A 138,919-nucleotide genomic window follows, 5' to 3' on the forward strand; every position below is an offset into this window, starting at 1 on the left:
GTTTACCTCCAAAACTTTTCAGGTTTCGCACAAGGACAAAGTTGGAAGAATCAAGGAAAGGAGCTAAGAGCAGAAAAGAGAATGTTCCTGAGGCAGATGAGGGTGCCCTGAAATCTTAACAATTCACCTGAGGAACATAATGCTAGGGACGCCTAACCTATATTTCAGCCGAATTCTCTTTTAGCTGTGACAGATGTTTTCTGTTTTGACAAATAGGGGAAGATCTTTGCTATAATCTTTATGAATGTGCATGTGAAACTTATTTAGCAGGGTAAACAATGCCTGCAAATGAACGCTTTTAGTCCTCAAACGGACTAATTTTTTATTTTCTAGACCCAAAGAGGTTCAATTAAATGAGTAAATCTATGGGGGCTTAAACGATAACTCCCTTCCCTAATCTTGTGTCTTACATGGACAAAGATCTCTTAGCAAATTCTATATGTTGGTGTATTTTCTCGATTGTACCTTTATGTATACGCTGGCAATTAGAATTCTTGATCGTTAGCCCCTTTTCTAATTTCTACCTATGTTACATTCGAATTCTAGTCTCATTAACGTCTTCTTGGGGAGTCAAGGAGTCAAAGAATTCTAAAGGAGTCAAAGAAATCTAACTTTTCATTACAACCGTTCCTTGGCATCTCTGTATATATCTATCTATAGCCTGAACCCTCTCTTCTCCTCCATCTCCTCTCAACAAACCATCCGGAGAAGAGAGAGACAGAGGAAGAGGAAGAGAGAGAGAGAGAGAATGACCGAGTTCGAGGCTAGTCACCGGAGGACGGCAGGGCAAACTCTAGAAATCATCAATGGTAAAGCATATGGTGCAAACAATGTACATGTAATCCGATCAAATAATCATTTTGCAAACCAAGCTGGAAGATATCAGGTTACGGAGCCAACCAGCACCCCAGCAGCAACACCACCACCCCCACCACCACCAACGTCGTCGTCTCGTTCGTGGATCGATTATCGCCAATTGAACAGAAGAAAGAGAATTGCTACCTACAAATATTACGCATACGAAGGCAAGGTGAAGAATTCTATCAAGAAAGGTTTCCGTTGGATCAAGCGTACCTGCAGGAAAATAGTTCATGGATATTAGGTATAGAGCTAGACGTGAAATATTGAGTTAGATGATCATGAAAAAGGGTTTGTACGCTTGGGGTACAATATCACTTTCCATGCATGCAAGGTCCATATTTATTTGCGTGTGCTTTTTCCTCCTATTTATATCTTCTTTCATTGTCCAATATTCTATGCTTTGCAGAACATGAGATCTCGCAAAATATGTTGGCTTTATTTTTTCTGTTTCCTTGAGAATTACGTAGAAGAATGTGGTTTGCTCATTGAATATGAGATGATCAAAATCTACCCCGAATGAGGGATTCAATTGCCAGAAAGCGATCTTGGCAAGGGGTAGATTCATATTGAAGCTATTTCCTTTGTTTTCTTTTTTGTTTTTGGCACTTTTCATGATTTGTATATATTACGTTTTTCCGAATTGTTGAAATGTAAAAGTTCAAGCAGCATGGCATCATATCTCCATTATGACATGATACATAAGCTCGATCTGTAATGTATGATTCCACTAATATTAATCGTAATCAATTTATGTTCGTTTATCTTTCTAAGTTTTGATTAATTTCATAAAACCTAGGAATGAAGAGCTAGAAAATGTTGCAAATGGGAAGTTGTGGGAAAAAAAAATCCAAAACAATTTTCAGGTTCTTGTCTGTTTGGGTATATCAACTGTTAGAAAGTTTGCAGTCAAATGACACAATAATCAACAGTAGTTTAAGCATGTTCCATTTTCTTCCTATTAGGTTGGAATTCTACACCTACTATTCTCATACTATAGCATATTGGACTGCTAGTCTAGAGACTTTACTCGATTTAGCGTGTCATGCCGCTTATTTACCCAATCTGTGATTCAACTTCCAAATCTACATAAAGCAAATATGGCTTCAAGCACTTTTGATTGCAAGAAAAGTGTGTTCATATCTAAGAATGACTTACTTGACAGAGTATTTCTTTCAAGTTTAAATAAATTTGTTAACTCTTTTTGTCCCGAGAAAGTTCCATGTGTAAAGGGGGATAAATAATTTATGTCGATAATCAATGTGTTCATGTTTCATGTGAGTTCTTGATAGACTGTTGGTAACTCACGAAACATCAAGTGAAATAGAGAAGGACAAAAAATCTAGACAACCCTCAAACTATTAAATTGATCGATTTTTAGCCTTTCAACTATTAAGTATATATTTTTGCTTCTCGAGCTTATAAAAGGGTATGTTCTCCACCCTTTAAACTAGAGATATATTTAGAAAACTCCCATGAGGTATATGTTAATATCACTTGGCATCTTTGAAGTTTCAAAAATATCATTTAACTCCTACGTCAGTGAGATGTGACCATTGATCACTATCATAGCATACGAATTGAAAAAATTATCTTCACTAATTTAACAATTTTTGGGCAAAACATTATGGAAGAGAAAATTTTTAGGCAAAACATAAATCTTTTGTTATAATCAAATTGGTAGAAAATTTAATATAAGACAACATAAAAGAGTAAAACTGGGAGAAAAGTGATTATTATAAGAATATTTTAATGATATGAGAGTGAGATTGTTATGAAAGATACGATTTTAGGGGTGGTTAGTGATATTTTTAAGTTTTAGGAGTGCCAAGTGATATTATTAATACACACCTCATAGTAGGTTTTTAAATTATCTTTAGTCAAAAGGACGGAGAACATACCCTTTTAGAAGTTTGAGGGGCAAAAATATGCACTTAATAATTGGAGGGTTAAAAATCAACCAATATAAAGAACTATAATAGTTTGAGAACCATTCAGATTTTTTGAGCAGTAAAGAACTATGGGCATCAACTCTTCATTGATTAAAACTAGGGACAAAGGTGACAAGGGGCCAAACGGTTACCGGAAAACGTTCAGGGCGGTTTTGTGTAAAATGTACATGGCAATGTATAACTGTAAAATAAAATTTTGTAAACCCTACCCATAATGTGAAAAATGAGGTATAAGATAAAATTTGGATCTTACCTTTTTTTTAGCCAAATCTTGATCATGAATTTTCGGGATCTGCAACTGTTCCTGCCTCTCTTCCGGGATAAAGGGATTTGGGGCAGGGACGGTCATCAGTATGACCGTCCCTGCACGGTTAAGGGCCAAGATTTGCCCTCAAAATTTTGTGCGGCTGAGATTACACCATGTAACTCGATTTCCGCGCCAAGTGTGGAGTCCATCACTATCTGTTTTGAAAATACATCCTGTGAAAAAAAAGTTACACGATGTACAAAAAAAGTTACGCGCAGTTGATAATGACCAAAACTGCAACCGTCCGTGCCTCGAGTCCGGGATAAAGGTATACAAGTGTGTTATTTCCTTTTTGGTTGTTGGTATAGTTGCATGTACCCCACCCCATTTAGTGAACTTAGATGTACTTCCTTCCTCATTTCCTCGTAGGTTTGTTGGAGCTAATACTTAGATTATAGGTGTAACGATCTAATTAAAATGCTAACAAAATGGGTTTTCAATTTGACTTTATTGGGTTTACTAGTGGTGACGTTTGATGTAGATCTCAACAATGAGGGGGGGGGGGAATGCATCGAACATATGTTTGATTACATAGATCAACTTTAGCTACTGTTAAAAAAAAATAATGCATTGCCCAAAACTTGTTACTTGAAATCGTTTTAGGCTGTGTTCTATAATGGAAGTGAGTAAAAAAGAAAAAAAAAATCTGTTTATTTGTTTATAAAATTTTGATCCAACAAAGAGGAGAATGTTTCTCATCTGCCTTGTTAATTAGTTTTGGAACAAATTTACTAGACCTCAAATTTCACTTACAAAACCAAAAGAATCACAATTAGTCCCAAAATGTAAACTTGTATCACAAATCCATATAGTAAATGCTTGGCTTAAAATTTGTGAAAAACATTAGGATGCAATATATTGACAGGGATATTAACTTGGTAACTGTGAGGTCTCGAATTCGACTTTCAAATTCTTCTTTTTCTCCTTTTCCCCTTGTAAGATTTGAAATCTCGCTATGAACTCAAAAGCAACAACAAATTCAAACTTATTGAGAATTATTCAAATTTCCATTTTAAGTACAGTAGCTGATTAGTAGAGCTGTTAATCGAACAGGGTAACTCGCGAGCCAAGCTCGACCCGGCTCGATAAGGGCTCGACTCGGCTCGTTTATTGAGAGAAATGAACCGAGCTCGAGTTCAACTGGATACTCGTTTAATAAACGAGCTGAGCTATGCTCGACTCGTTTAAAGCTCGACAGGCTCGAATAGTAGGGGCATTAGCGTCATTTCATTGTGTATTTGATATTCTAACCTAATTCATTCTCACATTTCGAGCTCGATAAGCTCGGCTCGTGGTTTTCACTCGAGTTCGAGCTCGATAAGCTCGACTCGATTGAAAACTTGAGTTCGAGCTCGAGCTCGAGTTTTCTACCGAATACACCAAGTCGATCTCGAACAACTTGTGAAACTCGAATTACTAATCGAGCTAGCTCGATTAGAGATTCGAGACGAGCTCGATTATCATGTGCTCGAGCTCGACTCGGCTCGTTAACAGCTCATTAGGCCTCGGCTTTAGGGATTCAAAGTTAAGGCTCTAGAAATTAGGGGTTGGATTTATTTTGAATACTTTGTCCAAGATTAAAAGACAAATAAAGAATGAAAGAGAAATTGTCCTTAACATTGAACAACTGGATTAGCCCAAGCGGCTGCGGGATAGTTTTGGGCTTTATGTGGATCGTAGGCAGGGTAGAAGTCCATACTATGATCAAGCCCAAGAGCGCCAGAACTGTTGCTAGACGACGTCGTTCATGCTGGCCAAAGGTTCATGTAAAAGCATGAAGCTTGAAATTTCTCATATTAAAATTTCATAAATCAACGCAGGTTTGTGAAAAGCGCGGGAAACTCAAGCCCCAGGCCACCGCCGGCGACTGTGAAGCCCCGGAAACCTAGTTTAATGGACGAGCACGATCTTGAGCTCGAAAAAGTGAAATTAATCAGCTTAGCTGTCGAATTCGGATTCGATGAATACTCCGCTAAGAAATGCTTAGATCGCCTCATTGAACTCTACGGTAACCCCAATTCTTCCTTTGCATTTTCCAATCATTTGATTTTCATACTGTTATAGAGCATTGTTTCATTCTAACTTTGTTAATTTTTGAAGGCGAGGAGGGCAGAGATTTCATCCGTGTGGAGTATTGCGGCGATGATTTTTTGGCGGCATTGGCGGAATCCATGCGAGACACGGAGGACTGGGAAAATGATGATTTTCAAGCAATGGAGTCTGAGGCTTGTGGAGCTTTGGCCGAAATGCTGGACAAGGATATTAAAATTCGGGTCGAAAGAAATGAGGAAAGAAAGGATAATGGGGGTGTTATCTCTGAAAATTCTGTTCAGGTTATTCTAGATTCTTCTTCAGGTGATAGTGAGAAAGATGACGACGATGATGATTTTGTAATTCCTAGAAAAAATGGTGGTAACAGCATTACAATTCAGAGTCAGGGCCTTGATAGACGTTCGAGTAAAAGAACTTCGATGTCTGAGGTATTAGATGCTTTTTTGAGTCAGTTTACCTTTTTCCAATTTAATTGTGTAAAGTTGGTAATTATATTTGATACCATAGCTTGTTGGGGGCGCGGGTGAGGCAGGGGCAGAAGGTGGAGGTTTATTAAGGCAGTTTTGAGAGAAGTTTTATCGGAGTGAGTGATACGCACCTTTTGCAGTAGTTTATGCTGAGTCAATGGACAAGTTATAATTTTACGCTCTGGAATTATGTTAATTATCTTTTGTTGTAGTCCACTAGGAATTTGGAAAATAACGGGCATTGTGTGGAGGTCCCTTTTCCACATTTCAAGTGAATTAAAGTGGGATTTTTGAGATTAAGGTTTTGGAATTTGCACGATTGAAACCAAAAAATATATATACTAGGAGATTTTCAGTTCTAATTTATACGAAGCAAACTTGAATATTTTTTTTACCAATTTTTTTAATTCAGGTAACAGAAAAGGAGAATCATTCGAATGTGCTTCTGTGTAGTATTTTAAGTAAATAAAGCTCATCTACTCTGTGCCTTTGAGTTGTATTAACAAGCCTTCCGGATTTTAAATGTGCTGACAGACTTTTTCCTTGAAGGAGTGCATAAGCAGTGTTACACCTAGTTCAGTTTCATCCTCAGGGAGATTTTCAGACAAGACAAATAACGAACCCAGGACCTTGACATATGAGGAGTTGCTGCATCTGGATGACATTGAATTGGCTAACGTAGTTGTATTTGGAAACCGTAGCTTTCGGCCTTTACAGTATAAGGCTTGTAAAGCATTTCGGGAACAGAATGACTGCTTTATCCTCATGCCAACAGGAGGTGGTAAAAGCCTTTGTTACCAGGTCAGGTTCTTGCTTTCTTAATGGGCTTTCATCTTGCAATTTTACCCGAATTAACAGACAAAAGTTTTTCATAGAAATGGTTGTCTCAAATTTATGATTTGTAACTTGTTGGCCAGTTTAAGTTTTTTCCGAATTCTGCATTGAACTTACAGCACTCTAATTTGCTTTATTTGGTCAAGAAATTTATTTTTTTATTTCCCTACAATCGTTAAGCAAGTGATCTCTGCAGGCACAGAAAACTGCCATAGGCATTAGTGTTTTTATTCTTCTTTACTGCAAAAAAGGTCAACCAGTCGAACTATCTTCTTGTTTATTTGGTTTTGGTATGTATATGAAGCATGAGGATATGTCTTGCCTTAAGTTGGAAGAATAATTTTGTGTCCTTTTTCTCCAAGTTATATTTTTCTATTTTTGTTCTGTTGTATATTTGAATTGGCAGCTGAAAGAGGGTTTCTTGTAGTTGATTTATTGGCTACAAAGACTGCCTTCTCTAATTGACTTTCCTCTGACACTGGGGTTAGTTAATTAAGGTTGCTCTTTAGGCTTGCAGTCAAACATCGATTTGTTCCAACTTAATGTGAGAGTTGAATGAATATAGTACATAACTAAATTATATGTGTGAATGTGTAAAGGAAGAATGGTCTTTTTTCATTTAGGTATTAAACATTGCTGTGTCAACAGTCGCTGTTCTTATAATGTTATTGCACTGCAGCTTCCAGCCATTTTACAACCAGGGGTTACAATTGTTATATCCCCACTGCTTTCCCTCATTCAGGACCAAATATTCACCCTGAACCTCAAGTTTGCCATACCATCTACTTTTCTAAATTCTCAACAGACTCCTTCACAATCTGCAGCAGTATTTGAAGAATTAAGGCAAGGATCACTTTCTTTCCCCTTGCTATAATGTATGTGTTTCTGTTTCCTTTGCTTTTTTTCATCTATAGTGAATAAGACTCACAATTTCATGAAGTCAAACGTCATTTGTTTCTTTTCTTTAGGAATTTGCATCCAAAACTTCCATTATCTTAACAGACCCTTTCTTCATCAAAAATTTTCGAGTGTTGATTTTTCTCTATTAATTGCTTCAATAGCTAATTGACAACTTGTGCAGCGATTGTCTACGTAATGGTTCTTTGTGTTTGAGTATGACAGTTATCATTCATTTTAATGTTTCCAGGAGAGTTAGACCATCATGTAAGCTACTTTATGTAACTCCTGAAAGAATTGCAGGAAATTTACCATTTCAAGACATCCTAAAATGTCTGTACAGGAAGGTAAGCTCTAAGTCCATTGTTTAGCTTGTCAGATCTGTGATTTAATGTCATGTGCTTTTGGATCAGTTATTCTGATTTAAGATACTTTTGTGATTTGGCAGGGGCAATTGGCTGGATTTGTTGTTGATGAAGCACATTGTGTAAGGTCTGTGTGTGGGAATTCTTCAGAAAATCAGAGTAGAGGAAGTGTCTTAATCATGAATGCCAAAATTGGAAACCAATAAAGAAATGAAACTCATGTCTGACGTTTCTAATTATCAATTGCAGTGTATTACCGAATGGGATAGATGTATTTCTTAAATCAAACTAAATGGCTGGAAATTCTTATGTTGCATCCCTTAAAAGTTGTATCCAATGAACCAATTGAATTTAGTATACTATTTCAGGAGATATTTACTATCGTTTTAGGGAACATAGAAGAAGGAAATTGCGTGAAAACTTGAGAGCATGAAAATATAAGTGAAATTTGGGACAATATCTGGCTTGTTCTGATGAGGTGAAATGACCATCTAGTAATCTGGTTTACTCCACATTTCAGCCAATGGGGACACGACTTTCGTCCAGATTATAGAGTTTTGGGATGCCTCAAGAGGAACTTCCCCAGTGTTCCTTTAATGGCATTAACAGCCACAGCAACCGAAAAAGTTCGTGAGGTAAATTTGTGACTTCATCCCAACATTGTTGTTTGTCTTGTTTGCTGTTTGTCTTAGGCTCATTTTTCTCTGTAGGACATCTTAAATGCCCTTGCAATTCCTCGTGCACTCGTTCTGGAGATGAGCTTTGACAGACCCAACTTAAAGTATGAAGTACTTGAGAAGAGCAAAGAACCACTCAAGCAGCTTGGAAGATTACTGTTGGACCGTTTCAAGAATTTATGTGGCATTGTGTACTGTCTTTCAAAAAGTGAATGTGCAGAGGTCTCAAAATATCTTAATGAAAAATGTAACGTCAAAACAGAGTATTACCATGCTGGATTGGCAGCTCGTCAGAGGATAGCAGTTCAAAAGAAATGGCATGCTGGAGAAGTCCATGTTGTATGTGCCACGATAGCTTTTGGGATGGGAATAGACAAGCCAGATGTTGTGAGCCCTGCATACTGTTCTTTATCTTCTTTGGCTTTTCATTATGTGCTAGCAAATTCAATGGTTGTTTTTATTTCATCAATGGTTACTGTGGAATAAGTAAATCCGTCATGAAACAGTTTATTCAATTGGTTAACACCTGACATGATAAATCTGTGATAAAAATTTTATTTATCCGTGCAAAGCTTTTGTCTGATATGTTGTTGGTCAAAATATTTGTCATAAATTATTTGATGAAGACATGTTTTGTTTGCAAAGTTTATCCAGTGTTAATTTTTGACGTTTGCTTACTTCTCATACAGATGCTTTTTGTATGTCCAGAGGTTCGTTGTTCACAATACAATGTCAAAATCAATTGAAAGCTATTATCAAGAATCTGGAAGAGCAGGCAGAGATAACTTTCCTGCTAAATGCATTGCTCTATACCAGAAGAAGGATTTCAGTCGTGTGGTCTGTATGTTAAGAAATGGGCAAGGGCGCAAAATTGAGAGCTTCAAATTGGCTATGGATCAAGCTCGGAAAATGCAACACTATTGTGAACTTAAGGTAAGTAATTTAAATTACTATATCCCTCAGACCTGCTGCTAAGAAAGTTTCAGCCTTTCTGCTGCAGAAACACACACTCCAGACAAAGTGCTAGTTCAATTTTTTAAAATCCATTTTCTGATCTTTTGCAGACTGAATGTCGTAGACAATACTTATTAGCTCATTTTGGAGAGTCCTTTGACCCAAACGCCTGTAAAAATGGTTCTAGTCCCTGTGACAACTGCTTGAGGGCTTCCTCATAGAGTAATTCTGATCGTGAGTGAAAGCTATGATAGGGAAATCTTTGGGTGCTTACATCTATCTACTCGTCCAAAGAACAAGCAAGCAGAAAGGAAATGGATTGACATGTGCCCAAGTCAATAATTACATTATTGTTCAATACATATCCGGGGCACTGGACAGATGTTCTCACGCTTGTTTACAAGGTAAATACTTGGTTTCAACGTCTTTTGCCCAATTCGTTTAAAGTTGTAAACCTGTATTCCAAAATGCTATCAATGTGACAAAGAATAGAGATGGAATGTAGAATGTTACTAGCAGTCTGGAAACTTTAGAATTGTAACCTCTTTTTTTTTTTTTTTTTTTTGGTGTAGAGCAGGAGGGGGGTGGGATTCAAGAAGTGGGGAGGAAGTTAGGAGACTAGAATTCAAAACATTTAATTTTGGAGCTTTCAACCTCAACTATTAAGTCAAAGTCTCCTCGAGAGAATTGTAACTTAGTATTTGGTAGAGAGGTAAGGTATTTAATGATATTTTCTTATGATTTGGAAAGAGAGAGATTTTTAGTCTGATCCTTTTCGTTCTGAAGAGAGAGGGAAGGCCTCCTGTAATGTAATTTCAAGGAGACAGAAGTGCATGAAGAGCTGGACTATGGTCAATAATCGCTGCTTGCATCCCATCGCATTTATATTCTTCTTCTGAAGAAATGACACACCAGTTCAGAATCTTGATGGACGCCTGACTTTAGATCCATCCATCCAATACACGAGGGCACATGCACACGTTCATTGACTTGCTCACTAGTACGCTGTTGTACTACTATTGTCTAATGGTATTATAGAGCCCCCATCTGTGATAATCGTTGGTTGAATTTAACTAATGATTTGTGCCCTAATAATCATCAGCATATTCAGGACCACAACAAAAAATTATGAATTTGCGCACCCATAAAATATGTAATCTTTGCTACTATCTTGTAAACTATACAACAGTTTCTTGAAAAAAATTCTTCTTTTACTTTTTGTTATTACGACGTATAGGGTATTCATCAAATCACTCCAAAGAAGTCCCATTTGTCGTTGCCGACCAAAGGTGAAGGGGAAAAAAAAAAAAAGAAAGATTCATTGAACCCACTCGTCTCTGGCCGGCTCTCAATAATCGCAGTCGACGCCCAGTATGGAAGCTCTTCTTCTGATAAGTTCTTACAGTGTCAGTGTGGCCTACAGCTTTGACTTTGGAGCCTGCTCCGCCTTTGTTTTTTTTTGTTCTTAATTAGTATTATTTTAGAAGCCACGATTTTATGCAGCCTCCAGCAAAATGGAAAAGATCTACTACCGAAATGGAAAAGATCTACTACCGAAATTTCAGGTCATGTTTAGGGGTGGCAACAAGGCGGGGTTGGGGCAGGGGATCCTTCCCTACCCCCCGCTCCGTTGTCAAATAACTCCCCCCGTCTCCCGCCCTATCCCCCGCCCCACCCCCATCCCGTCTCCCCCCCGGATCATAAATGTTTATTTATAATAATACAATTGTAAACAATGTTAAATAAGATTAAAAAACTGTCAAGATGGAAATAAAGTATAACAAGTCAAGTTACATTCAGTGCGGAGGAAGGGAACCGATCGAAATAAAAAAGGGTTAGGGGCAAAACAGGTTGGAATTGGATAGCTTAATCTTGAGGGGGGTGTTAGAAACAAATCAACAATAGTCCAAGAAATTTCTTCAATTGTTGCGGCGACCGTAATTAGCGTTGTACTTGTAAGTAAGGGTGCAATTTTGAGAAATTTAGAATTGTATTTTATATATATATATATATTATTGTATGCGGGGGATGGGGCAGGTGTATGTTTCCCCACCCCCACCCGGCCCCATTTCATGCGCCCCATTGCCATCCTAAGTCATATTCATCAGATTATAAAAGTTTCAATTTGATTATTAATCTTTATCCTTGAAGACATTAAAAACTTTGCCCCCAAAAATTTTTACAAAATTGTAATGATGTCCTTTTAAGTATATTTCTTTATGGGTCCTGCCTAAATTGTTTTATACCAAACTTTCTGTCAATTTTTTTAAAATGTATTTACCAAACACGGTATTTGTTGCATTTTGAAATGTACGGACATATGTAACAAATTCTTTTTTTTTTATTTATAAGTGAAGATTTTGAATTCAGAACCTATTTACTTATATTCCTTCCACCTTACTATCCAATTCAACTCACCTCTAATTCAATTATTTAATAAATTCAGTTATTTGTTATTCATTAAAACTTATCACCAAAAAAATATAAATATTATAACTACCCAAGCGAGTCCCTATCAATGGTCTTACAACTATCTATGTAAGACTTGCATATAATGTTTTTTAATTTTAGAATTCGAACTCAAGGGCAGGCCTTCAAAATTATCAAGTGAGTCCCAAATAATATCGATATAATTTTAACACAATAAAAAACCAAATGTGAGGCTTTAAGCTTTCACGCATTAGAAGCCTAACAGCTTAAAAAATTAATGAAACTGTGAAAAACTTTTGCTACTACACCAAGAAAACATAAGCACTCGTTAACAGCATATTGGATTAGTATTTTTTTTCCCTGTCCATTTGAACGTCTAAATCTCCAAATAAACTTGAATTAAATATTATTTACAATAATTATTGTAACATTTTTTAAAACAAAAAAAAATTAAAAATATAAAAAAATGATTAAAAAATATATTTACATACAACTAAATCCTTCTGTATTAGTACATCATTCACTTTCGATTTAGAACATGCAAAGTCAAAATTCAGGATTTAGTTCAAGAAATGACTGCGACGGCAGTACGTGGACTAGACTAAACCGTCACACGCCAAAGGAAATCTTGGACCTACTCCCCAATTGCCTATACCCCATAGATACAGAAATATATGCGTCCTTTCACTAATTTGTTTTTATTCAATGGAACAGGGAACAACTTTTTCAAAACCCCCCTCCCTCATCCCCCGCCGGGGGGTCCAAAAAAAAAAATGAACAGGGAACAATGACAGAGAGCGACTCCATCTAAAGAGAAAGGGGTAACAAAAATATGATTTGAGAGCGACTTCGGAGCAACCATATATTAGACACCAGATATGTATTTGACAAGTTTGAGAAAATGACATAGTCCTAACTATATTTTGGGTGTTTTTCAAAAATTTATCTAAATCATTGTGTTTGTAAAACTTTTACTAGAGATGTAGATGTATTAGGGTGTTTTCAGGGATATTTTTGGGGGATTTTTTTGGGATGTCTTTTAAGGAATTTTTAGCATTTAAAATTTCTTTGAATATTTTTTAAAAATTTATACCATTCCATATCGTCACCGACCTCTGTCATTCCCTTCCTCTTCTTTCCTTCTCTCTCGTTTCTCTCCCTCTTTCTTCCCCTCATTCTTTCTCCCTCTCCCTCCTCGTCCTTTTTGCTCCCTCTTCCTCCATTCCCCTCCTTCAGGCACCCTCCTCCCTCTCCCTCCATGATCGATCACAACCAGAGAGGAAGGAAGAAGGGGGAGAAGGAAGGAGGGGAAGAAAGAGGAGAGAGAAGGGAGGGAATGGTGATGATGGGTGGTGGTGGGTGGTGGCGCGTGGTGGAAGAAGATGTAGTAGAATTTTTTTTTTTTATGTATTTGTCAGTTATTTTTGCATAAATTGATGTTTTTGAAGTTATTTTTTACTATAACTTTGTATTTGAAAAACTAGTTTTGAAAAATAACCAAATCCAAACAAAGCCAATTCACCAGAGAATAAATAATGCATCCCTCTTCCGAAGATGGAAAAATTGCCTTGCTCATTTACTACAGGTAACCAGTATGATAGATACCCATTTAATTGAAGTGCAAGAAAAAAAAAAAAAACTATTTTCATCCCCAAAATTCATGAGAAAAATTTTCGTTATAAGAAATGCATGCTCTAACAAAATTATGTTTACCTCTAATACTATGCCATAGTTAAATTAGCAAAAATGACTCCCTTAGTGATAATAAGAACAAGCTCAAGGAACCTAATCAGAGGCCGTTGGATTTGTGTCGTCGGGACTGGAAAATGACGCACTCATGATTCGTGATCCTCCTGCAGCTAAAAACGTTGGAAAATTTGTCCTTGAACCGCCTTTAAAGGTCTGATTCCTTGTAGCCTATGAGGACCCCTGAGTGATGTAACATACAATTGTCTTGGTTCCATGAAAATGAGATAGCATGTGCATGGTCAAAATATATCAACTATAAATAGTTTCTATGTACAGGTCATATCTTACATAATTAGCTATTTATTTCCTGGCAAGTCTCTATGTATCTCACTATGCAGAATTTTTATTAAAAAAAAAAAAAAAAAAAAAGCTCCCCTAGGTTTTTCTGCCACCTTCCTTGAGGTTTCGATGATTACAGAAATCTCCCTTACTAAAATATATATAACTAGGTAACAAGAACTAATGATGTAAGTATAACAAATCTAGTGAATACCCCATATTGACCCCATCTCATCTATTAAAGAAATTAAATAGTTAATATTTATAGGAAGAAAAGTATCCCTATATAAGGGAGAAATACTGATGGGATTTGATGATTGGATTATTGTGAATAAAATTCAATTGTGGAGATTTTAGATTTAATAGGCTGGTTAGATGGAGATCACTAGATGAGGAGGTGAGTTTAAGTGCTTATATATATATATATTGCTTAGCAGATTTTTCTCATTCTTATTTTTATTTGTAAAGCTCTTTGATTGGAGTTGAAGATTTTATGAAAACTAATATAGTCTTTTTGTAATATCAAAGTTAGTCTAATTTTCAAATCTTAGTGGAGATGATTGAAATGGTCAAAAACCTGAACAGAGATTTTGGATATTATCCCCGTATACTAAAAACCTTGAACTGCTTCTTTATGTATATTCCGAGCTAATGAGCATTAATATTCCAATGCACTAGTGTTAACTTATCACAAAAAAAAATAAAAAAGAGAGAAAAAGTGTGGTAAGGTTAACTAGGCGTTAGGCAACGTTAAACACATTGGAAAATTACTAAACAGGGTTAAGTGGTGAACCACACTGAACACTTCCCATCATAGGGTTAAACAACAAAAAAAAAGGAATTTTCCATCATCTCCATTTCTGAAGTATCAGTATATACACTATCATCATTAGATGCATGATAGGACTGTCAATGGGACCGGACTAGCTCGAGCTAGGCTCGTTCAGCCCGATAAAAAGCCCGATGAGCTCGACTTTTTAGTGAGTTGGTCTGAGTTTGAATCTAAACATTATGTTCGAATTAAATATAATATGAGCTGAACTTGAACCTTATTAGGCTCAAACCCGATATAGGTTCGGCCCTTAAATTACCTATATATAAAATGATATATATATAATATATATATTTTGATATTATATACAATTATATATCCAAATATATTATTATTAAATACTAAATATATATAAATTACAAAACACAAAAAATACGTTTAAAAACTCTTACGCAAACTTTCTTGGGAGACAATATTGGTAATGCATAACTGAAACTTTAACTTTTCTTATTGATTGAGTAAATTTTTGTGTTGACATAATATTGGTTGATTTTTTTTTAGTCTAGAAACACAAATCATCAAACATGTTTGGATTCAAGTCACAAAGCTATGAAGAAGTTCAAATCTTTGACGTTGTATTGGTTTATGACAGCATGTTTTATTATTATTTTTTATGTATTTTGAACTAATTAGATATAAATATTGTTGAAAAATTCTTGGTTTATATACTTTTTAAGACCTATTATTTGTTCATATTTAGTTTTAATGTTGTAGTCTTGTGAATGTTGAATTAGTTTTACAATTCAAAAGTTATAATAATTCTATTAAGAAAATTGAGGAGCAATAAGTGAATTTGGGTTAAACTCGAATAAGGCTCAAAACCCGAATATTTTGTGAGTTGAGTATGATCATCACATTTATTAACTCGAGACTCACGGCCTGAATCCCAAAAGTGTTACAAATTAAATGAGTTGAATCTAAACTTATGAAAGATCGACTCTTATGGCCCAATTGACGGGTCTAATATAGCATGATAACTCATTTGAATTTAAATTAGAATTTCAAATTTTGCTTATGTATCATTGATAATAAATACACTTTTAGTGTATACTTGTTTGGATTGTGATTTTTTGCAGAAAAATTTTTACGCTCTCTATAAATACCTTTTTCAATCATTTTTTTATTTCACATACATTAAATCAATACAATACTTTTTATTTTTTACAAAACTCCTAAAAATAGCAATCCAAACGGCTTGAGAATACTGAGATTTCGAGGGAAGGGTTAGTTTGGCCAATAGAGAGCCAAAGGCGCCAAGTGATTAAAATGACCTTGGGTTATTAGTTGAAAGGCTATTTGCCATTTTAGACTTTTAGGCGAAAAAAAAAAACTCTGATATTGTACTATTATATTGCACGTACGAGTAATCTGCCGTGACATGCAATTTAAAATACGAGTAACAAAAAGAAACTTTTGTTGTATAAAATGTTAAAAAGGGTTCTTCATGCAAAATGCGAAAGTGTTTAAAAATATATAGTTTATGCATTGATGAATTTCTGCATTCAAAATATGGTACAGTGGGATGGTTTATAAACATGTAAGTTTTAGCTATCCCTATTTTTTATTAAAGCAGTAGTAATATGGCAACCAAAAGCTTAAACAGTTGAGCTCTATATCCAGGCTTCAAAGGTCTTTCTTTTATTTTTAGTTATTTCTTTTGTATGACAAATTATATATTTTTTATTTTATCATTTTTTTTTGTATTTAACATGCCATGCACGTTGTTTCTTTCCTAGATTGGAAGGATGATAATTTAACATCAATATGTATTTTCGCACCAAAATGGTGAAATGATCTTATTACCTGCCTATGGCAAAGTGGTGATAAATTTTATTTAAAGCGTCAAAGTGTGGCAAGTTTCATAACATAGAAGCCAAGGTGTAATTAACCCTAAAAGATAAACGCACTAGTACATGATAGATGGATTTTTTTTTTAACCTTCTCTCGTTCCAACTCACATCCTTTCTATTCCCAATTTCTAACTTTTCGATATAAAATTTGAATCCTGAATGTAACAGCGAGAACGATTTTAAAGGCTGATCTAATGATTGATAGATGGATATTTGAAAATTCTAGGATGGTATACATTTGTCCTCTTTTTTTTTTTTTTTTTAAGTTTTGAATCTTGGTGCCCTCAAAAAACTAGAATTGCAACTCTCCATACAAAAACTTTTTAGGTTCTATCACCATGTCTGCTTACAAGCAAAGGAAATTAGTATTAAAAAGGGAGGGATTTTAATTGAATAGTATTCAAAAGGAGGGAGTAGATAGTAGTTGCTAGTTACGTTGCTAAGTTGGTTGTGCCTTTTATTAAAGTGCTTATTTTTCTGGTTCATGGCGCAATCGTACGTCAAGGACGAAGCGGAATAAATTCTGCCATACAAACAGACCTGATCTAATCTGTCATTCTTAAGTTGACCCCCCAAAGAGTCAATCTTCCCTTCTCCAACAATTGTCATCTTCTTGGTTTTTATTTTTTTGGGATACCTTTCCTCTGAGCAGAATGTTGCAGTACATCTCCAACATTGGGCAGAATGAAGTTTTTGTCTAGATACCTTTTGAAATGAAGAAAATCATATTTCGGTCAGTTCAGCAAAACTGCATAGTTAGTATGTAATACCGTTTCATTGTGAACAATTCAACTCGCATTCATGTGGTAAAACTTGTTGCACTATTCCAAATTTCTACTCAACTTATTCTTAACTTGAGATTTTTTTCAGTAAATAAATGGTTTTTTCTTAAGTGAATGTTAATAATAGCAGGTGATTTCAAGCGAAAGTTAATAATAGATTGAGTACATGGTTAACCTTCTCCAATATCCTTCGTACATATTGCTTAAGTTACTCTTTTTTTTTTTTTTTCCAGAAACGATAGATGTTTTTATTGATAAAAACTTACGTATTTGAGTAACGGCTCAAAGAACTATACAACGTGTACCTTTGACAGTTAAGGAGTAACAAAAGTTCTCCCCTCATATCTGAAATTGCCTAATTGCTTAAGTTACTCAAGAGACAGCAAATCAAGAATGTGGGTTTTGCAAAATTACTTGTGCCAGAGTTTAGTAGGAAGCTGGGAATGGTTGGGGGAAGAGAGGGCCAGAAACTGCCTCGTTTAGTAGGTAAACAGTAATAATATAGCATATACTAGTATAAGATATTGCTAAAAGTCTTGGTTTTCTGATCTAGCTCTTTGAATATTTGTAAACCCTTGTTCATTGTCAAAAATCCCGGTAGAATAATAGGTTACTAAAAGTTGCAAAAGTGATGTTTCTCAACAAAAATTTACTAACTTGATGAATATCAAAGTGAGACGCAATTGAATTTCAGAAGAGTTTGTACCAATGGAATTGATTGTACTACTATTTCAGAAGAGGGGAGCAAATTGCAGTCTTACCCTCAACTAAACTGATAAAAAGGGAAAAAAAATTAAAGAAAAGTTAATAAAATCTTGAAGCTGGCAAAATCTGATTCTCCAGTACCAAAGGAATTTAGTACTTACTTATTGCCGATGAGCTTTAATGCTTTACCTAATCAATAGTAGTAGGTTGGGAATGGAACGTAAGTAAGTGTAGACTTCTCACTTACACTATAAAAAAAAGGGGTAATTGAGGTTTCTTGCATCATTTCGATACTAGATGCTGTTACACTTTTGTTGAAATATACTAGAAAACTTTACTCCCTTTATGGTGACTATATGAGCTATTTTTAGTAGATTTTTTGAAGTATTAGTGTCCTATTTCTGAGACATTGTAGTTATACTTAGTTTTTGGTCATCTTTGAAGATTGGGATTTTTGTTTTTTATATTTTTTTGACTTGATGTTTGGAATCTGTTCATATTATATTGCTAGATTGATCTTTGGCATCATACAATTTGATGAAGTTTTGTAGAAAAATGCATAATACATATTAGTAACAATTTTAAATTAGCCATTTTAATGTGTAATGGAACAATTAATTGGTTTTAGAATGTAAGAAAAAATCTAGTAAAGTTAATTCATAAGCAAGAAGAAGAAATTAGGGAGGGGGTAATATGGTTTCATCAAAATAAAAATGGGATAATGGGAGTGCAAATAACATTATCCTAAAAAAAATTATATACAAAAAAAAACATTTTAAAAAATCAATAGTAAGTTATAAATTGACAATATTTAAATCATTGCCTTATTAGTAGTCACATTTATTTTTACTCAAAGAAAACAATTACTTAAAACTGGTCTTGGATTCAAATATTCATGCCCCTTTCCCACTTTTTAAATTCCATCATTCCCCTATTAGAAAAAGTAGAAAGAAAAAGCTGGTAAAAAAGCACATAGATAATATGAATATTTGTATGTTGCACTTCTTTAAATTATGTAGGTGACTATATATTTGATTTACCAAAATTTAGTAAATATTATATCAAATGATTTTTTAAAAAATGGGTCAAGGGCACTTATCAATACACCTCATCAGCATTTAATTTACTATGTGAATATACACTCACATTTAATACATTTTATATATATATATATATATATATATATATATATATTTTAGTGTAAGCAGAAGGATTCGAACCCGAGATCTCTTGCTTACACTCCCTTCCCCCGTACCACCCAACCCATCCCTCCCCCCTTACATTTCTATATTTAAATACTCGTCAAAGTTAATTTCAGTTTTGTCAAAAGAATTAGGGAAAATGACCTATTTCATCCCTTGTATTTCACAAAAATATTCTTTTCGTCCCTCACTTTTAAAACGAAGCAATTTGGTCCCTGACATTTAAAAATTAAATCTATTACATCCCTGAACCTAATTGTCAATTTGAATCAAACCATCCAATAACCTAGTAATAAATTTTGGAGATAGAATTGATAGATCATATCACATGACATTTATTGAACAAAAAAAAAAAAAAGTATAACATAAAAGGTCATTCTTTGTCTTGGAATAATAGGATTTCTTTTTTGGGTAAATATTTTCATGTACCGTTAGTATATACACTTGTGAGTCTACATGTATATCATAAATACAAAATTTGGTATTTAAATTTAAATTGAAATGATATGGCAGGTACATAAACCCATCAGTGTATACAATGACAATGTAGGAAAGATTAATTCTTCTTTTTTATGTTATAATTTTTTATTTTTGGTTTCATTAAATTTCACGTGAATATCAAGTTGAGTTAGTCAAGTGATCTACCAATTATACCCTCAAAATTTGTAATTAGGTTGATAGATGGATTGATTCATATTGAAAATTGGGTTCAGGGATGTAATAACTTCAGTTTTTCAATGTCAAGGATGAAATTGCTTCGTTTTAAAAGTGAAGGACGAAAAGAATAATTTTGTGAAATGTGAGAGATGAAACCGGTCATTTTCCCAAAGAATTAACACGTGAGAGTCCAAGGCACCTGCTAACCAAATCCGGTATCTATATAAGGTGTTACCTTCTGAGTTTTAATACGCGTATTTCATTAGGTGTAACACAAAAAGTATAACATAGCATGCAAACTTTCTTTATATATATATATATATATATATATATATATATATATATAGACACACACACTATATGTTAATTGTCTAAAATAATTTTGCTTTTGCCTTGGCATTTTTTTTTTCTTTTGAAAAGGATTATCTCTGTTTGGATTGGTCATTTTCTGAAAAACAAATTATTCGTATACAATGCTACAGTAATATATAAACAAAAACAATTTCAAAAATACCAAAAACAAAAAAATAAAACAACCTCAAAACTACAAAAAAAAAAAAACAACTTCGAAAACACAAAAAACATAAAAAAAATCTCAAAAAACACAAAAAAATAACCTAAAAAATAATTTCATCTACAGTAAAAAGTTTTTCACCTACATTGTTACAGTAAAATATTTCAAAAACACTCTAAAAATAGCCAATTCAAACTGAGCCGCTTCATTGAGTGATATATAATTATAATTATTTGACAGACAACACCATGCTCATTGAGTGATATATAATTATTTATTACACGACTAACAATTGAATAAATCTTATTTTTAAAAATTCAATAATTCAGATTGTGTCGCGATTAGATTGTGTCACGTCCAGATTGCGGGTCATTGGTAGATCGGGCCTACCAAGTTTTGGCACTTACGTATTACATAACGGGCGGAAATAATGCGTTTCATCTTCTCCTCTTCATCTTTGACATCAATTTTGGCCTAAACTTGCTCTCTCAATCACTCTTTTAACTACTACTATTACTATCTTTCTTTTCTTTTTAAGATATGCCATTTTCATTTTGAAACATTTCTTGGTAATAGTTTTATCTTCAACTACCGGAATATGTACCAGGCAGGCAAAACAGGCACCAAAATACGCTCAAAACTCACACACGTCATTTCTCTTTCTCTCACACACAGTCACACAGTAACAGCTCAATACTTTTTCTCTAATGTTTAATTTGCCTGCTGACCGGTGAGGGTGCTTTTTTGCTTTGTCTTCATTCACTCCCTTCCTCAGTCTTCACACTGACAGAGGGCCACCAAGACACACACAATGCTCATCAAAATTTAAACTCAACCGACCAACCACTCTGCTATTCAGATCTCTCTACAGATTTATTTATTTATTTTTCTACTCCAGACATATGTAAAATCAAAAGGGCATTTCAGAAATCTGGAAAATATTAGTGGGTTTTACTCGGATTCCTGGCTGGTAACTTTCGATTTGAAAATGTTTCAACTTTATTAGATTTTCTTGATGTGCATTCTTGCCCCATGATAACGTAGTACTGATGTTCTAGTTCTAGTGTTTGTTAAACACAAGAAAAGAAAGGACCTGTATGCATAAAATGCTACTATGGTTCACTTTTCTTGAATTGTTGGACTTAAATGCTAATATGAAAGTTCACATTTTTTTGATCGTATAGGTACTTTTGTTGATGGGTTTTTCTGGGTTTCTCTATTTGTTTATGTTTTCAATTATATCTGCATAATCGCTGTAGTGATTTTATAAATGTGTAAACTCCGCGTGTTGCTTGCTTGTTTTAGTGTATTTTGTGGTTCTTGAATCTAGGGCTTTTCTTGATAATTTAATATATGATGAAGCGATTTTTTACGTTTATGAGTCAATAAAAGGATTTTGAAGCTTTTGGAAACACACATTTTCTGTTTTCTTCTGTAGTTTGACTTATAATCTCGGTATACTTGGTTTTGAATGAATAATGTGGGCACTGAAACTGTTGCAGTTTTGTATAAATTGATGATTTTGAGACTCAGGATATCTCTTGCTGATGCAGCTAGCTGGATCTCCTTTAGTTGTGTTGATGATTTAGGGGACTTGATTGATTTTTGGGATTTGAATGAAAAAATGGAAGTAGAAAAGCGAAGTTCCAAGGGTGGATTTCTTCATTTGTTTGATTGGAATGTTAAATCCCGGAAGAAGCTTTTCTCCGGCAAATTTGAGTTATCTGGTAATTTTTTGTTTAACATTTTTGTTTCATTTGCTCTCTTAAGTTGAAGTTTGACTCTCTCTCTCTCTCTTTCATGTTTAATCTGTATTGCTGTTTTTTCTCTGAAGGTTTAATGTATGATGTTTTGACTGCAGATAATCCACAGCAAGGTAAAGAAACTTTTGATGATACAACAATTTCACGTCTTCGAAAGGTACTTTTCTCTTCATTTTATTATCCAGATTATTTTTCACCTTATCTTAATTTGTTTGAAAGAATTTAAGCTTCCTTTTATGAAGGCGCATGACAATGGGTGTGGTCCAAGTACCAGAGGGAACGATGGTTCAAGTTATGCTTCATCTGTAAATGGTGATGAAATATATGGCACAAGAGCTCCGGGGGTCGTTGCACGACTAATGGGATTGGATACACTTCCTACTTCAAATGTTTCTGAGCCCTGTTATACACAATTTTTTGATTCTCGCTCTTTTAGAGATTCTCATTACTCAAGGGGTATGCCTGATTTCCGGAGCGAAGAACACATCATAATCTATGACAGCATGCGGAATAAGCTAGACGGGTTCACCAAGAATCCTGTTGAAGTGATGCTGCAGAAGGTGCAGAATCGACCAATTGAGAAGTTTCAAACTGAAGTACTGCCCCCAAAATCTGCGAAGCCCATTTCAATTACTCACCACAAGCTTTTGTCTCCCATTAAGAGTCCAGGGTTCATTCCAAGTATGAATGCTGCTTATCTAGTAGAGGCAGCTGCCAAAATCATCGAACAAAGTCCTCGTTCAACTGCTAGACATAAGTTGCCATCTTTGGGTTCTTCTTCAGTTCCTTTGAGAATCCAGGATCTTAAAGAGAAAATGGAGGTTGCTCAGAAATCTTCTAGGACTCTTCAAGCTTCTCAGAAGGCCAAAGAACAAAGCTCTTCCAAACAGGTAAAGAGACAAACTAGGGACAGGGTCCAAGGTCAAGGAGAAGCTCCAGACATGTTTAGGGTTTCTGATACATCAAGAAATGCTGGTTCTCAGAGTATCAAGAATAAGGAAAAATCAGTTTCACTGGCTGTTCAAGCTAAGGCTAATGTTCAGAAGAAAGAGGGATGTACTGCAATTGGAAACCGGAGTTCTGTAAACCATAAGGAACCTAATGATGTCAGGCATAGCTCTTCTGGTAGGAACCAATCAAAAATCCAAAAGAATGTTGAAAGGAGAACATCAACTGACAAATCTTCTGATGTACTTAGGCAAAATAACCGGAAGCAAAACTTTGCTTCAGCTAAAGAGATGGAAGGTTCAAGGCCTCCATTTTGTCATCAGAAAGACAGGAAACAGCTGTCTTCAAATGACGTATCTAGGCCGAATAAGACTGTAAATAAGATTGTTGTAAGCACTCCTGTCATGCCCAGAAAGACCTCAATCCATCATGTTGGAAAGGAACAACTTCCATCAGCAGTAAAGAGATCTTCAGGAAAGAAGCAACCAATCAATGGAAACAATTTTTCTCATGGAAATGATAACCAATCAGTGAGTAGAGGCGAAAGGTCTATAAAATGCAATTATGAAATTGATAGGTGCAGTAAATGGGATGCAGCTGAGAGAAAAAATGGCACGGATGTTGTATCATTCACATTCACTTCTCCAATTAAAAAGTCATTATCTGCTTCTAGTTCACCTGTGAAAGTCACTGACAAGAAACGAGGCTCATTCCTTGTTCCCACAACTAGTGAAAATCAGTCTTCTTTTGGTCTGAATGTTGATGGTGGTGATGCTTTAAGCATTCTTTTGGAACAAAAGCTCAAGGAGTTGACATCTAAAGTTGACTCATCTAATCAAGACCACTTCCATTCAGAGTTTCCTTGTAGTTCTGCTGGCAGTTGTGAAGATTCAGTGTCTACTCTCACAATGACACATACCACATCTGGTGAACATCACAAAAATTCCCAACTTGATGTGCCTCTGGACAAACTGGGCATCCAACCTAAATCCGATAGCTCTTCTATTGATGAACTTCACCTTAAAGCAATGCAAAAGTGGCAGGTAATTTGGTTTATGATTTTGTCTGTACGTGTATTCTTATGGGTCATGTTTTTTTGACTGCGTTTGCTGTAGTAAAAAATGAAAGAAGCATACATATTCCTTTGTTTACCCAGAAAAAAAAAAAAAAAAAACCTTTGACAATGCTGCAAAACAGTAAAAAGTGATTGAAATTCTCTATCTCACTGGAGCATTACAAGTATGCCTTTGTTGGTTCAAAAGTTTATTTGTTTTTTTGTGAATGAAGACATCACATCAATACAACTACTAGTGCATTCTAGGTAACAGGTAACATCATTATCAGCTGGTGTCATCTTGTGATCAAGGAATGGCTTCAATACAACTGTGCTGTAACCCGTGATTCCTTTTTTTTGTTGAACAACTAGGTAGATATTGTTCTGGCATCTATGTAATTCAATTATATGGGTTACAAACCAAGAATGGTCCTATGGTGGTTGTTGGTTCATTTGTAGAACTTCTGCCTAATGGCTATGAGCCTCTGTAGAAGTTTGAACTCAAGGACAAATTGGGTGATTTCCCTTATCAGCAATAGAGTATTTTAATTGGCGGCCTTAATTTGCTTTATGTAGTTTCTCTTTTATCTTTTTTAACCAAATTTCATCAAAATTTTTTATCTCCCTTTAAAAGTTCATTGCATGTTGCATTTCTAATAAATAACTCAAATCAACAGTATTGTAGAATGACCAATTCTATTTCTTGTACTACGATCCTTGTTTAGATACTTCTTTTTTACCATGATTAAGTCAAATCTACATAGCTAACGTGTACAAGTACTTGTACAGTCATGTAGAGAAGCCTTTATATTGCAAACTAACTGCAGTGATCACTTCTCATATTCCTTGAATATCTGGAATACGTTAGTTGGGGATTAACATCTGCTAATTTCATATCTGTCTTTCTCATCGTCATGGAGTAAATCACACGGTTACTCTTACAAGAATCACATAATGAAGTTGCTCTTGCTAGAATTTTTACCTCTTACAACTCTTGAAGTGATTCACTAACTGTACATTATATCAGTCTGTTTGTTTAAACTCTTATCCCACTTGTTTAGAGTCAGATAATGATGCTTATTCATTATTATTACAGTATTCATTTAAAACAGCTCTCTGTGGAATGTCAGTTGGCAAATTTAAATGAGATTTGGCTGGAAATGCCAGATGATGAACAGTTGCCGCCAATACGCTACTTTTAAGTTTGCTTGTACCCAAACAAGTTTGTTTGCCTTTTAGCTCTTACGCTTCAACTGTTGGTTTGTCCTAATAAACATCCGTTAAGTAGTTTTTGTTCTTTCAAGTTCAAACTATGGTGTCTCGCATGATTTTGGACTCCATATTAATTGAAAAATGCATGTAGTGGCCTCTTTCTTCTTGGCGCATGCATGCATTTGTGTGGGTTAATAAGCAGCATAACACTTGCTAATTTTATTCTGCCCATATAGTGCTGAAAAGAAGTATTGTACTCTGTATTTTCTTCACCATTCTCAGGGTGTACAGGAGATGGAAGAGCTTGGCTTTATTAGATATGACAGAGACCCCAAATATCAATCCTGTGGTCCAGTGTCAAGTTTGGAACCCGCCTACTCAGAGAGTAGTTGCAACTCTCTAGATAGCAACAGAAGTATTAGCGGTGAGGGTAAGAATGCTTGTCCTCTAAGTACTGTTATCACATTTTTCTAATCTACACTGGATTGAGATAGACTATATTATCTGGCATTTTATACATAGTCCAAGAACTATATAATTGATCTATGATCAACTGCATAATAAAGATTTAACTGATGGCTGTTAACATTTAGGATACACGAGGAGGTTATGAATATACAGAAGCCTATGAGCCTTAAAGTCTTGATTGAAATATTTAATCGGACCAACTCTTTTAGTCCTTAGTAGAATTTTCTTTGGGGGTTGTAATTTAGGATCTAATGTAATATTTTCTTCAATTTCAGCTAGCAAGATGTTTTTGGCAGTTGAAGCTTATGAAATGACTCAATGGAGCTCCACTAGAAAGTCCCGACCTGTGGAAGCCGACATGGAAGTATCAGATTCTGCCTCTTCAGCCTCTCTCGGGGCCACAAGTGTAACAGATACAAGTTCATCATTCACTTCAATGATTACTAATGAATCAGCCAATTGGGAGTTGGAATATATCCGGTGTATACTTGTTAACACTGACTTGTTGCTGGAGGAGTTTGCACTTGGTGAGGCACACAAGGTCTTAGCTCCCAATCTGTTTGATCAGTGGGGTGAAGTAAAACTAGGATCAAGTAAAAATGTGGAAAAGAACTTCAAGTTAGTGCAAAAGGTATTGTTCGACTATGTTGAAGAATCTCTAGAATTAAAGTGCGTGCAGCTTTTTAGTGGAAGCTGGAAATCTTGGACTAAGCTAGCAGCTCTGATTCAGAAGAAAGATTGGTTGGCTGAAGAACTGGGCAGGGAGATTTCAGGCTGGACAAGCATGGAAGATTTGATGGTAGATGAGCTTGTGGACAAGGACATGAGTACCAAATTGGGGAAGTGGGTTGATTTTGAGATTGAGGCATTTGAAGAAGGTGTAGAAATTGAGAAGAGAATATTGAGTAATCTGGTTGATGAATTGGTTGATGATTTCTTGCTGTTCTAAAGCATTGCAACATAGGCTACATAGGTTTTACATTACTCAAGTATGACTTGTAGATACATGGTTGTTGTGATGGGCCCAAAAATATAAAGGCTTACAAATTCATACTTGAGCAGATTGCATTTTGATTGTAACTTCACCGTTCTTCATTGCTTCTTGTCTCCCTGGGTAGAACTGCACTACTGAAATTTCTTGAAACGCTTTTTAGGCCTAACTTCCTTTCGTTATAGGACCTCATAAACAGTGACATTACAGGTTCCGTCCGTATCTTCTACTATAAGACTTTTACAACCTGGCTCAAATATTACAACCTTGTGTAAAACCAATTCTTTGTAAAAAGAAAAAAGATTGAACTGGTGATCATAAAATATCATGCAGGTTATAGACATTGAAAAATCATTTTGATGTATAACTGTGTTAGGCTGTGCCTAGCAGACATGAGGGATTCGACATGACATATGTATGATGAGCCAAGCCCCAAGATAACTAGAAGGGTACACTGTAGAAGACTAATCATTCTAGTTGTCCTTCTTTGGGCGGCCATGTGGGGTGTTTGGCTGGGATTGGTCAGGTTGAATTTGGTTGTAGTAGTGATTCTTTTCCCCATAAATGGGAATAATTGATTTACACGGTTGAACCATATTAACCTGACAATCGACACAATCTCAAGTGTTTTGGTGCTGGTGGTTAACCAAATCCTTGTAGATCCAATGGTTTGAGGCTGAGTCTTTTCATACTTGAGGAGTCGTAGCCATGCTCTGATGAAAGGAAGGACAAAAAAAAGAAAAAAACATGGAGTTACCACTTCATTATCAAGAGAATCGCTTTCTTTTGGCCCGCCCTATTACGTGTCAAAATGTGATACCATCACTTAGAGTTAGAGGAGGTGGAAAACTAGTGAAGTTGCAAAGTTTGACCATCAAATTTAACATTTTCAACATTTTTTGATATGGGTATAACTTGATATAAACGAGTTTTTAATATACCTTGAAAATAGATGGTTAGGAGGGTTCAATAGCACTTGGTTTTGGCTGAGTGGCACCTACTTGTTGAGGCTCAAGAATGTCAAAATGGATAAGCAAGAAGATGGGAGTGAATTTCTTGAAATGACTTGCTAGGGGTATCCAATCACCAATGGGACTGAGCCAAATGGTACACAAATAGAACTTCACTGCAATTATAGGTTGAATTGTGGTCCAACATTTAAGTAGTAGGTGCTGGAAAGAATTACTATATGGTTTGGAGAGATGATGATGGAATCTAGGACAAAATGTTGCCTTAGGGGAGTGATCCTTCCAAGAAGCCCTTTGTGATTGGCATCATTAACTTGGGCACAAATCAAAGCACATGCTTCTAAATTCATGAATTCCAAGCAAAATGTTTGTTTATGAGCAAGTTGATGTTTGTGGTATTTATTGCAGACATGTATTTTATGGCTGTGTTGTGTAATGGGATGGCAGAAGATGGCTGTGGAGATGAACACAGAATGGTCATACTTTGCCAAATGGGCTCACGTGCCATTTTCTAATATTGGTAGGTTAACCGGCCAACATATCACGTGATCCCATCATTTCTTTGCCTTATTGCTTAGAGTGCTATCTTGGATTGCCTTTTTTTTTTTTTGAAAATTTTTTTACGTTTTCCATGAACGTATTTTTTAATCAATTTTTTGTATCTCATACACATCAAATAGCTATGGTATTTCTTTTTCTAAAAAACTCTAGAAAATAACAATCCAAACGGGTTATATAGGCAGTACATTATTCATGATCTATTTTTCCAAAAGTTAATAGATAATGTTACAGTCACAATGTTTATACCAGAGAAAATTTTCTTGTTGTATCCTCACATGTCAATATTAATTCAAGACTAGGAAGGTTGATTGGAAGGATAATTTAATTTAATAATTAAAACCAAATTTGCTATGACATTAATTCAAGAGTAGGAAGATTGATTTGAAAGCAATTTTTTCCCAAAAATTTTTTACGTTTTTCATGAATATATTTTCTAGTCACCTTTTAATCTCACATATATCAAATCGTTACACTACATTTTTATATAAAAACTTCAGAAAATAGCAATCCAAATGGGAATTATTTCATTTGTAAGTACAAGTTTTTGAGAACAAAGAGCCAACCAAAGAAAGAAAAGAAATAAGAGAAACTTGAAAAATTTTTCTATTAAGTATAAGAGTAAATCTTTCTTACACTGACGGTGTATACACTATCATCGTTGGATTCATAACATGTATACAAAAGTAGAATTTCAAATTCAAATTTTACATAGTTGTCATTCATCCAACGCTGATAGAGTCACCTTTGGTGTCTTGCTCACCACAAAATTTGAGTAAGACACCATCATTGATGAAAAATTTTATTAGAAATTGTGTTTGGCTAGCATTTTTAGGATAAAAAATTATTATAACACTTTTTTGAGATGTATTATATGAACGAACATGTAGTTTAAAAATGTGTTAATGAAATATTCTCAAAGAACTCAAAAATTTTTCCCAATATTCACAATCAAACAAACTTGTATCTATGTGTTTTTTCCATTGGTCATTTTCTATTTTTTTTAGGGCGAAAAGCTCAAATCTCATTTTTTTCAGTTCAAAAGAATCTACCATAACAATATGTGTCTACTTGTTTAACTTACAAGTAGCTACCTCAGATATAGAGTGTGTTTGGATAGCCAAGTAACGGCCAAAAATTATTTGCTTATATCACAAATATAATATTTAATACACATTTTTATCTTTTCAATTACCTTTTTATCTCACATATATCACATCACAAAAAGTGCTACAGTAATTATTCTAAATAGGGAAAATGATCGGTTTCATCCTTCACATTTCACAAAAATATTCTTTTCATCCCTCACTTAAAAAACGAAGCAATTTCGTCATTGACATTTAAAAACTGAAGTTCTTACATCCCTGAACCCAAATTTCAGTCTGAATCAAATCACCAATCAACCTGATTACAAATTTTGTGGGTGTAATTGGTAGATCACTTGGTTAACTCAACTTGATATTCATGTAAAATTTAATGAACCCAAAAATAAAAAATAAAAAATTATAACATAAAAAAGAAAGATTAATCTTTCCTACATTATCATTGTATACACTGACGGTTTTATGTACCGCCATATCATTTCAATTTAAATTTAAACACCAAATTTTATATTTATGATACGCATCTAGATTCGCAAGCGGATATACTAATGGTGTATGAAAAGATTTATCCAAAAAAAAAACTCTATTATTCCAAGACAAAGAATGGCCTTTTATGTTATAATTTTTATTTTTTTGGTTTAATATATTTCTTTCAAGATTCAAAATACGCTTATAGACATGGTTGTATTCATGTATTGAGTTAGTATACATCAATAAAATTCGTTCTTAGAACAAAGTGACATTAGTATACACCAAATCATATAAAATAAACAATTTGTACCTCTCAACCGCTTCAAATCTTAACTGTATTTGTCCCAAGCCCCAAATATAGTAACACATAAAAAGTAGACTACTTTCTAAAATCAGTGGGCGATCAAATACCATAGGAAAAAGCTAAACCCTGAATACTATTTCAACAAACTAATTGTTGTAACTTTTTTGACCAACTTATATACATTGATATTAAACCAAAAAAAATGAAAATGAAAAAATTGACTAACTCAAAATTTTATATGTAAAAAATTTTAAGATTCTGCTACACAACCATAACTATTCTACTTTTAACCAAAAAAAAAAAAAAGAAAGAAAGAAAAATGTTCTTTCAAAGGACCATCTATCTTCTCTTTTGCATATGCTGTCCCTGAAATTAAGCAGTACGTTCTCTGGGTGCTCCCTAACCATCAGCACTCAGCAGTCAAAGAGTACTATTCCACAGCTAACTAGGGCAGGCAGACGACCCGCTTGCTCTGGCCACAGCTTTCATTTCTTCAAGAAACATTTTTGGTATTATTTCTTTTTCCTAAGTGATGGGTACTCATGTACCGAAATCCGCTATTTAGGAAGCGTTTGATGAAATTAGAGTCTGAAAATTGAAGTTTGAGATCTGAAATGTAATGTCTGAATCCATTAAGTTATTGAATTGTTAAATATTAAATCTAATATATATAAGTGCCTATCATATTTAGTGATAAGTAATTAATTTATTACTTAATTTTGAGAACAAACTTTGTCTAGAAAATTTAGATTAATTCAAATGTCTAATTTTTAGTTATTAAACGGTTTGAATATGTTAAAATCTGATTCCATTAATTTTAATCTTATATTAGTTGCAAGAAAAAATTGGTATATATTATTAGAAAACATCCTTGGTGAAAGGAGACTTCCAAGTCCGGCACATTTGGATTGCTATTTTTTGAAATTTTTGAAGAGAAATGTATTGTAGCGATTTGATATATGTGAAATTAAAAAGTGATTGAAAATTGTGTTCATAGTAAACGTGAAATTTTTTTTATTAAAAAACTAACCTCATTTGGATTGCTATTTTATAAAGTATTTTATAGGTTAATGTACTCTATTGATTTGATGTATGCGAGTTAAAAAGATAATTGAAAAATATGTTTACGAAAAACGTAAAAGTTTTCTAGAGAATCCTTTGAAAGTTAACTAAATGAAGAAGGGTTGATTACCATTTCTATGTTGAGACAGGCAAATGTATTTGGACAGATAAAATGCCATAGAAGGGGAAACCATAGAAATTAAATCACTTTACTTCTTTCAAAGATAATAATTCTGTTGTACATTTTCGCTCTAAAACGTGCTTTGGCTGTTCCCAAATGTAACATTAAACCATGGCTCCGTTTGGATTAGCTGTTTTTGGGGTTGTTTTTCAAAAACAGCACTGTAGCATTTCGTTTTTGAAATACAAGTCCGTTTGGATTAGTTGTTTTTTAGGTTGTTTTTCAAAAACTATATGAAAAACTTTTACTGTGTATGTTTTTTGGATTATTTTTAGAGGTATTTTTAAAACATATTTTTGGGTATTTTTATAATTTTATTTTTACATACATTTATGCATTTATAATACATTTATAAATAAATATATTTATATATTCGCTAAAAAATATATAAATGTATTATATTATATTATATATTATATATAATACATAATATAAATATATTTATAAATGTATAAGTGTATATTATTATAAATGTATAAATTATAAATGAATATTATATAAATGTATAAATTATAAATTATAATTTTTATATTTTTATATAAATATACATTTATGGATTTATAATACATTAATAAATAAATATATTTATATAAAAATATAAAAATATATTATAAATTTATTATATTATATATAATACATAATATAAATATACTTAAAAATGTATAAGTGTATATTATTGTAAATTTATAAATTATAAATGAATATTACATAAATGTATAAATGTATAAATTATATATTTTTATATAAATATACATTTATAAATATTTATAAATAATTATATTTTTGTATTTATATAAAAATATATAATTTATACATTTATACATTTATGTAATATTCATTTATAATTTATAAATATATTTATAAATGTAAAAGTGTATATTATTATAAATGTATAAATTACAAATGAATATTATATAAATGTATAAATTATAATTTTATTAATATATATTAATATTATGTATAAATGTATTAATATAATTAATATAAATGTACAAATGTATTAATATTGTGTATAAATGTAAAATTAATATTATGTATATTAATATAAATGTATTATAAATGTATTATATTATGTATAATACATAATATAAATGTATATTATAAATATACATTAATATATATATTATGTATAAATGTACATTTATATAAATGTAAAATATATATTATATTATATATAATTTATATAATATATAATATTCATATAAATATATTATAAATATGTAAAAATATTTTTTAAGTAAAATAAAATATTTATAATATGTAAAAATAAATATATAAATATTTAATATATATAATATACATTAATATTAATTATAGATATTATAATATTATAAATATGGTGTTTATATAATATTTCAATTTGTAATATTTATTGTATATTTCATTATATAAATATTCATATAATATATAATATATAATTTTCAATTTGTATAATATACATAATATTGTATATATATAATATAATATACATAATATAATATATTATACATAATATACATTATTACATTATTACATATTATGTATATTATATATTATACCTAACATTATTAGACATTATTATACACAATAATGTACATAATAATATTATACATTAATAATGTATATATTATAATATAATGTACATAATATATTATGTATAAATATTTACACATTTATGTATACAATATTACATATTATGTATATTATATTATGTATATTATAATATATTATGTATAATATTAATGTATATAAATATTTATATAATATATAATATATATAATTTTCAATTTGTATATTTCAATTTATATTAATATAATATACATAATTGAAATATACATATGTAGTTGTTTTTGATATAATGTTTGGATATGGTGTTTTTGGAGTTGTTTTAGAAATACACATTTACTGTAGCATTTGGGATGTGAAAAACAGTTTTTCAAAAACAACCCAAAAAACAAGGATCCAAACACACCCCATGTGTTTTGAGAGTAATTCTGAGTCTCTGGCTTGCAAATAATATAATCTGTCATTCCATTGTTGGTGTTGACAAGTGGGACTTGGAACTTGATAAAGTTAGTTAATTTTATTACAAAACAGCTAAAATAATAATAATAATAATAATGTAAACAGCAAGGGCCATATTTTACGTGTCAAGTGCCCTTTGGCCTCAATGAGATTCCTCTGCAGCAAGCTACTATGGATCCCTGAATCTGCTTTCTTGGTTAGAGAAGAACTGGAAAAAAGAGGCTGTTTTCTGTAATGTTTGCAGATTAATGCCAATAATAATTTCTTTTTATGGTTACTAGCCAACAAAGTAAGTAGATATATAAACTAAACTAAGGAAGCCTACTAGACATTTTTATTCTACCAACCAATGATTAATTATTAATTAGAGCAATGCCCACCTCGATTTAGCTGCCCCAAAAAGTCAGAATCCTATGGAGGAGCTCTTGGCTTCTTCCATTGCATGTGTCCACTTTCCCTAGCTACTGTTTCACATACATACATGTGTAAATGATGCATTCCATTTCTTACTCTCTTCGTGATGATGATGATGATGTTGTTGTCTATTAATGCATAATGCCATTCACAAAGGCTTGTTTGTATGACTAAACCACCAAATTACTACTCAAATTTTTTGGGAGGAATTTGTTAAATATTTGTAATGTCTCGATATACATTACGCTCGAATTGCTCTTGATAGCAAGAATTGGGAATAACTTTGAACTAATATCAATGACTATGGTCATTCATATAAAAAGCTTTTCTGATATGAAGTTTTATAGTACTTCACATTCACTCTAGATATAAGAAAACTTTGACAAACTTCAAAATTATTCTGTTGATACATGAATTCTAGTATGCATGTCATGAGAATCTTCTTAAACTTTTTCCTTTAGGAGGAAGAAACGTCCTAAGTTGCCATTTATGTAGAGGTCGATGAGGTGTTTGATCTTGAATTATTCTGTAGAACTCTACAAATATTATTTCATCTTGTGAACGTTATATTATAATTAAACGTTAAACCATAACTTCAGATTAATGTTTGTGACTAGTTACAAAAAACTAAGAAGGACATGTCGATGAAACCCTTGAAGATGCATCACTAACTAAAAGAGGAGAAGAGCAACACAAGTGCAACTCTTTTTATGTTCTTCACTTGTACCCAAAAAAAAAAAAAGAAGAAGGGTCTACCACAAAGGTGGCTCTTTGATTTGTCTCAAAAGAGATGGCCAAACAGTCCTAAGATCTTGATTGACGTGCATCATCATGTATGAGCATAATGATGTGCACAGAAGATGAGAGCGAGGCACATGAAACCTAGCAAATGCGCAGGGGTAAGAAAACTGTGGTGTGGCAGTTAAGAGGAGTTAGAAAAGGGGGGAAGGGTTGGGACTTGATTAGGAGAGATTAAGAACGTGCCCGGCCTCTGATTGTTTGCAGGCATGTCTGTGGCGAGTGGTCCATTGCACTTTCCCATTTTCCCATCAAGATCCCTACTCTTCTCTCTATGTCCACCATTTTTAATTCTTTCATACCGTCTCTTCTTTCTTGCTAGCATTGCATCATACTAATGCATTTTTTTTTTCCTTTTGAGGATAAGTTTCCAGCGTTGGATTCCAGCAAAACCTCCGATTTGCATCTGTCACACTGTAGTCTATACTATGCTACAACTTACATTGCATAGCTAGTAGCCTAGTACATGGTACAAATTTATCGAGAAATATACACTTAATAAAGATTTGCTTGGTACGCTCTCGATTTCTAGTGCCCCCACCACCTCGAGGTCAAGACATCTCTTCTTTTTTCTTTTAAAAAAAAATAATATGAAATTTGAGTGTGTTTAATTTCGATCACTGTCAAGAGTCAGAACACACTTCTATGTCTTTCAGAAGACGCTTACAAAATTTCTTACAGATCACTTACTAACATAATTCTCACATGAGTGGCGGGATTCGAACAAGTGACCTTTTGTGAGGAAGTAGGTCATTTTTGCAACTAAACTAACTTGCGTTGGCAACATTTCTGTTGATTATCCAACATTCGATTTTCTTAAAAGTATCAGATAAACCCCTTAATAGTAATGCTAATATTTGATAAAAATAAAAATGAAAAGAACATTGTTGAGGATGTATTCAACCACGCTAATGTTGCTGAAATTTTCAGCAACATAATTCTGCCTCGCCACATTTTTTTAGGTGTAATTATGCTAACACCTTCTTTGTCTTGGGTTTAATTTTGCCTTTCGGTAAATCAAGGCGTAGCAGCATTCATTACCTATGTTTGGTGTTAGGTTAACCGAATATGACTTTGTTGTTGTGTTTTGGTTGTGGTGAAAAGATGTTCCCAACAATTGGTGCTGATTCAATTAAAGAAATAAAATCATGCCAAGAAATCTAAGGTCCCGTTTAGATTGCATTTTCCGTCATTTTTTATGGAAAAATTATTGTAACGATTTGATGTATGTGAGGAAAAAAGGTAATAGGGAAATGTGTTCACGAAAAATGACGAAATTTTTCTACGAAAAACAGCAATCCAAGCAAGGCCTAAACAATCCACTGGGGTAAAAAAAAAAAGTGGGATAAAATCATGCCAATGAAATCATCCATGTGCTTCCCAGTACTAAAATAAAATGCTAATCAGCTAATAGCTTGCTGGAACTTAGAGTACCACAAGTCCACAATCTTTCTTGATACTCAATAATGTCTTCTTTATCACCCCCTAATTATTCTCAATATACCATTTATGTTGTCCTAAAATTATTTGTTATTCCCATAGGCCCAGTTAGACTATTGCCCTTTCCTTTTTAGTGTTTATTGTGGCAAAGTAGTATATGAAAGCAAATACTTCATAATTTTTTATAGTACTTTTTGAAACATAATATAGTAGTAAATAAAAAATTGATCACAAAGACATATAAAGATTGTAAAAGAACTTGTTTTCAAAATCTCTAAGAAATTTTTTTTCCTAAATGACCCTCATCCAAACAAAGATGTATAAATTTAGAGCCACCGTATGGTGACATGCATGTGAACGATTGATGCTGACTCTCGTCTAATTTAAGTTCGAGTTGTACATTAAAAATTCATCGATCTCAAATTTGAATTCGAGCTTGATAAAATTGAATCGAGATTTAATTCGATTAGATCAAAATTTAAATTTATTCGATTCATTTGCCGTTCTAGTTTTATCGTAACAAAAAAAATTACCAAAGTAAAAGGATTTGAAAAAAAAAAAAAAAAAAGAAAGAGAGGAGGAAAGAAAATCCTGCACAGCAATCAACACATCATTTACTCAGAGGCAAAAGTGGGGGCGTGTGACTGTGTGTCGCAGTAAATGAACATTTCATAATGATATCATATCCATCAGCAAAGGTACAAATATTTACTAAAACAATACGAAATCTGAAAAGACAGCAGTGGCATTGACGATATAAATCCAAACATTCAAGGTCTATTCCTTAATGTAACCGTCCTCCCATCCTTCCCCCCCATTATTTTGCACGCTTCACCATCCTTCCCCACTCCCCTTCTGCTATAGTCCCTTTCACAGAAAAAAAATGCTGTTCCCGGAAAATCAAGAACTCGAAATTCCCACCACCACCTCCTCCTCCTCCTCCACCGCCACTCAAACACTCGAGAAATGTGATCCCACCACCGCAATGAATGAGCCCATGAACATGCTCACCGATTACTATGACATTGATAGCACTTGCTCCACCCCATACGTAAGTGCACCCTCTAGCCCCGGCCGCGGCCAGGGTGCACCCGTCACCGGCTTTTACTACAGTGCTCCGGCGAGTCCTATGCATTTCATGCTTTCTACGGCTATGAGTAGTTGTAACAGTAACGACTTAGGACTGTCTTCCCAACCTGAAGTTTCCCCTACTTCTTCCACTTGCTCATTCGAGTTCGATTTCGCAGCCAGTAAAGTTTCCACCAATGGGACTTCATCGGCCGGATCCATGAGCTCCGCTGACGAGCTTTTCTTGAACGGCCAGATCCGGCCCATGAAGCTGTCCTCCCACCTCCAGAGACCTCAAGTTTTAGCCCCGCTCCTGGATTTAGATGTGGCTGATGATGAAGTTGACGAAATTGTTAGAGGAAGAGAGGCGAAGATGCGGGATAGATCCTTGCGGAGGAGGACTAGATCTATGTCGCCCCTGAGGACTAGCTCGAGCCCATTCGGGTGGCACGATGGAGCCGATTTTGAGGTTGATAGATCAGGTGGAATTTTCGAGGACAAAAAGCAGCTGGCTGCTGCTAAAAATGGCGAGGAAGAAGAAGCTGTTTCGGGCGAGACGACCCCGTGCGAGTCTGGTGCGTCCTCGAGATCTTCATCCGTGGGGAGGAGTTCGAGTAGATGGGTTTTCTTGAAGGAGTTTCTCTATAGGAGTAAGAGTGAAGGAAGAAATAATGGGCACAAGTTTTGGGGGTCTCTGTCATTTTCACCTGTTAAAGACAAGATCAAAATGGAGAAATTAATGCCAACAAAGTTCCCATCACTTCATTCTTCTTCTTCTTCCTCCTCCTCTCCTAAGGATAAAGATAAAGAGAAGGCCGCTCCCACAGGTGCAGCAACAGTTTCACCTGATTTGTTGGCAACAGAGTCTGCAGATGGGAAAAGAGCAAAACACACTGGCGGCCAAAAAGATGGGAAGAAGAAGGTGGCGGTAAATGGGGTTGGAAAGAGAAGGGTTCCTCCATCACCTCATGAACTGCATTATACTGCCAATAGAGCTCAAGCTGAGGAGATGAGGAAGAAGACATTCTTGCCATATAGGCAAGGATTGCTTGGTTGTTTGGGATTTAGTTCCAAAAGTTATGGTGCCATGAATGGTTTTGCTAGAGCTTTGAACCCTGTTTCTTCAAGGTAAAAATAAAAAGGGGAAGAAGATTATGTAAAATAAGTTTAAAAAAAAAATCTATGATCATTAGATTAGATTATCCTTCATGGGGTTGACAATTATTACTAGTTGGGAAAAAAAAAACCGTAAAGTGGGGTTTGTATAGAAACTTTCTTTTTAATTGTGCCTTCTTCACTTTTCAGTGTAATTTTGGGATCTGCCTATGTATGTAGTTAACTCTACTACGAATTTGATGGCGATCTCTTCGTTAGAAGGTTGGAAATAGAAGAAGTTTGTTGATTAATTGTGATGGATTTGTTTAGCCATTCTTGGCAAACTATTCCTTAGATCCACAATTTTCTTCTGTTTGTTGTCTGGATGAACAATCCACCAGAGAGTTAGTAGCTCCAATAAGTCAAAGCATCTATTCTTGACGACTAATCACTTTTTGATCTCATCTCTATTTGTTCAGTTCTTGACATTTTCTTTGGTATTTTTGGCACTTGTTTAGTAGACCATTTTTCAGTGGTAGTTGTAATCTATTTGACCAACTTGCTGCATAATTGTAACACAATAATTTCCCGTGGTTCCCCCAGAGAGACAGCGGTCTCTTTCCATCTCTCTCAAAAGCAACAAACTTTCTGCTGAGCCATGATGCTTGGCAGCAGATGATGCACAGGGGTCTGAAAGAGTAAATCCATCCGTGTTGTTGCAGAGACGCATATTGTTTCAAGAAACTACAATGATCCTGTAGTAACAGAAAATAACAGCTCAATTGGGGGCGTGGATGATGGATGAGAATTCTGCTAGTACCTATTACTTCTGTTTTCATCCTTTTGTTTTTATGCCTTCCAAAAGATTCCTGAACTTATTGACGTTAAAATTTGTGATTAGATAGATGCAACTGAAAAGCGATGTTAATTCCATATGCCATACCTTTGTCCTAAGGCCATGCTTGGATTGTTTGTTTCCGTCGGAAAATATTGTCATTTTCCGTGATCACATTTCCCTATTACCTTTTTCCCTCACATATATCAAATCGCTACAGTAATTTTTCCATGAAAAATGACGGAAAATGCAATCCAAACATAATAAAAAGATGGAAAAAAGAATGAAAGGGGTTATCTTTTTCCGTTACAAAGGTGATGCAATAGATTTTCTCCTTTTCTTTTCTTTTTGGGGCAATTGAGGTCGTGAGAGATGGCTACATGAACAGAAGTTACACGAAAGTCCCTAAAAGTTTTCGTAATTGAATAGTTTTACCAATTACTTTTAGAATTCATCTATTTTAGGCAATTCCTTTAATCATTTCACAATTTTCACTTAACAATACAAGAAAAAAAGAAACCCTTTTCTAATTAATCTTGATTCCAAACGGATTAAAAGTTGCCAAGAAAAGAAAGTGAAAAATACTCTACTAGTGCAACCTCATTGATCAAACATTGAACTGTTCATGCTGCATGATGCATGGGAGGCAAAAGCTTTAGAGGCCATGTTAGATTTTTGATGCAATTATTTGATGGATGCTGTCCTAGGTGAGCCCTTGTTAGGTATGGGGCTAGGCCCCATCTTCTACAATTGCAAAATTGGCTGTGTTGAATAATAAACAAATGTGACAAGGACACGTAGCTGTTTCTGGTTGTATTTCCAAAGGGCCAGCCTTGATAAAAGCATATGCATTCTCAGATTGATTGAAAAAGATGATCATTTTTGGATAAATTAGGGCCTACCGTAATCCAATTTGGTTAATTATACAAAGTCCATTTGAGGGAGACGTTGAAAAGTTTCTTCGGAGGTTAAACAAAGCGTTTTGTCTTTGTCATCTTGATATTATCTTTTCTATGATCTTTCTCCAGTGGAAATAGACCGATCCTGATAATTTCGGAGTTGGCAAGTTTTGGGCTTCTGGACTGACAGGTTGGGAGCAGGAATGTAATCGAGTCAAGTCGAGCTCGAGTATTGCTATATTCGAGCTCGACTCGACCTAGCCAAGCTCGATCGAGCTTAAAAATTGCAACTCGAGACTTGACTCGAGAAAATTCTTTTAAGCTCGAGACTCAACTCGATAAGATTCGATCAAAGGTCAAGTCTTATTAAGTCGAGTCTAATCAAGCTTTTTGACTCGACTCCGAAAATGTACACTTAAATTCAGTATAAATTATATTCATAACGGTCATTTTATAATTATAATACATATATATTATTTAAATTATATATATTAATTAAATATATCCGACTCGACGAGTAGCTCGTCAAGCCACAAGTCACAAATTCCTGACTCGAACTCGACTCGAAAGTATATTCGAGTAGCTCGAGACTCGGCTCGAACTCGATTTGACCGAGTTCAAGCCAAGTCGTTGACCGAGTTCAAGCCAAGTCGTTGACCGAGCTACTCGATAGTGGCTCGACTCGCTTACATCCCTAGTTGGGAGCGCAACTTATTGCGCAAGTTCTGTGAGGCTATATGTCAACACAATGCATTTATTAATTAATTATTACCCAATACTTTTTTTTTCTGACGTGAGCCGCTCCTTCTATTTAATAGTTAAAACATTTTACGTCTCGGGGGGTTTTTCTTTTATTAGTACCTTTTTTTAATTCTTTCATCTTAGCGAGATTTTTTTCGTCTCCAACGGTTAGGTATAGAATTTGAATATTTTCTCATCTCAAACTATTTGATATAGAATTTGAGTTCTGAACTTCATTTCAATAATCTTCTACCCGCAGACTCATTCAATCATAGGTTTGGTTAATGTTCATTCAATAAATTAGTCTCTTAAATTCTGTTAATGATATCGACTGATCCAATATGCACCAAATATATAATTATATCATTTTATTTCTACACATTAACAAAAGTGAATGCAAGATACGTGTTAAATATGAAGTTCAACTTCATATTGGAAATAATTATATCATATATTTACGCCCACTAATGTATATATATATATATATATATAGACCGGCAGTGTATATGATTGATTAATCTATAAATGCCCAACCCTTGGTCATGCTACATCTTCTCTATCATTTGAATTGAGGAGGTGGCATGATTTGATTTTTCTTTTTCCTAAAATGTGTTTTTGCCAATCCAACTTGTGGTGTTTTCTCTCCTAATAAACGCTAATCAGAAGAAGAAAGCAAAAAGACTTGTGGTGTTTGGACTTGCAACTTGTGCAAACTCATGCAGCTCCAAATGGAAGGATTCTTAATTGGGCTTTGATTGGGTCGGTTTGTCTCCCGGAGTTTGACATGAAGAAGCTTGATGGAGACATGGATTTGCATTTCTATTCTATTCCTTTTCCTTCTCCACTTTTATGATGACTATTGAGGGTTGTTTTCCCTTTTTGTCATTCTACCAGAAAAACTCTGCATCATCATTTCTTGTTGGTAAAAAGGTTTCAAGTCCACCCAATAGAAGTGTTTCAGCAATCCACAAAGCAAAATCAGAGTAGTTTATTAATAATTGTTTCACACAGAAACACCACTTTCTAGCCCTCAAGGGACCACCCATAACATAGGATGGATAAATGTAATTTTCCTTCACGTATCTAGATTTGTCTAACAAGTGTCCGTGGATACTCGATAAAATGTAATTCAAGTATATATACTTTGGAAATGTATATGCATTCAAATGATACGTTAAATATATGTATTCACATGCTATGCTAAATATAATTTAGACGTTTTAACAAGTGTCTGGTAGACATCTGTTACAAAATCATATATTTACGCCATTATCTCATTGAATTGTTTCTTGACATAGAGAGGTATCATCTTGGCATCACTCATCTTTTTGTAATACTAATAAAAGATGGCATTGATTATCTAACCTTTCAATTGCAGTAGTTTTTTGGTCAAACTTGAATGATTTCTTAAGATGTATGATTGAAATTGAGGAATTTTACATAAATCAAGCATGCAATGGTATGCAAAGATATTACTACTAATTATTTCTATATGCCTCATTTCCTATATTCTTGATGAAAGATGAAAGATATAACATGAAACCCCTAAACTACCAACATATAAGGTCTATGTTAGATGGATGATGCTGGATATATATATATATATATATAAAAGCAATATCAGCCCAGAACATTTTTTGGTTTTAGTACATAACTACAATATTATAAAATGGAAAATGATAATTTATGACTTGCTACAACTCTTACTCTCACATATTAACTGTGTACTTGTCACACTAAGGTGGTGATCTAAAAAAAAAAAGTTACAAAACTATTTTCCACTTTCATCGTATGTCAAAACAGTTTGACAATCAAAATGATTTCTCCTTCATAGATAGTTTCTGTTTTTCTGAAAACAATTCCAAGAAAAAGTAAAAATGAACACTTGAGATTGTACTCTCTGCAGGGATTGGAAAAGCAAAAACAAATATATTGCTGTAGATTTCACCCATCCATAAAAAGGTTGGTCAAATTCCTATGTTTGTTACTGCATCAGAGAGGTTGCCTGCAGAGGTTACGAGGTTAAAGAACATGTTTCTGGTAAAATCTAGTACAAGAAGAATTCAGAAGAACCTTTTCACAAATTGCACCGAATATATATATCAGTACTGACCAAGGGGTCCTTTAGCCATTGAAAGTCCATGAATTCTAAGCCTGCAAAAAGTGCTTGAAATGAAGACAGTCATATCAAACCAAAGCAAAGAAAACAACACCAGACATAAGATGAAGGGCCCGAGTGACAGACAGCCTTTGCTTCATTATTGTGGCAATGGCATCATTTGCCAGACTATGTATGTATGCATCAATGAGCAGCTGCAGCAGCAGCAGCAGCAACAGCTTATGATTGTCATGATTCATGGCTTTTGAGTTTGAGCAAAAGAACCCATATTTTGGGAGTTCTATGAGGAATGTACTCTTTTCTTGGCTAGGACGCAGAGCTGAGCCAGCTTGCTAGGCTCAATGTCCACCAAGCCAAGCTAAGCAAAGGAAAGGAAAGCAAATTGGAGACAGTTTTTCACATTTCTTCTCTAGTTCTTTCCTTGAGGTAAAAGGGGGACCAAAAGAGAAAAAAAAGAAAGAAAAAAGAAACAACTGTAATTAAATATTTGTGTGGTTACGAAGTTATAGAAGTCGGATTTTGTTAATCAGTCCATCATCCAATGACCATCTCCTCTTCATTGTAAGTTTTTTATCATTTCATCTTATCCAACTCTACTGCATATTTTAGTGCAGGGTCCTTTGACATTGTAGTTTCTTGTATACAACAATCACATACCAACCTTTGTGATTAGGGTTGCGGAAGGAATGAAGTTAGTAATTTTGGGAGAGGGAAGGGAGAATGAAGACGTAAAAACAGAGTCGTAATGCAAAGTACTAGTAGTATTTTCTTGCAATCGAAAATGGAAGGTGATCTGAAGATGTATGTGACGCTGAATTCATGTATTACTCCTGAGTTGTGTATCGTCATACACAACCTAGAAACTAATAGAGAGTTGCAGGATTTCGACAAAGTCACCGCCGTTCAGCTTCCCTAATGTACTAGTGTGTGTGTGTGTGGCAAGGGCACGCATGGCCCGACTACAAGTGGAGTGGAAAATCAGCACTACCCATTCGCTGACTCTGAGACAAAAAGATCCCATTTGATCTTAAGAAACAATCAACAAATTTATCTCTGGCAACTTGACCACTAAAAGGGAGGATCTTTTGTACTCTAAGCCAGATGTTCAAAGAAACAAATCTGGGCTTTTGGGCAAGCAAGTCAATTGGTACATATACTATAGTACCATGCCACTTTAACAGAAACCACAAAGGTAAGCCGGTTCCATCTTTCCGGAAAATTGTGTGGTTGGCACCTTAGAACTGCTTCCAACGTTGTTCGTTTGGAGGCTCCTAAAAGATGTTGGCTAATTATGCATACTGCAGACTATAGTTTCTGGGGCTTTAGCAGACAAAGCTGATACAGTTCTTAAAATATATGTTAATATCCGTTCAACTGATATCTTATTCACCACATTATCTGCAAAATTTCGTTCTGATTTCTATGATAATATCGAAATGAATATCTGTACTACCTTAACCAATGCAGTTGTTTCTTAAAAACTACCCAAGTTGATTCACCAGGGTATCCTCATCAGATTGGATACATCCTTTAAAACGAGAAAAAAGAGCAAGATTGCTACAGGTGGGGGTAGGAAATGTCTTGCGGAAGCAGGATGCCGTCTCATTCAAAAGTCAAAGTCATAATAAGCATTTCCTACGTTAAATATTTGTGTTATTCCTGCTCGTAAAACTGCAAAATGTTCCATTTTTTCCCAAATCTACCTTCTAAACATACTTCAGGCATGGAAATGCCAAAAAAAGAAGCAAATTAAGAGTAACAAGATGATACAATTCCCAAGTGTTGGGAAAGCCTGGATGGCAGACGAATACATGAATACATCTCCAGGCAACCAGCTTCTACATGAATTACCATACTGAAATTCCTATGCTTTCAAGCATATGTAGATAAGATATTCTTCTTCAGGATGAACTCATCAGCCTTTGCTGCACTTATTGCCTGCATCACCATTAATCGAGTAATGTAGAGATATCAGAAAACTTTGAATATTTTATGTCTTTGAGTGACAATTTCAAATCGATTAACTAATTGAGAAGCTCAACAAACTTTTCATAGCCAGATACAGAAAACGACATCCTCCATAGCATTTATAGCACTAGAAAAACCAATCATTTACATGACATTCTTTTCTCTATAAAATTCTCACTGCATCTTTCCTTTAGTCATTATTTCAAAAGAAGCTTTGTCGATTTATTGTTCTAAAAGTGAGCTGTGATTTCTAGATAGTCATTGTCGCAAGACATGATGTGCAACTATAATTACTGAGTGCTAATCAAAGAAGAATAAAAGAGTAGCTGCAGAAAATTTGAAGAACTAACATAGGAACAGCCCGAGTATTACCTTAGCAAGCATACGTTCAAGTCTCTCAATTTCATTCTTAGCATAATCTGCACCTTTTTCCAAGCAGCTCTTGGCAGCTTTCAGATAGATTTTCCCATATCTAAACAAAACAATTTCAAACAAAAAGATCAACACTGGACTGTGCTTAAATATATATCCTTTTTCTGAAAAAGGCACGATCCTCATTAGAACATTTAATCGAAAACTGATTCAAGCATAATTACAAGACCAGACCACAACGTTTGTAATTTAAGCTTCATTATCAAATGGAAAATACATAGGAATACAAATTTGCAGAAAAAATAAGAGAAAAAATCATCATAAAAACCTTGCAGAGGGACCCGTCAATTTCTGGGCTTCATCCTCCAGCCGTGTATATATTGACTTCTTCTCCTCATCTGAAGCACTTACAAACTCCTTCACCAAAATATCAAGGGATTCAACAATACCAGCCTGTTTTGTAAGACAAACAAAAATACAAAATTGGTATTAGTACCGGTGTTGTGTTACTTTACAACAGTATGAGAGTTTGCCACTAACCTGGGAAGTTAATTGTCCTTTTGCATCACGGCTGGTGCCGGTTCTCTCATTGATGAAAGTAACAAAGTCGTCTAAATCGCGACCACCATCATAATCTTCGCCGGCTTTATTGCCCTTTGGGAAGAACTTCAATGTAGGATAACCACTTACACCATATCTGATTTGGCAAAATATTAGCATAAAATCTTCTACAAACACAGAAGACAAGGGGTTTTTGGGGGCAGTGGTGTAGAGATAGAGAGCATCCCAGTTCTTTGCACAAAGATGGATCAACTAGAAACAATAACAGCAGAAGCAGAAATCTGATGGAAAAATCAATTGGCTAAGGACCAAAAATGCAAACATATCAAGGACTCACTTCTCAGCAAGATCTTTGTACTTGTCTGCGTCAACATTAGCAATAACCACATGATCCTCCAACTTAAATGCTGTAGCCACCTTTTCATATGTCTGCATAATATAAAAATAGAAAGTCAGGCTTTTAGTCAAAAGTTGTTTGACAGCTTCCAACATATTCCATTAGCTAGTAATGCACATACGGGAGCAAGGCTTTTGCAATGACCACACCTGCAAAAGATAAAGCAAAATCAGAGATGCAAAATGATGTATAATCATACTGGACTTCCAGAGCTATCACACATAGTTGATTGGAAAACAAATTGGCAACCTAAAAGAGGATTTGCAACAAAGAAAATGTACCAGAACCTATATATTACCAGGGGGCATAAAACTCAACCAGAACATCTTTTTTCTCATCAAGCACAATCTCATCAAAGTTTTCTGGAGTAAGTACCACAACATTTGAAGGAACTGCAGCTATCTTGACATTTGTCCCTACACAGAAAATGGTATTCAATCTTCATATGTTGAGCATATATCATCCAGATGCGGATTAAAAAAATAGCTAGATAATAGATGGAGGTCACTGAATTTGCAATAGAATTTTTGGTAACATTTGTTTGAAAAGACAATAGGACAAAATCTATCAAACAATACAGCATACAACATACAACTTCAGTATTCCTTTTGAGAAGGAAAAGGATATGTTATTGAAACTTGTCTAGATGAGTATCCGCCCCTCAATAATAAGCTTTAATTATATAGCATCTAATTTTGAGATCGAGTGGAAGAGAAAAGCATTGAACATTGAACATTGAACAGGAACACATAATAGAATGAAAGGTAACCAAGCACATGAACTGATTTCATTCCTTCAAGCTGCAGTCAGTCCATCCACAAAGAATTTTGTCTTTTATGAAGTGGACATATCTCACGCTCTTTGAAATTACAAGTTCTTTTAAAAAAAAAAATTAAGAATTAGCCTTCCATGTATTCCTGTTAACAACTTCTAATGATATATGAGGCACTTTTTGCACACCTAACACACAAACACCATGTGTTCGAGGTAAAAAAATTCTGCCAATGTTACAGCACATAAAAAAGTCATTAGAATATTTCATATTAAGAGATTAAGCGTGCAGTAATATGTCAGTTATCAATTACTTATTTTTCTCCAAACTGCATGCAAAACAAGAGATCAATGAAAGGCACCTTGAAATTCAATGATGACAATTCCTTCAAGTTGCTGTAACTAAATTCGATGAATATGATAATCTCTTTATTCAAGATGAACAATCAAAATTAAATGCTTAGAAGGGATTACAACTAAACATTACTGCAGCTGAAAAATCCATGTATAGTATAAATACTAGCTACGATGCAGTTCATGTATGCTCAAGATCAGGAAGAATTAATGCCAAAGTCCCACTATCAGGTATTTAAGGTGATATTTCAGCACAATGAATCCAAAAGAGTTTGGTGATATCTTAAGGTGAAGTAAATTTCTAATCTTCATAAGTAATATGGATTGGATTTTAACATCTACGTGGATTATTAAACAGCTTTACCAAAATATGCTTTAACGTAAATCTAACAAACTTGTTAACATGGATTACACTTATGGAGTACAAAATACAAGCCAGCTAGCCAATAACATTACCTCCTTCACTGTTCACAAACTCAGCAAGGGCTTCTGCAGATCGTGCACCTTCATACCTAAGAATAAAAATAGATTCATGAGGAATACAATTGTATGAACTCAAGGCATGCCAGTTATATTTACATATAGTCAACACCAGGACAGAAATCATTTTCGCAGAGCAAGTAAAGAAAAACAAAGACCTTTTGAAAACTCCAGTATTACACATATACTCACTTTTTGGGCTCCAAGGAACCTTTCGGAAACCATTGGATGGTGGGGTAGCCAGAAACACCATATTTGCTGCAAAGGCTCTTATGCTCATCGCAGTCCACCTACAACAATATAATTTGACAAAAGTTCAAAAACTAAACTTATTTTTGCTATAATTCACAGCTAAACCATTGATTAATATTTTTTAAGTATTGAAATTAAATCAGATGCAACATAGAAGATCCACAACAGCTAAGAAAGTTAAACCGACGTTGATAACAGCAAGCCACCAGATAGTAATGGACCTCAGGTTCCACACACTCAAGATTTTTGTGATGGAAATCAAATAGAGCATACCCAGTTTGTGAGGATGAAAAGATAAAATGTAAGCACTTTTTCAACATGAAATAACCGTATATTTTGTCTGAGAGAGTTTTGCCATAGCATCTTGCTCTATATTAATGCAGCTGCCAAGGATGACAACTCCTAAACCAGTGATCAGAAAAAGCACAAAGATAGATGATTCATACAATGGCAAAAACCTTAATAATGTACAACTCCAAAATCCATTAAAAGAAACACACCACAATGGCATGGCAAAAGCCATGAATTTTGCATCATATCTGAGCTCTCTACAGCAATGCAATAGTAACATTCCCAGAAGTTACAAGCTTTAGATTGTACCAACTTTAGCTAAACTACTTAATAACCCAAGGCAAATGTTCTTATCGATATAGCAACACTACAAGCCTAGAGTAAAAAAGAGGCTTTTCCCACCATATTTGAAAGGGTCAATGTATCATAAAAGAGCTGAAAAGCTAACCTTTCCAATCAAAACAGATTTAGCTTTCTTGAAACTAGCACCGAGCTTTTCGTACTCTGGAGCAAGCTTCTTACAGTGCCCACACCTGCAAATGCATCACGGGGAGAACCACCAAAAAAAAAAATTCTTTACATCTTCCCTTACAGGAACAGCTCAAAATCACTTCAAATCAGCAAACATAATGATATCAAAAATCAATCTCGCATTCCGACACAGTAGTTTTTCATGCTAGTCCATCTATCTCCTAAATATCATACACGGCAACAGACGAAAACTGGCAGAGCCTATGACTCCACATATAAATATAAAACAGAGCAAAATCACAGCAATCTTTTTCGCAAAGATCCGAATTCGACTATTACAAAAAAAAAAAAGTTCGCGGATCTAAAAGCAATTAAATACATCAGACTCCAATTCATCAAAACCATCAAAAAACTTACATCCAATTCACCATGACCAAAAAAAACCTCGCAGAAATTAACAAATGAAGGAAATAACGGGGAATCAGCCAATCAGGCATACCAAGGAGCGTAGAACTCGACGAGAGCCCCGCGATCTTGACCGACCTCTTTCTCAAAATTCTCTTCAGTCAAAACGACGACGTCGTCAGCTAAGGCCGATGCGAAGAAGAAGAACAGAGCTAGGGTTACCAAAGCTATTGAGATCCGTAGCCTCGACATTGTTTTCTCTAATATAACTGGAAATTCTCTCCTACTACTGCTACTGCTGCCACTAAATCGCAGGCAAAGAGTGATGCGGGATATTTCCCAGGTATGGTTTTAGGCAAACAAGGGATTGAAGGCTTTTATAGTTTTAGAAGGAAAAAAAAAGCCAAATTTTATAGTGCCAAAAAAAAAAAAAACTGAAGACTTCCTATCTAGCAGGAGGAGCAAAGTTTGAACTTTGAAGGAGAGAAGTAGAAAACATGTCACGTTGGCTCATTCCACCAATGAGGGAATGACTAGTGTACTGCTTTTGTTTTCCCTGCCAATAAAATTGCAGTAGTGTTTCTGGAAAAAGGAGCAGTTGTTCTTTTTACTTTTTTTATATAATTAATTTTTTTATACACTGATAATGTATATATTTTTACTATTTAATGGTTATATAATATATAATTTAAATTTAAATTTGAAATAAAATTCAAATATTACATATGCATTGTCATTGTCATTGTATATGTAAGATTTACTACTCTTATCTCATTCATAATTGTTATTAGCGTTTGGCACTTTCTTTTTTCTTTTTATGATGTCACTCTTATTGACTTTACATATATATATATATATATATATATATTTGTGTGTGTGGTTCAAATTCGAAAAGGTATAATAAAAGTACCATCATAACAAAAAAAAAAAAAAGTGAAGTACTATGAATAGGTTTGTTTGAATGTCATCTTATTTGCAAAAAAAAATTTTACTTTGATCATAAACATGTTTTTCAAACATCTCTTTTATATCTCCAGTTATCTTTTTATCTCATATAAGTCACATTAGAAAAAAGTGTTATAGTACTGTTTTAAATAATTTTTCAAAATAATCTCCTAGCCAAGTTATTTTCCTGTAAGAGATAATGACCAATGGGTATATATTTTGTTAATCAAATTCTACTCCAAATAGGGACCCTATATATATATATATTCAAAAAAAAAAAAACAAAGTAAAGTAGGAAGAATGAAGTGCATGAACACATGTAGGTAAGGGAACACAAGGTCATGCACAGATGCACACTCATGTTGCGGACGCATTGGAGTATGTTTTTATTTTTTTTCTAATGCAATGCAGTTTCTGATAAAAAGTCTAATATTGCAAATTGTCAAAACGAACTAGCTACTTTTTATGAATGCCTTTTTTGAAACTTTTCTTTTTTTGTTCACAACGATAATACTCAGAGAAAGCCATCCAAAGGTGGCGGCTACAATTAAGTGACAAATACGGTGGGAGGTAAGGTTGAACCCTGGACCCCCACCTCCCTTAGACTTTACCAACAGCTATTGCAATATGCAAGTCTTTGAATGCTGTTGCAATTTGTTGGCCTATATACCTTCTTTGAATGCTATTGCAATTTGCAACACTTTTGTACCAGTACATAAAAACAATTGTTATAGCCATAAATGGTACTCCTCAAGCCAGGTGTAAGCTTTCTTCTTAACCTATACAAGAAGAAAAAACCTAAGGGTTGACCTATCAGTGGTACTGCTTTATAATTATCAAACTAGGGAAAGGCTGCCAATACAAGAATGCCTTCTTGTTTTGTCTAATACTAGTACTATCTTGTTTACACTAGCAAAACATTCATTGGATCTAAATCCAGTGTATAGGATTTTTTTTAAATTCTTTTCTTTTATGGGTAAATAGCAATCCTTCATAAAAATGGTTGCTTATTTGCATCTAACTTCAAAGTATTAGCAATCCTAAATTTTTTTAACCATGGGAAGGGGTGAGATTTTAGTTAAGAAGCACGGACGGACATGAAAGATAGGAATTGAACGCAAAACCACTAATTCGTGGGTTTCAACCTTAACTATTAAACTAAAAAAAATTAATTGTTGTTTTTTTTTTCAGAATTTGCAGCTGAATGATAGTTTCATATTTTTGGTATCAAACTATGTGTATAATAACACATTAACCTGACATGATTTTTTTTTTTTTTATAATTAGATTACAAGGGGTCCATAATAGATGGAATAACACAACCAACAAATTGCTAACCCACCAATTATCACAATTCAATCAATAGCACTGCACATAAATCCAATCATCACAATTCAATCAATAGCATTACAACTGAACCCACAAAAGGGTAGGAGAAGAAACGCACATATGAGATAATTGTCATATTATATTCCTGTTTCTTTCTACTGGAAAAACAATTTGAAAGCAAACCATCATAAATTCAACAAATATTAATATTGCCAACCCAAATTCATTGTAAAAACATTGCACCATCAAGAAGGGATTAACTTAAGGGGGGTGTTGCGAGAATCGAACTCGCGCCCTCTCGCACCCGAAGCGAGAATCATACCACTAGACCAAACACCCTCTCTCCCTTTAAAGAAGACGACGTACGATTATTTTGTAAATCAACGGTCAAAAGTAAATTAAATAGCTTTTTTTTTTCCTCCAAATTTGTACTGCCTCCTCCTCCTCCTCCTTCTAATTCCCCAATTTCCCCCCCGAGTGTTCAGGCTGTCCCGTCTGAATTCAAATGTGAAATTAGGGTTTATAGTACTCCTGTAATTTGAAAATTAGGGTTTTTTTCTTGAAAAAGGAAGATAGTTTAGCAACTTCATTTTCAATTTAAGTTGCTGTACCTGGTGATTAATTCATAGTCCGAAGCAGCTTTACATCTCTGAAGCATCAAGAGCAATGGCTCAATCTAATAATAGCGTAAGTTCAAAACCTTATCAAGTTTGTTTACTTGCAAACAAATTATTGGACCCTGTCATGTAATTTAAGTTAGTTATTTTAATGGATTTTTTAAAAATATTTCATATTTTGATGATATTTTTTTGGGGCAGGTCGCTGGAGTTGACAACACTTTCCGCAAGAAATTCGATCGAGAAGAGTATTTGCAACGTGCTCGCGAACGTGAAGAAAAGGTTCTCCTGGTTTTTTTCTTTTTTTTGGGGGCTTTTTCTTATGATTTCTCGAATAAAGTTTTTTTTTTTTTTTGTCTTTTATTGTAGGAGGCAGAGACGAAGTTCAAAAAATGTAATATTATTTAGCTTGCCTGTTCTTCAGCTGTGATAAACGAGTTGGTTCAGCTGTGATAAATGAGTATAGTGTGCTGATGCACATTTGGCCAAGTTTTCAATTCTTCTGCACTTGGTTTAGATAGTGGCATTCCATTCCAATTTATTGGTTTTAGGTGCTGAACTTGAAAGTTTTCATGTGCAGCCAAAGGTCCACCGGTGCAGAGGAAACCCTTGAAGCACAGAGATTATCAAGTCGACCTTGAATCTCGATTAGGAAAGACTCAGGTTAGTGTCCTTCAGTTCTCTTTGTAATTGATTGTTTTGTTGAAATCAAGAGGATCTTGGGCTTGAATTCTTGCTGCTACTTGGGCTTTGAAGTTATTGGTGTAGGTTATGTTACTAACTTGCGTTCTTCACTTGCGTTGAGCATGAATCATGATGAGCTGTAGGTCTAATGAGCTGCTTTAGTGGACATTAGGAGTTGCTAAATATAATCTGAAGAGGTATTTATCAGCTGTTGTCCATCTTGTGTTGGAGTTGCATGCTGAAAATCTTTACTTTCTCGATGCAACTGCTTAAAGTTATGTTAAAAGATTCAGTGGCTGCTTTGGTGGTCTCCCATATTGTCGGTTGATGGCTGCGTTTTATCTGTTTGTTCGTCACAGCTAAGTAAAAAGATTCAGTTGATGTAGATATGGGGCTGAGATAGAAGTATCACATGCTAGAACAATTTAATGGGTTCGTATATGCTGTTATATTTTAGGATTTGGGGCTGACATTTCTGTGTACTAGGTTTGCCTTATTTTATCATGTTGCTTCCATTGACAATATGTTATACAACCTTGAGTTGAAAATGAACTGCTGCGTTTCTAACCTTCTGTAGCTCCTCACTTGGTTTTCACAGTGCTAATGCCTTCTGTCTGTGCATTTTATGGCAGGTTGTCACTCCGGTTGCACCCCTAAGCCAACAGGTAATCTCCAGGCTTACTTTCACTAGCATCATCACATTCCTTTGTAAGGGTTGGATCTGACATACAACTATGTTCCTAATGTCCTTGGAAAAGAACTTTATATATGCCAAGGCATTAATACAATGAAAGGATTACATGAAACTGGATCACAATTTAAACCTATTGTTAATTAGTCCATGTGTTGTACTGTATGAGGGTTTCATGGTTATCTATGAAGTAGTATATGCATGTTTTTGTTTCTCAAAATCTTAATAGTCCCTATCCTTTTTCATACATTAGTAATTTTTACCCTTGGATTTTCATGACAGAGATTGTTGTATTGCAGGCAGGATACTACTGCTCGGTTTGTGAATGTGTAGTAAAAGATTCAGCAAATTATTTGGACCATATTAATGGGAAGAAGCGTATGTGTTCCATGTGTGTTGAAACTGTCCCTTTTGGACATTATTTCTGTCAATTAATGTGCTATTGTTTTCCTTTTAGATCAACGAGCTCTGGGTATGTCTATGCGGGTGGAGCGGGCATCCCTGGAGCAGGTAAGCTTGTGCAATCTGTCCTTCAACTTCTTAGTCATTTTTTGTCTTGTGTTTTAGAAAAGCAATAATTTGGCTTTTGTCCAATGGGGAAAGGGGAAGGGGATTGGGGAAGATAGGGGGTTGGTAGGTTTGTAATTGAGACCATCTTTGGTGGCTAATTTTTATCATACTTTGCCACTAGATGTTATGAACTGTTTTGAAAGAGTTGGTATGTGCAAAGAAAAGAAATAACAAAGATCAACTGCTTAATGTTATTCTGTACAAATTTGAAAAACATTATTGATCTGCTATGACGACAACTGATAAATGTTTAGTTTGATAAGGGGTGCAAGTTTGCAGCATTAACTGAAGATGCAGTTTTTGGACTTCTCTCAGTTGTGTGGTTGATGTCGATATTATGTTTGGATTCATCTCTGGGTAAATATAGGTTGAAACTGCAACTACTACTGTTTTTTCCCTTAAGATTTATGTGTACAGACATTTTGTTTTGAGCCGAAGTATGCCAATTGACATGCCATGCTCTGGAAAGGCTATTAGCAGGCCTATTCATGTAGTGCTCTTGTTTGCCATTTCTAGGAACTGATTTTAATCTTGTAAGTTTTTCTGGAACTGGAACGAAGGTTTTGGCTTCTAATGCAAGTGCTGAGAATATATATCACAGGTCCAGCAGCGGTTCGAGCTTCTAAAGAAACGGAAAGACACTGTAGGGTTTACTGAGCAAGGTAATATTTAAATAATTACTAATTGATGTTAAAGTATTGAATAAAACGTGTTTCTCTTAGTTATTATGCATGAATTATGATTGTCAGACTCATTATTGATTGTTTCCTTTGTAGACTTTGATGAGAGAATCTTGAAGCAGCAGCAAGAAGAGGAGGAAAGGAAGCGCCAGCGCCGTGAAAAAAAGAAAGAGAAGAAGGTTTGTACTTGAATTTCTGTAGTCTACTACTTATTACTCTTTTGGTTCTGACCCATCATGAGCTTATGGCGCATGCTGATTTGTTCTACTCAGAAAGAGAAGGCTGTAGAAGAGGAACCTGAATTAGATCCTGATGTTGCGGCTATGATGGGCTTTGGGGGATTTCGATCTACCAAAAAGTGATGGTGCGCATGATTCGTTTGCCTGTTTATATCACCTTCACCTGATGTATTCCTTTTGAGCTTCTGTCTTACTTTTGAACTGCTCTGATTGTACAAAATTGAAGGTTTGTCATGGAAAGCCTGTGCAACTTGGTCTGCAAACTAGCTGGGATGGCAAAGGAGGGTGTACTATGAGATTGTCTAATTCTAGTTTAACAGACAGCAAATCCGAATGTAACTTGAGTTGTCAAAATATCAGCCTGCGCTTGGTAGGATTTTGTTGGGCTGATTTGTGTTTGACTTTTGCCCTGCTGCTATACAAATCAAATGCATTCTTTTGAGCAACTCTCTTGCCTTTTCCTGATTGAAAAATTCAGGCCAACTATTATGATTCCATGAGCAATCATCTTCTCCACAGATGCTTCTGCTTGCAGGTTAATGAAGTGTATTCCTGTGCGTTGCAGTTAGTAACCGCGAGACAGCGTTATCTTAAACTTCTACCACAAAACTAATCCAGAGAAAAACAATTGTCCGGTTTCTTGCAACATTTGTTGCTAAATTCCCTCAGACACTAAAGAATCCTATTCGACAAAAATTAGGTAAGCAACTGCTTATAGGGTAGATTTCCCGTGTTTTGCCACCACTAGTTATGTTGAATAAGTTGCTAAACAAATGAAAAAATACGGCGAGAACTCCAAATACGGCAGCATATTTGGAGGATTGGAATAGTCCCTCGATATATTTATCGATTATCATTTTACCTGACATATTATAATTATAATATATTTTTTATTAAAAAGAGACTCAAAAATTGCAATCTAAAGAGGCTATAATATTCCACAAAATTGTTCCTATCAGGGGATAATGGGACTTTGAGTTAAATAATGAATTTTGCTTCCGAGGGAAATGAAATGAATTTTTCAGTTGACAAACTATTTTTTTTTGGAATATTTTGTTAGTCGTATTAATTAATTGTAAGGCATTCCACATAATTAAGGCAAAAAGGTTCCCGCCAAAATCCAACCCCTTCTCCTCGTTTCCCGCTAACAGTTCATGCTGAGCGAGAAATAGCGCATGAACAGAGGAAGCGGGAAGGCGGTGGAGCGGAGGCTCCTCCACCTTCTGCACGGCCGGAAAACCCGAACCCACCTCACTGAAATCCATGCTCACTTCCTCCGCCACCATCTCCACCACTCCAACCAGCTCCTCTCCCATTTCGTCTCCGTCTGCGGCTCCCTCAATAAAATGCCTTATGCCAACCTTATCTTTCAACAATTTCAATACCCCAATATCCTCCTCTTTAACTCCATGATAAAGGGCTACTCCTTATGCGGGCCTTACGAAAAATCCCTTCATATATTTACGGCCATGAAAAGCCGCGGCATTATGCCCGATGAGTTTACGTTTGCGCCTTTACTTAAGGCGTGTACGAATCTTGGTGACCCTGAATTGGGTGAAGCGGTTCATAAAGAGGCGCTTGTTCTTGGGTTTGAGAGATTTGGGTCTATTAGGATAGGAATTGTGGAGCTATACTCGAGTTGTGAGAGGATGGATGATGCAAGGAAGGTGTTTCATGAAATGTCTCATTCAGATGTGGTTGTTTGGAACTTCATGATTCGTGGGTATTGTAAGATTGGAAATGTTAAAATGGGATTTCAGCTGTTCAGACAAATGGATGAGAGGAGTGTTGTCTCTTGGAATACAATAATTTCGTGTTTGGCGCAGATTGGGAGGGATAAGGATGCTTTGGAGCTTTTTCATGAAATGTGGGATGGTGGGTTTGAGCCGGATGAGGCGACTGTGGTTACTATGTTGCCGGTTTGTGGCCGATTGAGGGAAGTTGAGGTTGGTAAGTGGATTCACTCTTTTGTCGAGTCAAATGGTCTCTTTCAAGATTTTGTAACAGTCGGTAACGCACTAGTTGACTTCTATTGCAAGTGCGGGGACCTAAATACTGCTTTTCTGGTATTTAGGAAGATGGCCAGAAAGAATGTGGTTTCTTGGAATGCAATGATTTCAGGTGTGGCTTTCAATGGCAAGGGGGAACTTGGGGTTGAATTGTTTGATGAGATGACAGATGAAGGTGTGAGCCCGAACGATTCAACTTTTGTGGGAGTTTTAGAATGTTGTGTCCATGCGGGATTGTTGCAAAGGGGTAGGGACTTGTTTAGCTTGATGTTTGGAAAGCATAGTATAAATCCAAAGCTTGAGCATTTTGGATGCATGGTCGATCTTCTTGGACGTAGTGGTTGCTTAAAAGAGGCTTTTGATCTAATAGAGACAATGCCAATGAAGCCAAATGCCCGATTATGGGGTGCACTGCTTAGTTCTTGCAGAACTCATGGTGATATGGAACTTGCAGAAAGAGCTGTTAAGGAGCTTATTAATCTGGAACCTTGGAATTCTGGAAACTATGTGCTGTTGTCAAATATATATGCAGAAAGGGGGGACTGGGATGAAGTTGAGAAGCTGAGAGTGTTAATGAGAGAAAACAGTGTGATTAAGGTGCCAGGACAGAGCATGTTTGGGTAATTCGCTGGTGCAATTGACGAACTCTTTTGTGAACATCTGATCTGTTAGTTATGGCAGATGGAGAGATGCATAGGCAGCACAGCCAGTTGGCGCAAGGTATGAGATGAATTGAAGATCAGGCGTGAGAGATTGGCCCTCAATGCATGTGAGTCCGACCCATTTGACTCGCAACTGCTGGGAGCAAAATGTTTGAAAAGCAAAGATTGAACAGAAGAGCAATTGCATTGGAAGCCAATATTGCTTGACTGACCGAGTAATTCCACAAAATTTTCAACAGAAGAAAATAATCAAGTAAAATAGCAGAATGGACAAAACTGGAAAATAGTTTGAATGTTGGATATGCAAAGATGGGAGCAGATATCATGTAGCAAATTTGATGAAAAAAAATGTCCTTTGTCGTCGGCCTTCTTTTCGCCAACTTTTCATTTTTTGACCAAAATTTTCATACCATATAACTTTTCTGGTCCCCCCCCCCCTCCCTATTGGGTGGAAACAATTTCGTTTTCTTTGTTTCTATTATATTTTGTGTGGAACTTCTGAACAGAATACAAAGTGGCTCTTATGATCAAGGTCTTTATCAAATTTTTGATTTCCTTCAATGACACAAGTTTGATGTAGCTGATCTTATACCGGAAGAGCATTTATATTCCAATCAGAATATGGAACTTGTTTAATAATTATAGTTGAACAAAAAAGGTGAGTCTTCATCTTCTATACCAATCTCTATCTGGTGCATTTTATCTGACGAACAGATGTTGAATCCCATAAAACGAGGTCAAATTTAATGGTACTACGATCAGAGTGACTGCATCTGAGAACCTTGGCAAATCACTACGCCAGTTGGTAATTAATTCAACGCCCCCCGCCCACCACCACCCCTGCATATCTTATACATTGCATGGGGCATAACCATGTCCAATTACATAACAAATGATGCCTAGAATTCTACAAAATTAATTATAGAATTAATGAATAAGTACTTTGCATAGAATTTAATGGGAGATTTACATGAGAAGTGAAGAGTTTGAGACGCATTGGTACCGCAGAAGACATGCACATATCCTTGAAGGAAGAATCCCATGAGCCTCGTAAGCTCTATAAATAGTATTCACTAGCATTCTGTCATCGCATCAGCGTACGACCTAGAGATTTTTGAGTTTGGGTGACCCTTTATTGGAAAAATCTGTTGAAGAAGGAAAAGATGGAATACAAGAGTAGTTGCTGTTCTTCGAGGAAGTACACCTCCAGCACTCCAGCTGCAACAACTCCGAAGAAGGAACCAACAGTTGTAACGACAAAAAAGGACATTAAGACAGAGAAGAAGGAGACTGCTGCTGTTCCTGCTGCAAGTCAGGCTGTTCCAGTAGCTAAAGACATTAAGACTGAGGAGAAGGAGACAGCTGCTGTGAAGCAAGAGCCAGTGAAGGTGAATGTTCGTGTCCGTGGAGGTGGTGAGCCTTCACGTGATTAAGTAACTGCATATTATTATGGGGCCTGTGCCATATGGTAGTCAGATATAAAATGATGAAGTGATTAATATCCTCGTGGATCTTTAGTAGTAGTAGTTCTGCGTAATAAGAATGCTGGTGCAGGTTCCCTCTATGTAAAATCCGATTTTATCAATCTATATTATGCGAGTTCTTATTCTCTACTGCGCTCTCTGTCTCTTTGAAAAAAATCCTAGAAGTTTAAGGGTGATTTTATTCGGTAGGGCTGTGACAATGATGTTGTCTAAAATTTGGATCTGATTTGAAGCTTGACGTTGCTTGGTATATTGACTGAGAAGTTGAAACACGAGTCAGTATGCATAATCAACTCCGGGTTGGTTGCAGCTGATGCTGTTGCCTTAAGATTAATAAAAGGAAGTTTGCGCTAAATATGGTGCATTTTCTTGATGTGATAGCGTTTTACACGTATAGAAGTGTAACTTTTAAGAAGAGCATACATGCTACTCCACATATTGGACATTTTTAATGATGATGCAGAAGCCAAAAAAACCAAAGTGCTGTGACGGGTAAGGCATGGTATCTGAAGGTAAAGTGACTTCTGCTTGAATAACTGATACCACCATGTACGCAAGCTGCCAAAAATTTGCCAAAAATTTTTGCTTTCGTAAGAAAATGTCAGAAAAAAAAAAAAAAATGTACGCAAGCTGCCACATCAAAGATAACTACGAATGATAAAAAAGGGAAGATGTCATAAACTTGCAACCCTCTACAGATCTTTATGTCACTGGATATTACTCCAAAACATCATTTAATTATAATGGACATGATTGATTGATTACATTTGCTAACTGGAGCGAAATGCTGTGCTACTTTAGTAGATTAACTCCTATCAGTGTACCTACCTCTTTGATCAGTACAGCTGTGGCGACCCCACTTCCCCCTAAGGCGAACCAAAGGGTTGGCGGGCCGTCTGCCCAGCTCTCGCCAGGACTCACGCAAGCAAACCGATCAAATAATCCGGTATAGCCTAAACTAAAATACAATTCGCCATCGGACATGCCCAACTTTAAATGGCTGGAATGTTAACACACATTAACTTCAGAGATAACAGGGCCAATAACATCCGAACCTTCACTCTTAAGATACAACTCAAACTACTTTAACGCATAGATACCTTTATACATTACAAACCAAGAAGTGAAATCATAAAGTATAGAACACTTCCGTACAAGTCAAAACATAGAATTTGCACTTTTCCAGCTTCAAGTGACAACCCAAACAAAGACACAAGAACAATCCGAAATAAAATTTACACAAATGAACAGATGAGCTTCAAGTCTCTCGATTTCCAAGACCTGTTAAGGAAAAACAAATATCGTGTGGTGAGCTAAAGCTCAGTGGTGCCCGAAACATGCAATCAAATCAATTACTTAGCAAATAGTAATTTCAACTTAAATTCAGCAAGTAGGAAAGCGTGTAACAGCACGTGTAGGATACATGGGCTCTCAGGAGCCATTTTCCTTGCGCTTGATCAAAACTACCCGCAGTTGACCCTCCATCAACTTTCACCATCTAAAGTCCATGTAGATTCATTATTGTTATTTTTTTATTATAGACTAGTCGAGGGATTCACCCAACGACGTTGCGTCCAGCATGAGGTTATTATAGACTAGTTGAGAGATTCACCCAGCGACGTGGCGTCCAGCATGTTGTTATTATAGACTAGTCGAGGGATTCACCCAGCGACGTGGCGTCCAGCATGTGGATAGTGCAAGCAGAATATTCACGAAAATATTTCAAGCAAGCCACCACTCGAAAGAGCTAGTGCGATAAAGTACACACTGCCCACTTCGATGGATCAGAAAACCACTTTTCCAAATCATCACATTTTAATTCAAGAAAGCACTTTAATCACGTAGGAATAGAACAAGCAGGGACACTCACAAAGAGTGAAGTTCAGATGTCAAGTTGGGAATCGAATTCCGCGTCCTCGCAATATCCTAAAAACCAAATTTTGAAACTATAAGTTCTCTATTCAATTTTTAAGCTTATTCGTATAGAGGATTATCTAATATATTACTAGTTTACTTCCTCAAAGTAATTTCAAAAATCTACTTAGGTTGAGACTTGACAAAAGTAGAGAAAATGTTTCTTATAGTTTTCCTTGAGATATTTTTCCTTATAGAAGGGTAACTAGTATTATTTTCTTGAAATAAGTCGACAATCCACTAAGGATTAAAACTGGTAAAAGTAATAAAATATTCCGTATAGTTTCCTTATATTACTTTTCTTTCTAAAGATGTAGCTAGAGCTGCTTTACTTGAATAAGTTTGCTTACCGAACAAGTCTTCTACGCCTTTTGTTTAAAACTATTGAAATCTCACGTTTTTAACGAGTTTCTCAAAACAACTAGTCAGGGGCAGCTTTTATGGAATGAAAAGAAAAGTAAGCTAGTACCTAGGATTTTAAAACAAATGAAATCATTTTCTAAGAAAGGTACTAAAGCTAATTTAAGCTTAAGAAGGAATCGTCGAGTCGGCAAAGTTTAGAAAATCCTTACGCAAGAGTTTCTACTTAAAAGTACAATACTAAGTTTTATCGTTTAATGCCAAGCACAAGCTATGTTTAAGTAATTCCCCTGAAACATTCTCGAATTCACAGGGTCGAAATGAATTTCACAATTTCGATTCCACTTCGAAATCACATTGTAACTCAGGTTTGCCAACACATCAAAATCACATTTCAATAGCAAGTCACTAGGGCTTCGTCAATCATTAGCCCTAGGTTTCAATAGATTCATTTCTGATCAAGAATAAAATAAATGACCAAGGCTTCGTCAATCATTAGCTCTTGGTTTTGGCAATTTCATATCACCTCACAATTGAAGCAAAATAAATATAAAGACTTCAAGTAATTCTAGCAATTGATTTCATCACGCTTTATCACTTGTATAAAATCATTCAAATGGCCGAGGGCTTCGTCAATCATTAGCCCTTAGCATCCAACAATTATTTCTCACAGCAATTAAAGCTAGCCTTTCAAGCGTTTAAAATCACTAACCAGTATATGGACGTAAGGCAGGATTGGTGACAATATTTTCATCCAAGACCTCAACAAAATCTCATTACACATAATCGAATGCAGATTAAACATTTCACCAAAGTTATTTTCCAAAATTTTCCATTCCAATACCGATCACTTTATCACAATATTACAGTCATAGTAAAATCAAGTTGTCACTCCAAACTATACAAGTAAGACTCTCTTAATATAGCTTCAAGTGAAATCAATGAACATAAGATATTTTACAGCTCAAAACAGCATTTTTAGAACTAAAATTCGCCACAAGAAATCTGGAAAATTCCTTTACTACTTCTATCAATTCATTTGGGAAATTTTCCAGGTCTATACTTCCACATTCTTAGTTCAAACTTCCATCATATCAAATGATTCATAGTTAAACAACTTATGCAGCTTAAAACACATATTTCTGATGCATTTCAAAACCATGACACCCTAAGGAAAATCCGGAAACAGGTTAAAGTTCCAAAAAGAAAACAAACTGAAATTTCTGCTCAAGCCTCTCGGCTATCAAGAATTTTTCCAGCACTTAGGTGTTTATAAATCCAACTTTTCCTCGGTTAAAACATGGTTTTAGATTCTCAAATTCGTCATGTGAACCTTTGGCTAGCTAATTAACATTTCTGGTTCAAAATCGAATTCGAGTAACAACTACAAACATCCCAAAAATCCAGAAATTTGTCCAGCTAGTCACGGATGAGCATGCATGAAGAAATTTTCTGTTTTCATTTTATTTTCTTGGTTAGCCGAGCTACTTAGCCTCATGCCAGACTTAATTACCTTATTATTAGTGAGGTAATCACATTCACCAGTTCAAATTGTTACCAAATAAACAGATTAGTGCTGCCTTTTCATTTCAGCTACTCGGCAGTCCATTTCTTTCCAAATCAAGGTTTCTTATGCTTCTAATTTAATCATCCAATACGCACAAATCAACATGCAAAGCCACCTAAAGAATTTACTTATCATATCCAGTTCAAAACAGGTTCGGTCAGCAGTTATAAACACCCACAAATCCAGAAATTCCTCCAACTATTCTCGGATGATCTTGCATGCAGCAGGTTTTCTTGTTCATCTTTATTTTTCTGAGTTAAACCCGTTAATTAGCTACATGCAGAGCTTAATCATCTTGAAATTTACTAGTTAATCATGGTTAGAGGCTCAAAACAGCAAAATTAAACCAAATGAAGCGGCATTAAACCAGTCAGACTCTCGGCAGAAACTTTTACTTCCAAAACAGATTTTTCCACAACTTTGATTTCATCATCCGACTGCACAAACAACACATGCAAGCTCTGATACAGCTTCATCTACCAGCAAATAGCTATTTTAAGACTCGAATTTACCTCAGCTAGGAACTCAGCTCACGCACAAGAAAGCTATGAAGTTTTGCTCTCTCAGCTCGCGCACACTATTTGATCCTGGTTTTTGGTTTGCAGCTGGAATGGTGTTGCGGTGAAGATGGTTGCAGCTGGTGGAGGTTGAAAAGAAAACGGAGGAGACTCACGCACGACCTCTCCCTTTCTTCCTTCAACTCACGGTCAGAACCAGAAAATTTGTTTTGCAGCTCGCGGATTCCCCTCTCTCGGTTTGTAGAGTGCGGCTCTCTCTCACTCCCTCCCTTCGTCGATGGTAACAAGGCAGAGTAGGAGTGCAGTGGTGGTTTGTAATATAGTAATGAAGAGGAAAAGGGATGGTGCCGCTGTTTTGAGAAGGGAGGTTGAGTGTTGAGATGGTAAAAAAATTTCTATTGGCCGGATGGTGCGGTGCTTAGGAGTTAGGATGCTGTCAGAGGGATTGTTTGGTTTTGCATGGAAATGTTGGGGTTGTATGGGGGCATTTTAGTCTTTTCATTTTTATTCCTAACCTCTACTTAAATTCTCAATTCTAATTTAATTCCAAAAATTATTCCCAAGTGTGATTTGAACGCCTAATTATACACTAGTCATGCAAGACTTTAATTATCGTAACTTCATGCTTTAAGTATGTTTCGCATACTTGTATTATATTTATCTAAAATTCATTGATTTCGTCTTATCGTGAAAAATTTCCTTTTAACATATAACGCTAGCAACTAATTAGAATTAATCATTAAATTTCAAGTAATTTATTTTAAGGTAATAAGATTAATCGGCTCGAGTATCATTAATTTAGCATGAAGGAATCTAAATATTCTAACGTTTTAGATTAATTTAATTTTAAAAGTATTAATTTAATCTATCGAAGCATAAAAAAAATTCATAGTTTAGTAAAATTATATTATTTTCTCATAAAATTGTTTTTACGTACTTATCTGCAAACAAGTGAAAGTAATGCTAAAATTTATTAAAGAATTAAAAGAAATGCAAATGAAATATGCACTTGCTTATATCCATTTTTGGGGTTCTCACAACAGCTGCATCCAGAATCAAGTGCATTGCTTATGTCTTGAGTTGTGGCTTTATTGTCGAATAGATAGTTAGGAGCCAACTTGTCAATGCACTTCAGTAGCAGCTTGGTCTCCAAAAAGCAAGGTCCTTTGCAGAATTTCTCTGTACTGTTGCTTGGGATGTATATGACACCACTATGGTTTAATCTATCTGCTTGATCACAGCCAATATAAGTCTGTTTCAGTCATATTCCAGAAGGAAAACAAAAGGTAGTTAGAGGGAGCCCTTCACCCCTTTAATCAGCAGATAACAATTGATCTTTAGAGAGAGAAAAAAGACACACCAAAACATAAAAGAAAGGAGGGGGGGGGGGGGCAAAGGAAGCCAGGGAGGTCTTGTAGATATGCTTTATTAACATGTTACTCACTACTTTGTTGTTGAAGCACAAAAAGGTTGGGTTATTGTCTTGATTTGCATCCTGTGTATGCCCTGTTGATTGTTTGTATAAACAAAAATGTTCAGGATTATTGTACATAGGCAGATGCCCACTGATGGGAAATCAGCTAACATGAGAACCGAAGAAAAGATAAATCAGTTGCAGTTGTTCAGGAAACACTATTACCTAAGTTGCAGCAGGAAATAGCCATAAATAGTGAAAGCATGAAGCATCTCCATCTCACTGAAAAGATTGAGACTATCAAGGATGTAATTAAATAGACCATTGTTAGGATGCTAGAATAAGGAAAATGGACAAACTTTCATGCTATTTTTGGAATTTAAAGGATGGTTGGAGGAAATATAGATGATGTTACTCTATGCTTTGATTTCCTGTCAATCAATTATGCCACTTGGAAAAATTCTATGGAAGAAGAGATATATGTAGTCGATATTTTACACAACTTACCTGTAAGGAAAAGCACATATGGAGACATATGGAATATGAATAAGGGAGTTTGGTAATATTAGCCACCAACTTCCGCACTTGTCCCCAAACGTTTGAAAGGAAGGTAAACCTTCTAGACTGGATAAAATATTCCAACATTGTCTCTTGATCCTTCTATCCAAGTCTTCTTCTTGAGGAATTTTTTTTTTTTGTCAGAAGGAAGTAACATGCCACAGTAATGATATGCATCGTGGGTAATGATTAATACCATATGTACGTATAACTTCCAATTATCCAATGAAAACTGATGAACTCAACCTGCCTCTTCTTGGCTATGGGATATAGAGTTTCACAAGCTATATTGCTCTCTTAATGTCCCAAATCTTTCGGTCCCTGGAGATTTTTGAGATTAGGTAGTTCCCCAAAAACGACATCATAACTTCAAAGGTACTCCGTAAACAGATTGTTATGTGCTTTCGTCTTTGAGAATGCATGATTCCCGGTAGCGTCCTGCTGACTCTGTTGGTGTTTTCTTTCAGCATTTTATTGCCCATAAGAGAAACAATTATGCTCTTCTATCTTTATTCTGCATAAGGGAAGTTTTCACTTCCTTATGCACTATGGATGTCCCAGTTTCTGAGTAATTCCGGCTTTCTAAACAGGATGGCCGTACAGATTTCTTGTTTTGGAACATGGCTCTCAAATTTCAAGAACCATGAAAGGCCGCATGTTTAACAGGCAAATTTCCGTTGTCCTTTTGAGAAAAATTGGTGAAGAAAAATAATAGATGATGCCTCTTCTATGCCAGTTCTGGTCCAGAAAGATATTAGTCCTTTCAAAACCTTAGATGAAATTTAATGGAAATAATTCTGCAAGGACTTGAAACTGTTCAGATCATCACCCCTTGTATTATTGGATCAAAGTATTGGCTCTCAGCATGAGGTAAAGTGACATATTTTTTCTGTTATACGGTAAGGTTCATGAGAACACTTACAGAGCAGTGTGATCATTTTCCCATTAAGATTCTCACATTCTGAAAAATAAATCAATACCTCCACAGAAATGATACTTTATTTGAATGCCTCTTATAGATAACAAGTTTTCTGAACTCCAGAACTCTTAATTGTAAGCAAAGCATTTTTTGTCAGGACTCAGGACTGAGGCCATGGCAGGGCCAACAGTACTCAAGGGTTGCTGAGAAGCTACGTAGAGCCCAGCACAAAGTAGAAATTCCAGCTCCTAACTCTGGCTACTTCATGCTTTCTTGGTGCCAAATCTGTCAACAACTGCTGGGATGCATGATATACCACCAGCTAAGGTAGGAATTCCAGCTGAGTTGTAGTTTGGCATATGTAGCTTGACCAAATTGCCAAAGTAAAGTTCATTGTCTTTTTTCCTATATTTTACAAAGTTAAACGAGTAAGATGGTTTGCTTAGTGTCAACGCTCGGCCGGCCGGAAATTCGATGATCAAACCTTAATATTTATTCCACCGATGAGATTATGGAAATGAATAAGAGTATCTGGATCTTTACATGAAGAAAAGCTGTTTGAAGGTTGATTTTCTCACAGAAAGCTACTCATGTAAAAATAGACGTAGTAATAGAAAGATTGCAGATAAATGCATGAAAGATGAAACCAGTGCATGCAGCTGATATAACTTTGTAGTCCACAAATCTAGAATACATTTTCCAGCTCTGTACTTCCCCTCCCTGCTGTTTTATTGAGACTTAAACATGTTGGAAAAGTAACAGGCAACACCCTCCTAATATGAAAGACATAGCATAATGTTGAAACCCGATTGGTGGAGCACTGCTATAGAAATTCAAACCGCAGGATTCATGTAGTCTATTCAAATCATCTCCAACAATAAACGTCTCTGCGAAAAAAAAAAAGAAGAGACAGAGAACAGAAATGGGATGCAAAGGTCAACAATTTCATTACCTCGCTCAAAGAGAAGATATCAAACGCAATTCAAGTACAGATGATTTTGCTTCATAATTAACGATCTACCTCTTTGATTACTGTATCTACTACATCCAGTATCAAGTGCATTTCTGATAAACTGAGTCGTGGCCCCGTTCAAAAACAGGAAGTTGGAGGCCATCCTATCAATGCATTTAAGCAGAGATTTAGTCTCAGATAAGCAAGGTCCATTGCAATATTTATTTGTTGCTTCACAAGGAACGTAAAGACCCCCGCTTTGGTCTAGCTGATAGTCTTTATAACATCCCCTGTATATCTTTTTTGTTTTCAGATCCAGAACAAGATTTAGGACACAGTTAGAACCAAATAATAACAAAGAAGAAGAAGAACTCGAAAGTGCCTGTTCTAGACATCTTCTAGTTCATGATTATGCTGAGGCACCTACAAGTTTGTTGTCGAAGCACAGCAGCGCGTTGCCAGCAACTTGCATGGGATTTATCTGTGCATATCCTGTTGATTGGTCCATCAAAATTTTCATCATGCACAAGTGTAATATAGTACAACAATTTTTTCTCAATTTTTCCGAGTTAAAACAGTTACCTACCTAAGTGGCAACAAAAGATAGCAGCAACTGCAAGGAGAGCAAGTATGAAGCATTGTTTCCTCAAGAAACTTAAGGCTACCATAGGAGTGATGAAAAAGATAAGAGGATTTGCAGAGGTAGTGAATGGTATCAGCAAAGGAAATACTGCGCAGTTTGATAATGATTATCTTCTTGAATTATATAAAGGGCGCTGATCTGATAGGTCAAGGTGAACATACCATCGCTTGTAGAAGAAGAGAAAGGATATCAATCAACTCTTTTTTAGTGAATACAGGTAAGACCAAATTAAGGATTTGAAAAGAATACACTAAGTTTGGTGCGTAAGCAGCCACCAACTCTTACTTGTTCTTAAATTTCTATGGCTTGGAGGCAGGAAAAACCACATTTTAATCTCTAATTTGACAGAAGTGACGGTAAGAATAAGGTTTGATTTGAGCGGTATCAACAGCAGATTCTTATGTGACGAATTAGTTCTGACATCTTTTCTTGTGTGTGTGTCACAGCAGGAGGAGGAAACACATACAGATTGATTAAGAAATAAAAAAGGATGGAGATGCGGGGTATCGATCCCCGTACCTCTCGCATGCTAAGCGAGCGCTCTACCATCTGAGCTACATCCCCATTGATGTTAGTGGGGCATCTATAAAATTCATATTTGCAATTAACTTTGCTTCTCAGAAGACTTCGACCAAATAAAATTGGAATTTGGCCTTGTTTGTCAAGCACATTTTTTGCCAAATTTATCTGCTACAAGTTGTTTAACAACCTTAATTACAGTAACTTTAAAAAACTTTTCAAAAATTTTAAACTAAACACTTCAAAATATTCAAAAATTTACACACTTCAAAAATTTTTCTATATACTTCTACAGTAAATTACAATAAAATTTTAGATAAACAGCTAAAAAATTCACTTGCGAAACGGAGGCTTTGTTTTCTCTCCTACTTCCATCAAGAAGCGTTAGCTCCCTTAGCATTGACGTCGAGTTTGGACGAGATAGGCTGTGTTGTAAAACCAGAAATCAGACCACTATTATCATAGGAAACAAGGACGTCCCAAGAAAAACTAATGCCACGTACCAATATCAAACACCATGAAATGGAAATAATTATCCTTGACCCAAAACCTCCAACAATTAAGAGTCAAGTGTCGCTTAAACAGGAAAAAGTTGATATCTTGAGCCCTCAATCATTCATCTAAGTGTCGCTTAAACAGGAAAAAGTTGATATCATGGGCTCTTCAATCATTCATCTTGAACACCTAAAAAGTGTCACTGAAGCAGGAAAAGATTGATACATTTGGTGATTGATTAATTCGTGTCTCTTCACATTAATATTAACGGGAATCCCGCCACTTCATTTCACTATGACTTGGCAAAAATGAAATCCAGTGCAGCCATGCTTCACAAGTGGTCCTGGAGGGAGGGCTGTAGAGTGCTCTTCTCAAATCACAGCAGGAGGGCACTTGACTCCTGTAAGCATGCTCCATCCAGATGACAAAAATGATACACTGTCGGTAAGCAATTCTCAGCATTTCTGATATACATCACCCAGCCGTGTTTCATCCGCGCATTGGTTGGAACATATACAGTTGACCAGATATTACCAGACAAGCTGAAAATATGTAGACACAGACAGTTGACTTTGCAGCTGAAAAAGCAGGAATCCTCCACCGTTTTTTGGCAAAGCTAACAAAATCCTCGAGAACAATAACAAATACAAGAGGCAAAAACATTGCAGCATTCTTCTCTGATAGACAAGCATCAATCATTGATAGTAATACTAAATGACGTAGTTACGTCTGTATGTCATTTCACCAAAAACTGAGAATATCCAGTAGTACTTCCAGACACACATGTTCTACTCCATTTTGGCAGGAGTTACATTTTAAAAGAAAAAACAGCTCTCTTTCTCACCCCCACTAAAGCCCACTACTTTATATATTGAGACATCCATTTGAAGCCTTCTCCATAACCCATTTTGCGCACAATGCTGCACATGAAGACCTCAAGGGGACGGACATTTGAGTCTGCCAAGTTTACCTTGCCCTTTCCAGTAGTGATGCCTGTCAGGCCCATGTGGTAACGCAGCTCGTCCTCAGAAGCTGCATAAGGAATGTCTATCTTGTTCCCCAGAATAAGGAAAGGGACATTTGCCAAGGACTCATCAGAGAGAAGAGCATCCAGCTCTTTCTTTGATTCTGCAAACCTTTCTTTGTCATAAGCATCCACGAGATAAACAACTGCATCCACCTTCACACCCAAATTTGCATGTTATACACATGGTATTGACCAATTACAATTTGAAAAGTATTCCTAAGCAAGAATATAACAAAGATAAACTGCTACAGAAATGGGATAGAAAAACCAACTTCTTCAAATCAGCCAGGTCCTGAGAAACAAAAGCAAGATATAATCCAATCCTATCCACAACTCAATAGATTTTCTTTGCCTCTTTTATCAAAAGAACATGTGCATGAACATAAGCTAGCTACAGAAACTAGTATATCACCACCAGAAAAAGGAATGCTTGACATGTCATGCAAAATATGATCTAGCAACACCATAAAAGCTTAAAAAATGAAGACATATCCTAAGCCAGAATATCAAAGGAGAAGAACATTAGAAAAGAAAACAAATCATGAAATGCTAAATTTTGCACAGCGTCCTAAAAGATTTTGTGCTACACACTTGAAAAATGTCAGCAGTCCAAGCCACAAAATCAGGTGCAAACACAATATGGCATCTAAGAACCTGCTTTAACCTTCAAGCTAGTAGAACCTGACAACTTCAAAACTTTCTGTAAGTGCACTCAACAGCTTAAAACATACACTCCAGATCATAAAAGTTAAAAGTCAAATATGCTGAAAAAGTTCATGTATTGCATGCCATCAAGAAGACCATTTCTTCCATCTGAATTAGCAAGATTGTTTATTTTCTAACTTCATTAAAAATAAACCTATATCCTCATCAGACACGAGAAGTTTCATAAAACATCATAGATCCCTCAAAAAAGCTATGTGATACTCTTTGTTGCATTCATTTTCCACATATAGAGCCAAATAAAGGAACAAAGAGTACTTTAGGAACTGATAATTAATAATCTAAGGTATAATTTCTAAAGGTAACAAAATAAACCCATAAAAAAGATAGAAACAACATTTTCACAGCGAAGTTAATATTTGTCGGGCAAGGTACTATTGAAACACCTTCTGGAATATAAAAGGTATTATCAGCGAACTTCCACATCGATATTGGCCTCCCATGAATCAAATAAACATAGAAAACGTTCATTTGGGATTAATGAAGGCACTTAAACATCTTGGCAAATGAGAGAAAGCTCATTTATCCTCTATATAGATGGTTCCCATTCATTCTGTTAGATGCCAAACTAATAATTCTTCTCTTAGGTCCCCTACACCTCGTATATTAGACTAAAGCACAGCCATGGGGGGAAAAAGGAACTTTCATGTAAACCTGGAAAAAAATAGTACAACCTTGAAATATTCAGAATAAACTGATAAAAATTGTTGAAGTAGGTATATAGACATTGCTAAGCATATAACAAGGTTCACTACTATCTGAAGCATATTAAGGCAAGTTTTTTATTGAGACTTCAACCAGCAAAAGACACATTATAAAACCTGGTTCTTCGAAAATTAAAAGGATGGACAAGGAAAAAAACAAGGGGGGAAAAGAAGCCAAAGAAACACGACAAAAGAAATTCGCTCCACAAATAGAGCATCCCATGCTGAAGAAAATAGTACTTTGCCCCAAGAAAAAATACTTATCAGTGAATGCTAGAGTGGAACTTAAGGGAAACACACAGAAGGGGATAAAAATTGGGCTAATATGCATCTAACGGAAGGCGAATTTAGAGGGTGTGAAAAATTTAGCAGTGTTTTTCACACCATTTTCTGGTCCATGTATAATCTATTATGCTAATATGCAAGGGAAGCTCGGGAATGGAAATGCTTATTATACTTTTATATCATTTTTTAGATACATGGACTGACTTTGTACATGAAAATTAAAATTAATGTTATATTTGAAACCACAACGAAGCCAACTGAAATGGTCAGAAACCTCAAGGAAGGTTTGTGAAATAATCCCCAAATTTGATCAAGAAAATAGAAAACCTAACAAAGATAAAAAACAATAACCCAATACATGGGATTTGCGCTTCAATCTTGCACCTAATATCGCAGCCAAAACCAGTAAACAAAGGAGGAAAAAAGAAATTATACCTTGGCATAATAATCTTTCCAGACTCTGCGAGCGATCTGATGGCCTCCCAAGTCAAAAGCCTTAAACTTAATTTGGCCAATACTCAGCTCCTCAGACGTCGGGTACTGCGTTGGCTGATGTTGAACCAATCTCTGCCCACAAAATGCAAATAATTCATTCAATATCCAAAACCCCTTTACATCAAATTAGTACTTTCAACAATTCCCTTCTCCACGTGCAACGAAATCCAAGAACCAAAAAAGATAAGCATTAATCGAGTGAAACACCTTAGGAAACCTATTACCACCACTCCCAACTATATTTCTCTAAATTACAACAACAATTTTACCAAACCCACAAAATCAGCTCAACAAATCAATGAATCAAAGGAACCCCGTAAACAAAAGATAAATTCCTTTATTCATCTCAACAAATATAAGTTAACAAACCACAAATATTGTACGCATAAGGAAAAAGAATGGAAAAGTTATACCTCATCTTTCAACATATGAAGCAAGGTGGTTTTGCCGGCATTATCGAGGCCCAGAAACAAGATCTTAGCTTCCTTTTGCCACAGTCCTAGCGAGGCCAATATTCCGTAGAACCAATCCAACAAAAACATCTTCGAATCCTTGTAATTATAATTCACCTCAAAATTCCTCAATTAATCACCCCCAATTTCCCTAATCCACCTCCGATCCCTACAAAAATAAACCTCACCAGTCGGATCGATGGACGACAAGACAAGAGAGAATCAAAGAAAGGCGAATTTAGAGGGTGGGAAAAAATTGGGCTAAATTTACTGTGCGCTGATTTAGAGAGAGAAAGAAAGAGAAAAAGGTGGGTTGGTGTGGACGGGTAAGTGGTTATTTATAGAGGGAACCCTAGAGTTATTACCGTGCACTAGCGGACAGAAGATGCTGAACTCTGGTATCAAACCGTTGCCTGTTGGGTATCGGAATCAACATGCTATTGTACATGATTCCTTTTTTAAATTTTTATATATAGTGCATGCACCATGAGGCAATAATATCTAAAACAAAAATATATATATATTAATATATATAAGAAATAAAATCTTAAAGTTATTTGATGAATCTCTCATTTTGTGCTTTAATAATTTTTTAATTATAAAATTTTAAATCAATTTTTGTTGTCGATGAGGCCTAAGTCTAGTCACAAATTAGCTAAAGCTGAGACTGAATTAATACTAATTTTAAAAATTTTATAACAAAAATAATTTTGCTAGAGGCAACTTATCAAATACTATCTTGAAGAATTGCAAAAAAGACTTTGGGTACTTGATTTCTTCTTTTTTTTTTGTTGCTTTTTAAGTCAAAGGTGAATCTAGGATTGCTTATCTCATATATTTGTGAGAAATCAAAAAGGAACAAGAGAAAGATAGCATCATGGTGGTTGTTGGTGCCTTTTTCTTTTTATTGTTCTTATTCAATTTCCTACCCTTGGTACTAGTTTATTGTACTTCTTTTGGCTATAAATTTGTTTGGATAGTTTATTATTTGTACAAATATATTTGTTTGCACTATAAATACATTTTTTTATCTTACTTGTATTGCATTAAAAAAGTGTTACTATGGAATTGTTTGATTAATCGTTTATTAGCAAAAATTATTTGCTTGCATAATCAATACATTTTTCAACTATTTTTTATCTCACATATATTATATTAAAATTGTATTATAGTATTTTTCTGAAAAAATTATCTCAAATATGTATTTGCTTCTAGGTACAAATTTGTCTAGGTAGTTTATTATTTGTGCAAATCTATTTATTTGTATTATAAACACATTCTTCAACTATAATTTTATTTCACATATATAACATTAAATAAGTGGTATAACTAGTAGGGGTGGGCTGTGCGAATGCCCAATGAGGTTAACTGATTGGTTAAGAACTGTGGAAAATTTATAAAAGTTGCGATAGTTATTTTTAGGTTACATTTGTGATAGAGTTGTATGTAAGTTATGTATTTGAAGTTGTAGTGATAGTAGATTTTTTTTTTGAATATAGTATGAGTTTGTTAAGTTGTAGAATATATTTTGGTATAAACTGTGGATATCGACATTTGCTGAATGCGGACAGAAGCATGCATTATAAAACTGAAGCATATTTTACAGGCATATAAGTGAAAAGGAGACATTCTGACAGTTTAATTTTTATGTTCAATGTTTAGGCTATGGAAGCTGAGAATAGATTTGCGTCTTGAAGATTTTTCGGGAAGTATGAAGTTACAATTTTGAACGCAGTGGGTTGAGGCAGCCTGAATGTGGGAGGAGAAGGTTGAATGCAGCAAATAAGCGTTCTTCCGTGCAATTTTTGTGCAACGAGGGCGACAATATTAACATTCTGTAAGACAGTAAAAAAATAATGAATATGGTTAATGTATAGGATGGGAAAGGAGGGGTAAAAATTTTGTGTGTAAATAAAGGGAATAAATAATTACTTGTTGGTTTGCATGATAGAGTTCGGATGTTGAATATCCAACCAATTTTTCAGCTTCGATGTCTATTGCGGTTGCATGTAGGGAACCGGTTCTATCAGAAAGCGAAATTGAAATATATGCTCTGGGAAAGGAGAAGTGATAATAATTAGTGAAAGATGAAATTGCTTGGAGAATGAGTTGTTTGATTTGTGACTAATGTATGAGATTGTTAAGAACCTGGGTAAGAGCTGAACAGTGTGTTCACAATGTTGACAGAATGTTCGGGTCATATGTGCAGAGTAATGTGGTTCTTCACAATTAGGGCATGCCATACGGTACATTATACTATTTGTGTAGTTTATTTCAGCGGAACCTCTAATCCATGCTGTGCCAACTTCCTATGAAGGAAAGATAGGAATTGTGAATAAATATAAATATTGTTGAGCTGGATCTAAAGGCAGTAGGATTGAATGAAAGTGTCTATGGAGGCTTACAATTTGTTTTTCAGCAGAAATATTGATGATTTGATTATCATTGGGAGGTGGAAGAAGGATATTGGGATCGATATAATTTGTGGTGGCTGGTAGTTGTGTTGATTGGTTAGAATTAGTATAAAACCTGAGGCATATGTGGAAACATTAGTAGTAATATCAGTAATGAAAATGCATTTGTGAATGTTGGAATTGGTACCAGCTTTGTAGGTCAATTGCTTCCTGAACGTCTGGATTTATGAGGATGACGGATGATGCTTGAGTTGAGAAGCTAAGATCTTGTGCGATGGAAAGAAATTTTTGTGTAAAATGTAAAGTTGTAAAAATATTTCTGAGAAAAAAAAATATGTTTGCTTACATTTTTTTGTTGTGACTTTGATCCTAATGGCAATGATTATTGGGTAGGCTTCATGGTGGGAAGCAATAATAGGTCCATGGGATTCTTCAATTTGATCAGATAGAGTAAGAAGTAATGGCCGGAGACTGTAGAGGGATCAGAAAGAGAATGGTAATTGTTATTTTATTGTATCATTTAAAGGGTCAGGTAAGTGTTATAGTGAAAAATGGATTGTTACCTGCGATCAGCAATTAGGTAATCTCTACTGATGGATCTTTTTCCTCGAACATCTGTTTCTTTTACAGGCAGGACATGGAGGATTTTTCCCATGATATCTAGTGTAGTTATATAAAAAAAATATATTAAAAAAAGTTGATAGAGTAAGTATTATTTTGTACGGAAAAAATCAAATGAATAAAAAGCAGGTGATGCGTATACTTATCAAATGATTTGTGTTAGCAAGCGTGTCCAACATGGTGAAGGGTTGCAGTTGGGAAGAAACTGGAAGACAAGGTCGTTGTAGTTCTTGTATCTGTTGAATGTGGGTGTTTTGTGCAACAATCCAATAGTATGGATATTGACCAGCAGAGAGATCATCCAGTGATGGACGCACAATAGCATTAGATATGTAGTATTTTTTAAAAGGAAAAAGCAGCCTGGCAAATTGTTGAAGATAGGGTGCAGGTACATGCATATGGACTCTTAGTCCCTGTATTTTAGCATTGTCAGTTGGCGTTGAAAGGTAAATGAACAACAAAAGAATAATTTGGTAAAGTAAAACCGCCAAACCTGTGGTTCAGCTAATGCATATTGTTGATAATGGGTTTGAGGTCCGCCAAAGCGCTTGATATGTGTTATTTCAATTACTTGGACAATTGCTGTCCAATTCAGTAGATCTGGATGAATATTTGAAAGTGGAATGATAATATTTTCCATCGCGGTAAGAACTGCAGTAAGAGGATGTAAATTTATGAAGGGAAAATGGAAACTATGAATGAGGAGCATTAATTAAAACTGCAGTGGATGTGAAATTGAAACTATAAATAAGGAGCGGAAATTTATAAATGGTTAGTGCATATGAAAGCATAGAAAGGTGATAAAAAAACCTAGTACCAGGTTCTATTTACAGAAGAATAACCCGAAGCAAAAAATTTTAGATATATGGTATGAAAAAATGCAGAAGGATTAGAAAATGGAAAAGAAGAAAGAAGAGGAGAACGACAATTACCTTAGGAACAATGGCAGTCTGGTGGTGGGAAGGAAGTTTAGTTTGGGAAATGATGAGTGTGAAATGAGGCTGCTTAAAAGGTGGAAAGAGTAGGAATTTTTAAATTAGATATTATAGCGATTGATAGAGATGGAGAGTGGTGTCGGTGATAGCCAAGATATTGTGGGTGGTGCCAGGCTTTATAGTAAGACAGTCATGAATTGGTCAGGGATAAATAGTAGAGTGGCGGTGTTGTGTTTTGTGTTGGATTTGATCATCTGTTTTTTTTGGGTAAATATGTATATAATGAGAAAAGAGGATTTAACGAGACGCTTTCTTCAACAAGGTCTGACACATGCCACAAAAATGTGAAGCACAAAAATGTGAAGGTCCGTAAATGGAGTTTTCTGACTATTCATTATATATTCATCAGCTATCTTGGGCATTCTTACACCATAGGAGGTATTTTCCTACAAGAATATTCGCGATTCTAATTTTTGTTTAGGAAAAGAAAAAGGCAAAATAGAACCACAAAAAGATATCGTGGTGGAAATAGTCTGTTGTGTGTTTAGGAAATTAAACATAGGAAATTAAAAGTTTGTCCGGACTGTAGCCAAAAATATTGTTTGTTGGTAGTGCCTTACATAGTGGATAGAAATGTAGAATATATATAGGTGGATACAAAAGAAAGATAAAACAGTTTCTGGAAGCGTGTGCATCAAAGTGGAAGATAAAACAGTTTGTGGATCAGATTGGGTGTGCTGTCTCAAATTGATATGATTGAAGTACCCTCCTCGTGTCTTCTGCAGCATATTTTTCGATGCTGTCTTGAGCACACACGATGACCTGATAGGTGAGCATTGCTGTTGGCAGGAAGAACAGGAGTTCATTTGGCTTTGCATGAATTTGGTCCAGAAATTGAATCCAATGCTGAGTAACATTGAGGTCTGTGCATTGCAGGTGAGCATGAATTTGTTGCCGATGGAGATGAATGAGGAAAGGACGGTTATTTTGCCAATTTGGAGCGATGATATTAAATGGTAGTTTCTGTGAAAATATATTATAAGTTAGGGTGTTTGAGTAATAATTTATCATAGTAATTATATAAAGATAAAAAGTACCAGGCGAAAAACGTCATCATCAGTGAGACGATGGAAAAATGCCGAAAAAGTTAAATATTGTGTGAAGTCATCCGATAAGCCGGTGATAACTTGCTGGTAAACACAGTTAGTCCTATCAAAATGAATTTGCGAGAATGGATCTGGGTGGAGTTTTTGGGTTAATTGTGTAGTCCAAGGAAATGTTTGCTGCTGGCAGTTTTTTTTAAAGATGGCTACGTTGAACTCCATGTTTGCTAAATATTTAAATAGAATGATGTCACCTGTGGTAAGTTTATGGTCTGCTGCAAAGTGATTCCAGCCTTCAGCAAATTGAAAATTTGTCAAGGCAATAAGCCAATGTGCATTTTTTGCTTTGATGGTTAGGAATGGCTGTCTGCAGTGTTGTATCATTGGAATAAGGTCATGCGGCAATCGCTGTTCAGTTAAGAATATGTTAGGTTATGGTTGTTAGAATTTTGTGCAAGGAAAAAAGGAATTAGTATTATATTATCAGAGAAGTACCAGTGTTTTATTTTTTGTAAAACGAATTGTGAAACAGCATGGTAGGGGGCCATATATATCAGGTATGAAGTGAGGAAGAGGAGCATCTGGAAAAACAGGAATTGATTTAGCAAATACTCAAAAATATAGGATTTTTGTAAGATAGCAAGTAAACGATAACAATTTACAATTACCTGGTGGGTGTGGAGAAACAAACATGAGGACACGTTCCAACCACTTAGCAATGGAAATAGCATTTTTAAGCTCAAGAAGGCCAACGTCTTCAACGAGGGCAGAATGTTGTTCAATGAATGTTTCGTTGTATTTATAGGTATAGTGTTTGGGATCTTTGTGCAAAGCTATAGCAGCAAGCGTTTTATGGCCAGTGGGCGTAACTAAATAGTATTTGTATAATTTCTGTCTTTGCGGTGTAATGTGGACGGTTAGTGTCCAAGAAACAAAGATATCATTGTCCATCTAACTGTAGAGAGTTTATGAAACTGTTGGTTATTAAATTGTATATGGATTCAATCAATGAAAAATGAAATGTTTAACTAAAGGGAATGTAAAATGAAGCAAAATAATCTACCAAACAGTGAATCATATTAGTTATGAGTTAGGTCTGTTTTATATTTGCTGAACATTGAATATGTGGAAGAAGCAAAAAGCTATAGACAATTGGGAGTTATAGACATAAAAACAATGAAAGGATTGAATATGTTGAAAGTAAATTATTCAGTTATCAGCTGCAAAATATACTGGAAATTGATGGAAGCGTACCTGATGTGCAAGCGAAGTAGGAAATTTAGCTGTGTTTTAACTGTTGAGGATTTTTTACTGGTGATAGATTTTAGAGGAAAATGAGAGTGAATGTTCAGGTGGAAGAAGGCTGTATATGTTTGAAGAAGTGGGGGTCGGTGGAGGGCTTTAATGGGTATTTAATTTAAACAGGTAAGCAGACAAAGTGCGTCGGTTGAGTATTTGGTGGAGCATTAAATGAATTGATTGGTAGTATTTATTTTGAACCATTAAATAGGAGAATTTAATTTTTTTTAAGTAAGGGAATTGATTCTGTGGTATATTGGATTGCTATATGTTTGTCTGCGTATGCGTGGCTGTTGAAAAGTAAGAAAGAAAATAGTGCAGTGGGTTGAAGAAGAATTGGAAGCGATGGAGGCAGGTAGCAGGAATAAAAGGTAAATGTGTTTGGTGGAATTGGCATGATGGGTGTTTTGGGGACACCTTGAATATATTTTGGAATTGAGAATGAAGAGCAATGAGAACCGAATAAGATGAAAGAAACAGAAGCACGTCTTGGAAAGTTAAGCTCTGTCTGGGAAAAACAGTGACATTGTTCAGGATAAAAGATCACACATAAAAAGTGAGTGAACAACTTCATAGATAATCATACAAATCTAACGGTCAATAGATGATAAAAGTACAAAGCACTACAATCTAATGGTTAAATTTTTGACAAAAAGCAACCTAGTTGCAGTAAGTGAACAACCACTGACAGTGAATTCACAGATGAGGTAAAATAATGATATACATTCAACCACTCTATGGTACCTTGCATTTGACCAAAAGTGTTAAACGTTAGCAGCTCACTGAACAGGTCCAATGAAACAAGTAACGGCAGGCAAAAAGAAACAAGTTTAATAAAAAAAAGAGGGTCTGTTTATTGGAGTATTGTTAAGTTAGTCCAAATGTTATGTAAAATTAAACAGTTTTTTGTTTTATATGTATGGTAGAATTATTTGGGATATAATCTATCACTGAAGTAGCAGGAAGACATTATAAATGACGTTGTACTGATATCTGAATACATTTTGCAAATTGTTTATTACATATAAGAATGTACATAGTAGTTGTGGTACCATGGAAAAATTTTTTCGGTGCCGTCTTTCTTGTAGATCTGGACGGTAAAGGAGCTAATTGTTTCTGGTATGAAGACTAATTTTTCGTTCAACTGGAGATCATGTTGCTGAGCAAATGTTTGCCAATTGTTGGTGAATTGTCGGCCGTCTATCTTGACTTGAAAAACTTTATATCCAGCTCTTAGGGTGATGAGGGGTGTTCTTGTTTCGTTTATGAATACCGTAACGAACTTTGGTATTTTCTGAAATAGAAAAAAAAAATACTGGTAATGTGTGAGCATTGTTCTTGGATTTTCTTATTTCAGCAGAAGTGATAATATTTATATAGTAAGAATTATACTCACAAATTTATTTCTGTTCTTTTCATTGAAAATTTGGTAAAAAGTTATGGAATTCATAATATCATGAGTTATATCTGGTTTGATGGAAGAGCATATATGCTAATACATAATATATATTGGCTTGATTTCACCTGAGAGGAAAAAAAAGCAGTAAAAAAACGAAAAGGAATTTGTAGGCAGATTGGGTAGAAAAAAGCATCGTACCTTGACTCACCATGAATATTTGTAGAATATTGCAATTGCAGAATATTAGAAAGGGGAACTGTCCAACTAAGGTAACTGTGCATTTTAAGTTCTGTAAACTGATAACATCAAAGTTTAGGTTGCCGATGTGACGAAGCAGTATATAATTATCTTTGTCAAGCAAATTAAACTTTTGAAATTCTGTCCATCCAACTCCAAATTTTTCTCCTGTAATTTCAATAGTCCAGCTCTGATTTCCTTGGATGATTGTTATGTTGTGTTTGTTATGGAGTTTCAGCATGCAGTAAAAGCTTGATGCCAGAATCTGAAAATTGAAAGTGCAGATGGTCAAGCTGTGTAATGGAAAACTTTTTGTTGTATTATATATATATGTATATATGAATAAAAGATAATTGCCTTTTTATTTTGGTTGCATTTGAACAAAAAACATCCTTCGGTGAAGTTGGAACGATTGCGCCCGTGATTGGAGGAATTGCTCGTGTCAATGTTTAGTGCCATAGATTTTTATGTAGTCTGAAGAAAAATGATACAGAAATGGAGATAGATGGTTAAGGTGTTCTTGAGAGGTGATGAATATATTTAAGAGGAAGCTTACTACGGCTATCGGGTGTATTGATTGGATTGTAATTCAAAGTGAAGGAAGTTGTTGCTGATATATAGTACAGAACTGAAGAAATGCACGTGGATAATATGCAGAGTGAGAAAATTATGAAAGAGTAGCAGTGCATATTGTGTGCTATATAGCTTTGTTGAAAGAGAATTGGATTGAAGTATGTGCAGAATGACAATAATAATAGTTTAATTGAAATATGTATAAGGTTTTACATGCAAATGAACAAAAAGAGATATAAAAAATATAAATTGTATGTTATAATAAGTTCACCTGTTGATAATATATTAATATTTAAAATGTAATGTTAAATTTTTTTATAGACTACAAAATTAGGGGCGGAAAAGTATGTTACAAATTTTGATAATGACAAATTCATATATTTATTAAATTTGTTAGGGTTTTCATTTTACTAAATATTATTAAATATATTATTTAGAGAATACATGTTGAGATAAATTTGTTTTTAATTATTTTTTGTAAATTTGAGTTGCACCAATTGTGTAATTGTTTGAAATTTCGAAAATAAATTATTTTTTATATTGCTTTTTCTAGTGAAAATGATATTTTTAAAGAACGTAGAGGTAGTAAGTTATCTTTAAGTTGGTAGTTTGGATCTCAAAAACACACATAGGAGAGAGGCACGTAAGAATAGAAGCAGAGTGGAAATAAATTTATATTCACCAAGAAATAAGTAAAGAACCGGCCGAACGCTCTTTTCGTTCTGTTTCCCCAGAATGGAGACCAGCGACAACCGAATAAGATGAAAGAAACAGAAGCAGGTCTTGCAAAGTTAAGCTTTGTCTGGCAAAAACATCAAAAGTGTTAAGGATAAAAGACCACACATAAATAAAAAAAAGTAAGTCAACAACTTCATAGATAATCATACAAATCTAACGGTGAATAGATGATAAAAGTACAAAGTACTACAATCTAATGGTTAATTTTTTGACAGAAAACAACCTACTTTTAAAGTTAACAGGCAACAACTACTCGGAGCAAGTGAACAACCACTTGCAATGAGTTCACAGATGAAGCAAAATACATTCAACCACTCTAACGTGCTAATGATATACATTCAACCACTCTAACGTGCCTTGCATTTGACGGTACCTTGCATTTGACCAAAAGTGCTAAACCTTTGCACCTCACAAAACAGGCTCCAATGAAACAAGCAACGGCGGGCAAACAGAAAGAAGCTAAAGTTGAGCTCTGGAGCTGCCACGTGGCGCCAAGGGAAGCGGCTACAGGAACCCCGAACTCGAACTTATATTGTATTATTATATTATTATTATTATTATATTATTATTATTATTATTATATATTATTATTATTATTATTCGATATATATATTATTATTAGATATTATTATTATTATATATAATGTTAGATATTATTATTAGATGTTATTTGGGGAAGGAGAATGGCGAAAAATTTAAACTTACAATTTGGTTTAGTATTGGTTGTGTTACAAAGTATGGAAGTTGTATTTTGTTTGTGTTACAAAGTATGAAAGGTGTATTGGAGCCGTATGGCAGATAGCAGGAAAATGTTAGGAGTGCAGAAGGGGTCAAAGAAAATTTGTTGTGCTGCATTGGTTGTTTTTATTTAATTTTGCGTTGACAGAAGAGATATTTAGATAAGCAATTTTTTTTTTGCATTACCTTGCCGAGGTTACACATCAAAATTACAGTAGAGTAATTTAACAACTGTAGTGAACATAGAAATACACATAAACTATACTACTTATGTAGAAGGTTGATTCTAGGCAGTATTTTTAGTTTTTGTCAAGCGTATTCAGCAGCTGTGACTTCTTCTTCATTGTAGCTTGTAATTATAACATGATTGGTGTCTTTGATTGCTTTTTCTTCTGGATTGGATGATTTGATGTGACAAAGCAGTATTTTGCCTTGGATTGCTTGAGTGATTTGATGTAGCAGATTCATGTCCTGGGCATAGAAATAGTAAGTATGTTGGAATTTAAAATATTAGTAAGAAATGTAAGTTTAGATAAATGTTGTACCTTATTGTCAATTTGTTGTAGGTGACTGGCGTTGATGCACATCAGGTCTTCAGCTGCTTCTCCCAATGTGACAGCGTGTATCTTGGCTAGGGGTGGGCAAAATTATCCGCTAACCCGAAAACCCGTCATATCCGATCCGATCCGATCCGAAAATTAGGATATCCGATTTTTATTATTTGATCGGGTCAAAAGAGGATCGGGTACCCGCTAAGATGCGGGGCGGGTTAGGGTCACATAATTAAAAACCCGCGGGTACCCGATCCGCCCCGCATATATATATTTTTTATTTTATTTTTATTTTTATACACACACTATAAAATAATAAGAACTAAATAAGTAATTTTATTGAATAAATTATATTACAAATATGAGAGACTATAGTTTATTTACAAGATTCATTTGTAGAGGCCATGATCTTATATTTTATAGAAAAAAGTTTAATTAATGTGGAACATATATATTAAAAAATGTGCTACTTATTTCAAACTTTTATTGATTTCGAATTCTTTTAATTTTTTTCCTTTATCTTATATTTTCTTCACATGCTTATTTCTTGGTGGGAAACCTTTTTTAGAAAAAAAATATTTCTTAAATCTTAGATGAATGTGTAAAATATAAAATTAAATTGGTATAAATTATTTTTTAAAAAATTAAATGATAAATGGGGCGGGGCGGGTACCCGTTGACCCGACCCTATCTCAGCGGGTACCCTATTATAGGATACCCGCTGATATGCGGGGCGGGTAAGGGTCAAAAAATGGCTGACCCGCAAGGTGCGGGTCGGGTCAGCCAAATGGTGAATGGGGCGGGTACCCGATCCGCGCCCACCCCTAATCTTGGCAGTTGAGTCAGTTATGAAGAGGGAGATGCAAGCTCTATATGATCAATTTGTTTGTTAGTTATTAAGGTGAGAAATATGTTGAGCTTATTTGATGTAATTGTCACTTGCCTGGGAATAGGGTTGATTTCGATATCACATGATTGACATTTCAATCCCCAGGTGTTTATGAAATCATTAGAGCGAAGGCATAACGGGCAGGCTGAGTACCAAAATGGTCCTTCTATGCAGCTAATTTCAGCTCTACCTTTAATCCAGACTGTTGGTTTCTGCTGTTATTTGTATAGGAAATGTTTTTGTCCTTTTGGTGGAAAAATTGTAAATGGGAAATGAAGTGTTTGAGAAGAATAGGGAATTACGATTCCTTTTGCATGAAGGACTGTCTGGATCTGTTGGATTTGATTGCTCTGGACTGGAGGAAGAATAGTTCTTGGATTTGCAAAGGTTTTTGCTTGAATGACCGAGGCTAAATGTGACAACTGTGATAGCCCCACCTTCCCTTAAGGCGTACCAAATGGGTTAGCGGACTGCCTGCCCAACTCTCGCCAGGACTACTAGCTCGATTATGTACAGTTTAAAACGTTTCGGAAGGTATAGCGCGCTCAAACGGAACAAAATCATGGAATGAAAACGGAATATCAGAGCCGCACATGAACAGTGCCAATCACATATAGACATGTAAGGTTCCCAACTTACAACTCAAAAGATAGTGTTAAAACAAAATACATTTAGGTTTTTCCACCCATCAAGGAGCTATACAAAAGTATATTAAACGAGCTTAACTCGGCTTCAAAATCACAGTTCCAAAATCCCTGTAAGGAAAATAAAGGCAACAGAAAAGGGGTGAACTTACGCTCAAAGAGGTACCAAACATACAGGGTAAAATCATGGCCTTTTACGTTTAATCAATCAGATACATATGCCAGATATAAAGGAAAGCATTTAGACACATTGACTCAAAGGGAAGGATATAGGTGGCTCTCAGGAGCCAGATTTCCATCTGCAGTACTTGATCCGAACCCGTTGACTCTCCGTCAACGTAAATAGAACCAACATATCCGTAGACCCCACTTTACACCAATTTCCGTCCACCAAACATACCCCTACCGGGGCCGAACTCCAATCAGTTCAGAAATGATAATATTCGAGTATACCGGAATCAAGTGTCTCAATATCCAAAGATCCCAAAACAGACTACCGTGATTCGTTATCTAATCGACCAGGTCCTTGCCGGCCCGACTCGAGTAACTAGCCACAGGAGTTGAGTTCAGAGGTCACAGAAAGGTCATTGGATACAAGCTTCCAAACGACGTCAGAACAGATACAGATACAGATAACAGATTTAGATTCGCACCAAAAATTGGCATATGAACAGACAAGAGAACGAGTGTGTTAAAGTACACCGTCGTCTCAAACAAAATAAACAGATAGTTCAGTCATTCATATCACAGATTGCATATACAGAAATCGAGTTAAACAACAAGTGAGGGGAGTGGTACACTCACCTATTAATGCAAAATAACGTCCAGAATATCTTTCTGAGTAACCCTCTCAATCACCGATGAACCCTAAGGTTAATCAAGAGAACATATTACAGTTCCTCCAGCAAAAGTCAGGTGAATTGGAGACAATTCAAATACCACTAGTACGAAGTATAGATAGGATTGGAAAACTTATGCTCGCTCGAAAAATTTTGAAATATCCATTTGAGTCGAAGAAAGGAAGAAAACGTATTTCTATTAGTCGTAAATGTCATTTTTTCAAGTGTACAAGTTTTCGCCAGATTCGAACTTATATACCTTGAGAAAAGAGGATGCAAATATTCTAGATGGTTCATATGATATTCACTTTCAAATCGTTACCTAATGCTTGAGTGAAAATTTGGGCAGCACGCCCTTTGTATTTCTCTATTTTTCAACCATTTATGGTTTCATTATTTTCCTCAATCAATCCCAAGGTCATACACAATATAAATTCATCATAACAGCCATTCAATAGGCTCAAAGTCATCCAAGTACAAGATTTAGCTAGGCCAATGACCGGAAATAAGCTTTAAGCTAGGGAACTAAAAAGACAGATTCACCGCTACTTAGTGTATCGGACATAACCGAAATTTCGCTTATTGGATTGAAGTGCAAGTTATACCGTTCCGAAGCTAAGACAGAGGGCTATAATTTTGATGAAGACTACTTAGTCCAGTTCGCACCCTAACTAGGTCAAATTTACCAAAACAACCCCAGATTTTCCAGTTCGAAGTTTACTGTGGCAGTTCTGATTCATTCAGTCATATCTCAGCACATACAACTCCAATTCAAGTGATTCTAAAGCCATTTGAAAGCTAAGATACATGGCTATAATTATTAAGAAGACATCAACAACCAAATTAGTAGTATTCCTGGTCAAAACAACCAATTATAGAAGCTGATTCTCAGTTTCGGGTAACTACAGGGCAGCAGGGGTAATTCTATCTTTTCACAGGTTACGTTACTCCGATTGAGCTGAAATTTTTCAGGCTACTATAAAACATCATTCTCTACAATTTTTATGTTTTAATCCATGGCTAATTCGACCACTAACTATGAGGAACAGTACCGGACAGAATGGGTTGGATTGAAATCCTAAATCCGAATTTTTCCGTTCAATGCGGAAATTTTCGGCAAACAACCACAATTTACGCATTCTAACTTCATTCTAGATCATTTCCAACCATCATACATGGCCACACAATAGGAATCATATGAAAACAGAAAAAATCATGATTAAATAGAAAATGCACCAAATTCTACCAAAAGTCATGAAACAACACCTAAAATCATCACTTCACCTCACACGTGTCAATAATTAAGCATTATTGAGTTGCAAGAAAGGTCCCTTAGTTACTCACCTTAACAACCCAAGAACAAGAGCAACTTAGCACCTTAAGCCTCCAAACAACTTCACTAATCACCTCACAACCACTCACTTAAGGGGTTTTATGGAGTAAATGCAAGATTAAACGGTTGGTTTGTTGAATTTGAGCAAGATTGAAGCAAGAAATTGGAGAGCTTTTCCTTTCTTTCTTCCAAGGAGAGAATCGGCCAAGAAGCTTGAAAATGAAGGATAATTTTAGTCAATTTTGATTTATTTGGTAAAGTCATGAATAGTGGTCAACAAGTAAGAATTAATCTACAAGTGACACTTGTCACTTCCATTAAATGCTAAGCTATCCTTTTGTTTCCTCAACACTCATCCAAATGATATCCTCTAATTATCTCTTAGCACCTAGTAAATAAATCCGGTATCCAAAACTTAACCTAACGGACCGAATTTTTTCGAACTTTACGCACTAACGGGTCCCACGTCCGATATACGTCCTTAATTTCTCAAAAACTAACCGATACTAGAAAAAATCATCTAAAAACTATATTTACTCATAAAAATTATCTAGAAAAGTTTTCTAATAAGAAAATGCAGAAAAACGTGCAATTAAATAAAATAAAATTTAGAAAATAAGAAAATTTACGGGTTCTCACACCAACCCAATTCTCCAAATGGAAACATTAAAGGATATTGTAGTGGATCATAGCAACCATAATAATACTGAATGTTACGTGAGGAACCACCACGAGTGTACACTTGTATATTACGGCGATTATTTTCACCATTTTCTTCTCCTTCTACCCATAATGCTGCAACTTGTGACTCTGTTGGTTTGTTATATACTCTCTGATCTAGACCAGGAAGAGTATGCAACACTATTTTGTAGCTGTCTAAGTTAGGAACGTGGCATAAATTCCTAAAGAAGCGAGTGTATGGATTATGCTGAAGAACAGTGATTAATTTCTTTATCACACTCTCAGATAATCTAGGACAGGCAGCTAGACGATTAGATACTTCATTTTCAATATCATGAAAGTAAAGCTGCATGTTTGTGCCTGAACCATTATTTGGTATCAAATCATTTAGAATATGATACACCTGTCCTTGAATCCTAAATGTATAGACTCCATTGTTTCGTTTACACAGATCCTTATCACATTTAACACCAAAAGATGTGAATCCAAATTGATTGTTGTAAGTCCTAATGAGCTCCCTGAATGCTTTTGCTTCCTCCGAAGATAAAGTCAGTAATTCTCTTAAAATATCAGGAAGCCTGTTCTGTGCTAGCATAATATCACCATCAGAACAGCAAAAATTTGCTGTTTCTGAGAAAAACTTTTTGGCACCACAGTGTCGACAATCTCTCTGCTTTGGCAGAATGTCAGCAGTATCCGCTATTAAATCCAACAACTCTCTTCCTTTTTTAGGTCTTCTTCCTAATAGGAACAGAAATGATATCTGAAGTAACCATTAATTTAAATGGCTATCAACAATACGAATGCAAATCAAGAATAAGGGGTCAAAGCTAACCTGGACGTTTTCTTTTATTTTGTGCAAGATTTCTTTCATTAGCTGACTGTTGAACAGGTTGGCTATTGATGACTAAAAGTCAAATGCAGAAGTTCAGATATTGCTAGCATCACAATGCATGGAAACTGAAACAGAATTTTGTTAAGAATACAAGAATCTACCTAAAGGTGTATCTAGAAGGACAGAAGCATTGCTACATGAGGCATATGACTGCATAATATGTGCGTCTCTACCGAAATTTGCAGTAGAGGCTGGATGAAAAGACTGTTTATGTCCAACAGTGTACTGTCTGCCAATTCCATCAGCCAACAAAGCAGATTGTTCATGATTTTGTGATAAAGAACAGCTCAAATTCAGCCATTTTTTTGGTTTTCTGGACCGCAAGTTACGCAAGCAGTTTTTTTTTATTTCCATCTGAGATAAGCTTGTCGCCTATAGGTTTTTTTGTCCACACAAGAAGCTACATATTCAGCAGGCAAGGAAGGCAGTTGTTCTGATACAGAAGCAGAATCACTGTTCGCAATGTCTGTAACAACATAGTGATGATTGCTAACGTAGCTAACATCAGGTATTTGTACTGGATAGCCACATGAATGTGACTCAATAACTTGACGCGCCTGATCCATCAATTGCGGAGCCGTAGAGTGAAAAGCAAATGATGTGCTCAAGTATAACAGCCTTATATTGAAAGTTGAAGCAATAAAAACTTAGGTAAAGATGAACACCGAAAGTATATATGACACACAATGGCTACCAACTTTACAGCAGCTCAAACAATCTATACTGTCGCATTATGGTTAACTAATATGATTTGCAGCCAAATAAGGAGTGATTGAAACAATGACTCAAATACTAAAGAAACGGAAGGAAAGTTGCTCAAAATAAGCTGCATGATAATATCGTAAAAACTATGATCGTAAAAACTATGAAACACAAGTAGTAAACAGGCATGCAAAAAGAAGAACATTAAATGTCTAGAGATTTAATGCAGATAAAAACTCACCAAGAAATAAGCAAAGAACCGGCGGAACGCTCCTTTCGTTCTGTTTCCCCAGAATGAAGACCAACGACAACCGAATAAAATGAAAGAAACATAAGCAGGTCTTGGAAAGTTAAGCTTTGTCTGGCAAAAACATCAAAAGTGTTAAGGATAAAAGACCACACATAAATAAAAAAAAGTAAGTCAACAACTTCATATAGATAATCATACAAATCTAACGGTGAATAGATGATAAAAGTACAAAGTACTACAATCTAATGGTTATTTTTTTGACAGAAAACAACCTACTTTTAAAGGTAACAGGCAACAACTACTCGGAACAAGTGAACAACCACATGCAGTGAGTTCACAGATGAAGCAAAATACATTCAACCACTCTAACGTGCTAATGATATACATTCAACCACTCTAACGTGCCTTGCATTTGACGGTACCTTGCATTTGACCAAAAGTGCTAAACCTTTGCACCTCACAAAACAGGCTCAAAAAGAAAGAAGCTAAAGTTGAGCTCTGGAGCTGCCACATGGCGCCAAGGGAAGCTGCTACAGGAACCCCGAACTCGAACTTATATTGTAGTTAGATATTTGTTTTTACAAAATTTATCCATAATTTCCTATCCAAACGCAGTCTCAAGTTTATCCCTTTTGTACTATTCCAACTCCCCCTGCTGCAGCCCTTTTATTTTGACTAAAAATCGGGGGAATTGTCATTGGGTATATACAAACCGTTGGATTAGCCCAAAACGAAGAGGAAAGCCGTAAGTATGTTGTCACCGGGTAAATTCTAACCATTGGATTCAGCTCAAAGGAAACGAATAGTCTATGGTCTCACGTTGTCACCTAGCAAAGTAAAACCGTTGGATTTCAACCCAAAGTAAAGAAATGCGATTATTATCGAAATCAACACCGTCCGATCAAGACAAAGAGAAAACGAAAGAGCAAATTATCCGGTTGGTCACTAAACTTTTGCAATCGTCGAGTTTTGGTCACTCAACTATTAAAAGTCTGATTTTGGTCACTAAAATATATAAAGTTAAGACGTGAAGCCATTCTATTACATTTCGCCGTTAAGTTCGTCAATTTATCTGTCCGCACGATTTTCAAGACAAAAGACAGGGTCAATTTAGGAACTTTAACATCCACTTGCACCTCTTGTTCCCCTCTTCATAGCTCGACCCAACAAGCTCAATCTCTCCACTCTCCTATCACACCTTCTCCTTCCAAAACAAGGCCTCTCCAATTTTGCTCCGCTAGTCCTAGATATGTTGCAGTGGAAGAAAGATGCGGTCATACAGCTCAAACCCTAACACTGAGCTCTAATTACCACCAGTACAACTGTGGTGGCTTGCACCAACAATCCAGAGGCATGACCAGTGCAGTGCCTAATTACTTGGCTGCAACAAAATTTGCTAAAGCTAGAATCCGCTCTCAGAGTGCACTGCGACAAAGGCTAGCCACTCCGAAGAGGGAAAGAGTCGGCTCGATTAAGAAGAGGTTGTCATTTCCTGTCCCAAACCCATATGGTGCAGGCACGGGCTACGGAGATTATATGAGAAGCCCAAGCTTTAAGAGTGCTTGTGGAGTGCATTTGGGGTTTGAACACCAGTCTAACCATTTATCTTGCTACACCGAGAGTCTGACAGCAAGGGAGATTTCACCTTCTTCGACCGGCGACTTGAGAAGGTGGTTGAGGTAATTGAAAGGGATGAAGAGGAATCGAGCATTAGATTTGGAGGGCCCTCGTAATCTGTACTATTTGCTTCTTCAACTCCCAATTTGACTGCGTATTTTTTGCTTAGTTCCAGTTATATTTATTCCCCCGATTTGCTTATCAGCTTGTAATTCATTTGAACTTCCTAAATTGACCTGCCTTTTGTCTTGAAAATCGTGTGGACAAACAGATCGACGAACTTAACGGCAAAATGTAACAGAATGGTCTCGTGCCTTAACTTTATATATTTTAGTAGGCAAAACCAGATTTTTAATAGTTGAGTGACTAAAATTCGACGATCGCAAAAGTTTAGTGACCAATCGGATAATTTGCTCAAAACGAAAGGATTGCGATCCCAAGTCTAACGGTGTGTTTAATAAAATTAAAATTTAAAAATTGAAATCTGAAATTTGAATCTATTAAATTATTAAATATTAAATCAAATACATTTAAATTTGAGTGTATAAGTGAATAGTTTATCACTTTTTTTTAAGAGTAAGTTTTACCTAAAAAATTCAATAATACTAACACTTAATCAATTCAGATCAATTTTTGATTATCAAACGCGTCTGAATATGTTAAAATCTAAATATATTAAATTTAAGTGTTGAATTACGTTATCAAACAGGACCTAAGTTTCTTTTCATAGTTCCACGCTTTCACTAATTTTTTTTTTTGGTCTAGTCACGCTTTCACTATTTGATTAGCACAAGTGATGGTCTTATTTTTATCGATTTGACTATTCAACGAAAAATTATATGGAATATTTAAGCAAGTGTTTTTCAAAAGTGAGTCCGCTCTATCAGCTTTTAATCCACTAAATATCAAGATTTAATACAATTAAGTAAGTGTTATTAGTGTTTATTCTTTGTTTAACAAATCAAATGACTTGTCAACTAGTACAAGAAAAATACAGTAATCTGTATTTGAACAATATCGCTCAAATGGACAACAACAAACTGAGAATGTTTCAAGGGTTGTCAACTTCACAGAAAGTAATCAAGAATCCTGCTTTCAAAGTTTGTGAAGATTAAAAATCATGAAGTTGGATGCCTTGCAAAGACGGTCACTATGGGCTGTGATCGATGCATTTAACTATTTTATGCACATATTTTTGCTCTGCAAGTTCACCCTTGACTTGCCAAAGGCACTTACCAACCAATCTGTGTAAGACTGTGATGGGATTTTACATGAAACTTTCATTGAAGTTCTCTGACGGATAGGGAAAAACAGGTAGGGATGCAAGAGTGATAATTATGTTTTTGTTTTAGCATAAAAGTACTCGTCATAGTTTTAGGATTAACCTTTCTTATACTGGGATCTAAAAACGTGCCATAAGTTAACGAATTTCTTGATAGTGCTTGTGAAGTAAGCTAAAGATTTGCACTTTCTCATGCCAAGAATTTCTTCATTGACAAAGCATATGAATAAGCTAAGGCAAAAAATGAGGAGAGGCAACTCAGGCGCAGACAGTGCTCTTTGAACAAGCATAAGCACAGAATGATTCAACAGGAGACAGAACAGCAGATACTCCGAAGAAAACTAGCTCATCCAAGAAATTAAGGCGCAAGACAGGAGGAATTGACAAACAGCCCTGCTTGTATTCAGAAAACATACTTCACCTAGTACTCCTACAGTTCATTTAGTTCCTTCAAACACCTGTCACTAATCCATGGACAGGCCTCTCGCCGGTGGCCTGATTTACCACAGTCGAAGCAAATCATGTGCAAGCCTTCACATTCTACATCCTGCAAAAACGTTTTGATCCAATGCAAGGAGGTAAAGGCTTATCGAGATCAACCTCGATACATGCTCTAGCAAAAATAGCCATCATCCGCTTATCCACCTTGACAGCCTTTCCAAGTGCATTTCCAATCTTGAACAGAACCCTGTCATCATAGTACTCAACAGGCAAACCGGTGAACTTTGCCCAAACTAAGGTTGAGCTTTGGGCAGGCTTAAAATCCGGTTTCCATGGCTGAATAGTTAAGTAGTTTCCCATTATATACCAGGACCCTTTTTCCAGCACCAGATAGCAATCTTTTTTGCATCGAAAACGTACATGAAAGAAGTTCATGCTCAGGTCGACAAGCTCCAATGGGTATTTGCGCTTCCAAAGTTTAACAAGTTCGGGAGAAAGGGAAGTGAATGACATGGTTTTCCCCAACAGTTTGAGAATGACAGCTTTTCTCCATGACTTTAAAGTTGTTTGTTGACCTAGATCCTCATCATCTGAGCCTGTGTAAATTGGTGGAAGGCTCGTGGTAGATAAAAGAGCATCCTTAAATGACAGACCACCAGTACCAGGACCCCAAGGTTCAGACTGTTTAGTCCGCGCATTGTTTGCCGGATCTGGAGATTCCTAGGCGTTATCTTGCCCAACATTTCCACCATCAGAGGCAATGCAATCTTTGAATGCTTGATATTCTGTCTTCTCTGGTGTTCGGTAGGCAAAGGGGATGACACGAGTTGTTAACTATGCCCCCAGCTGATACCCAATCAGTCTTGAAGAACCCTCATTGCATTGAATAGGCAGGGCAATCCGAAATTTGAAACAGCCATCTAGCACCAAAGAGCCACTCTGTCCAAGAATCTCGCACCCCGGAGAAAAGAATCAGTCAATTTAACATGAACTGAGTGGACAACCCACTAAGCCCATTGGAGTACCCGCCATGGAGTTGAGCACTCCAAGGTCTTGCAAATCTTTTGACTTCTGCTTGCAGGAACAATCTGTTAACAGGAATTAAAATCTCCAGGAATGGCCCTGCCATATCCTACTTGTTTTTTGCAGATGACTCATTAATCTTTTGTAAAGCTAACTCTAAGGAGGCAAGTGAGATCACCAGAATTCTTCAAATCTATGAACTAGCTTCAGGGCAAAAGATCAACATTGAGAAATCAGCAGTTCTTTTCAGCAGAAACAGCTCCCAAGCAAATAAACAAGATGTCCTCCAAACTCTAGGCAACGTCCAGCATGTTTCTCAGGCAAAGTATTTGGGTCTCCCTATGGTTATAGGAAGATCTAAAAACAGCACATTCAGGTTCCTGAGAGACAAAATGATTGGCAAGCTACAAGGATGGAAGGGCAAGATGTTAAGTAATGCGGGCAAAGAGGTTCTTCTCAAATCCGTGGCATTAGCTCTACCATCATATACCATGTCAGTTTTCAACCTTTCAGATGGACTATGCAAAGCATTAAGTAGCATGATGACGAAGTTTTGGTGGGGAAATGACCAAGGCGAGAAGAAAATGCACTGGAAAAAATGGTGGGACCTGACAAAAATCAAAGGTAAAGGATGACTTGGATTTCGTGATATAAAGTGCTTCAATGAAGCCTTACTTGTCATGCTAGCGTGGAGACTGCTAACAAATCCTGAGTTGCTGGTTAGTATGGTAATGAAAGGGAAATATTTTCCTAACTCCTCTATCTTGCAAGCCAAAGCAAAGTCAGGTTCCTCGTGGATATGGCAGAGCATTCATAGTGCAATCCCTTTGCTAGAAGATGGACTTAGGAGACAGATAGGGAATGATAGATCAACTGCAATTTGGAAAGATAGATGGATTCTTGATGGTATGAATGGACTAATAAGATCAGCTAGACCTCAAAATTGCAACATAGACAGAGTCTGTGAGCTGATCATTAACAAGAGATGGAACAATAATCTTATTCAGTCCATTTTCTGAAGAGAAGAGGTGGAACAAATACTAATGATCCCTCTCAGTATCCAGGAAAGGCAGGGCAGGTTCGTTGGGAGGCATAGCAGCAGTGGAGATTACACCACCAAGTCAGGATATGCTCAAGCCAGATTAAAACTGAGCAAGAAGGCCAATAAGATGCAACCAAATGAGGGATCCAGCGCAAGGAAGGATGATCCTACACCATGGCATCAAGTCTGGGATCTAAACATAAAACATAAACTGAAGCACTTCCTATGGAAATGCCTTCATAACATCCTACCTACCAATGCAGAAGTGAATAGAAGAACTGGCAAACGGGACAAGTGGTGCAAATGCTGTGGTGAAGAGGTAGAAACATTAGAGCACCTTTTTTTCAACTGTATAGCTAGAGAAGAGGCTTGGTAGACATTCCCTATCAAATGGGATGGTATTCAAGAAAGTTCATGGAATTTCTCGAAGCGGTGGGAAGCATTGCAGGGTGCTAGAAGCGGAGTTAACGGCATCAGTCACATAGAAGCCACAACAAACTTCTTGTGGCAATTGTGGAAAGCAAGGAATGCCTGCAACTTCAACAAGGAAAGCACAAAAGGTAACCGATCTCAAATAGAGCTCTAGAAGAATGGATGGAGTACAAACAGATGTGGGACTTGGAGAAAATGGAAAGGAAAAAGGATGATCCAGAAGTACCAGCGATGACCATCACAAAAGAACTTCAAGATCAACATGCCACCCTAATGTTCACGGATGCAGCAATGGACAAAAAGAGAAGTAGAGGGGGATTGGGCATCACAACAAAGGACCATAATGGAAAACTTGTCAAAGCATGGGCAATCCCTACTGGAATGATGAAGGATGCCGCCATATTAGAAGCTGAAGCAATCAGATCAGCCATGCTCAAAGCTCTGGAAGAAGGGTGGACATCTCTGCTCATACATTCAGATTGTAAAGGTCTAGTGGATAGAATTAATCACAAATGTTTTGGGCTATCTCTGTTAGATGTGTTGGTAGAGGATATTGTACATCTTCGTCGATCCTTTTGGCGATGTTCCTTCATATTTATTGGAAGGGAATATAATCGCACTAATCATGATTTGGCAAAATTTGCCATCAACCTAATTGATGAAACAAGGTGGGAGCTAGACTTCCCTGTGTGGCTTAGGACTGAAGCCCACAAAGATGTCCTGGCTGTGTGCCAGTAGTATGTATATGCTAGGAATATTGTAACCTTTCTCACATATATATTAAATGATGACCTTTTGACAAAAAAAAAAAAAAAAATGGAGTTAAGCACTCTTGAATAAAATATCAAGGCATTCTTGCGCTCAAATTGGAAATGCATTGAAACTGGCAAATATGCTCAAGAAAATCTATCAGAAGTATTTTAACATCATCTTTTAGACAAATAATTGGTAGTTATGCATACATAAAATCTCATCGTACAATTTGCACATAGTGGTTATTTATATGCAAGTTCCTATGTAGCCGGTCTTAGGTCATCCACTGCACCAAGCAAGGGAAAAATAAGACATGTCATTTTATTTGTCCCCACATCACAATCAGTTCTTCATCTACTAACATTGAACCTCCTGAATATTTCTACCTGACATGGATCCCAAGAACTCCTGATACATACAAGTTCAAGAATGCCTTCATCACATCAATGTAATTCTTTCTTATTTTTATTTTTTTTATTTTATTTTTGTGTACATTTAAGTATCCAGCCAAGTGCAATTCCATGCATCTATCCCACAGTAGCAAGGGCAGAATTCGATCAAGCCTTCAGTGACCCATTAACTCTTTTCAGCTTGCATGAAGCTTGTCTTCTTGGCTTCTCTCAGCAAGTTCTTTCCTGTGTGCTTGGAGCCTCTCCTTCAACTTCTTGCTCTCTTCAAAATTTGCCTTTCGTTTCAAAGCTTTCTGCAAAAGTTTTAGCATCACAAATGAATATTTAAAGCTTTTTTATCACTTACCCTTTTACTTTCTTTTTTCTTTTTTTAAAATAATTGCAAAGCATCCAAGGGGTGGTTGGGGTGTGTGCAAACTTGTATTGTAGCTTTGATCTCAAATAGAGAGTAATAAATAAGCTTCATTGTTCCTATCAGAGGAGAGCAATCAATATCCCAGTTACAAAATCTTACTTCTTGCCTGAAACAGCGATCAAGCTTTACTTTGAGTTCTGTGCATTTACCAAAAAATTTCCCAATTGGATGATCTGAGTGACACTTCTGGAACTGTTCGATAATCTGCATCATGCAGCACGAATAACTTAATTCCTTCAAACTTAATCATACTCCAACAGCTCTACAATTGAATACAAAAATCCAGGCAATATAAGTCCGTAGAGCTGAAAACAATTATAGAACCTACTGCAGTTTTGTCAAAACACAAGAACACCATTTCTCATCCTTTTCAACTCCAAGTAAACAGAAAAGTCCATACCCATCCAGTCCAAAGTAAGATATTAAACAACACCAAAATTCCAAAGCAACTTCAACAATTTACAATAGAGTATTCAATTGTCATATTTCATTCGATAATAATCCAAGATTTGAATGTTTAAACATGAAAAGGAGCTTACAATAATAGGATTCTTGCATTTTCAGGTATTCAGCGCTGAGTTAACACTGACCACACAACAGGCATGAACAAAATAAAGTTCATAATATACCTCATTCAATTCAACTCCATACAAGGAATGTGCTTGATATTATGTAAAGGTATCATTCATCACCAAATAGAAGACAGTAAAACATCAACAAACTTTTAGTTTAAAATGAGAAAGAACTAGACAAAGCAATTATTAAAAGGAGGCAAAACAGGACTTACTTCTGCACACATTGGGTGCCTGTGTAATGTTAGCGGGGGATGCATTATCTTCTCAACACTTCAGAAGGTTCCTATCACAAACCAGGAAAAATTAAAATATGGAAATCAATCTTGGTTTTTACATTTAGACACTAATAACATGTGTTTTTATCTAATTATATTCATTTAAATAGTGATCCTTCCACTCAAGTAGGGATCGTATGTCTTCAGCCGGAAAAAAGAAAAAAAAATTCCTAACATCTCCTTTAGCTTCAATCAAGAAGTATCATCTAACAGATTAAAAATAATGAATCAAATAAACAGGATTGGTGTTGTTTACTTCTGCTTCCTACTTTCAGCTGGTTTACACCTATAGTAGCTCTTACAATTGCGGGCAAGATAATCCATGATCCATAATCCATCACTCCCTAGTCATAGATGAGCACCCAATGACTGGTTCTGGGACAACATTCATCTCGCTTATCCTCTACTTCTCAGCCTAGTTCAATGTTTTCACATGATAGCAGCATTCTTCAAGTTTATGCCCTTTAAAGTTGGAAGTTTTCTCCTAAAGTAACTCAGTATCATAATTTACTTCCATTTCTTTTAGATTGAATTCAGTAAAATAAATGTCAACCATTATCAAAAATTTTCTATCATGCCAACGTTATTCTCTGTAGAAGAACAATTGGGAATATGATTTCATGATAGATATAAAGAACATAAAAAGGGTTTCAAAGATTAAAATTCACGTTATTTTCCCCTTCTTTTTTCGCCGCTTATATTAACAATCAACTACGTATGTCTGACATGGAAAAATCAATAAAGCCACACAAATTGGCACGGTATAACTGCCAGAGAAAAAAAAATTAAATTTCTTCCAGATTACTATATCTACTGTGGCAGCAGAGTCAAATTATCCATTCATTTTCCACATATTTCAAAGAATATTCAGCAACTAAACTACCAAAAAAAAAAAAAACCCGAATACGAAACAAGCAGTCACAGTAAAAAATACCTTTAGAAATGTGAATACAACTTGCAAGATTTTAATTTTCCTTTTTCTTTTCCCTTGAATTTCTTGGGTTGGTCGGAGGGAGGTAACGCTACCGTTTTATGCAACCGGCGCCGGACTTTGCCGGGCTAACCCTGTTTAGTGTGATTTGCTCCCGCAACCACGATTTCAGTGAAGAGGAATTGAATATGATTGATGAATGATCGGAAAACAGGATGTTTTTTTTTTTGGGGGAGGGAGGGAGGGAGGGCGGGGGTGGTGGTGGTGGTGGAGGAAATCCGGCTGCTCTCCAGGAAAAGAAGTCGAGAGATGGGTTTAACAAAAAGAAGATGGGGATTTTCTTTTTTCTTTTTTTTTTCCTTTTAAGCTTCCTACAAGTGAACAATAATAATCAGCTAAAATTCTCGATTTCCAGCCATTCGAGTTTAGATTTTTTTGTACATGATGGCCTACTGCCCGTCTGATATAATTCAAAATATTTTTTCTTTATCTAAAAAATACTCTGAAAAATATATGTACTTTTCGCATAATAACAATAATAAACTTTTTTTCTATTATACTTCGCGAATTAAATTTTATTTATTTTGGAAAGCTTTAAAAAGTTGTGTAACAATGACAACCTATCTTCCCAATTATATATGGAATAACACGTACGTATATCATAATTTTATATATTTATACATGTAAACATGTTAAACTTTTAATAAAGTTAATATCTGATACACAAGAATAGCTTTGTTTGGATATCATAATTAGATGTTAAACGTTTTTTGTAAACATATTTTTCAATCACTATTTTATCTCACATATATCAAATCGTTACAGTAATTTTTCTACAAAAAATTTAGAAAAATGCTATTTGATACACAAGAATAGCTTTGTTTGGATATCATAATTAGATGTTAAACGTTTTTCGTAAACATATTTTTCAATCACCATTTTATCTCACATATATCAAATCGTTACAGTAATTTTTCTACAAAAAATTCAGAAAAATGCAATCCAAACAAAGCGTAAGGGTTAAGGGTAGCATTAAATATATCATGATCTTGAAAAATTGTAGCAGTTTTACTCATACTTTTAGTTTTATAACTTCCAAATTTTTATGCGTAATTTTGACGAACTCATATTTTGCGCTGAATTTTTAATCTTATTTTTGGAAACAAAATCAGTGTTATATAAATACATATTATACATGTACCATATTTACTAACCATCGTAGATGGCACCTCCAACATTTTTTAATTAAAATACAATTGGTTCTTTAACTTTAATTTGCAAGAATCAGTCCATCATCTTTTATTTTTCGAGTCAATTCGACCCTTGATAAATCATATGACTGAGAGAATACAAAGTACAAATCAGATTTTCTTTGAAGCTCATCACAGGGTACACCAAAATCCTTTGTACTTGGACTGTGACCAAAACTTCATCTCATTGTCATAAGCTAGAATTCCAATTATTTTCAAGGAGAATAATTTCTACAACAAACAATGACGATGGCTTTGACAAAAGGCTGTCTATGGCTTGAATGTGCAGCGAAAATGCTACCAAAATGCAAGCAAGAGCAATTTTATATGCTGCTCTAGTGCTCCTTTCTCTTGGACCTGAATCTTCTTCTCAGGTCCCAAAAGCAAGGTAACAACACATACTCCCAAAAACATTCCCCAACTAATCTAAGTATGGCCAGCAAATTGCATACCCACTCGAATAGAACCGTTAACTTTAACCTGCCACAAGAACAAAAATGATAAATTTGGTTCAATAGCTGTTGCTGACTTTTAAATTAAATTCAGAAAGAAGACAAGACATTGCAGATATAGGAAAGCAAACTGCGATTTAGCACTATTTATTCGTTCAAAAATAGGTTGCTTAGAGTACCAGGATAAAATGACAGAGAATCTCAGTTCAGGACTTAAGGAAGCTTTCCTACTTACCTGCAATTTTGTACATGCAAACTTGTAAAGGTATCTTGGTAGATTTGGCAGTCCCTCATTAGATTTTTAGAATTGAGAAAAAAAAATACTCCATACTTTTAGGTGCTTTATCTGTATTTACGTCTAGATAATGACTAACAGCCCTAAGATTTGGTAGTAAGGATTATTGTGACACACATTGAAGTTCTCATAGCGACAACTTTGAGCAAGCAGTCAAAGATAACTTTCACATTGTGATTTTTTAAAGCAATTTCCTCAATGTTCTTCTTAAAAGTATCCTAAGAGGCTTTTTTTGGTGCAATAAAAAGTAGAGAGGGGATAAAAAGTTTACCCTGGCTGCTTTGAAGAGCTCATCAAGCACTTCAGACAAGGTTGGATGTGCATGAACAGCAAACTTTATGTCCTGGGTAATGCAAAAAGAAGCAATAAAGTGGACAAGATAGAAAGATAAAAAAGCAGCAGCACACAATAATTACAAGAGAAAAGGAGGTTCCAGAAATAATTCAATTGCAGTGAAAAAAGACCCTGAAGTTGAAGAGCATTTCTAAATATGCCAATAGATGTTGATATACTCAAAGGTTATAGACCATGCAGTCAACTGCTTTACAACCTAGAAGACTATCATTTTGAATTTAAGAAATTCCAATTTTGATATTGCTGCTATTGCTTCAACCCTTTTCTTCATACAATCATGATTTGTCCTAGTTTCTCTTAATCACGAAAGTGCCCAAGGAAATTCCATTTCTGCCATCTGTTAAGATGTTTTTCAAACACTAGCATATATCCTATGCACGAGCATGCAAATTCCCAAAGCAGATGTGTACCTGTATATGTGTCCCCATAGCTATAGCATTAGATGCCTCATGTATGAGGTCTGCAGCATGCAGACCAAAAATATGAACTCCAAGGATCTCTCCATTGTCAGGTCTATAGATCAACTGCATCAAATCACAGGTTTGAAAAGATTAACTAAACACCAAAATTTTGGCAGAGCCAAGGAATAAATTGGAAGTGAATGTATATTACAGACATGTCCATTTTCTCAAAGGATCACAAGTACAACCTTGGCAAGTCCTTCCGCTTCATTTTCAGCCAGGGCTTTAGTGTTAGCCTTGAAGCTTGTCTTAGCAACACTGACTTCAAATCCTTCCTTCTCACCCTTTTCTCTTGCTTGAGGCTGCAAAAAATGAAATTTATTCACCCATACCTTCAATGAAATAGCTTTCAGACACATGCTTGCCAAGCATAAGACTTAACTTGCCTATCCAATGTCTTAAGCGAATAGTTTCTTTGCCTTGTATTAAAGGTTAAATATTTAAGGTACATGGCAATAATCTAGATTTTTAGCAAACATTCCAGAAATACCTCAGTGAAGGTGAACCAATCAACATGGTTGTCATAAGATCTATAATACACAGGAGACGCACTCAAGATTCAACCTACAGTAGCCATTGCAAGATTTGCGCTCTAAATTATCCTACAGTCAATCTTGGTCAACGATACTAACAAAGAAAGTCTGATCCTGGATCAACCCATAGTAGTCAGATGTCAGATTCCAATTAATAGTTGCAGAGTGTCCCTATACAGCTTTAGTAGTATCACTTGATCCACTTCAAAAGGAAAGTTTCCTTTAACATTTAACACACACAGTAATCTTCATAAAAAATTTATTTTTCACAAAAATGATAGTACAGTAAAAGTTAATTGAACAAAGAGGGGTTTGAGTTTTCAATGGATAGCAACTCATAACCTTTATTACGATACACCAGTACATGTGAAATGTGCACAGATACCTACATTCTAATGCACCAAAAATTGATTAAACAACAATATATGAAAGAATAAGAATTGGTGAAGCAATTTGTACCTCTGTCAGTCCAACCATACTGATCTCAGGATGGGTAAAACATGCTGCTGGTACACTTAAATGGTTCAGAATATGGTCCTTTCCAGTAACTTGCTCAACAACTACGATGGCAGCAGTACCCATTGTTAAACATATATGAAAATAAGAACAACACAGTGAAAGAATACAGAATAGGTAATCACCAGAGATTCCTTGTGCGCTTGCTGCATGAGCAAGCATCATCTTCCCATTGGCATCACCAATGCAATACAAGTGAGGAACCTATAAATGAGAGATCTATATCAATAAAAGGAAGGCCTATACCAGCAGAACATCACTGACACATTACGAGCAAAGAAGGCCGCGACTGACCAACTTCCCATCAGCATCTATTACATGCATGCGCTCATCTACAGGTATAAATCCACGCTGAGTTTGTACATTAATCTGAAATGTGTAAGCCAATAGCATAGAATTAGGCTATGATCTCATTTTGTAATTCATTCAGAAAACTAATAAACTAGTCAACTAACATTTTCCAGGCCAAGTCCTTCAGTGAATGGAGCCCTACCAGTTGCAATAAGAGCAGCATCTACCTGTGGTAAATAACAGTTGAAACATGTTGTGAGCGAGGATGCCACCGAGAAGGATTTAAGAATCAAAGGAATTTACAGAGGACTGAATTCTAAAAGATTTGATCATAGAAAGCACACTTTGGAGGATTGAAAAAGGATAGTCATTGTAAGCTTTACAAACTCATAATTGCAGAAATTTTAATTCCTGAGCCAAGGTTCTTTTAAGCACACTTAAATTGTTCCCAATTTTAACAAAATTAAACAAGTGACAAAAGCATATCTACTACAAAATAACTTAAAGTTTTAATAATTTCTCTTTCATCATTGATGTCTCCATCTCAAGTGCACATATAGCAGACTTTATTTACTCAATGCATGCTTATGATAATGATTAAACAATAATGAGAAAAAGGTAATCTAAACCCACAGTGAGAAGATGCACTTCTGTCATAACAAGTTTGCTGAAATATCTCCCAATAACATGATTTGGTTGTTGTGGGCAATGAAGAGAACCGAATTTTGAGTATAATAACACTTAAAATCTCAAAATATTCTTCTCTTCTTCTCAGGTACCCACTTGAAACCCTATATACTGTTCTCTATTGAGCGAATTTTTCTCCCACCCCACACTTTTTAAGTTGTAATGATTAGCACACAGTTGAAAATCAAGCTACATCTCAAACAAAGGGGCAAAAGTTTTTGTGTTTGCCAAATGCTGATATCTGCTGCAATTTCTTTCAAAATGTCTGTCCTTAAGACAATTAAAGCTAGTATATGATATGATTGAAAGTGCCGACAACTAACAAATGGGAAGGTTTACGGGAACTACGAGTGTGTTTGGATTATTTGAAATATTATTTGGAATAATTACTGTAGCACTTTTTGTGATATGATGTATGTGAGATAAAAAGGTAATTAAAAGGATAGAAAGGTGTATGGGAAAAATGTGTTTGTGATGCAAGCAAATAAATTTTTGACAAATAATTTCTATCCAAATACACCCTATATTGGATGATAAGGTCAACCACATCCTGATCCTCCATTTGCATATTTTGCATTGCAATAAATCCATTAAATTGCTAACTAACTCTTCACCAAACATCTGTATCGAATTGATGAAATTTCTTCAACAAAAGATCTGGAATGAATTACGTTAGAGAATCTTGTCACTCTATACTAGGAAGCTGTCTCCGAGAATCAGTGATCATGATTGGTCAACCATATATTGTGCCAAGACCCAAGAATCATGTCGAGATCCAATGCACTAATTATGTACAATGACATCTGAATACCTAAGAATGACATATTAAATGAACGTCACTCTGCTTTCAGATGTACAGACCTAAGAATTCATGCATTAACTGAATGTTTATTAACTTACCTCTAGAGTGCCTTTCGGTTCCCTGGTCTTGGCATCAATGAGCTCAATTATCACTGGTTTTCCATCCTTTGCTGGAGTTATCTGAAAAAGTATCAGATAAATGAAAATGAATTTAAAAAGGCACAAACAGGAAAGCAGCGTACATATTAATAGCAGCATTGCACCTGTAACTAGAAAAAGGACTGTGAACTGTGACATACCTTGCTGGCAAACACACCAGTATGAGAATCAATTTTCCGAGGATTTATGAGGACTCTCTGTGCCAACTTTCCAATCTCAGGGTCAAAGCCAGGCATCAGCTGATCCAAAGCTTCAATAAATGTAACCTGTGCAATAAAGATGAAACTTTGTGACACAAGCCATTTTGCTAGGGTGAGTGGAAGCAAAAATAAACACAAAAAGATAATGCACTCCTAGTTTTACACATTTGAAAATGTTCAATGACCAATGTCGCAGAAGGCTCTTCAAAGGACAATCAGAAACAAAGTTCAGTCAATCAAAGTTTTGTAATAGATTGCAAAGGGTTATGCAATTCATACAAATTAAAACTGGATCGTTCCAACTAAATGTTGTTTCCCTATGTTTTATATGTTTCTTTGTCCTGCTTTTAGTTAGTCTCTATGAAGTTGGCTACTCCACAGCTTTGAAGCCCCTCCATTTGATAAATCAAACATGGAGAATGATTATTGAACGTTATTGTCCTTGTCAGGTTGTCGAACTCCTTTAACAATTAATGATGATACATTCTTTTCCATAGATACCCTGTCCCATAACTTTCTTTTAGGGAAACTATAAAGTGATACCAAATCAGGAAATAGAAAGGAAGAGCAAGTTTCATTAAAACAGTTAAAAAGCAAAACGTATATTTTAGTAAAAGAAGATGGTTTTTGAGGAGTAGCTCTCCCTAAACAGGACTAAAGTAGAACAAAATTTTTGTGATCATGACAAGAGAAATTTTGCTTCTCAACAAAAATGAAACAACTTTTTAAGCACAAACTGCTCTCACCTCACTTCCAAGAGCTGTATAAACATCGCTGAACTCGAGACCGATGTAACCACTTCCAACTATCGCTATCCACTCCGGAACAAATTCCAATTTGAGTGCATGATCACTGGTGATGACTGTCTTACCTGCAGGCAACTATCAATGATATTGGTTAATCTAATCTTGGCAAACAATAGTATTCAGTTAGAAGATTTGGAGGACTGAAAAAGCAAGACAGACGAACACGATTATAACAGTTCAACCCTCCAACGAAAAAAGCATTGTGCAACTATGAGCAACAAAACTAAAAGAATGACAAAAACATAATAGCAGTTCAAGAAGTAAAATTTCCAAGTCTAATTCCTTGCAAGCTAATTATAACACGATTGTTTTGCTAAAATTGTTCCTCCTACACAATTGAGAAGCACTCTTCATCGCTTGCAGTTATAGGTAATCACAAACTTTAGGCACTAATTAACCTAATAATCTGAAATGTTTAATTACAAATCAGTTTGAGGCTATTGAACATCACTTGAGAGACATGGTATCATGCACACATTCAGAACATTAGCATTTATAAGCTCTTCAACAATTTAAATACAGCAGAAACTTTTAACATCCAGTAAATCCCAAATTTTCAAGATCAATCTGGCAGACATCCTGCATATACTTTATTACCTTCCTTGAGATTGCAATGAAAGTAAGCATACCAAAACTAAACCAATTTTACATCTAAATACCGATAGAAACTGTTGCAGCAACTTCGTTGCAAACTAGAAGCTAGAAATTAAACATTGACAGACGAGCTACAACATGTGCCAACACAAGGACAAATACATGAGTACTTACCGTCAACTTCAATTCCCTTTGGCACTAAGGGAATGGAGCCAGTAGCAATTATAATGTCTTTTGCTGTTATTACAGTTTCTCCAGCGCCAGCCTTTCCATATTTCACCTTTTGTGGACCCTGAAAATATAGTTATGTGAAAATGAATGACAAAGCCTCGTATATGTGATCTAATGACTACCACTTTCCCTTTTACTTAAAAATGACCGTTTCTACACAGAAAACACCTACTTAAACTTGAGAAATTTCGATGAATAGCTCAGCTTACCAAAACTGTGCCAGCACCCATCAATATATCTACCCCAAGAGCTTTCATCGAATTTGTCAAATTATTTCTAATTTTGGAGGCCAAATTATTTGCATGATCAGCAACTCCTTGTCTGTCATATCCAGCAGCTGCAACCTATCATATGAGGTTAAAAAAGTGAGCAAGCTGTCGAAAACAGGGAAAACAGAAATAAAAGCATTTCAGGGTTGCAATGCAAACTTCGGCGATTTTGTAAGAAATATGACACTGGACAGTAACTTGTGCCAATACAAGAAGTTCAACCATTTCATGAACTTGATGCTGAATTTACAGCTGGCCCAAAAACAGTTACTGAAACATTCAAGAGACTAAACTTTGGTTTCTCAGCAAAAAGAACAAGACCAAAAATGCCTACCTGTAAACCAAAAGCCTTCATGTGATGCTCATTCTGAAGCTCCCGCATACGACCACTAACAGCTAGGAGGGCTTTGGAAGGCACACAACCCCTATTTACACATGTTCCTCCTACTACATCTCCTTCAATGATGGCAGTTTTTAAACCCTGAAAACAAAACATTTGTCAGTTAATCACTTTCACTGAATTCAAGAATTTGATAAAGGTATCACAAGATGCATTTATATGGTGAATAAGCAGTCAAACAAAATGCCTGCTTGATGTTAGCCACCAGCTTCTTTCATCACTTTCTTTAATGATCAGAGTGGCATTGTTACCTTCTCTACAGCATGAAGTGCAGCGCCATGACCACCAACACCAGCGCCAATAATTACGAGATCATAATCAAAACCCTCTTTCGACGGAGTTCCATTATCATTACTCACCGAAGCCGAAACCTTCAAATTCAAACGCTGCTTTGTGGACGAAGAAGAAAATACAGCAGCCGAGGAGGAGGAAACTAATCTCGCTGCAGCTGAATGCGAAGAATTCAGTCCGAAAATCGCCTCTCTCTTGAGCCCGCAGAACCGGAGCGATCGCGACGTGAGAAAAGTGGAAGAAGAGCAGTCGGATCTCGGGGCAATTGTTAGGGAAGGCGAGGCCAGGGACATTGTCATTGCTGATTGCATTTTTTAAAGGTTTCGAGGACTCGAGGTTCAAAAACACACACTCACGCAGTAGAGGATGAATTAATGGAGATTGTTTGGGAGCGGAAGTGGGGCCGCCGGGAGAGTGATGTAGAGGAAGAGGAGGGAAGGCTTCGAGAAGTCCGTTGGAGGTGGCGGAGTTAACAAAGCGGCGTTTGATGAACCAACCTCTTACTTAGTTGTTTAGCGCTCGTTTTTTAATTTTCTTGTTCCTTTCTCTTTTATTTTAATAGTTTCTTCTTTTTCTTTGATTGCTTTTTTTTTTTTTGCCCTTTTCTTTTTTTTTATTACCTATTATTTCTTGAGAATAAATAAGAGAGGAAATAGGTGTCACTTTTATTTTTTATTTTTGATATAATGGTGTTGAATCATTTTGGTTTTGAATATATGATAAGTAACAAAGACAAATTTAGAACTCATTATGTAATTGCTTAATTAAGAAAGAACTAGTATATTTGAATTTGCATAGAAAGATGTATTTAAGTGCTATAAGTGTTTTTATAAGTGAATAAATGCATATAATTATTTTTTAAAGAAATATTAAACTTCCAAAGTTTGAGAATTCGGATTACCTAAATTTCATATGAGTGTTTATATTACTATTTGGTATGGAGTTCTAAGTTCTCTTATATGTAAATGGTTTATCTTGCTTTTGTTGCATTTCTTTATATTTGACATAATTTCCTTGGAAATGGTTTGTGCTACATCTCATAATATCCTTCTTAGGTATTATTGACATCACTTTTGTTTACCTAAAAGCTTTGAAGATTTGTGTCAAGTTTTTTAGCTGATTAGCCACGCAAACAATCTAAAAACAAGAGCACATGAGTTTAATCCTCAAAATACTAACAAAAAAAACTTTTTTTGTAGCAGTGGTGGAGTGTGTTTGGACAGTAAATTAATTAGAATAGTTTTTTTAAAAAAAAAATTGTAATACTCATTTGACATAAGATAAATAGATGATTTAAAAATACGTTAATGACGCAAGCAAATAAATTTTTTACAAATAATTAACTCCAAAGAAAAAATTAATCTTTCTTATACTAATAATGTATATACTGTTGACAGTGTTGCATAAATTACAATTATATAAAATTTGAATTTAAAATTCAATTTTTGCACGTACATAACATTACCTCCCAAACAAAGTCATTGATAGCATGACCGTTGTGATCACCTATTGAGCTAGTTTCTGAGGTTTTTATGTAAAGGTGTTACACGTTCTATGTGCATCGCTCGCGTGTGATGTATTAGTATCAATCATTAATTATCAAGTAACGATGGTGGGACGAATTTGTATACTTATGAGGGACAATATGTGATTGAACAACACTACTTTGTAATGTGTTATTGGCATTGGTACACTACGTACAAGGCAATACTAGATGGCACGCTAAGCATTTACGATTTGTTCAAGGGGAGACACCAAAACTTAGATGCAACCTCGTTTAGATTGCCATTTTTTGTTTTAAAAAATTTACATTTTTTGTAAATATACTTTTTAATCACTTTTTTAGTACTTTACAGTTTATATACATCACATCGTTACAATATATTTTTCTAAAAAAAATTTCAGAAGATAGCAATCAAAATGGAAAATCTTTCACTTTGTATCTTTATGAAAAGGGGAAGTTCATATGCCCTATTTCCTATTACAAATAACAAGTTCTGGTTCTTGGGCATAATTACAAGAATCAGTCTGGCTTTTGGAATTATACACCACGTTTACAGGGTAACATGTTTCTCTTAATTTAAGGTCATTAACTGCATGGAAACAAGCTCCTTAGCTAAAATTTGGCGTATACTAAAAAAGGGTAACAAGAGATTCAATGCTGAATCTGGATATACATAATACATGAGCATTTTGGATTTGGATTAGATTTTGAAGTGAAAAAGTACATTATTGACATTCTCGCCTACGTTGGCAACTATGGAACTTTCCTCAAAAAAATTTGTGAGAGCCTGGGAGCATCACGTGGTTCATGGAGCCGAAACCTGAGGTCGTTTGCCAATTGAATATTTTGGATATTTGTTTAAAATTTTACTGTAATTTACCATAGAAATTGTAAAAAAAAATTTTAAAGTGTATAAATTTTTGGATATTTTAAAATATATAGTTTAAAAATTTTGATAAGTTTTGTGAGATTACTATAATTGAAGTTGTTAAAAAATTTGTAGCAGACAAATTTGATAAAAAAAAAAACTTATTTGCCAGATAGGCCTTTGGTTTGGACAGGAGATTATTTAAAATAATTACTGTAATACTTTTTTTTTATATAATGCAGATGAGATAAAAAAAATAATTAAAAAGATGAAAAAATGTATTCAAAATTATGTTTATGATGTAAGTAAATAAAATGTTTGGATAGCAAATTTTTTTAAAATAAATTTTTGTTTGCAATATAAATATATTTTTTAATTCATATTTTTATCTCACATACATCAAATCATAAAAAGTGCTACAGTAATCTATTCAAATAATTATTTGGAATGATTATCCAAACACACGTGTTAATCACATCTGAGACCTAAAAAGAAAAGTGAGACACGGCCCCGCCACTACGGCCAAGTCTCTCCAAGATAACTGCCACTAAAACCACCTACCGAAAAGGTACTCCTTTTAAAGTTTCGTGCTTCTAAGAAATCTAGTAAGTATTTTTTTTAATATACGAACAAGTATTAGATTAATTAAATAATATAATGGATGAAGGATAATAGTACAATAGAATCATGTTATTTTTTTTCTTTTCTAATGTTACTTTTTATTTGTTGGTTGGCTTAGATTCTATTTGATAATCCAATTCAATACTTAAATTTAATAAATTCAGATCTTAACATATTCAAACCATTTGATAAAAAATAATTGAACATCTGAATTAATTAAGTGTTACTGAATTCTGAATTCTTTAAGCAAAACATACTCCCAAAATTAAGTGATAAACTATTCATTTATTACTAAATATGATATGCATTCAAATATATTAGATTTAATACTTAACAATTCAATAATTTAATAGATTCAAATTTCAATTTTATCAGATCCACCTTAGTAATTACAAGATAATAAATCGCAAAGAATGTTAGTATAATTTTTAAAACTTAAAGGGAGGCTAGTGAAACAATTAAAAACCTTAGAGGGGGTTTTTAAAATCATTCCCTTTTTAAAATGTCGTGTTTTATTTTGAGATGTTGTTAAATATTTATCATTTTATCAAGCAAAATTACTTTTAATTTCTATTTTGAATGTTGAGTAGTAAAATAAAAACCATGGTCCATGGCCCAGAAGCCAGAACCCATGAACCGCCAACAGCATTGTTAAACTTACAAAAAGCTCAAAACCATCAAACCGCCGCCACCCGCCACACGACTCTCTCACAGACTCACACACACAGGACACACAGTAGTCAATCACACACTATATAAATATTCCATAGTCAGAGCTTAATTACGCACCAAAAAAAGAAAAAAAGTTTTGTAATTGTCACAAGCTTCTATTAATTAAGCATCCAGGAGCAAAAGAAGAAGAAGAAAAAAAATCTGTGGTTGATGGCTTCTGAAGTGGCGGAGAAAGAACGCAAGATTCTGGTTGCAGTGGATGAAGGGGAGGAGAGCTCCTATGCTTTGTCATGGTGTCTCTCCAACATTGTCAATGAAAATTCCAAAGATACCCTTGTCCTCGTCTATGCCAGGCCACCTAGAGCTGTTTACTCTACCCTTGATGGATCAGGTGAGGAAGACCACCTCCCAGGTGACTTCTTTTTTTTTTTTCTTCTTTTTGTGGTTGAGATAATTATTTATATGGGCATTTTGGGAGATCAAAAATTTTTTTTTTAAAAAAATGTCATAGTCTAAATTTTCTTACTATTTTGGTTGTTTTTGCAGGGTATTTGTTCTCTTCTGATATATTAGCCTCTATGGAGAAGTACAGCCATGAAGTTGCAGAATGCGTTCTTGAGAAAGCCCACCGAATATGCAAGGACTTTAATGCCGTAAGCCATTCTTTTTTTTTTTTCTCTTCCTAAAGAAATCCATTTCAAATTATACAGTCAAAATCCATTTTTTTTGGGGCACAGTTCTATATTATAAAAAAAAAAAGGGTTTTTTCTAGACAAATTATTAATAAATGTAGCATTTTCCCTTCTAGTAGACTGGATAACCGCTAATGAGGAAGGGGGTGGATTTTTAAATTTTGGGTTTTGTAGGGGTATGAAAGTAATAATATAATATTTACGTTCTAGGAGTAATGATGTTTGGGTGTGGATGTGGTGCACAGATTAAGGTGGAGACTAAGGTGGAGCATGGAGATCCAAGGGACATCATTTGTCAGCTGGCAGAGAAATTAAACGTTGACTTGGTAGTCATGGGAAGTCACGGCTATGGGCTCATCAAGAGGTGGAATCCATCTTCTTTCCTTTTTTTTGATCTTTTAAATAAATCCCTGTAATTAATTATATTAGTTGATGATTATTATTGCAATCTCTTTTCATTATTATTGTAATGGTTGGTTGATTTTGATTTTTTTTTTTTTTTTTTGTCTTTTGGAATTGGGGCAGGGCATTTCTTGGCAGTGTGAGCCATCACTGTGCACAGAACCTCAAGTGTCCAGTTCTGATAGTGAAAAAGCCCAAATCCCATGATGGAAACTAGTTGATAAATCTTTTTTCTTTCCTTCTGGTGGATCTTTTACTCCTTGTATAGCAAGTTTTCTTTTTTTTTTTTTTGCAAAAATAACTTCTATGTTGTTTTTCCTGTTTAACTTGTATACTAACATTTTCCCCAAGTTATTTTTAATATTTTTCCAAGAGCTTCTGACAATGGAAGCAGCTTAATGTACTATGTTGCCGTTCAAGTTTGACAAGGTCTCCAACTGTAAATTGCTCTGCTCTGCTGCATTTATGTTCTATTCATGTTCATATGCATGTTACTTTGTAAATTTTTTTTTTTTAAGGGGTGTTCTGGCATTTAACTTACGGTACTTTTTTTTTTTTTTTTGAAACGTTAGGATGCTTTCATTGATTTTCTAAAGAGAGCTTTACAATTCGAGCGATAATCTCATCCAAAAAAAATGCCTAAAGCATATGAATTAACATTTGGACCAATATTATTGTTATCATTACTAACTAAATATAAAAGGAGTACATTCGAAACAATATGTTTGTTTGGATATCATTATTATTTCAAATAATATTTCGCTTGCATCATAAATACATTTCTCTTTTTTACCAAAGCCAGGATGACTTTTGATCATTTTACAAACCTAAACCCCGAGAAAACCACAAAAGCCGGCAACTCTTGAGGTTCCTCAGGAGACTTATAAACTAACCCAAACCCCCCCAACTAGGGGTGGCAATTTTCGACACGACCTGAAAACACGACACGAACCTAACACGAAATTAATGGGTTTGGGTTGAGGTTTCGGGAATTCGGGTCAGAATCGGGTTGGACCCGATGAACCCGAAAAGAAAACAGGTCGATTTCGGGTCAACCCGTGGTGACCTGATATGACCCGATATGACCCGTTTACGAATTAAAAATAATTTAATAAACATAAAAATAATTTTATCTAACTAAACTAAGTTATTCTTTTTTTCAAAGGCATTAATTACTTAATCCTAAATGAATTTATTTAATTTGTGTGAAGTTGAAATTATTATATTTGGACAAATAATATATTATATTATTTTTTACTTTTATATTGTTTTAATTTATTTTATATTTTGTTTGGGATAAAACACTTTTACGGTGTTTAATTTATTTTAGATTTGGTTTGGAATTATTTATTTAAATTTTTATTACTTGATTATGTAATTAGTTTTGTGAGAAATTGATTTTATTAGAAATTACAGTGATAAATTAATAAATTAAAATTAAGTTTCGGGTCATTTCGGGTCGACCCGCCAACCCGTCAACCTGAAATTTTCGGGTTCGGGTCAGCATACCTGACCCGTCACGGGTTGGCGGGTCGGGTTCGGGTCAACAGATTTTCTGGCGGGTTGACCCGAACCCGACCCGCCAACCTGATTTGGACCCGAATTGCCACCCCTACCCCCAACACTCGATGTGAGATAACTACCTTAAGCAGGGCAGCTGCTACTAAGACCTAAAGAGATTCATAAATACATTTCTCAACTTACCTTTTTATATTTTCAATCAACTTTTTATCTCATATACATCACATCATAAAAAGTGCTACAACCATTCTTTGTTCAATCTGGTTTTGTTTGAACATGTTTCCTCCTGCTCCAGCCATTCTTTGTGTACTTTCTGAATAACTCCGCATGGTTGATGGTTGGTCTGGTTCTCAAATTCCTTCTTGTTTCTTTGCTTCCATATCTGCCACAGAATATTGGCAGTGAGGTCAATGGGCTTTTACCATTTAGTCTTTTCCTAGCACTGGTGATTCTGCTCCGCCATTTTTTGAAATTGCCTTGTTGATCTTTGGCTCCATCCCATATTATTGGGACTACTTTCCAAATCTCTCTTGCTAGAGGACATTGCAGCAGTGTGTTCTACTGTTTCTAGTTCCTTTCTCCTTTACACACTGGATCCCCAATTGATGTTATCACGTGAACTATAGCATGTCTGTATATAGGTACCTTTTCTAGTTAAATCTACTTCTATGCAAAAAAACAAAAAGATTGTCATTTTTGTCAAAAATTTTTACACTTTTCCGTGTACATATTTCGCAATCACTTTTATACGTACATTAAATCATTACACATTTTTCAACTCACTTTTGTATATTCTTAATTAACTTTTTATCTTACATACATCACATCATAAAAAGTGCTACAACCATTCTTTGTTCAATCTGATTTTGTTTGAACATATTTCCTCCTGCTCCAGCCATTCTTTGCGTACTTTCTGAATAACTCTGCATGGTTGATGGTTGGTCCGGTTCTCAAATTCCTTCTTGTTTCTTTGCTTCCATATCTGCCACAGAATATTGGCAGTGAGGTCAATGGGCTTTTACCATTTAGTCTTTTCCTAGCACTGGTGATTCTGCTCCGCCATTTTGTGAAATTGCCTTGTTGATCTTTGGCTCCATCCCATATTATTGGGACTACTTTCCAAATCTCTCTTGCTAGAGGACATTGCAGCAGTGTGTTCTACTGTTTCTGGTTCCTCTCTCCTTTACACACTGGATCCCCAATTAAATGTTATCATGTGAACTATAGCATGTCTGTATATAGGTACTTTTTCTAGTTAAATCTACTTTTATACAAAAAAACATAAAGATTGTCATTTTTTTCAAAAATTTTTACACTTTCCGTGTGCATATTTCGCAATCACTTTTATACCTAATGTACATTAAATCATTACACATTTTTCTACAAAAATTTTAGAAGATAACAATCAAAACGGGCACGTAACATCTCTAGTCTCTCTTAAAAGTGTGCTCATGATAAGTATCCTTTAGTCAAATTCTACTTTGTAATGTCACCCAAACCACATATTATGTACTGTCTGTCTAATATGGCACTTGTTAAGATGTATTTAAAGTGTTATATTTTTTAAAATATAAAATTAATTAGAAAAAGTAAATAAATATAAGAGAGGGTAGACAATTTTGAATAGAAAAAGAAAATAAATATAAGAAAAATAATTGTTAGTATGTGTATATACACACACATACATATATATATATATATATATATATATATATATATATATATATATATATATATATATATATGATAAATTTGATGAATGCTAGTGTATTAACTAGGGCCTTAGGACACCGTTAGAAAAATCCTATCACGTAATATCATTCATTAAATATAAGCTCAAGTCCAATTCAATATAGGAACATTTGAGCTTTTGTTCTTTTTCTGCTGATCTTAGATTTACAAAGATCCCACAATGGTGGGCGTAATACAATCAATGAACTAAACATTCACGCATGATTGTTGGACGTATTTGCTGTTAATATGTTGTCTTATCTTCTACGTATTTTAAGAGAGTGGACATCGCATGTCTCCTTAAAACTGTTAAAGTGCTCCTAAAATTGACATAACAGATGATCTGAAGCTGTTGCTATTTTTGTAAACTGGAGTTTTGACCCAAAAACAAAGAAAACAAAACTACCAAGAACTAAAAAAGTATGAACACAAGATTGCATACAATTACTAATAGCCGGATAAGGTTGAGAATAAAAAGGAGTACAAGGAAAATGAAAATTGGTAGTTTTTTGGTCAGTAACTTGTTTTCCTTGTTAAGTTGGATACGGCAGATTCTCCGTTCCATAGTTGCTGAGAACAAGGATTCTATCACAAGATATTTCCATGAATATCTCTTCACAAAATAAAGAAGTTTTACTCGGAGAATAATCAGATTACGTAAATGATGAGCATGTCCAAAATCCGTCAATCTCTATCCTAATCATATCCCAAGAACGTTAATCAAACGTTAATTTCCCGTATGACTTTGTATTGCATTAGCCTTAAATCTCTCCCTGCTGATTGCTCTCCAAGAATCTTATTAACAGAAGATTTTTTTTTTTTTTTTTTTGTGCATGAGTTATCGCAACTGGTTTGTTCTACTGTAGTGTTATTCTCTCCTTTTAGCTCTTTGTTTCTTCTCAAGTTTTTGTTTAACTCTTTCTTTCTTCTCTCAAATTTCGTAGCTTGGTAAGTGGGATATTCAGCATCCAAAGTTCTCGATTTCTCTACATTCATCAAAACACCGTTTATAAAACAGGGTTTAACACAGGTTTAAAGTTTTATTTCTTCTTTGGGTTTTGGCAAGCGATATCCTGTTAAAAAAATTGATTCCAATTGGATCCCAGAAAAGAATTAGTACTTATTTTGGAGTTTCATCTTGATTATAGTGGTTCTTGTGCTTCCCTTGCCTTCTGAAAATAAATGACCGGATCCATAGCAACCTCTAGCATGTTGGATTTGGGCATAAGTTTGGTGGTTTTTTAGTGCTTTTCAGTATTCGCATTTGGTTGGACATGTATATAATGGTACATGCAAATAAGACTCCTACGTGAATTGTCAAAATAGCAGTAAATTCAATGTTGATGTTATTGTGAATGGTTGCATAATTTGGATGTGTAAACTTATACGAATTCTGTAAGCATGAAACTGTTGTGTATTGTTATACAGAGCTAAAATTAATTCAGATTGTTGAAGGTATTAGTGGGAGTTCAGCAATAGCGGATTCTGGGGAATGTCAGGAAACAAAGACAATAAACTGCTTCAGCGATTATATTAACAAAATTTGTTCAATTCTGATGCATCATACATGATGAGCTAAAGGAAGTGTGTTATGGATGTTAGTCACAGCATGAGCCATTAACTCAGCTAATAACTCCATCCTGCAGAGCCATGGGCAGACATCCTACGTAGTGGTGAGGTTTATCACTTCATTTTCACAGAATGAGGCTACCTTTTAACAGGATGGGACGCTGTTGTTGCATATTTACTCGTCCTCTTTTCTTTCTAATCCTCCTGGTAATTTCTGCAGCATTTTCCTTTTTTGTTTTTTGGCTGATGCCTAAACAATTGTGTTTAGTTTTGACTGAAAATCTCAATCCAGGGAATAGCATGTTACATGGTCATGGAGGTCTGTTTGAAGATCAATCAAGTTGAGCATATCATAGTTTTGCAAGCAGATGAAGCTCGCAACAAAACTATTAGAGATGTTGAAAACGCCACAAGCATGCTTCATCCGTTGAATTCTTCTGCCTTGAATCTAGCTACGGTGCTCAGTGCAAAACTAAATGGAACGGACTTAACATTTCCTATTATCCAAGCAAATGTTAGCAAGAATAATTTTTTTTTTTGTTTAAATTTGATACAATTTTCTTAGTTGTTTTTACAGGTTTCTTTCTTTTCATTCAATTCGCTTAGATTGCGCCGTCACTATTTCAAGCACTTACAACAATCCCGCGGGTAACAGAGGTGGAATTCATGGGGTTGGACAGATGGGAGTTCTCCTATTACCGCAATGATGAGCAAACATTTGCATTTTTCTCGAACTCTTCAGCTCCTTCAACATCATATACTCAGCCTGTGAACCGTGACACTGGAAAGCTGTTTGGTGAAGCAGTTGAGTCTAACTATACTATTGCATTTAACTCAACGAGATTTGTAGAAGGCCCACGAGGGATACTACCATATCCTTCACTAGAGACGGGGAAGAATCAGGATCTCCTTTTCAAAAGCAATGTTCCAATGGTTGGAATGGGGCTCATTTCAATAGGTTTTCCAGCAGATGAAGTTAAAAATCAGTTTTCTCATCTAGATTTTCATGGCAGTCACTTGCACCTAGCTTCGAATGATGGCCAAGTACTTTTTGAGAAAGAGCTTGCTGATACTCAAATTTTTGTGTACAACGGAACATATTCACTGAAGTTGAAGAAACAAAATGGTGCTTACGAAGATGTAGTCAGTAATGTTTCTTGCAAGTTGGAGGATGATGCTGATCTAGAGCATTTGGATGTGAAGATCAATGAAAAGAAGCACAAATTTTATTGCTCAACTGTTGACATTGCAGGAATTGATTCAGTAAGTCCTTAATAATGCTAAATCCGTGAAAAATACTGTAGGATTCTTTAGAAATTGACTAATTCTAACAACTAAGCATGAAGTTAGCACATACATTGCTCACAACACCATTGGGTATTTAAGCATCTTACCGTATTTATTGCATCCACTTTTTCTTGAATTGCAAAGTCACAGTCATATGATCGATGCATACGTGACTGATTAGATCATGGAAAGAACTATAGCTAAAAATGACAAAAGAAGTCGAAGCAACGCCATTGACTACAAGTGCTCATGCTAATTGCAGACTTCTAATTGCTCATACAAGTTTTAGTTCAACAATGAATAAATAGTGACTAATAAGAGCGTTTTGCTTCATGTTACAAAATAGGATGTCTACCCTTTTTAGGTTCATGCAATTTTACAGAATTTGAAATGTCTCCCTAATGCTTATTCTTGATGTTGTTTACCTTTATATATGAAATACAACTATCCTGCAGTATGCTTATCTGAATTAATCATGTGAGAATTTTTTTCATTTTACCAGAAACCAAATTCTGATGAGATCTAATAGGCAGTCCCCTGATTATCTAAAACCAATATTGTCCGAAAGAACTGGATGAATTACTCTGCTTAACAGAATGATATAATAGCCTTACACTCAGTATGTCTATCTTTTTTAGTAGTTTTATATCCATGATTGCAGACCATCATAGGGATTCGTCGTCCTTAACCGTCAGCCTATCATCCTGGCATACTTGATTGGAGCATAAACACTTTATACGACATTGGAAATGCCTTTTGCTTTTAACTACTAATAGTAACAAGTTGAACTAAATCAACTGGATAATCAAATGTGTCTTAATTTGTATTTTAGGTATATGTATTGGCTTTTCCGGAAGATGGAAACGAAGCTGCTGCCCATAAAAGCAGCATGCTAGCCATCATGCTTCTTGTTCTTACGCTTGTGGGATCAGTTGTCTCGCTTTGCCTCTTCATTTTTTTGATCCTGAAAGCTGCACGAAGAGAGATAGTTTTGTGCGATGCACTCGTAAAACAAAAAGAATCAACTCAACAAGCTGAGCGCAAAAGCATGAGCAAGACGAATGCCTTTGCTACATATAGTCATGATCTACGTGCTTCCTTGACAGCTATAACTTGCTTGATAGAGCTTTGTCGTGAAGATGTCGTCCCAAATTCTCAGTTGGCAGCCAACTTGTCACAACTAGATACATATGTACACGATCTATTAGGTAACCATTCTGTTTTTCAATTCATAATGGACTAATCAAGTTAGAAGTCTAGAGAAGTTGAAGTGAATATTGATAATATGTTGGGGCTGGATGAGTACTCATTCAATTTCTGGTTCACTTCACTCTAGCCTGCAAGATATTTGTTTCTCATAAATGTGGACATGCATTTTCTCAATTTCTTTCAACATGTATGCAGTCATAATTTCTCTTTGTCCTTTGGCAATTGTTGTAGGTCTACTAAATACAGTTCTTGATAAAAGTAAAACTGAAGCTGGTAAGACAGAACTTGTAGAAGAAGAGTTTAACCTGGAACAGGTCCTTGAAGACGTTGTTGATATGTACTATCCTGTTGGCGTTAAGAAAGGGATAGATGTCATATTTGACCAATGTGATTTCTCAATTATAAAGTTTCGCCATGTCAGGGGTGATAGAAGAAGGCTCAAAGAGATACTAGAGAATTTGCTAAGTAATGCTATAAAGTTTACGACAGAAGGCCATGTTGTTGTTCGCTGTATAGCAAGGAAAACAAGTAAAGAGAATGCTATAATTGCTTCTAACCGCAGAAGCACATTAAATTGTCTCTCAAGGTTGTGTTACAAGAACAGTGGAAGCCTACATTCGCTTGATGACATCCATACAGTTCATGAAAATCCTAATTGTATGGAATTCGTGTTCGAGGTGGATGACACGGGCTGTGGGATTCCAAAGGAGAGGCGAAAATCTGTGTTTGAAAACTATGTTCAGATTACAGTCGCTGCTGCTGGACAACAAGGATGGGGTCTAGGACTCGGCATCGTTCAGTCTTTGGTAAGAAATTGCATTGGCTGTCTTTACTTCATCATTTAGTTTAGTAGCTGTTTCATCAACTGAATCATCAAATTAGAAAAATAAAAATATTGTCATGGGATGATCCTTGTGCCGTCTTTATTCTTAGAAATTATTGAGTATAACACAGTGCTGATGGCTTAGGTACGTTTAATGGGGGGAGAAATCAGAATCGTTGACAAAGAAAATGGAGAAAAAGGAACCTGCTTTAGGTTCAGTGTCTTTTTGACAGTATGCAATCCGGTGTCCACTGTCATGGATGAAGATGGAAACCATATGCAAAATGGAGTTTCTTCAAGTGATCTTCTGCATTATTTTGAATTACATATTCGCTATCCCAATACAAGATTGGAGGGATCCCATGTCGTGCTCTTACTTGCAAGTAAAGAGCGCAGAAAGATTTCCAAGAGAGCAATTGAGAATATTGGCATAAAAGTAACAGTTGCAGAGACAGATAAAGATCTAAGACGTATTCTATATAAGATAAAGGAAAAGATGGACCATTTCCAGCTTAATCTGCATGAGAAATCCGAATCTAGTCCGCCTGACTACCTGTCCGCGTCCAGCAATTCTAATTCAGGATTGAATGAAGGGCATTCAGGTGCTACAGATGGACATGAAGCTCATCTCCCCCAAAGAAAAAGCTTCAACTCCAAAGCTGTCCAAAATTTTATACTGATCGTGATTGATGCGGCTATTGGACCTTCCTTGGAAGCAAGTGCAGCTTTGTCCAGCTTTAAGAGGGAAACACGAAATTTGCAGTGTAAGGTTGTTTACTGGGACAATTCAATTATTCCTAGAAGGAATTCAAGAGACGTGAAAGAGCAAAGGCCACTAATTCCTTGTGACTACATATTAAAGAAACCCTTGCATGGATCAGGTTTATATGGCGTGCTACGACTTCTTCCTGTATTTCATGGTGCATTTCCACCTGAGTCGTTGATCGTTAAAGCTGAAGCAGTTCAAGAAAATGAGGGCTCCTCTGAGACTACTGTACCTCCAAATAGATTGGTTAAATTCTCCAGCAATACTGAGCTTCAAAACGGCAAAATTTCAACAGACGAAAAACAAGAACTCCAGGAGATTGTAATACATGATCCAGCTGCTGACCAAAGCTCTCCAAACCCACTCAAGGGAAAATCTGTATTGGTAGTAGATGATCTCGAGGTATTACGTAGAGTAGCCAGCACGAGGATTTCCAAACTCGGTGCTCGAGTGGAAGTCTGTGAGAATGGGAAGGAGGCTTTCGACAAAGTCTGCAAGGTCCTGAATGATGAGAAGGAAATTAATCAGGAAACTCTCCCATATGATTTCATAATAATGGATTGTGAGGTACTCTCAAGATCCTACTGACTCTGATATTTTGACATTTTTTTTTCTGTCACAAATTCGGTTTTTTTTCTTTTTTTGGTTTTCAGATAAGCTGTAACTCTCACATTTTTTCAGGAAAAAACTTTGAACATCATAAATATTTGGGTTAAAAACAAAAAAACCTTACGTGGTATACCTAATACACAAAAAAGCTCTCATGGTTTCAAAACATACAAAACAACACCTCATGTTTTGAACTAAATTGTAAACTAACAGAATCCGGTAAACTTAACGGAAAATTTAACGGAATCCAGTAAATTTACAGCTAAGACCGTCATTTTCATTAATTTTAACGAATTCTATTAGTTTACAATTTAGTTCAAAATATGAGGCGTCATTTTGTATGTTTTGAAATCACATGGGGCTTTTTATGTATTAGGTATACCATACAGGGCTTTTTTGTTTTTAACCCTAAATATTTTCCATCCTCATAGTTCATTGAAGCTGTCTTTGAAAACTAAGTTATTCTTGTGATAGTGACCACAAATGTATAGTTCGTACTGCTATATGAAGCTTTTTGATGGTCATGCTTGGAACTTGTTTTTGTTGGTAGATGCCAGTAATGGATGGATATGAAGCAACAAGACTTATAAGGAAGGAAGAGAAAATTCACGGCATCCATATTCCCATATTTGCACTAACAGCCCATGCTATGCCTGAAGAACACAGAAAGATTGTTGACGCTGGAATGGATTTTCATCTGTGCAAGCCATTCGATGCAGACAAACTAATGGATGCCATTAGAGATATTGAGCGCAAATTCAAACATTGACTGTTGAATGGTTTATTTATTTATTTGTTTGGATTGTATTTTTTTGGACTTTTTGTAGAAAAATTACGATAATGATTTGATATACGTGAGGTAAAAAGGTGATTGAAAAATGTGCCCACGAAAAAATGTAGAAATTTTTCTTTGAAAATCTGCGATCCAAACACACCAAATTTTCTGGTCTTCCTCTCTATGTCTTCGCTTGAAAATAAAGTGGAAGTTCTTGGAGATACTACTCAGTTTTCCGGGACTTTGTTCATCTTTGATTTTGGGTGAAAAATGGAATGTTTGTGCTGGAAGCTGATATGAACTCTTTTACGCCTTTTACAGGGAAAGGAAATAGGAAGAAACCGTTTATACACTACTAGTAATTCCTCGCATTTCTACTTTCAAATCTTTTGCCAGTAAAGGAAATAGGAACAAACGCGTATATATATCCTGGCATTTCTACTCAAAAACTTCTAGTCCAAAGAAATTAGAGTAAGAAACTGGAACAAAGGTTTGTGCTCATGTTGATTTAGGTGGTTCAATATTGTCTTGTTTTCACTTCGCAAGGACCTGAAATTTTGAAGTAAAATTCCGGCATGAGTCTCCCAAGTGCAGGTTACATCCCAGCTATAGTTAGTGGAGCTGTTTCGTGTTGCTGACGGACCTAAATCTTCAACAGGGGACGTGCTTTTTTCTTTGTTTTGGTGGGACTTCCTGGTAATGCAACAAATTCTCAAAGGGTCAAAGCTGCCGCATAGCCACATCACAACAGTTGTGCCTCATCTTTCTCCTGGACTTCTTTGTTGGTCACCTGTGTCCCTTCCACCGCTACCGCATGCTTGTGGTGCAAATGCTTGTCCTCTCCATTCGCCTGAGTCGCTCCACCCCGTACCAATTTCAAATGATTTTTCCACCGATTCATCCAAACAATTTTCCATATGATCATCATGAACTGCTGTGTTGTGCGAATTCTTTTTGTATGGGCATGTTCGTTGGTTGTGGCCTGCCTGCAATCTTCAACCCATATATCACATGTCAAATCATTTGTGACTGCAAGTAACCACGTCAACTAAGCACATTGCTAACATTACACCACTTCAACTTTCTTGCACTGCCAATAACTTTGTATACTTTGTATGCACTTTCAATTATGTGTTTATTTGCTATTGTTGAAAAATACCCACATAATAATTATTACCTTCACTGTCCACTTCATGTATTTTATCAATTAACAAATTGCTTATAACTACGTATGCATTTTCGATAGTACCTGCAATGACCACACTTTCTTTTCTTCTTTGTTTCTGCATGCTTCTGATCACCTTTACACCGGGACACCCTGGGATCTAACAGCCCGAATGTTCTTCTACTTCTATCGTTCATCACTCTTGAATCCATTGCAAATCCGTCTCCCCCATATCCCCTTTCAATCCACTTCTCCTTTAGGTCCACAGAATGCTTGTCAAACATCTGCTGCAGGTCATTAAACGCATCATCCATGTAGGACGCATAGTAACACATACTATTACAGCTCGACTTTAAAGTGCCATATCTGGCCATTTGTGTCAGCTGTTCGTCTGTAACAAATGCTTTCATTCCATTATTAGTACTGTAAACTCCCTTTGTCCACCGCTTTGAAATGCATGCTTCTGGGATCCTGTTCATTCCTTCTACCACCATCACGCGAAACATGTGAGCACAAGGAATCCCCTTTGACTCGAATTTTATGCAAGAGCAGATTAGCTTCTCCATTGACCTATCATAAACCACCCTCCAACTAATTTCGTGTCCACCATATTTCGAGTAATAATATGTACGACTCCCTCCATCCTCGCTCCAGCCCTCAGAAATTAGAAGTCCCTGCCTGTTCAAATGCTTCCTCACCATGAAGAACACATTCCTTGTAAACACCTCCGCTGCGCTCGCCTCTAATTCGGGCAGGATTGTGGTTAAGACTGGTTTTGTGTTTTCACTTGTGTGAACTGCTTTGCTCTCAGTATGTCGAAGCCATGCTATTGCCAAATCAAAACTTCTAACGAATTCATATAGTCGCATTTTTTCATTCAAGTACTCGTTCAAAAAAGCATTCATTTTCTCACACCTTTGAGTGCTTCTCATACCTGCAAAAAAATTACCGCGTAAATAGGCTTCTGCCCATAACCTTCTCCTACGGTACAACTTCTTCACCCACTCATTCTCTACCACCCCACATTCATTAATTAACCTAGCCCAGCGATCCTCAAACTCAAGAGTGCTAAACTTTCTCGCCATCAGGTCATACAACCTGTTATTAAACTCCTCGCAGCGAATATTACTCCGTGCATTCCTATGCAAGTGCCACGAACATAGCCTGTGACAAGCATCCGGGAGAAGATTCTTTATCGCTCTTCGCATTGCACTGTCACCATCTGTCATCACTGCTACTGGCTTTCTACCTTTCATAGCCTCTACAAATGTACTTAGCACCCATTCATATGTTTCAATCCTCTCATCTGATAACAGTGCACAGCCGAAAATAGTACTGTTCAAATGGTTGTTTACCCCTGCAAGTACAACTAGTGGCTTGCGGTATTTATTTGTTTTGTATGTTGTATCAAACACCAATACATCTCCAAATACACTGAAGTCCACACGAGATTTAGAATCTGCCCAAAACAACCTTGCCAATCTTCCTTCGTTATCTACATGATATTTATAAAAGAACATGTCATCGGCATCCTTCTTCGCTGCCAAGAACCCAAGTGCCCCTTCTGCATCGCCATTAAAAATATCTTTTCTACGTTCCTCGTCCATTCGGTTATACAGATCCTTAATGCAAAATCCCACGTTACTATACCCTCCGGCTTTGATAACAAAATGTTTCATTATCTGGCATATTCTGGCCCCAACCAACTTTAGACTTTTTGCCTGCGCATATTCTGCATCGCTCACTTTTCTATGCGACCTAAGGTGTTGCACACTTGCCTCTGATGCCAGCGGGTGATTGTGCTCCATAATGAAACGTGTCACCACATACTTTACCGATTCTGTGTCATATTTCACGCGAAAGCAAGCCCCACACCCGGTCCTTGTGATTGCTTTTGCTTCTCTTTTCCGGTCTTCATAATTAAACCACTTTTCATTCCTATAACCTTCACAGCAACATACCCATTTTCTAAATCTTGAAATGCCATCTTCATCTCGTTTGGCATTACTTTTACGAATCCCAAATCCGCTTAGTTTCGCATACAAATTATAAAATTCCCCAGCTTCTTCTTCCGTGTCAAATTTTAATTTCATTACGTCATCCACGCCTATTGCGCCCACCAATTCATCTGCCTCCTCATGTTCGTGTCCTCCTATTGAACCACCGCTTTCTTCACTGCATGTGTCTCGGTCATACTCAGGTTCTTGGTTAAGGTCAAATGACATTAACCTGCCGCAACCATCCATCCCCATTTTTCCCTTCTCTATTTCCTGCACCATGTCATGAGTTTTAAGCACCCCATCCTGCCCCATACTTACAACCCCTGTGTGGTTGTTCAATGCTTTTTCTAACCATGGTCGCTTAACATTTTTTTTCAGCCTCCCCATATGCTTTCGTTTGTAACATAAGTACTGATCGTCCACTAATGGAACAAAACATATATACACGATCATTTCACTTAACAAACCATACTTTACCTCACAACTTTCACAAAATGCAGACGATAAACATTACTCTAACATTCATATACACAGTTTTTATAAGTGTGGCTGATGCAATTATATCAACCTTTAGCACAAAATACCACTATCGACATGCATTTTCATTAACACCAACAAACTCAACCTCTACTGTGTGTTTCTTTAATTCTTTTCACATAACCATGCGCAATGCAGTATGGGGGCCATTATCGATGTCCACACGGCCATCCAAATCACTCTATTTTAAGACTTTAGTCCTGTTACAACGTCTTCTTCACGTCTTCACTCATTTCTGCTTAATTTCCTTTACACTATTTAATACAAATTAGAGGACCAAGATTTCCTACGTACGTATACAAAGCTCCGTGCACAAATAAACTGCGATAATTTCCCGGTTTCGTTACATCTTCGTTCGGAGACGCAGGGTCTTACACCCCGTACTTCGTATTCCTTATTCCTCTATCATTGCCTCTTACAAGAACTGTAGAAATCACCCTAGTAGACGTACAGGTGTTTTACTCGTTATTTTACTCCATTTTTCAAAGTTATGGAAAAACTCAAAAAAGTACTCACCTTTGATTTCTCTGCTTCTGTTCCACGCCGCTGCATTGTGTCACCACAGCTTCGCAAGGGCCTTCCTCAGATATATCTACCGTCACCGCCTGCGCCTAAATTTACGCCAGTAGACACCACCTCTGTCTATTCCACATTGACTTCTTCTTTACCAAATTTTTGCCTTCGATTCCGACGTCACCACCTGTCTTCAAACACACGCATCACTGCGGGCCCCAACATGGCTGTGTGTTTAGTACCTAATACGCTTCCTCTTCGGTGGCCCCAGCATGGCTTTGTTTAGTACTGCTTTCCCAATTTCTTCGATGTTTTATACAACAGAACCGACACCGGCTGTTAATTTTTATGCTTTCCGATCCAAAATTTTGTATTCTACGAAATTGGGTTCTCCTCAACGTCTGATGGACGAAAGCCGCAAACAGCAGGTCGTTTATAAGACAACCGTTTTAACTAAATTTTATCCCATTACCCAACATTTGTATTTAAGGCACGTTGGGTACTCTGTCACTGTAATGGTTGAAAGGCACAAAGAGCTGGTCTTTTACTCACCAACGGGTTTAATTTCTTTTTATCCGATAAATCAGTCTCTCTTTATGCCACCTTCGGTATTATGTTGTTGTGATAGAAGAAAGCCAAGGGGAGCTGAAACTTTTAAACTTGGACACCCGTTTGAATATAAGATTGACGAATCCAAAATGGATTTAATCTTTAGTTGTAGTGCAGGAAAGCCATAAAGAGTTGGCTATTTATTCTAAAATGCATTCCAATATAGGTACTGCGTTGTTATTATGGACGAAAGAGTTGAAAATTGGGGTTGTTTTAATAAAGTTAACCGGTTTTTTTTTACTCCTTACCCCATTATATTTATGTTAATTCCGTTTCACCCCAATACATTTCCAACATTTGCCGTACGCTACATTCACCGCGGTTATAGGTCACCACTTACTTTTTTAGAAACATTCCCTTCATCTCCGTACATGTCAGGTTGCTACGTGCCAGCTTCTTGGCCATATCATTTGCTTTCCACACCTGTCTTTGAAATATGTGAATACACTACAGAATTTACCAGAATTTAGGTAGCTTTAGCTTTTCTTTTTTTCGGCCGAATGGGTCTGACAGAGAAGACTTTTCTTTCCCTTGCTTTTGGCATTTGCGTCTGACTCTTTTGCTTTTCACTTTCGGATCTATTCAATTTCCGTGAGTTTTGGCATTGAACTTGGGGAATCCAGTACGGGCCCCCGCGCAGAGTCAAGCGAGACTTTTCATTTTTCCTTTCTTCAGTGCTTCATCGTTCCAAATTCTGTGATGTTTGCGTGGATGAAATCAATTAAATCGCGTGAGTTTGACATGATGAGAAGCGGCTAATTTTCTCCTCTACCCAAAGGTTGACGCGAGGGGCGCGGTCCATAATATCTGTGAGATCTAATCGAATCTTCATTATTTCTCCCAGTTTATTGCTATTCGTGCGTTTCCTGAATTAATTGTTCATGGGTATTTTATTAATTGAATATCAATGGCCGGGTATTTGATTTAATTTAATAGCCTACTGCCACGTTAATTAAATAGAATCCGTAATTATTCATTTAATTAACACCCCGTGGCACCCACCATAATTGGTTTTATGATGGGGAAACGCAGGATCTAGTTTAAATAAACCCTCTTAGCGTGTTTATTGGTTAGGGTTGGGTTCTTCTAACTTTAATGCAATTGGATAATTAAATTCCTACGGTCGTACCTAGGGTTGTTATCTGATTAGGGAAGCAGTCAATGGTCGTATCTTGACTATCGGAAAGGTAAGGAAGAACTGGTTGTCAGAGCTTATTGATGGCTATAACCAACCTAGTGATAAATGGATGGAATATCTTTGCATCGATGAGCATTTAATTGGGACCGTGCCTGAACAGTTGACCCTTTGGGTAGAACTTTTATTAATTGCTATTTTTAGTGAATTGTGCTTTGTGAGTTAGTTTTGAATTTTGTTTGTTTTATTTTATTTTATTTTTATTTGCCTCCCATTGAAAATCCCCCAATTTCGTTCTACTAATTTGGAAAGAAATAATTTCCTACCTGCTCCCTGTGGAATCGACCCTACTTGCCATTGTACGCAAAATTAGTGTTTTTATAGACAAATCCGGTATATCGGATCAAGCAAACTCTTCGGGAACAGGGTGAATCAAGTAACCCATTGCACACCTAACGTCCCTGCTCCAGTACTTGGATTTGTTCTATAATTACTTAATTGATGTGGTAATTAGGACTTTTTAGTAATTATTATTGCACAGGTTCGGCACCTGTCAATTTTTGGCGCCGTTGCCGGGGAGCTGGCGTTTGGATTATTTGTTTCTTTTCAAATTCAGTTTTTATTTTTATTTTATTTTATTTTCCTTGGTATTTTTGCTAGTTTATGCCCCGTTCTTCTCGCACAGGTGAATTGATATACGACGCGGAGGTTGAGAAAGCAGCGCGTAAGCGGAGGCAAAAGACCAAGAGACGAAAAGAAGGGCACTTATTTATTGCAAACGAGTCAGTATAAGCTTTACAAACTCATAATTGCAGAAATTTTAATTCCTGAGCCAAGGTTCTTTTAAGCACACTTAAATTGTTCCCAATTTTAACAAAATTAAACAAGTGACAAAAGCATATCTACTACAAAATAACTTAAAGTTTTAATAATTTCTCTTTCATCATTGATGTCTCCATCTCAAGTGCACATATAGCAGACTTTATTTACTCAATGCATGCTTATGATAATGATTAAACAATAATGAGAAAAAGGTAATCTAAACCCACAGTGAGAAGATGCACTTCTGTCATAACAAGTTTGCTGAAATATCTCCCAATAACATGATTTGGTTGTTGTGGGCAATGAAGAGAACCGAATTTTGAGTATAATAACACTTAAAATCTCAAAATATTCTTCTCTTCTTCTCAGGTACCCACTTGAAACCCTATATACTGTTCTCTATTGAGCGAATTTTTCTCCCACCCCACACTTTTTAAGTTGTAATGATTAGCACACAGTTGAAAATCAAGCTACATCTCAAACAAAGGGGCAAAAGTTTTTGTGTTTGCCAAATGCTGATATCTGCTGCAATTTCTTTCAAAATGTCTGTCCTTAAGACAATTAAAGCTAGTATATGATATGATTGAAAGTGCCGACAACTAACAAATGGGAAGGTTTACGGGAACTACGAGTGTGTTTGGATTATTTGAAATATTATTTGGAATAATTACTGTAGCACTTTTTGTGATATGATGTATGTGAGATAAAAAGGTAATTAAAAGGATAGAAAGGTGTATGGGAAAAATGTGTTTGTGATGCAAGCAAATAAATTTTTGACAAATAATTTCTATCCAAATACACCCTATATTGGATGATAAGGTCAACCACATCCTGATCCTCCATTTGCATATTTTGCATTGCAATAAATCCATTAAATTGCTAACTAACTCTTCACCAAACATCTGTATCGAATTGATGAAATTTCTTCAACAAAAGATCTGGAATGAATTACGTTAGAGAATCTTGTCACTCTATACTAGGAAGCTGTCTCCGAGAATCAGTGATCATGATTGGTCAACCATATATTGTGCCAAGACCCAAGAATCATGTCGAGATCCAATGCACTAATTATGTACAATGACATCTGAATACCTAAGAATGACATATTAAATGAACGTCACTCTGCTTTCAGATGTACAGACCTAAGAATTCATGCATTAACTGAATGTTTATTAACTTACCTCTAGAGTGCCTTTCGGTTCCCTGGTCTTGGCATCAATGAGCTCAATTATCACTGGTTTTCCATCCTTTGCTGGAGTTATCTGAAAAAGTATCAGATAAATGAAAATGAATTTAAAAAGGCACAAACAGGAAAGCAGCGTACATATTAATAGCAGCATTGCACCTGTAACTAGAAAAAGGACTGTGAACTGTGACATACCTTGCTGGCAAACACACCAGTATGAGAATCAATTTTCCGAGGATTTATGAGGACTCTCTGTGCCAACTTTCCAATCTCAGGGTCAAAGCCAGGCATCAGCTGATCCAAAGCTTCAATAAATGTAACCTGTGCAATAAAGATGAAACTTTGTGACACAAGCCATTTTGCTAGGGTGAGTGGAAGCAAAAATAAACACAAAAAGATAATGCACTCCTAGTTTTACACATTTGAAAATGTTCAATGACCAATGTCGCAGAAGGCTCTTCAAAGGACAATCAGAAACAAAGTTCAGTCAATCAAAGTTTTGTAATAGATTGCAAAGGGTTATGCAATTCATACAAATTAAAACTGGATCGTTCCAACTAAATGTTGTTTCCCTATGTTTTATATGTTTCTTTGTCCTGCTTTTAGTTAGTCTCTATGAAGTTGGCTACTCCACAGCTTTGAAGCCCCTCCATTTGATAAATCAAACATGGAGAATGATTATTGAACGTTATTGTCCTTGTCAGGTTGTCGAACTCCTTTAACAATTAATGATGATACATTCTTTTCCATAGATACCCTGTCCCATAACTTTCTTTTAGGGAAACTATAAAGTGATACCAAATCAGGAAATAGAAAGGAAGAGCAAGTTTCATTAAAACAGTTAAAAAGCAAAACGTATATTTTAGTAAAAGAAGATGGTTTTTGAGGAGTAGCTCTCCCTAAACAGGACTAAAGTAGAACAAAATTTTTGTGATCATGACAAGAGAAATTTTGCTTCTCAACAAAAATGAAACAACTTTTTAAGCACAAACTGCTCTCACCTCACTTCCAAGAGCTGTATAAACATCGCTGAACTCGAGACCGATGTAACCACTTCCAACTATCGCTATCCACTCCGGAACAAATTCCAATTTGAGTGCATGATCACTGGTGATGACTGTCTTACCTGCAGGCAACTATCAATGATATTGGTTAATCTAATCTTGGCAAACAATAGTATTCAGTTAGAAGATTTGGAGGACTGAAAAAGCAAGACAGACGAACACGATTATAACAGTTCAACCCTCCAACGAAAAAAGCATTGTGCAACTATGAGCAACAAAACTAAAAGAATGACAAAAACATAATAGCAGTTCAAGAAGTAAAATTTCCAAGTCTAATTCCTTGCAAGCTAATTATAACACGATTGTTTTGCTAAAATTGTTCCTCCTACACAATTGAGAAGCACTCTTCATCGCTTGCAGTTATAGGTAATCACAAACTTTAGGCACTAATTAACCTAATAATCTGAAATGTTTAATTACAAATCAGTTTGAGGCTATTGAACATCACTTGAGAGACATGGTATCATGCACACATTCAGAACATTAGCATTTATAAGCTCTTCAACAATTTAAATACAGCAGAAACTTTTAACATCCAGTAAATCCCAAATTTTCAAGATCAATCTGGCAGACATCCTGCATATACTTTATTACCTTCCTTGAGATTGCAATGAAAGTAAGCATACCAAAACTAAACCAATTTTACATCTAAATACCGATAGAAACTGTTGCAGCAACTTCGTTGCAAACTAGAAGCTAGAAATTAAACATTGACAGACGAGCTACAACATGTGCCAACACAAGGACAAATACATGAGTACTTACCGTCAACTTCAATTCCCTTTGGCACTAAGGGAATGGAGCCAGTAGCAATTATAATGTCTTTTGCTGTTATTACAGTTTCTCCAGCGCCAGCCTTTCCATATTTCACCTTTTGTGGACCCTGAAAATATAGTTATGTGAAAATGAATGACAAAGCCTCGTATATGTGATCTAATGACTACCACTTTCCCTTTTACTTAAAAATGACCGTTTCTACACAGAAAACACCTACTTAAACTTGAGAAATTTCGATGAATAGCTCAGCTTACCAAAACTGTGCCAGCACCCATCAATATATCTACCCCAAGAGCTTTCATCGAATTTGTCAAATTATTTCTAATTTTGGAGGCCAAATTATTTGCATGATCAGCAACTCCTTGTCTGTCATATCCAGCAGCTGCAACCTATCATATGAGGTTAAAAAAGTGAGCAAGCTGTCGAAAACAGGGAAAACAGAAATAAAAGCATTTCAGGGTTGCAATGCAAACTTCGGCGATTTTGTAAGAAATATGACACTGGACAGTAACTTGTGCCAATACAAGAAGTTCAACCATTTCATGAACTTGATGCTGAATTTACAGCTGGCCCAAAAACAGTTACTGAAACATTCAAGAGACTAAACTTTGGTTTCTCAGCAAAAAGAACAAGACCAAAAATGCCTACCTGTAAACCAAAAGCCTTCATGTGATGCTCATTCTGAAGCTCCCGCATACGACCACTAACAGCTAGGAGGGCTTTGGAAGGCACACAACCCCTATTTACACATGTTCCTCCTACTACATCTCCTTCAATGATGGCAGTTTTTAAACCCTGAAAACAAAACATTTGTCAGTTAATCACTTTCACTGAATTCAAGAATTTGATAAAGGTATCACAAGATGCATTTATATGGTGAATAAGCAGTCAAACAAAATGCCTGCTTGATGTTAGCCACCAGCTTCTTTCATCACTTTCTTTAATGATCAGAGTGGCATTGTTACCTTCTCTACAGCATGAAGTGCAGCGCCATGACCACCAACACCAGCGCCAATAATTACGAGATCATAATCAAAACCCTCTTTCGACGGAGTTCCATTATCATTACTCACCGAAGCCGAAACCTTCAAATTCAAACGCTGCTTTGTGGACGAAGAAGAAAATACAGCAGCCGAGGAGGAGGAAACTAATCTCGCTGCAGCTGAATGCGAAGAATTCAGTCCGAAAATCGCCTCTCTCTTGAGCCCGCAGAACCGGAGCGATCGCGACGTGAGAAAAGTGGAAGAAGAGCAGTCGGATCTCGGGGCAATTGTTAGGGAAGGCGAGGCCAGGGACATTGTCATTGCTGATTGCATTTTTTAAAGGTTTCGAGGACTCGAGGTTCAAAAACACACACTCACGCAGTAGAGGATGAATTAATGGAGATTGTTTGGGAGCGGAAGTGGGGCCGCCGGGAGAGTGATGTAGAGGAAGAGGAGGGAAGGCTTCGAGAAGTCCGTTGGAGGTGGCGGAGTTAACAAAGCGGCGTTTGATGAACCAACCTCTTACTTAGTTGTTTAGCGCTCGTTTTTTAATTTTCTTGTTCCTTTCTCTTTTATTTTAATAGTTTCTTCTTTTTCTTTGATTGCTTTTTTTTTTTTTGCCCTTTTCTTTTTTTTTATTACCTATTATTTCTTGAGAATAAATAAGAGAGGAAATAGGTGTCACTTTTATTTTTTATTTTTGATATAATGGTGTTGAATCATTTTGGTTTTGAATATATGATAAGTAACAAAGACAAATTTAGAACTCATTATGTAATTGCTTAATTAAGAAAGAACTAGTATATTTGAATTTGCATAGAAAGATGTATTTAAGTGCTATAAGTGTTTTTATAAGTGAATAAATGCATATAATTATTTTTTAAAGAAATATTAAACTTCCAAAGTTTGAGAATTCGGATTACCTAAATTTCATATGAGTGTTTATATTACTATTTGGTATGGAGTTCTAAGTTCTCTTATATGTAAATGGTTTATCTTGCTTTTGTTGCATTTCTTTATATTTGACATAATTTCCTTGGAAATGGTTTGTGCTACATCTCATAATATCCTTCTTAGGTATTATTGACATCACTTTTGTTTACCTAAAAGCTTTGAAGATTTGTGTCAAGTTTTTTAGCTGATTAGCCACGCAAACAATCTAAAAACAAGAGCACATGAGTTTAATCCTCAAAATACTAACAAAAAAAACTTTTTTTGTAGCAGTGGTGGAGTGTGTTTGGACAGTAAATTAATTAGAATAGTTTTTTTAAAAAAAAAATTGTAATACTCATTTGACATAAGATAAATAGATGATTTAAAAATACGTTAATGACGCAAGCAAATAAATTTTTTACAAATAATTAACTCCAAAGAAAAAATTAATCTTTCTTATACTAATAATGTATATACTGTTGACAGTGTTGCATAAATTACAATTATATAAAATTTGAATTTAAAATTCAATTTTTGCACGTACATAACATTACCTCCCAAACAAAGTCATTGATAGCATGACCGTTGTGATCACCTATTGAGCTAGTTTCTGAGGTTTTTATGTAAAGGTGTTACACGTTCTATGTGCATCGCTCGCGTGTGATGTATTAGTATCAATCATTAATTATCAAGTAACGATGGTGGGACGAATTTGTATACTTATGAGGGACAATATGTGATTGAACAACACTACTTTGTAATGTGTTATTGGCATTGGTACACTACGTACAAGGCAATACTAGATGGCACGCTAAGCATTTACGATTTGTTCAAGGGGAGACACCAAAACTTAGATGCAACCTCGTTTAGATTGCCATTTTTTGTTTTAAAAAATTTACATTTTTTGTAAATATACTTTTTAATCACTTTTTTAGTACTTTACAGTTTATATACATCACATCGTTACAATATATTTTTCTAAAAAAAATTTCAGAAGATAGCAATCAAAATGGAAAATCTTTCACTTTGTATCTTTATGAAAAGGGGAAGTTCATATGCCCTATTTCCTATTACAAATAACAAGTTCTGGTTCTTGGGCATAATTACAAGAATCAGTCTGGCTTTTGGAATTATACACCACGTTTACAGGGTAACATGTTTCTCTTAATTTAAGGTCATTAACTGCATGGAAACAAGCTCCTTAGCTAAAATTTGGCGTATACTAAAAAAGGGTAACAAGAGATTCAATGCTGAATCTGGATATACATAATACATGAGCATTTTGGATTTGGATTAGATTTTGAAGTGAAAAAGTACATTATTGACATTCTCGCCTACGTTGGCAACTATGGAACTTTCCTCAAAAAAATTTGTGAGAGCCTGGGAGCATCACGTGGTTCATGGAGCCGAAACCTGAGGTCGTTTGCCAATTGAATATTTTGGATATTTGTTTAAAATTTTACTGTAATTTACCATAGAAATTGTAAAAAAAAATTTTAAAGTGTATAAATTTTTGGATATTTTAAAATATATAGTTTAAAAATTTTGATAAGTTTTGTGAGATTACTATAATTGAAGTTGTTAAAAAATTTGTAGCAGACAAATTTGATAAAAAAAAAAACTTATTTGCCAGATAGGCCTTTGGTTTGGACAGGAGATTATTTAAAATAATTACTGTAATACTTTTTTTTTATATAATGCAGATGAGATAAAAAAAATAATTAAAAAGATGAAAAAATGTATTCAAAATTATGTTTATGATGTAAGTAAATAAAATGTTTGGATAGCAAATTTTTTTAAAATAAATTTTTGTTTGCAATATAAATATATTTTTTAATTCATATTTTTATCTCACATACATCAAATCATAAAAAGTGCTACAGTAATCTATTCAAATAATTATTTGGAATGATTATCCAAACACACGTGTTAATCACATCTGAGACCTAAAAAGAAAAGTGAGACACGGCCCCGCCACTACGGCCAAGTCTCTCCAAGATAACTGCCACTAAAACCACCTACCGAAAAGGTACTCCTTTTAAAGTTTCGTGCTTCTAAGAAATCTAGTAAGTATTTTTTTTAATATACGAACAAGTATTAGATTAATTAAATAATATAATGGATGAAGGATAATAGTACAATAGAATCATGTTATTTTTTTTCTTTTCTAATGTTACTTTTTATTTGTTGGTTGGCTTAGATTCTATTTGATAATCCAATTCAATACTTAAATTTAATAAATTCAGATCTTAACATATTCAAACCATTTGATAAAAAATAATTGAACATCTGAATTAATTAAGTGTTACTGAATTCTGAATTCTTTAAGCAAAACATACTCCCAAAATTAAGTGATAAACTATTCATTTATTACTAAATATGATATGCATTCAAATATATTAGATTTAATACTTAACAATTCAATAATTTAATAGATTCAAATTTCAATTTTATCAGATCCACCTTAGTAATTACAAGATAATAAATCGCAAAGAATGTTAGTATAATTTTTAAAACTTAAAGGGAGGCTAGTGAAACAATTAAAAACCTTAGAGGGGGTTTTTAAAATCATTCCCTTTTTAAAATGTCGTGTTTTATTTTGAGATGTTGTTAAATATTTATCATTTTATCAAGCAAAATTACTTTTAATTTCTATTTTGAATGTTGAGTAGTAAAATAAAAACCATGGTCCATGGCCCAGAAGCCAGAACCCATGAACCGCCAACAGCATTGTTAAACTTACAAAAAGCTCAAAACCATCAAACCGCCGCCACCCGCCACACGACTCTCTCACAGACTCACACACACAGGACACACAGTAGTCAATCACACACTATATAAATATTCCATAGTCAGAGCTTAATTACGCACCAAAAAAAGAAAAAAAGTTTTGTAATTGTCACAAGCTTCTATTAATTAAGCATCCAGGAGCAAAAGAAGAAGAAGAAAAAAAATCTGTGGTTGATGGCTTCTGAAGTGGCGGAGAAAGAACGCAAGATTCTGGTTGCAGTGGATGAAGGGGAGGAGAGCTCCTATGCTTTGTCATGGTGTCTCTCCAACATTGTCAATGAAAATTCCAAAGATACCCTTGTCCTCGTCTATGCCAGGCCACCTAGAGCTGTTTACTCTACCCTTGATGGATCAGGTGAGGAAGACCACCTCCCAGGTGACTTCTTTTTTTTTTTTCTTCTTTTTGTGGTTGAGATAATTATTTATATGGGCATTTTGGGAGATCAAAAATTTTTTTTTTAAAAAAATGTCATAGTCTAAATTTTCTTACTATTTTGGTTGTTTTTGCAGGGTATTTGTTCTCTTCTGATATATTAGCCTCTATGGAGAAGTACAGCCATGAAGTTGCAGAATGCGTTCTTGAGAAAGCCCACCGAATATGCAAGGACTTTAATGCCGTAAGCCATTCTTTTTTTTTTTTCTCTTCCTAAAGAAATCCATTTCAAATTATACAGTCAAAATCCATTTTTTTTGGGGCACAGTTCTATATTATAAAAAAAAAAAGGGTTTTTTCTAGACAAATTATTAATAAATGTAGCATTTTCCCTTCTAGTAGACTGGATAACCGCTAATGAGGAAGGGGGTGGATTTTTAAATTTTGGGTTTTGTAGGGGTATGAAAGTAATAATATAATATTTACGTTCTAGGAGTAATGATGTTTGGGTGTGGATGTGGTGCACAGATTAAGGTGGAGACTAAGGTGGAGCATGGAGATCCAAGGGACATCATTTGTCAGCTGGCAGAGAAATTAAACGTTGACTTGGTAGTCATGGGAAGTCACGGCTATGGGCTCATCAAGAGGTGGAATCCATCTTCTTTCCTTTTTTTTGATCTTTTAAATAAATCCCTGTAATTAATTATATTAGTTGATGATTATTATTGCAATCTCTTTTCATTATTATTGTAATGGTTGGTTGATTTTGATTTTTTTTTTTTTTTTTTGTCTTTTGGAATTGGGGCAGGGCATTTCTTGGCAGTGTGAGCCATCACTGTGCACAGAACCTCAAGTGTCCAGTTCTGATAGTGAAAAAGCCCAAATCCCATGATGGAAACTAGTTGATAAATCTTTTTTCTTTCCTTCTGGTGGATCTTTTACTCCTTGTATAGCAAGTTTTCTTTTTTTTTTTTTTGCAAAAATAACTTCTATGTTGTTTTTCCTGTTTAACTTGTATACTAACATTTTCCCCAAGTTATTTTTAATATTTTTCCAAGAGCTTCTGACAATGGAAGCAGCTTAATGTACTATGTTGCCGTTCAAGTTTGACAAGGTCTCCAACTGTAAATTGCTCTGCTCTGCTGCATTTATGTTCTATTCATGTTCATATGCATGTTACTTTGTAAATTTTTTTTTTTTAAGGGGTGTTCTGGCATTTAACTTACGGTACTTTTTTTTTTTTTTTTGAAACGTTAGGATGCTTTCATTGATTTTCTAAAGAGAGCTTTACAATTCGAGCGATAATCTCATCCAAAAAAAATGCCTAAAGCATATGAATTAACATTTGGACCAATATTATTGTTATCATTACTAACTAAATATAAAAGGAGTACATTCGAAACAATATGTTTGTTTGGATATCATTATTATTTCAAATAATATTTCGCTTGCATCATAAATACATTTCTCTTTTTTACCAAAGCCAGGATGACTTTTGATCATTTTACAAACCTAAACCCCGAGAAAACCACAAAAGCCGGCAACTCTTGAGGTTCCTCAGGAGACTTATAAACTAACCCAAACCCCCCCAACTAGGGGTGGCAATTTTCGACACGACCTGAAAACACGACACGAACCTAACACGAAATTAATGGGTTTGGGTTGAGGTTTCGGGAATTCGGGTCAGAATCGGGTTGGACCCGATGAACCCGAAAAGAAA

The 138,919-nt window shown here is 35.5% G+C and overlaps 17 protein-coding genes, 2 long non-coding RNA genes and 3 other non-coding genes across 37 annotated transcripts in view; 11 read left to right on the forward strand and 11 right to left on the reverse strand.

The window, feature by feature from the left end:
• The window catches only part of LOC113732938 (uncharacterized), a 12,228-nt gene extending 11,831 nt beyond the window's left edge, over nt 1-397 (forward strand). For all 6 annotated transcript variants that reach the window (XR_011840949.1, XM_072080938.1, XM_072080935.1 and 3 more), the window contains one exon: nt 23-397. Coding sequence is in view for 4 of the 6 variants with exons in the window: in XM_072080935.1 (XP_071937036.1) it covers nt 23-67 (45 nt within the window). In the remaining 2 variants the exon portion in view is untranslated. The remainder of the gene's footprint in view (nt 1-22) is intronic.
• A 4,542-nt stretch (nt 398-4,939) lies between these two features.
• LOC113732939 (ATP-dependent DNA helicase Q-like 1) lies at nt 4,940-10,440 on the forward strand. 2 transcript variants are annotated; one of them, XM_027258999.2, is made up of 10 exons: nt 4,940-5,125; nt 5,218-5,597; nt 6,186-6,437; nt 7,150-7,313; nt 7,618-7,714; nt 7,816-7,859; nt 8,253-8,367; nt 8,443-8,796; nt 9,118-9,342; nt 9,474-10,440. In XM_027258999.2, exons 1-10 carry the CDS (start codon nt 5,011-5,013, stop codon nt 9,582-9,584), a joined length of 1,857 nt encoding a protein of 618 aa, XP_027114800.2. In that variant the 5' UTR covers nt 4,940-5,010; the 3' UTR covers nt 9,585-10,440. The 2 variants fall into 2 exon arrangements, with proteins under 2 accessions (XP_027114800.2, XP_071937040.1); XM_072080939.1 differs by lacking the exon at nt 9,474-10,440 and having other exon boundaries at nt 9,099-9,319.
• A 10,423-nt stretch (nt 10,441-20,863) lies between these two features.
• LOC113732940 (uncharacterized) lies at nt 20,864-26,903 on the forward strand. Of its 3 annotated transcripts, XM_027259001.2 has the most exons (6): nt 20,864-21,333; nt 21,917-22,090; nt 22,225-22,283; nt 22,369-24,117; nt 25,623-25,770; nt 26,084-26,903. In XM_027259001.2, the coding sequence occupies exons 2-6, from the start codon at nt 21,988-21,990 to the stop codon at nt 26,755-26,757; spliced, it is 2,733 nt and encodes a 910-aa protein (XP_027114802.2). In that variant the 5' UTR covers nt 20,864-21,333; nt 21,917-21,987; the 3' UTR covers nt 26,758-26,903. The 3 variants fall into 3 exon arrangements, with proteins under 3 accessions (XP_027114802.2, XP_027114804.2, XP_071937041.1); XM_027259003.2 differs by lacking the exon at nt 20,864-21,333 and having other exon boundaries at nt 21,893-22,090; nt 25,632-25,770; XM_072080940.1 differs by lacking the exon at nt 20,864-21,333 and having other exon boundaries at nt 21,895-22,090.
• A 9,986-nt stretch (nt 26,904-36,889) lies between these two features.
• LOC113732941 (uncharacterized) lies at nt 36,890-38,713 on the forward strand. Its single transcript, XM_027259004.2, has one exon. The coding sequence runs from the start codon at nt 36,986-36,988 to the stop codon at nt 38,300-38,302; it is 1,317 nt and encodes a 438-aa protein (XP_027114805.1). The 5' UTR covers nt 36,890-36,985; the 3' UTR covers nt 38,303-38,713.
• Nucleotides 38,714-44,490: 5,777 nt separating this feature from the next.
• Nucleotides 44,491-49,623, reverse strand: LOC113732942 (probable protein disulfide-isomerase A6). Its single transcript, XM_027259005.2, has 11 exons — nt 49,276-49,623; nt 48,754-48,838; nt 47,955-48,052; nt 47,739-47,794; nt 46,456-46,573; nt 46,279-46,306; nt 46,098-46,189; nt 45,740-45,896; nt 45,528-45,652; nt 45,200-45,299; nt 44,491-44,797 (listed from the first exon to the last, which is right to left on the reverse strand). The coding sequence occupies exons 1-11, from the start codon at nt 49,431-49,433 to the stop codon at nt 44,732-44,734; spliced, it is 1,083 nt and encodes a 360-aa protein (XP_027114806.1). The 5' UTR covers nt 49,434-49,623; the 3' UTR covers nt 44,491-44,731.
• A 2,058-nt stretch (nt 49,624-51,681) lies between these two features.
• On the forward strand, nt 51,682-55,382 carry LOC113732943 (uncharacterized). 3 transcript variants are annotated; one of them, XR_011840950.1, is made up of 11 exons: nt 51,683-52,142; nt 52,274-52,354; nt 52,442-52,466; nt 52,653-52,735; nt 53,389-53,421; nt 53,747-53,825; nt 53,905-53,957; nt 54,272-54,384; nt 54,534-54,550; nt 54,619-54,679; nt 54,794-54,876. XR_011840950.1 is itself a non-coding variant. In XM_027259006.2 (11 exons), exons 1-10 carry the CDS (start codon nt 52,122-52,124, stop codon nt 55,057-55,059), a joined length of 609 nt encoding a protein of 202 aa, XP_027114807.1. In that variant the 5' UTR covers nt 51,700-52,121; the 3' UTR covers nt 55,060-55,061; nt 55,163-55,382. The 3 variants fall into 3 exon arrangements, 2 of the variants coding, with proteins under 2 accessions (XP_071937042.1, XP_027114807.1); XM_027259006.2 differs by lacking the exons at nt 54,272-54,384; nt 54,534-54,550 and adding exons at nt 54,970-55,061; nt 55,163-55,382 and having other exon boundaries at nt 51,700-52,142; XM_072080941.1 differs by lacking the exons at nt 54,534-54,550; nt 54,619-54,679; nt 54,794-54,876 and having other exon boundaries at nt 51,682-52,142; nt 54,272-54,527.
• TRNAP-CGG (transfer RNA proline (anticodon CGG)) lies at nt 51,723-51,794 on the reverse strand. Its single transcript has one exon. It is a non-coding gene; the product is annotated as a tRNA-Pro (tRNA).
• Nucleotides 52,742-53,304, forward strand: LOC140037055 (uncharacterized). The gene is made up of 2 exons (XR_011840951.1): nt 52,742-52,953; nt 53,116-53,304. It is a non-coding gene; the product is annotated as an uncharacterized lncRNA (long non-coding RNA).
• Nucleotides 55,383-55,914: 532 nt separating the features above from the next.
• Nucleotides 55,915-58,138, forward strand: LOC113732944 (pentatricopeptide repeat-containing protein At1g09190-like). The gene has a single exon (XM_027259007.2). The coding sequence runs from the start codon at nt 56,112-56,114 to the stop codon at nt 57,567-57,569; it is 1,458 nt and encodes a 485-aa protein (XP_027114808.2). The 5' UTR covers nt 55,915-56,111; the 3' UTR covers nt 57,570-58,138.
• Nucleotides 58,139-60,134: 1,996 nt separating this feature from the next.
• LOC140037056 (uncharacterized) lies at nt 60,135-63,824 on the reverse strand. The gene is made up of 2 exons (XR_011840953.1): nt 63,445-63,824; nt 60,135-60,372 (listed from the first exon to the last, which is right to left on the reverse strand). It is a non-coding gene; the product is annotated as an uncharacterized lncRNA (long non-coding RNA).
• Nucleotides 63,825-66,932: 3,108 nt separating this feature from the next.
• Nucleotides 66,933-68,018, reverse strand: LOC140037371 (uncharacterized). The gene is made up of 4 exons (XM_072081494.1): nt 67,880-68,018; nt 67,721-67,785; nt 67,363-67,591; nt 66,933-67,228 (listed from the first exon to the last, which is right to left on the reverse strand). Exons 1-4 carry the CDS (start codon nt 67,959-67,961, stop codon nt 67,080-67,082), a joined length of 525 nt encoding a protein of 174 aa, XP_071937595.1. The 5' UTR covers nt 67,962-68,018; the 3' UTR covers nt 66,933-67,079.
• Nucleotides 68,019-68,427: 409 nt separating this feature from the next.
• On the reverse strand, nt 68,428-68,500 carry TRNAA-AGC (transfer RNA alanine (anticodon AGC)). The gene has a single exon. It is a non-coding gene; the product is annotated as a tRNA-Ala (tRNA).
• A 1,148-nt stretch (nt 68,501-69,648) lies between these two features.
• LOC113727775 (small COPII coat GTPase SAR1A-like) lies at nt 69,649-72,947 on the reverse strand. Its single transcript, XM_027252117.2, has 3 exons — nt 72,598-72,947; nt 72,125-72,256; nt 69,649-70,130 (listed from the first exon to the last, which is right to left on the reverse strand). Exons 1-3 carry the CDS (start codon nt 72,724-72,726, stop codon nt 69,810-69,812), a joined length of 582 nt encoding a protein of 193 aa, XP_027107918.1. The 5' UTR covers nt 72,727-72,947; the 3' UTR covers nt 69,649-69,809.
• On the reverse strand, nt 71,058-71,178 carry LOC140037421 (small nucleolar RNA snoR83). Its single transcript, XR_011841326.1, has one exon. It is a non-coding gene; the product is annotated as a small nucleolar RNA snoR83 (small nucleolar RNA).
• Nucleotides 72,948-95,476: 22,529 nt separating the features above from the next.
• Nucleotides 95,477-96,052, forward strand: LOC140036452 (uncharacterized). The gene has a single exon (XM_072077872.1). The coding sequence runs from the start codon at nt 95,477-95,479 to the stop codon at nt 96,050-96,052; it is 576 nt and encodes a 191-aa protein (XP_071933973.1).
• Nucleotides 96,053-96,367: 315 nt separating this feature from the next.
• On the reverse strand, nt 96,368-98,912 carry LOC113732946 (uncharacterized). 3 transcript variants are annotated; one of them, XM_027259010.2, is made up of 4 exons: nt 98,677-98,912; nt 97,680-97,737; nt 96,992-97,096; nt 96,368-96,770 (listed from the first exon to the last, which is right to left on the reverse strand). In XM_027259010.2, exons 2-4 carry the CDS (start codon nt 97,722-97,724, stop codon nt 96,654-96,656), a joined length of 267 nt encoding a protein of 88 aa, XP_027114811.1. In that variant the 5' UTR covers nt 97,725-97,737; nt 98,677-98,912; the 3' UTR covers nt 96,368-96,653. The 3 variants fall into 3 exon arrangements, with proteins under 3 accessions (XP_027114811.1, XP_027114810.1, XP_071937043.1); XM_027259009.2 differs by having other exon boundaries at nt 97,680-97,750; XM_072080942.1 differs by having other exon boundaries at nt 97,680-97,759; nt 98,675-98,912.
• A 1,109-nt stretch (nt 98,913-100,021) lies between these two features.
• On the reverse strand, nt 100,022-107,775 carry LOC113732947 (dihydrolipoyl dehydrogenase 2, chloroplastic-like). 2 transcript variants are annotated; one of them, XM_072080944.1, is made up of 15 exons: nt 107,224-107,775; nt 106,907-107,053; nt 106,513-106,647; nt 106,247-106,364; nt 105,419-105,543; nt 104,613-104,738; nt 104,413-104,493; nt 102,990-103,052; nt 102,829-102,903; nt 102,660-102,738; nt 102,478-102,578; nt 101,674-101,787; nt 101,435-101,548; nt 100,942-101,013; nt 100,022-100,403 (listed from the first exon to the last, which is right to left on the reverse strand). In XM_072080944.1, exons 1-15 carry the CDS (start codon nt 107,572-107,574, stop codon nt 100,350-100,352), a joined length of 1,755 nt encoding a protein of 584 aa, XP_071937045.1. In that variant the 5' UTR covers nt 107,575-107,775; the 3' UTR covers nt 100,022-100,349. The 2 variants fall into 2 exon arrangements, with proteins under 2 accessions (XP_071937045.1, XP_071937044.1); XM_072080943.1 differs by lacking the exon at nt 100,022-100,403 and adding an exon at nt 100,440-100,610.
• Nucleotides 107,776-110,946: 3,171 nt separating this feature from the next.
• On the forward strand, nt 110,947-112,466 carry LOC140037057 (uncharacterized). 2 transcript variants are annotated; one of them, XM_072080946.1, is made up of 4 exons: nt 110,947-111,319; nt 111,475-111,581; nt 111,866-111,984; nt 112,146-112,466. In XM_072080946.1, the coding sequence occupies exons 1-4, from the start codon at nt 111,139-111,141 to the stop codon at nt 112,237-112,239; spliced, it is 501 nt and encodes a 166-aa protein (XP_071937047.1). In that variant the 5' UTR covers nt 110,947-111,138; the 3' UTR covers nt 112,240-112,466. The 2 variants fall into 2 exon arrangements, with proteins under 2 accessions (XP_071937047.1, XP_071937046.1); XM_072080945.1 differs by having other exon boundaries at nt 111,011-111,340.
• A 3,215-nt stretch (nt 112,467-115,681) lies between these two features.
• Nucleotides 115,682-122,369, forward strand: LOC113727780 (histidine kinase CKI1). The gene is made up of 7 exons (XM_072080947.1): nt 115,682-117,050; nt 117,136-117,357; nt 117,450-118,106; nt 118,963-119,338; nt 119,571-120,145; nt 120,308-121,495; nt 122,088-122,369. Exons 1-7 carry the CDS (start codon nt 116,976-116,978, stop codon nt 122,304-122,306), a joined length of 3,312 nt encoding a protein of 1,103 aa, XP_071937048.1. The 5' UTR covers nt 115,682-116,975; the 3' UTR covers nt 122,307-122,369.
• Nucleotides 122,370-123,054: 685 nt separating this feature from the next.
• On the reverse strand, nt 123,055-125,789 carry LOC113687452 (protein FAR1-RELATED SEQUENCE 5-like). Its single transcript, XM_027205058.2, has 2 exons — nt 123,562-125,789; nt 123,055-123,298 (listed from the first exon to the last, which is right to left on the reverse strand). The coding sequence occupies exons 1-2, from the start codon at nt 125,787-125,789 to the stop codon at nt 123,055-123,057; spliced, it is 2,472 nt and encodes an 823-aa protein (XP_027060859.2).
• Nucleotides 125,790-130,227: 4,438 nt separating this feature from the next.
• On the reverse strand, nt 130,228-133,637 carry LOC140037058 (dihydrolipoyl dehydrogenase 1, chloroplastic-like). Its single transcript, XM_072080948.1, has 7 exons — nt 133,086-133,637; nt 132,769-132,915; nt 132,375-132,509; nt 132,109-132,226; nt 131,281-131,405; nt 130,475-130,600; nt 130,228-130,355 (listed from the first exon to the last, which is right to left on the reverse strand). Exons 1-7 carry the CDS (start codon nt 133,434-133,436, stop codon nt 130,266-130,268), a joined length of 1,092 nt encoding a protein of 363 aa, XP_071937049.1. The 5' UTR covers nt 133,437-133,637; the 3' UTR covers nt 130,228-130,265.
• Nucleotides 133,638-136,808: 3,171 nt separating this feature from the next.
• On the forward strand, nt 136,809-138,328 carry LOC140037059 (uncharacterized). Of its 2 annotated transcripts, none has more exons than XM_072080950.1 (4): nt 136,809-137,181; nt 137,337-137,443; nt 137,728-137,846; nt 138,008-138,328. In XM_072080950.1, exons 1-4 carry the CDS (start codon nt 137,001-137,003, stop codon nt 138,099-138,101), a joined length of 501 nt encoding a protein of 166 aa, XP_071937051.1. In that variant the 5' UTR covers nt 136,809-137,000; the 3' UTR covers nt 138,102-138,328. The 2 variants fall into 2 exon arrangements, with proteins under 2 accessions (XP_071937051.1, XP_071937050.1); XM_072080949.1 differs by having other exon boundaries at nt 136,873-137,202.
• Nucleotides 138,329-138,919: the final 591 nt, after the last annotated feature.

This window comes from Coffea arabica, chromosome 2e, assembly GCF_036785885.1.
Source record: "Coffea arabica cultivar ET-39 chromosome 2e, Coffea Arabica ET-39 HiFi, whole genome shotgun sequence".
Taxonomy (NCBI): Eukaryota; Viridiplantae; Streptophyta; class Magnoliopsida; order Gentianales; family Rubiaceae; genus Coffea; species Coffea arabica.

Bases quoted from the DNA above. Each gene is read 5' to 3' on its own strand.
- LOC113732939 (XM_027258999.2), top strand. From the start codon at position 5,011: ATGGACGAGCACGATCTTGAGCTCGAAAAAGTGAAATTAATCAGCTTA. The intron at 5,126-5,217 runs GTAACCCCAATT...TAATTTTTGAAG, and splicing joins TCGCCTCATTGAACTCTACG to GCGAGGAGGGCAGAGATTTC. The intron at 5,598-6,185 runs GTATTAGATGCT...TTTTCCTTGAAG, and splicing joins AAAGAACTTCGATGTCTGAG to GAGTGCATAAGCAGTGTTAC.
- LOC113732940 (XM_027259001.2), top strand. From the start codon at position 21,988: ATGGAAGTAGAAAAGCGAAGTTCCAAGGGTGGATTTCTTCATTTGTTT. The intron at 22,091-22,224 runs GTAATTTTTTGT...TTTTGACTGCAG, and splicing joins CGGCAAATTTGAGTTATCTG to ATAATCCACAGCAAGGTAAA. The intron at 25,771-26,083 runs GTAAGAATGCTT...CTTCAATTTCAG, and splicing joins CAGAAGTATTAGCGGTGAGG to CTAGCAAGATGTTTTTGGCA.
- LOC113732941 (XM_027259004.2), top strand. From the start codon at position 36,986: ATGCTGTTCCCGGAAAATCAAGAACTCGAAATTCCCACCACCACCTCC.
- LOC113732942 (XM_027259005.2), bottom strand. From the start codon at position 49,433: ATGTCGAGGCTACGGATCTCAATAGCTTTGGTAACCCTAGCTCTGTTC. The intron at 47,795-47,954 runs GTGAGTATATGT...TTTTATTCTTAG, and splicing joins GGTTCCTTGGAGCCCAAAAA to GTATGAAGGTGCACGATCTG. The intron at 45,653-45,739 runs GTTAGTGGCAAA...CTTACAAAACAG, and splicing joins AAGGACAATTAACTTCCCAG to GCTGGTATTGTTGAATCCCT.
- LOC113732943 (XM_027259006.2), top strand. From the start codon at position 52,122: ATGGCTCAATCTAATAATAGC. The intron at 52,355-52,441 runs GTTCTCCTGGTT...CTTTTATTGTAG, and splicing joins CTCGCGAACGTGAAGAAAAG to GAGGCAGAGACGAAGTTCAA. The intron at 53,826-53,904 runs GTATGTGTTCCA...TTTTCCTTTTAG, and splicing joins CCATATTAATGGGAAGAAGC to ATCAACGAGCTCTGGGTATG.
- LOC113732944 (XM_027259007.2), top strand. From the start codon at position 56,112: ATGAACAGAGGAAGCGGGAAGGCGGTGGAGCGGAGGCTCCTCCACCTT.
- LOC140037371 (XM_072081494.1), bottom strand. From the start codon at position 67,961: ATGGTAGCCTTAAGTTTCTTGAGGAAACAATGCTTCATACTTGCTCTC. The intron at 67,786-67,879 runs GTAGGTAACTGT...ACCAATCAACAG, and splicing joins TATCTTTTGTTGCCACTTAG to GATATGCACAGATAAATCCC. The intron at 67,229-67,362 runs GTAGATCGTTAA...TTTTTTTCGCAG, and splicing joins TAGATACAGTAATCAAAGAG to AGACGTTTATTGTTGGAGAT.
- LOC113727775 (XM_027252117.2), bottom strand. From the start codon at position 72,726: ATGTTTTTGTTGGATTGGTTCTACGGAATATTGGCCTCGCTAGGACTG. The intron at 72,257-72,597 runs GTATAACTTTTC...TTTTGTGGGCAG, and splicing joins TTCATATGTTGAAAGATGAG to AGATTGGTTCAACATCAGCC. The intron at 70,131-72,124 runs GTATAATTTCTT...TTGGGTGTGAAG, and splicing joins GGAAAGATTATTATGCCAAG to GTGGATGCAGTTGTTTATCT.
- LOC140036452 (XM_072077872.1), top strand. From the start codon at position 95,477: ATGGAGTACAAACAGATGTGGGACTTGGAGAAAATGGAAAGGAAAAAG.
- LOC113732946 (XM_027259010.2), bottom strand. From the start codon at position 97,724: ATGCATCCCCCGCTAACATTACACAGGCACCCAATGTGTGCAGAA. The intron at 97,097-97,679 runs GTAAGTCCTGTT...TGCATGATGCAG, and splicing joins GGCACCCAATGTGTGCAGAA to ATTATCGAACAGTTCCAGAA. The intron at 96,771-96,991 runs GTAAGATTTTGT...AAACTTTTGCAG, and splicing joins ATCGCTGTTTCAGGCAAGAA to AAAGCTTTGAAACGAAAGGC.
- LOC113732947 (XM_072080943.1), bottom strand. From the start codon at position 107,574: ATGCAATCAGCAATGACAATGTCCCTGGCCTCGCCTTCCCTAACAATT. The intron at 107,054-107,223 runs GTAACAATGCCA...TTTTGTTTTCAG, and splicing joins CACTTCATGCTGTAGAGAAG to GGTTTAAAAACTGCCATCAT. The intron at 104,739-105,418 runs GTGAGAGCAGTT...TTTATTGCACAG, and splicing joins ATACAGCTCTTGGAAGTGAG to GTTACATTTATTGAAGCTTT.
- LOC140037057 (XM_072080945.1), top strand. From the start codon at position 111,139: ATGGCTTCTGAAGTGGCGGAGAAAGAACGCAAGATTCTGGTTGCAGTG. The intron at 111,341-111,474 runs GTGACTTCTTTT...TTGTTTTTGCAG, and splicing joins TGAGGAAGACCACCTCCCAG to GGTATTTGTTCTCTTCTGAT. The intron at 111,985-112,145 runs GTGGAATCCATC...GAATTGGGGCAG, and splicing joins GGCTATGGGCTCATCAAGAG to GGCATTTCTTGGCAGTGTGA.
- LOC113727780 (XM_072080947.1), top strand. From the start codon at position 116,976: ATGAGGCTACCTTTTAACAGGATGGGACGCTGTTGTTGCATATTTACT. The intron at 117,051-117,135 runs GTAATTTCTGCA...ATCTCAATCCAG, and splicing joins TTTTCTTTCTAATCCTCCTG to GGAATAGCATGTTACATGGT. The intron at 119,339-119,570 runs GTAACCATTCTG...CAATTGTTGTAG, and splicing joins ATATGTACACGATCTATTAG to GTCTACTAAATACAGTTCTT.
- LOC113687452 (XM_027205058.2), bottom strand. From the start codon at position 125,789: ATGGGGCAGGATGGGGTGCTTAAAACTCATGACATGGTGCAGGAAATA. The intron at 123,299-123,561 runs GTACTATCGAAA...TGAAGATTGCAG, and splicing joins AGAAAGTGTGGTCATTGCAG to GCAGGCCACAACCAACGAAC.
- LOC140037058 (XM_072080948.1), bottom strand. From the start codon at position 133,436: ATGCAATCAGCAATGACAATGTCCCTGGCCTCGCCTTCCCTAACAATT. The intron at 132,510-132,768 runs GTAGGCATTTTT...CTCATATGATAG, and splicing joins TGAAGGCTTTTGGTTTACAG to GTTGCAGCTGCTGGATATGA. The intron at 130,601-131,280 runs GTGAGAGCAGTT...TTTATTGCACAG, and splicing joins ATACAGCTCTTGGAAGTGAG to GTTACATTTATTGAAGCTTT.
- LOC140037059 (XM_072080949.1), top strand. From the start codon at position 137,001: ATGGCTTCTGAAGTGGCGGAGAAAGAACGCAAGATTCTGGTTGCAGTG. The intron at 137,203-137,336 runs GTGACTTCTTTT...TTGTTTTTGCAG, and splicing joins TGAGGAAGACCACCTCCCAG to GGTATTTGTTCTCTTCTGAT. The intron at 137,847-138,007 runs GTGGAATCCATC...GAATTGGGGCAG, and splicing joins GGCTATGGGCTCATCAAGAG to GGCATTTCTTGGCAGTGTGA.